The following is a 144,179-nucleotide window of genomic DNA, read 5'->3' as shown; positions in this document are numbered from 1 at the left end:
GCCATTTGCCTTTTTCACCGCCTGCTGTACCTGCATGCCAAATTTCAATGACTGATGAACCATGACACCCAGCTCCCGTTGCACCTCCCCATTTCATAATATTCAACCATTCAAATAATATTCTGCCTTCGAGTTTTTCCACTACAGTGGATAACCTGACATTTATCCACATTATACTGCATGTGCCATGCATTTGCCCACTCACCTAACCTGTCCAATTCACCCTGCAGCCTCTTTGCGTCCTCCTCACAGGTCACACCGCCACCAAGGTTAGTGTGATCTGCAAACTTGATGATATTACGCTCAATTCCTTGATCTAAATCATTAATGTATATTGTAAAGAGCTGGGGTCCCAGCACTGAGCCCTGCGGCACTCCACTAGTCACTGCCTCACATTCTGAAACGGTCCCGTTTATCCCGTATCTCTGCTTCCTGTCTGCCAACCAGTTCTCTACTCATGTCAGTACATTGCCCCCAATACCATGTGCTTTGATTTTGCACTCCAATCTCTTGTGGGGACTTTGTCAACAGCCTTTTTGAAAATCCAAATACACCACATCCAATGGTTCTCCCTTGTCCAATCTATTAGTTAAATCCTCAAAAAATTCCAGAAGATTTGTCAAACCTGATTCGCTTTCATAAATCCATGCTAACTTGGACCGATCCTGGCACTGCTTTCCAAATGCACTGCTATTTCATTTTTAATTATTGAATTGAACATTGTCCCCACTACTGATGTCAGGCTAATCGGTCTATAATTACCCGTTTTCTCTCTCCCTCTCTTTTTAAAAATGGTGTTACATTAGCTACCCTCCAGTCCATAGGAATTGATCCAGAGTCGATAGACAGTTGGGAAATGATCACCAATGCATCCATTATTTCTATGGTCACTTCCTTAAGTAGTCTGGGATGCAAACTATCAGGCCCTGGGAATTTATCGGCATTCAATCCCATCAATTTCCCAAACAAAATTTGCCACCTTAGAAGGATATCCTTCAGTTCCTCCTTCTCACTAGACCCTCGGTCCCCGAGTACTTCCGGAAGGTTATTTGTGTCTTCTTTCGTGAAGACAGAACAAATATATTTGTTGAACTGGTCTGCCATTTCTTTGTTCCCCATTATAAATTCACCTGAATCTGACTGCAACGGACCTACATTTGTCTTCACTTATCTTTTTCTCTTCAAATAACTATAGAAGCTTTTGCAGTCAGTTTTTATGTTCCCGGCAAGCTTCCTCTCATACTCTATTTTACCCTGCTAATTAAAGCCTTTGTCCTCCTCTGCTGCATTCTAAATTTATCCCAGTCCTCAGGTTTGCTGCTTTTTCTGGCCAATTTGTATGCTTCTTCCTTGGATTTAACACTATCCCTAATTTCCATTGTCAGCCACGGTTGAGCAACCTTCGCTGTTTTATTTTTACTCCAGACAGGGATGTACAATTGTTGAAGTTCATCGATGTCATCTTTAAATGTTTACCATTACCTATCCACCATCAACACTTTAAGTATTATTTGCCAGTTTATTCTAGCCAATTCACGCCTAATACCATCGAAGTTACCATGCCTTAAGTTGAGGGCCCTATGCTCTGAATTAACTGTGTACCTCTCCATCTGAATAAATAATTCTACCATATTATGGTCACTCTTCCCCAAGGGGCCTCGCACAACAAGATTGCGAATTAGTCCCTTCTCATTACATATCACCCAGTCTAGGATGACCAGCCCTCCAGTTGGTTCCTGGATATATTGGTCTAGAAAAGCATCCATAATACACTCCAGGAAATCCTCCTCCACCGCATTGCTACCAGTTTGGTTAGCCCAATCAATATGTCGTTTAAAGTCGCCCATGATAACTGCTGTACCATTATTTCACGCATCCCTAATTTCTTGTTTGATGCAATCCACAAACTCACGATAACTGTTTGGTCGTCTGTACATAACTCCCGCTAGCATTTTCAGCCCTTTGGAATTCCGCAGCTCCAACCATACTGATTCCACATTATCCAGGCTAATGTCCTTCCTTACTATTGCATTAATTTCCTCTTTAACCAGCAATGCCACCCTCCCTCCTTTTACTTTCTGTCTATCCTTCCGCAATGTTGAATATCCCTTTATGTTGAGTTCCTAGTCTTGGCCATCCTGGAGCCATGTCTCCGTGATGGCATTTACATCATATCCATTAACTGCTATCTGCGCAATTAATTCTTCCACCTTATTTCGAATACTCCTCGCATTGAGGCACAGAGCCTTCGCTTGTCTTTTTAACACACTTTGCTCGTTTTGAATTTTGCTGTAATGTGGCCCTTTTTGGTTTTTGCCAAAGGTTTCTCTGCCCTCCACATTTACTTTTTTTCTTTCGATTTTTACTTCTTCACCCATTCTGCTTCCCTCTGTTTCCCTGCATAGAGTCCCATCCCCCTGCCATGTTATTTTAATCCCTCCGCAACAGCTCAATCAAACACTGCCCCTGGGACATTGGTTCTGGTCCTGCCTTGGTGCAGACCGTCCGGTTTGGACTGGTCCCACCTCCCATAGAACCGGTTCCAATGCCCCGGAATTTGAATCCCTCCCTGCTGCACCACTGCTCAAGCCACGTATTCATCTGAGCTATCCTGTGATTCCTACTCTGACTTGCACGTGACACAAGTAGCATTCCCGAGTTTACTACTTTTGAGGTCCTACTTTTTAATTTAGCTCCTAGCTCCCTAAAATCGTCTTGTAGCACCTCATCCCGTTTATTACCTATATCGTTGGTACCTATATGCACCACGACAACTGGCTGTTCATCCTCTTCCTTAAAAATGTCCTGCACAAGCTTTGAGACATCTTTGACCCTTGCACCAGGGAGGCAACATATCATGCTGGAGTCTCGGTTGCGGCTGCAGAATCGTCTATCTATTCCCCTTACAATGTAATCCACTATAGCTCTCCCACTCTTTTTCCTGCCCTCCTGTGCAGCAGAGCCAACCACGGTGCCATTAACTTGCCGGCTACTGCTCTCCCCTGATGAGTTATCCCCCTCAACAGTACCCAAAGCGATGTATCTGTTTTGCAGGGGGATGACCACAGGGGCCCCCTGCACTTCCTTCCTTCCGCTGCTCTTCCTGTTGGTCACCCATCCCCTATCTGGTTGTGTACGCTTTACCTGCGGTGCGGCCAACTCCCATTTCCTTCACACAACAAACTATTGGTCTCAAGTGAACTGATTTTAAATTCAATTTGAAACATTTAGCCGAGTTCGAATAGAAGTAATTTTATTGATAAATGTTAGGTTCGACAGAAACAAATATTAAAATGGGGCAGTTTTACTGTTTTTCTGAAGATTGGCTCATTGGACGTACGTTGGCTGGAATGCATTAAACTTGCGGCTCCATCAGAGACGCTGTGGGTGGCTCTTAAAAGAGCCGTTGTGTTATCTGTGTTTTTTTGTCTGTACATTGTTTAGATTTACTTTGAGCTGGAGTACTCGGTCACCCCGTGCTTGGCCAGCTCCCCGGGTAGCACCACACTCACGGCGGTCTGGATGTGTGGACACAATCCGCACACTCCAAACTATTAGAGGTTGCTGCCATCTCCTGGCTAAAAGTGAGTGCTGGAACATGTGACAATCATTCAGCAGAAACCATTTCGAATTCGACAGAGATACCTCAGAACCATGTTTATGTTCACCTTAAAACCATTGCAAAATATTTTGTTGGTCCGGCTGCAAACTCAAAACAACCATTAAAATTAGGATGCGCACACCTGATTTTAGTGTGAACAGTGGGTTTAATCAGAGCCGCTGTCACTCTGGTACAGCGTGTCAATGGGATTCCTTGGTCAGTGTAAGATAGTTACTGTGTCTGTTCTTCCCTTATACAGTTTGAGAGTGGGATTCCTTGTTCAGTGTAGGTTATTTACTGTATCTGTCCTTACACGATACATTATGTCAGTGGAATTCCTTGGTCAGTGTAGGATCTTTACTGTATCTGTCCTTCCCTGATACAGCGTGACAGTTGGATTCCTTGGTCAGTGCTGGATAGTTACTGTATCTGTCCTTCCCTGATACAGCGTGACAGTTGGATTCCTTGGTCAGTGCTGGATATTACTGTATCTGTCCTTCCCTGATACAGTTTGTCAGTGGGAATCTTTGGTCAGTGTAGGATAATTACAGTGTCTGTATTCCCTGATACAGTGTGTAAGTGGCTTTCCATGGTCAGGGTAGGTTAGTTAATGTATTTGTCATTCCCTGGTACAGTGTGTCAGTGGGATTCCTTGGTCAGTGTAGGATATTAACTGTGTCTGTCCTTCACTGGTACAGCGTGTCAGTGGGATTCCTTGGTCAGCGTAATATATTTACTGCATCTGTCATTCTCTGATACAGTGTGTCAGTCGGATTCCTTGGTCAGTGTAGGATCGTTACTGTATCTATCCTTCCCTGATACAATGTGTAAGTGGGATTCCTTGTCAGTGCAGGATATTTACTGCATCTGGCCTTCCCTGATACTGTGTGTCAGTGGGATTCCTTGGGCAGTGTACGTTAGTTACTTTATCTGTCCTTCCCTGATACAGTGTGTCAGTGGGATTACTTGGTCAGTGTAGGATAGTTACTGTATCTGTCCTTACACGATACAGTGTGTCAGTGGGATTTCTTGGTCAATGGACCTTAGTTACTTTATCTGTTCTTCCCTGATACAGTGTGTCAGTGGGATTCCTTGGTCAGTGTAGGATAGTTACTGTATCTGTCCTTACACGATACATTGTGTCAGTGTGGGATGGGCAGGGGAATGTAGGATAGACACTGCCCGTCACTCACTGGTACAGCGTGTCAGTGTATAGTTTATTGTTCATTGTAGGATAGTTATTGTATCTCTCAAACTCTAGTACATTGTCAGCATGTTATGGACAGGGGAGTATAGGAATACACCCACTTTCACTCTCTGGTACTGTGTGTCATTGCGGGAATGACTGCGGAATATGAGATAGCTACTGTACCTGTCATTCTCTGATCCTGCTATCAGTGTGGGATATATTTCTTAACATATGTTATCTCTCAGTCTCTGGTACACCGTGAGAGTTGGGCTGTCAGGGGAGAGTTGGATAGATACGTCCTGTTATTCTCTGACACTATATGACAGGTGAGTGTTGGATAGATACTGCCTGTCACTCTCTGATACTAAGTGACAGGTGGGTCCTGCATAGATACTGCCTCTGTCATTCTCTGTTATTATATGACAGGTGGGTGTTGGATAGATACTGCCTCTCTCATTCTCTGATACTATATGACACGTGAGTGTTGGATAGATACTGCCTTTCTCATTCTCTGATACTATGTGACAGGTGAGTGTTGGATAGATACTGCCTCTCCCATTCTCTGATACTATATGACAGGTGAGTGTTGGATAGATACTGTCTCTCTCATTCTCTGATATTATGTGACAGGTGAGAGTTGGATAGAAACTGTCTCTCTCATTCTCTGACACTATGTGACAGGTGAGTGTTGGATAGATACTGCCTCTCTCATTCTTTGAATCGATGTGACAGATTCTGATTGCCAGGTGAGTGTAGGATAAATACTGACACTTTCAATCTCTGGTGCAGTTTCAGTTTGGGAATGACTGGTTATTATAGGACAGATTCTGCTACTTTCACTGACAGATAAATATAGAAAACATATGGTTGGTGTCTGGTACAGGAGTGTGGATTTTACTCTGTATTTGACCTTTTCTGGTATCTGAATGTAGCGTATCTCTGTATCTGTCACTGTCTGATATTAGAGTGTTGGTTTTATTCTGAACCTGCCAATTTCTGCTAATTGCGTGCTGTTTTCAGTATATCTCAATGCCTGGTGTCTGAGTGTGTGGTTTACTCTGTATCTCTCCATCGCTAGGATGTAAATCTGGGCTCTACTCTATACCCGTCACTCGCTATTGTGTTCGCATCGTTTTACTCTGTACCGGTCAATTTCTAATCTCAGTATTCGTTTCAGCTTCCAACTATCAATTTCTCTTATGTAAGAGAGGCTTTACTCTGAATCTGTCAGCATCAGGCATTGTCGGCAGTGCAGGTGAAAACCATGAAATTACTAATATTGCCAGATAAATTTAATGGAAAATTGTAGCAAATGGATTTCAACATGAAATTTAGGAACTAACATGTTAAGTTTGATCTGGGATAATTGTGATCCTTAGAACATTCAGAAGCCTTTTCACAGATACTGTGAGTGGCTCTGAAAAGAGCCTTTGAATTATTAAATTAAATTCCGACAGCTTTACTTGCTCTTGGACGCACTGGTGGTTTTCTTGGGCAGCAGCACAGCCTTGATATTAGGCAGCACCCTGCCCTGAGCGATGGTCACCTTTCCCAGCATCCTCGTTGCGATAGCCAGCTGCAGGTGTCTGGGGATGGTGCGGACCTTCTTGTTGTCGCGGGCCGCGTTGCCGGCCAGCTCCAGGATTTCAGCAGTCAGATACTCGAACACAGCAGCCATGTAGACAGGGTCTCCAGCACGCACACGCTCAGCGTAGTTCGCCTTCCGCAGGAGCCTGTGAACACGGCCCACAGGGAACTGCAGTCCGGCCCGGGAGGAGCGAAACTTGGCCTTGGCCCGAGCTTTACCACCGGTTTTTCCTCTTCCCGACATTTCCACAATCCACATTTTCAGAGAAAGAATGAAAAACTCCTGCCACATCTGCCTTTCTTATACCTTCTGGAGGAATGTAGGGAGCGAACTTTTGATTGGTCGCTCTGTGGTGAACTTCATTGGTCTTTTCCGATGTCCAATCAGAGCGTGTTTAGCCCGCCAGTGAAAATTACTCTCCTCAAAAGTCAGTCCTCCAAAGATGTAGAAATTCAAAAATAGCCCCAATAATTGTTAAAATTGCGGATTATTTTAGTAACTTCACTATTAGCCAAAAATTTCGAAATACTTTTTGTTTCCTTTTGTCGTAATCCATTTTTCCATTGCAAATTCCAGGCTGTTACATTCAGGATTAAATTCGGGTACTTTTTCAAACTGTCCTTAATTGGCGGGAATCAATCCCCACTAATTCTGTAACGGGACACATTGCATCTCAATCCATGTAAAACTGGAGATTCATAGATTATCCATCGATCCCCCGCACAGGCGGCAATGAGACCAGAACTGGGAGTCCCTCTGTGAATAGAGAAGAGGGACAGAGCATTAAAACAGCCCTGTTCTGGTCTCTGTAAGAACTCCCATTCTGGGTTGTTACACTCGGACTCTAGGGTTAATAAACGGTTTGACCAATTAGTACAATTTTTTTTTGAATTGAAAAGTGCGCGAGAGAGAACGAGGTGGCTATAGTCTGAGTCTCACCCCTAAAACAAGCTTCTAATCCGTCGGCAGGCGCTGTAAATGAACGGCTTTGAGCAGAAAGGGAAAGAGCGACCAGGGACCGTGTTTGATGTTTAGGGCGGGAAATTAAACAGCGACGCTGAGGTCGAAGCGGACAGTAAAAATGCTTTTCTGAAAATGCAAAACTAAATCTACAGCTGGAAATGCAAAGATTCTCAGGCACTTGTTAAGGAAATAATTAGCGTTAATCGATAAGTAAATAAGGGGTTATGGGGAGCGGGCAGGGAAATGGCGCTGAATCCATGAACAGATCAGTTGTGATCTTATTGAATGGCGGAGCAAGTTCGTGAAGCAAAATGGCCTAATCCTGCTCCTATTAATTAAAGGTTGATGGGTTTGTGCAGCTCTTTCAGAGAGGTTGTGGGTGGCTGTTAAAAGAGCCGTTGTGTTTGCATTTGATCTCTCAGAACAGTGCGCAGTTTTACTTGGAGCTGGTGAACTTGGTCACCACCTTTCTCCCTTCTGACACGGCGTGCTTGGCCAGCTTCCCGGGCAGCAGCAAGCGCACGGCGGTCTGAATCTCCCGGGACTGATGGTGCGGCGCTTGTTGTAATGGACCAGGCGGGAAGCCTCACACGCGATGCGCTCGAAAATATCGTTCACAACCGAGTTCATGATGCCCATGGCCTTGGAGGAGATGCCGGTGTCGGGGTGAACCTGCTTCATCACTTTGTAGATGTAGATCGAGTAACTCTCCTTCCTCGACTTTCTGCTCTTCATGCGGCTCTTCGCTGGCACTTTGGTGACGGTTTGCTTCGTGCCTTCCTTGGTGGAAACTGTTTATCCCGCCGGTGGAAGCAGGCTCAATGGCCGCCACCTTGGACAGGGCGGGTCTCACGGCGCATGAGCAGACCTTTGTGCAGGGACAAAGTGTGGGCGGGGCTTCAGGGTATATGTCAATTTAATTGGACAGACGTTTATGCCCAGGTCAGTGACCCCTGAAAGCGAGCCTTGTTGTTCTGATTATTGTCTGGTGACCCTGGGCCCGGGCTCCTCCTATTGGGCCAGCCCAGGCTTAATCTATCGGACCAGCACTAGCTCACACGATTCGGCCAGCCCAGGCTTACTCCATCGGACCAGCACAGGCTCACCCTATTGGGCCAGCCCAGGCTTACCCTATCGGAAATGCACAGGCTCACCCTATTGGGCCAGCCCAGGTTCACCCTATTGGGCCAATCCAGATTCATCCTATTGGGCCAGTCCAGGCTGACCCGATTGAGCCAGCCCAGGTTCACCCTATTGGGTCAGTCCACGTGCTCCCGATTGGGCCAGCCGGTCTCACCCTGTTGGGCTAGCCCAGGCTCAACTTATCAGGCCAGCACAGGCTCACCCTATTGGGCCAGCCCGGGCTCACCCTATTGGGCCAGCACAAAAGACCCAGTAAGCAGCAGAGAAAATCAGCAGCTCATTGATTTTATTCTCACTCTGCGCACAACGGGTGCAGAACTGAACCCAACCATGTAAGCTGGGATTAATGCACATCATCGGCCTTTGAATGTGGAAGGAGAAATGTTTGTCTGTTCTGTCTGTGGGAACAGATTTCAAACATCAGTGTGACTAGAGAAGCACCGAGACACACACACATCCGAGTGAGAGTGTCCCAGTGGACTGCCTGTGGAAAAAGTTTCAACCAGTTACACAGCCTGAAAAACGTCTCACCTTTCACATCGGGGAGAAATACACGTGTTCTGTGTGTGGACAAAACGTCACCTAATCATCCAACCTGGAGAGAAAGACGGACACCCACACCATGGAGAAACCATCGAAATGTGGAGACTGTGCGAAGGAATGCAGTTACCCTTCTGATCTAGAAATTTATTGTCGCAGTCACACCGGGGAGAGGCTGTTTACCTGCTCTGTGTGCGGGCAGAGTTTCACTCAGTCATCGGATCTGCTGAAACTCCAGCGAGTTCATACTCGGGAAGTGTGGGAAGGGATTCACTCAGTCATCTGATTTGCGAGTTCACAAGCGACAGCAGCGGTTGGGTTCGATTGTTATGATTGTTGTTAATCACATCCTGACTGAATCGTATTCATTCTGTCAATTGGGATTTGTTTCTGCTGATGTTAATAACCCCAAAAACTGGGATGGAGTTTAATATTTTGATGTTTCATATAATACAATGTGTCGATATTTGATCTCTCCATGATAAGAGGAGACTAATTGATGTCCTGTTACATTTTGCGCCTTTTCTCCTTTCCACCTCTAGATTGTTTCAGTTCTCATGCCTTCGGTTACTCTCAGGGACAAGTCCCAGTTCCTCATACCTTCCAGAATACCTCTCTTTGCCTTGGTGTCCAGGGTAGGAATAGCCAACACGCTCGGGATCACTAAACACAAACCGCAGTCTGTTAATCTCTTTCAGCTACAGGACTTTGCGTGTTCCTGGCAGCATCTCTCTCACCTTCGATGTGTATATAGAGCATCCTACAAATCTGGTTTCAATTAAAATTTGAATCCACTCGGTAAATGTATTTTTTTTAAAGTACAGGTAAACCGATTACATCAAGTAATTGGCAAAGATTTACATTCAACAAGATGAACAAGTAAAAGCATCATGGGCCAATAACCCAGTTCTATATTCACAGGAGAAAGTCTGTTATCTAAATCCTCGAATGTCAGTTGGTGAGATGAGGGACTGAAACTCTTTCCAAACTCAGCTGGTAAACGGCCTTTCCACCCGATGTGTTTCCACTAGACGCACATTCGCATCCATTCCCACTGTCCCCACATTTACAGTGTTGAGTCAGCTGGGCACACACTTCTCACAGGCTAGACGTTTGGTTGGAGGTGCATCCATACAAACAACATGTGTCCTGTTTCTCCCCGCTGTGATTGGTGTTTTTCCAAAGGCTGATGATAAGGTGATGCCGATGAATCTGGTGAATCTCTCAAATCCTGACGTGATGTTTGGTTTCAGTTTATCAGCTGCAGATCCTCCCCTTCTAATACACTGCAAAGGGAGCTTACAAAAGTTGTTACTTTTAAGTACAGGGTAGAAATTTCCACTGTGATAGGTATCAGAGTCGGGTCAAATCCTGCTCTCAAATGACATCCACACACCTCCCAGTTGAGGTCTTTTCCCAGTTGAGGTCATTGCATCGGTATCAAGAGCAGGGGCACTGCCTAATTTTTGCTCATATTTAGTCCAATGGTACTGAGGACAATTATAACACTTGAACTACTGCCTTGGCTGAGATCAACTAACAGCGCAGATCAAGGATCGAACATGGGACCTTCTCAGTCAGTATTGCAGAGTGTTCTAAAATTTTTAGGGGGAGGGGCGTGTTGGGAGAGGGTTAGAAACATTTTACTCCAGCTTTAAACAAAACCTTCATCACACTGCACAATTGTCAAGTTTTTCCAAATTCGTCAAACAGATCATCAAAAAGAGTGAGACATTTTAGAAAGGCGCAAGTGACTGAAATAGACAGCTTTACAATCACTGCACAGTACAGAAGGGAACGACTGTCAATGGGAGCTCGGTTCGTGAAGTCCTCCGACACTCCGAGATCAACTGGACTGTTCCTTTAAGTATTAATAAGCAGACAAAAGGGAGACCCTGTCCCTTTAAATATCTGCCCCATTCCCCCAGGCAGTGGGAGGAGGAACAGCGCGCGGTCTCTTTATATCCTCACACAGCAAGCACCGCCGGATGAGCTCTCACAGAGTCCTAAAATCCAAAGAGAACTTATCGCATCAAGTTAACCACAACAACTGAAAAGTGCACACACAAAGTCTTTGCTCTATATATATATGTGTGTGTGTAAACGTGTGTGAACAAAACACATCATTCCTAATGTTTACTAGTGACTTCCACAGAGATAAGCTGTTATCTTCGCCAGTTATTTTCCAGCATTTTATTTCCTTTTATTTACAATGTAATTGCAGAGTGTTTAATTCCTTTTCCATTAATTGATGACCTCTGTGCTCTTGTTTAGAAAATTTTGTCACACTGACCATTCCGTTACCAAGGTGACCATGTCTGTCCACAGTATTCAGTGGGAAAGGAGATTAAATCTCACCGCGGATAATGATCAGCCACGCACCAGTCTCTGCACTTTATTGTCGAGTGATCACCTCACCATCACACAGAAGCTCCTAGATTTACCTCCAGTGTGGATGACTTGCGTAAGTGATGTTAAAAATTAAATTGTAGGGGTAAAACAGGAGTTGTGTGAGGGGTTTGGGGAGTAGGAGTGAAAGAGAAGTTGGGTGAGGGGTTTGGAGAGTAGGAGTGATAGAGGAGTTGGGTGAGGGGTTTGGAGAGTAGGGGTTAAAGAGGAGTTGGGGTGAGGGATGTTTGGGGAGTAGGGGTGATAGAGTAGTTGGGGAGGGGGAGTTGGAAAGTAGAGTTGAAGAAGGTGTTTGAGTGATTGGGATTTACTGCCCATTACTTGCCTCTGTTGTACTATGATGCGGGTTATCTTTCCTTTAAATGTTTTGTATGGTGTGTTTCACTGAAGTTAGACGTGGGGCTGCAGTTCATTGCAGGCACTGAACTGTTTCTGGTGAATTAATGTGGGTAGTGTTAATTGGGAATAGATTTGAGTGGGATCATTCTGCGCTGAATGAGATGCTGGGCTACGGGTTTACCCTCAGTCCCAGTGACGAGATGCTGTTGACACCAAATCCAGGGACCACATACATTGTGACTCCAAATCAAGGCACCACATATACTGTGACTCCAAATCCAGGGACCACATACAATGTGACTCCAAATCCAGGGACCACATACATTGTGACTCCAAATCCAGGGACCACATAAATTGTGACTCCAAATCCAGAGACCACATACACTGTGACTCCAAATCCAGGGACCACATACATTGTGACTCCAAATCCAGGGACCACTTACATTGTGACTCCAAATCCAGTGACCACATACATTGTGACTCCAAATCCAGAGACCACACACATTGTGACTCCAAATGCAGGGACCACATTCATTGAGAATCCAAATCCTGGGACCACATACACTGTGACTCCAAATTCAGGGACCACATACATTGTGACTCCAAATCCATCGACTACATACATTGTGACTCCAAATCCACGGACTACATACACTGTGACTCCAAATCCAGGGACCACACACATTGTGACTCCAAATCCAGGGACTACATACATTGTGACTCCAAATCCAGGGACCACACACATTGTGGCTCCAAATCCAGGGACTACATACATTGTGACTCCAAATCCAGGGACTACATACATTGTGACACCAAATCCAGGGACGACTTACACTGATGCATCAAATCCAGGGACTTCTTACACTGAGGGACCATTTACAATGAGACATCAAATCCAGGATGAATTGCATCGTGACACCAAATTGAGAGGTTACTAATACCGTGACAACAAATCCAGGGAACATTAGCACTGAGACATCAAATCCAGGGAGCATTTACACTGAGACTACAACATTACATAGGATATACGGCACAGAAATGGACCATTCGCACTAACCAGTCCATGCCGGTGTTTATGCTCAGCTCGGGAATTAGAGAGCATCAGTATGGGGTGTGGCTATGCCGGTGAAACCAGCTCTAGTTAGGGTGAAAGGTGGGTAATGAATGAAGATATGATGGTGGCATCAGACGGTGACCAGTGGGGCCTGGTGACAGATTGTCAGAAGCCCTTTTCAGGCAGATTGATGATTAGATGTAACCAGCACAACAACGATATCCATCTGTTCTTGTCCAAAATCCCCAAATCTAATGTCACTAATTTATTTTTCTGTGAGAAATGTAGAGATGTGAAAGAACAGAGGAAATGAGGCTTGCACAGGAAAGAAGATTCCTTGAGTGAACACATTTGTGTGAGGTTAAAAACATGAAATGGAAAAGGGCACGTCCAGTGACACTCATATTGCCAAAAGTGCTGTCTAAGTTAATCACTATATCCTAAGCCGAATATCCTACTGACTATCCCAATCACTAATCCTAATCCTAAAAAATAACCATAAACCACACCCACTAACCGCTAAACCTACATCTAAACCCATTCCCCAACCATAGCTATGAACATAAGAAATAGTTGCAGAAGTAGGCCATCTGGCCCCTTGAGCCCAATCCGCCATTCAATAAGATCATGGCTGATATGATCTTGGCCTCAATTCCACTTCCCTGCACACTTCCCATAAACCTTGACTCCCCTATCTTTCAAAAATTAGTCCATCTGCAACTTAAATATCCATCATATGCGTTCCCTCAAATGAGATATATTCAATATCCAGCCTCCGTTACTCTCTCGGGCAGAGAATGTCAAAGATTCACGACCCTCTGAGAGAACAAATTCCTCCTCATTTCCGTTTTAAATGAGCGACCTCTTTTTCTCAGACTATGCCAACTAGGTCCAGATTCCCCCACAAGAGGTAACAAAGATTAGTGGGGAAGCTATAGGCCTTATAAAGGAAGTATTTAAACAATTATGTTGATGTAAAAATTACTGCAAGGTATGTTAGTAACAAGTAATAATAATGAACTAACCCATTAAAATTAGCAAAGACAATGACAAAGATCAGAACATTTCAATGTTGATCACATGCAGTATGTGTGGAGAACTATTAACCGCATTCAACAATCGTTAAACAACACAGAATATAACAGATTTCCAGTCTTAAGCCTTTAGTTCTTTCAAGGGCTCGTTGAAAGTTACGTCAAATGAGTGTAAAGTGAGACACGCCGATTCAGTCCATGACACCCACAAGCCGTATACCCAAACGAAACAAGCTTGGGATTTGATGTGGCAAAAGATGAACTGCGTGAGAAGTGAAATAATCTAGAGAAAGAAAAGGCGCAAAATAGAAGGGAAGGGAACATTAATTAGTCTCCTCTGATTATGGAGAAATCAAATATTCGAAACACGGTGTTTGAAACAAGCTGATTTATTCAATATTTATACAGAACACGAATCTCCAGCTCAAGGTTACTAAGAGCAGCAGTCGAAGATCCAGAATGAACATGGTTCAGTCCGCAATGCAATCCCAGTGTATCCTCTTCCAGTCACTAAAGTGGCCTTTCGTAGTTACCCAGCATTCCCCGCAACAGGGAATGTGCCGAACTCAGACGACAGGGGCCCAGTGCGCAGGCATCGGACCAGGCTGTGTGTGGAGCATGCGCGGTGCGTGTAATGGCGGAGTGGGTATTATCAGCGTGTGCTCCGTAAAAATGACAATTTTAAGCGGGGCGGACGGAAGTAATGGACCAGCGGGTAGCTGCGGAGGTTTCATAAGTTACTGGTGCCCGCCGGAAGCCCGCAATAATAACCTGAACATCGGCGACTGCAACCTCGAGGCTTTCTCCAGGTCAAAGTCCCAGGGTAACGGCGGCCATCTCTGTACAGGAAGGCAAGTTCAGTATTCCGCCATCTTCATTGAGTGAGCAGCGAAGCGCATGCGTGGCCATCTTGGTAAAGTAACAACGAAGTTATTTTATTCTCGCACTTCGCACCTCGCATTTCTCACCATCTCTCCTAAAGGCGCTGCTCAGTGCTCAGCATACAGTTTGCGTCGTAGACAATTGTAAGAGGAAAACCCCAGAGCTGTTCACCCCAGAGTGTGAGATCCCCATGTACAGTCAAAGGGGTGGAATCCCCGTCAACAAACCCAGTGTCATTATCTCATAACAACATAATAACATCACAAAAACAGAAGTAGGAGTGGGTCAGTTGGCCCTTGGATCCTGCTCTGCCATTCGATAAGATCATGGCTAATCTAATCATGGACTGAGCTCCACTTCTCTGCCCGCTTCCCATAACCCTTTATTCCCTTATCGCTCAAAAATCTGTCTACCTCTGCTATAAATGTATTCAATGACCCAGCCTCCACAGATCTCGGGTAGAGAATTCCATTAAATGGGCAACCCCTTATTCTGAAACTATGCTCCCTAGTTTCAGTTTCCCCCATGAGTGGCAATATCCTCTCTGCATTCAACTTTTCAAGCCGCCTCGTGATCTCACATGTTTCAATAAAATCACCTCTCATTCTTCTAAATTCCTATGTGTATCGGCCCAACCTTTTCAACTTATCCTCATAAGACAACCCCCTCATCTTCGGAATCAACCTCTGAACAGCCTCCAATGCAAGTATATCCTTCCTTAAATCAGAGACAAAAACTGCATGCAGTTTTCCAGGTGTGGTCTCACCAATACCCTGTACAGTTGTAGCAGGACTTCTCTGCTTTTATACTCTATCCCCCTTGCAATAAAGGCCAACATTACATTTGCCTTCCTGATTACTTGCTGTACCGGCATACAAAATTTTTGTGTTTTATGCACAAACACCCTCTGGTCTCTTTGTCCTGTAGCAGCTTACACTTTTTCTCCATTAAAATTATAATTTGTTTTTCGATTATTTCTGCCAAAGTGGTTAACCTCAATACTACATCTGACAAATTTTTGTACTCTCATTTCGCCTGTCTATATCCCTTTGCAGATTGTTTTGTGTCTTCTTCACAATTTGCTTTCTAACCCATCTTTCTATCATCAGCAAACTTGGCTACGTTAAACTTGGTCCTTTCATCCAAGTCATTAATATAGATTGTAAATAGTTGAAGCCGATCCCTGCGGCACCCCATTTGTTACTGTTTGACAACCGGAAAATTACTCATTTATCCCAACTTTCTGTCTTCTGTTAGATAGCCCACCCTCTATCCGTACTAATATATTACCCCAACCCTGTGAACTTTTATCTTGTGCAGTAGCCTTTTATATGGCACCTTATCGAAAGCCTTCTGGAAATCCAAATACACCACCTCCACTGGTTCCCCCTTATCCACCCTGCTCATTACATCCTCAAAGAACTCCAGCAAATTTGTGAAATGTAATTTCCCATTCATAAAGCCATGCTGACTCTGCTTGATTGAATCATGATTTGCTAAATGTCCCGTTACTGCTTCGTTAATATTGGACTCCAGCATTTTCCGAATGACAGATGTTAGGCTAACTTGTCTATAGTTTCCTGCTTTTTGCCTGCCTCCTTTTTTAAATAGAGGCGTTACATTTGTGGTTTTCCAATCTGCTGGGACCCAGAACCCAGTGATTTTGGTAGATTACAACCAAAGCATCCTCAATCTCTGCAGCTCCTTCTCTTAAAACCCTCAGGTCCAGGGGACTTGCCTGCCTTTAGTCCCATTATTTTACTGAGTACTACTTCATTCGTGATAGTGATTGTATTAAGATCCTCCCTCTCTATATCCACTTGATTGTCCACTTCCGTATTACTCTCACTTACCGAGTGTTTTACTGTAATTAAATTAATCTCGGACTGTTTATGTCAGATTCTAACTCCTGCACGGTCCCAGCAAACACCTCCGCTCCCTCGTCCTGCCAATGTTTCTGCAGGATTGCTTTGTGAAGGCGGGCTCATGGAGAGAAACACCCTGCACGGAATGATCCCAAATTGAGCATCTCCAAGGGAGAAGGCACCCAGCTTCAATCATTCTCTGTCCTTTCCCCCCTGGCCCAGTTCCTATGATCAGATTCGGATAAGAGTAAATTGGGAAAAGTGCACTTTGGTTTTACAGGCTGAACTAATGCAGAGAGCTGCGCATGCGTGCATAAGCCCCCCCCCCCCCCGCGGTTTCGATTTCCAATGAGTAGAAGAGAGCATGCGTCTTCCCCTCCCCCAGCCCGGCCTGTGATCACCATTCACTCAGTGAGCGGAAGAAGATGGTTTAAAACAGCTGGGAATGGAAACACCGCTGCCCCGGGGTAAGGCAGCGAGCAGTAACCTACTTACAGCAGTGCAGCGCTTTGGGAGCGTGTCCGCAGATGGGCTCAGAGATCGTCATTGAGTCCGGGGGGAGTTCAGGGGGAGTCTCGGGCTGTGTGTAAGAGGCAGATTTGACCACGAACCAGTCTCAGTGCGTGGTGTGAGTGGGGGAAGGGAGAAGCCATTCTCAGGCTGTGTGTGGACAGCGTGTGTCCAGGGTAATGGAGACAGAATGGGCAGAATCTGCTATTTACAATCTGCTGCTTTCTATCTCCAAACCAGTAGTAAACGTTCCTGGTTTAGTTCCGTCAGGGTCTGTGTGTAAGAGGCAGATTGGAGCAGGAACTAGTTCTGGAACATGATGTGAGTGGGGGAAGGGAGAGGCCATTCTCGGGCTGTGTGTGGACAGTGTAAGGTAAAGAGAAAGTAAACCACCTCGCTCTTTCAAATCATTGCTGCTTTCTTTCCTCAAATCAGTAGTGAATGTTCCTGATTCAGTTCCAATCTCACCGTGTCTGTTGTTCTTGGGCAGTGAGCAGTGGAAACACAGCCTGACAGTGAGGATGTGGGGTGTTTCACAAAGTGCATCTATTGCAATCATCAAGAAAGGAGTATGGGGGACGATATTTTTAAAGACCAGTTATATTGTTTCGGTGAGTTGAGTTACCCGGAACCATGTTGCTGGTGATCGAAAGATATATTGTCGCTCTCTCAGATACATAATATTCTCCCCACATCCATATCTTAGAACTTCTAATATTCTTGTATTATTATTCTCAGAGCAAAATTCTTCAACCAGCCAGAACAAATGTGATCTTTCCTCAACCCAGTACACAAGGTAAAGTGCAGGCACCTCCTTCTCACACACGTTAAGTAGATTATCACTCACAGAGCACAGAGGCCCAGAACTGGCCTCAATCCTATTGTCACAGGCAGCAGAAGCTGTCAGTCCCACAGTGATCCGAAGTGGCAGAGTTACATTGTGAATCTTGCAGCCACATGGAGCAGTAGAATCAGATGTTGTTTCACCATTGAAACAGATCACACTGACAGGTACATTAAATACCCACACTCACTTGGCAGGTAGAGCATAAAACAGACAATCACCTGTCGGAAAAAATGTCAAACAGATAGTATGAACCAAACTCGCATATCAGAAGCTGACGGGTACAGAGCAAAAGCCATATTCATGTTTCAGAATCTGACAGATTCAGTATTTAACCCACCAAACATACCAGAAGATGACAGGTGCAGAATAAAACCCACATTCCCGTACCACAGACTGACAGATACAGTATACAACACACACCCACATATATGAAAGTGACAGTAACAGAATAACGTCCCCACTTGCATACCAGAGAGTGACAGGTAAAGTGTAAATCCCATGTGCACATTTCGGAAAACTGAAAGGCAGTAAGTAAAATTTTACTTGCATCGCAGAAACTGATCGGGGCAGAGTAAAACCCTAATGCACACACTAGACAAATGACGTGTAGAAGGCAAAATCTTCACTCACATATCAGAGAAATACAAGTAAAAAGTAAAATTGATTCTCACGTTCACGTACCAGAGACTGACAGATACAGAGTAAATTCCACACTCACATAGCAGGGAATGACAGGTACAGTCTAAAACACACAATCAAGCAGCAGGAACAAATAGGTACAGTTTTAACCCAGACTAACATAACAGAAACTGAGAGGTACAGATTATATCCACACTCACATTCCAGAAACTGACAGGTACAGATTATATCCACACTCACATACCAGAGACTGACAGGTACAGATTATATCCACACTCACATACCAGAAACTGACAGGTACAGATTGTACCCACACTCACATACCAGAGACTGACAGGTACAGATTATACCCACACTCATATACCAGAAACTGACTGGTAGAGATTAAACTCACACTCACATACCAGAGACTGACAGGTCCAGATTATACACACAATCACATACCAGAAACTGACAGGTACAGATTATACCCCGCACTCACATACCAGAAACTGACAGGTACAGATTATACTCACACTCACATACCAGAAACTGTGAAGTACAGATTATATCCACACTCACATATCAGAAACTGAGAGGTACAGATTATACCCACACTCACATACCAGAAACTGACAGCTACAGATTATAACCCACACTCACATATCAGAAATGACAGGTACAGGTTATACCCCACATTCACATACCAGAAACTGAGAGGTACAGATTATACCCGCACTCACATACCAGAAACTGAGAGGTACAGATTATATCAAAAACTCACATACCAGAGACTGATAGGTACAGATTATACCCCACACTCACATACCAGAAACTGAGAGGTACAGATTATACCCGCACTCACATACCAGAAACTGAGAGGTACAGATTATACCCGCACTCACATACCAGAAACTGAGAGGTACAGATTATACCCCACACTCATATACCAGAGATTGACAGGTACAGATTATACCCACACTCACATACCAGAAACTGACAGGTACAGATTATACTCACACTCACATACGAGAGACTGACAGGTACAGATTATACCCGCAATCACATACCAGAAACTGAGAGGTACAGATTATATCCAACACTCACATACCAGAGACTGACAGGTACAGATTATACCTCACACTCACGTATCAGAAACTGGGAGGTACAGATTTTACCAACACTCACATACCAGAAACTGAGAGGTACAGATTATACCCGCAATCACATACCAGAGATTGACAGATACAGATTATACCCACACTCACATACCAGAGACTACAGGTACAGATTATACCCACACTCACCTGACAGAGACTGACAGGTACAGATTATACCCACACTCACATACCAGAAACTGAGAAGTACAGATTATACCCACACTCACATACCAGAGACTGACAGGTACAGATTATACTCACACTCACATACCAGAGACTACAGGTACAGATTATACCCACACTCACCTGCCAGAGACTGACAGGTACAGATTACACCCACACTCACATAACAGAAACTGAGAGGTACAGATTATACCCACACTCACATACCAGAAACTGACAGGTACAGATTATACTCACACTCACATACCAGAAACTGACAGAAACAGATTATACCCGCAATCACATACCAGAAACTGAGAGGTACAGATTATATCCAACACTCACATACCAGAGACTGACAGGTACAGATTATACCCCACACTCATATACCAGAAATGAGAGGTACAGATTATACCCGCACTCACATACCAGAAACTGAGAGGTACAGATTATACCCGCACTCACATACCAGAAACTGAGAGGTACAGATTATACCCCACACTCACTTACCAGAGATTGACAGGTACAGATTATACCCACACTCACATACCAGAAACTGACAGGTACAGATTATACTCACACTCACATACCAGAGACTGCCAGGTACAGATTATACCCGCAATCACATACCAGAAACTGAGAGGTACAGATTATATCCAACACTCACATACCAGAGACTGACAGGTACAGATTATACCCCACACTCACATACCAGAAACTGAGAGGTACAGATGATACCCGCACTCACATACCAGAAACTGAGAGGTACAGATTATACCCGCACTCACATACCAGAAATGGAGAGGTACAGATTATACCCCACACTCACATACCAGAGATTGACAGATACAGATTATACCCACACTCACATACCAGAGACTACAGGTACAGATTAAACCCACACTCACCTGCCAGAGACTGGCAGGTACAGATTATACCCACACTCACATACCAGAAACTGAGAAGTACAGATTATACACACACTGACATACCAGAGACTACAGGTACAGATTATACCCACACTCACCTGCCAGAGACTGACAGGTACAGATTATACCCACACTCACATACCAGAGACTGACAGGTACAGATTATACCCACACTCACATAAAAGAAACTGACAGATACAGATTATACCCACACTCACATACCAGAGACTACAGGTACAGATTATACCCACACTCACCTGCCAGAGACTGACAGGTACAGATTATACCCACACTCACATACCAGAAACTGAGAAGTACAGATTATACCCACACTCACATACCAGAGACTGACAGGTACAGATTATACTCACACTCACATACCAGACACTGACAGGTACAGATTCTGCTCACACTCACATACCAGACACTGACAGATACCTATTATACTCACACTCACATACCAGACACTGACAGGTACAGATTATACCCCACACTCACATACCAGAGACTGACAGGTACAGATTATACCCCACAATGACAAATCAGAAACTGACAGATACAGATTATACCCACACTCACATACCAGAGACTACAGGTACAGATTATACCCACACTCACCTGCCAGAGACTGACAGGTACAGATTATACCCACACTCACATACCAGAAACTGAGAAGTACAGATTATACCCACACTCACATACCAGAGACTGACAGGTACAGATTATACTCACACTCACATACCAGACACTGACAGGTACAGATTCTGCTCACACTCACATACCAGACACTGACAGATACCTATTATACTCACACTCACATACCAGACACTGACAGGTACAGATTATACCCCACACTCACATACCAGAGACTGACAGGTACAGATTATACCCCACAATGACAAATCAGAAACTGACAGATACAATATAATAAATACAACCACGTAACGTAATAGATAAAATTAAATGATTATACCTCTTACTCACATATCAGAACTTGACAGGTACAGAATAAAACCTAGACTCCCATAAAAGAGAAAGGCCCACACTCACAAACTAGAGGCAGATAGATACAGAGTAAAACTCAGACTCACATACTAGAGGCCAACAGATTCAGCATAAAAACTCACCTCCATAACAAAAATTGACAATTATAAAGTAAAATGAATACTCTGTCAGGAATTGGTGGTACCGAGTAAAACATTGCTCACACACTGGAGAATTATGGGTATGGATAGAGCTCACATAACAGATACAGCACAAAACAAACACTCACACACTAGGAATGGAAAGATACAGAATGAAACCCACAGGCAATTACCAGAAATTGACAGGTACAGGATAAAACCGAGACTCTCTGAAATAGAGTAATAGCCTCATTCACATGCCAGAGATGGACAGATACAGGGTCAAACCCACGCTCCATACCAGACAGCCATAACTTTAATTCTATATTTACCTGTCAATGGATCAGAGAGTGAAAGTGTCAGTATCTATCCTATAATCGGCAGTTAGTCCCACACTGACACTGCACCAGAGATTGAATGTGGCAGGGTCTACCCTACACTCATCTGTATATCAGAACCTCATACAGTATCAGAGAATGAGAAAGGCAGTATCTATCCAACACTCACCTGTCACATAGTAGCAGAGAATGAGAAAGGCAGTATCTATCCAACACTCACCTGTCATATAGTATCAGAGAATGAGAAAGGCAATATCTATCCAACACTCACCTGTCACATAGTATTAGAGAATGGGAAAGGCAGTATCTATCCAACTTCTATTATTAAGGAAGCAGCAGCCGTACATTTGGAGTAGCATAATTCAATCAAGCAAAGTCAGCATGGTTTTATGAAAAGGAAATTATGTTTGACAAATTTGCTGGAGTTCTTTGAGGATGTAATGAGCAGGGTGGTTAAGGGGGAACCAGTGGCTGTAGTGTATTTTGATTTGCAGAAGGCATGTGATAAGGTGCCACATAGGAGGTGACTGCATGAGATAAAAGTTCACAGGGTTTGTGGGTAATATATTAGCATGGATAGAGGATTGGCTAACTAACAGAAAACAGAAAGTAGGTATAAATGGGACATTTTCCGGTTGGCAAACAGTGACTAGTGTGGTGCCACATGGAATGGTGATTGGTCTTTACAATCTATATTAATCACTTGGATGAAGGGACTGAGTGAAATGTAGCCAAGTTTGCTGATGATTCAAGGATGGGTAGGAAAACAAATGTTAGGAGGACACAAAAAATCTGCAATGGAATATAGACAGGCTAATTGAGTGCGCAAAAATTTGGCAGATGGAGTATTATGTGGGAAAATGTGAGGTTATCCAATTTGGCAGAAGTATTAGAGCAAATTATAATTTAAATGTAGAAAAATTGCAAAATGCTGCAGTACAGAGAGACCTGGGGGTCCTTGTGCATGAAACACAAAGTATTAGTATGCAGGTACAGAAGTAATCAGGAAGGCAAATGGAATGTTGCAATTTATTGCAAGGGTGATAGAGTTTTTTGCCTCCGTCATTTTTTAAATAGGGGTGTTACATTTGTGGTTTTCCAAACCACTGGGATCTCTCCACAATCCAGAGAGTTCTGGCAGATTTCAACCAATGCATCCACTATTATCTGAATGGTGACAGATTAGGAAAAGGGGAGGTGCAACGAGACCTGGGTGTCATGGTACATCAGTCATTGAAGGTTGGCATGCAGGTGCAGCAGGCGGTTAAGAAAGAAAATGGCATGTTGGCCTTCATAGCGAGGGGATTTGAGTACAGGGTCAGGGAGGTGTTACTACAGTTCTACAGGGCCTTGGTGAGGCCACACCTGGTGTATTGTGTACAGTTTTGGTCTCCTAACTTTTGGAAGGACATTGTTGCTATTGAGGGAGAGCAGCGAAGGTTCCCCAGACTGATTCCCGAGATGGCGGGACTGACATATCAAGAATGACTGGATCAACTGGGATTGTATTCGCTGGAGTTTAGAAGAATTAGAGTGGATCTCTGCAGCCACTCCTTTAAGACCCTTGGATGAATGCCATGATGTCTAGGGGACTTCTCCACCTTTAGTCCCATTATTTTACAGCTTACTTTTTCTTTAGTGTCAGTGATAGGTTTAAATACCCACTTCCCTCTCCCCCTTGATTATTATTGGGACGTATTTAATATCTTCACTAAATATATTCAAAATGAGTTAGATGTTGTCCTTACTACTAGGGGGATTAAGGGGTATGGCGAGAAAGCAGGAATGACGCACTAAAGTTGCATGTTCAGCCATGAACTCAATGTATGGTGGTGCAGGCTCGAAGGGCCGAATGGCCTACTCCTGTACCTATTTTCTATGTTTTTGTACAGCACCCCACAGGGACATCACACACGGTCCCCTCCCTGGGGCAGCTCAGAGTCAGTCACAGAACGTACTGCACCCCACAGGGACATCACACTCCTTCCCCTCCCTGGGGCAGCTCAGGGTCAGACATAGAACGTACTGCACTCCACAGGGACATCACACAATGTCCCCTCCCTGGGGCAGCTCAGAGTCAGACACAGAACGTACTGCACCACACAGGGACATCACACACTGTCCCCTCCCTGGGGCAGCTCAGAGTCAGACACAGAACGTACTGCACCACACAGGGACATAAAAACACTGTCCCCTCCCTGGGGCAGCTCAGAGTCAGATACAGAACGTACTGCACACCACAGGGACATCACACGCTTTCCCCTCCCTGGGGAAGCTCAGATTCAGACACAGAACGTACTGCACCCCACAGGGACATCACACACGGTCCCCTCCCTTGGGCAGCTCAGAGTCAGACACAGAACGTACTGCACCCCACAGGGACATCACACACTGCCCCCTCCCTGAGGCAGCTCAAGGTCAGACACAACGTACTTCACCCTACAGGGACATCACACACTGTCCCCTCCCTGGGGCAGCTCAGGGTCAGACACTGAACATACTGCACCCCACAGAGACATCACACACTGCCCCCACTCTGGGGTAGCTCAGAGTCAGACACTTCACCCCACAGGGACATCACACACTGCCCCCTCCATGGGGTAGCTCAGGATCAGACACAGAACGTACTGCACACCACAGGGACATCACACACTGCCCCCTCCCTGGGGCAGCTCAGGGTCAGACACTGCACTCCACAGGACATCACACTCTGCCCCCTCCATGGGGCAGCTCAGGGTCAGACACTGAACACACTGCACCCCACAGGGACATCACACACTGCCCCCTCCCTGGGGCAGCTCAGGGTCAGACACTGAACATACTGCACACCACAGGGACATCACACACTGACCCCTCCCTGCGGCAGCTCAGGGTCAGACACTGAACATACTGCACACCACAGAGACATCACACACTGCTCCCTCCCGGGCGCAGCTCAGGTCAGACACTGCACCCCACAGGGACATCACACTCTGCCCCCTCCCTGGGGCAGCTCAGGGTCAGACACTGAACACACTGCACCCCACAGAGACATCACACACTGCCCCCTCCCTGGGGCAGCTCAGGATCTGACACTGAACATACTGCACACCTCAGGGACATCACACACAGCCCCCTCCCTGGGGCAGCTCAGGGTCAGACACTGAACAAACTGCCCACTACAGGGGCTGCAAGATCTGCCCTGTTTCTGGGGGAGTCGCAGCTGAGGGTGCGCAGACAGAAGGGGAACTTCTTCAAACCTTCTGGTCATGAATCCTGAGTCAGATTCATGTCGGATCCCCACATTCTGCGCTCCTCCTGAGAAGTCACAGAGACCATGGAACCTCACGGACCCTGGAGAAGCTCCCAGACCTCAGAGCACTGCCCCACAGATCTGTGATACTGGGTCACCACATGGGGGCAGTGATCCCTCGGCCAAATCCCCCACCCCCAGATGCCACCATGTTAGCTCCACTCTCACTGTGAGCTGCATGGAGTTACATTTATCCACAGCCGCTCTCCTCCCCTCAAGACGCTGACTCTGGCTGGGTGCAGAAATACAAAGCAAACATCTGCAATTCCAAGCACACATTCAGGAAATGACCGCCACTGACCGGGCACTGTTCAGGGCTGGAGCAGACAACATCCCCCTCAATTATCCTGGTCCCAGACTGACCCAGAACCAGAACACTCCCCTCACCCTCCCCTGTCCCAGGACCCCCTCACACTCCCCTGTCCCAGACTGACCCAGATCCCCCTCAACCTCCCCTATCCCAGACTGCACCCCTCACCATCCCCTGTCGCAGACTGACTCAGAACCCCATCACCCTCCCCTGTCCCAGACCCCACCCCTCAACCTCCACTGTCCCAGACTAACCCAGACCTCCCCTCACCCTTCCCTGTCCCAGACTGACCCAGAACCCCCCTCACCCTCCCCTGTCCCTGACCCCACCCTTCACCCGCCCCTGTCCCAGACTAAACCAGAACCCACTCACCCACCCCTGTCACAGACTGACCCAGAACACCCTCACCCTCCCATGTCCCAGACTGACCCAGAACCCCCATCACCCTCCCCTGTCCCAGACTGACCCAGACCTCCCCTCACCCTCCCCTGTCCCAGACTGACTCAGAACCCCCCTCACCCTCCCCTGTCCCAGACTGACCCAGACCTCCCCTCACCCTCCCCTGTCCCAGACTGACTCAGAACCCTCTCACTCTCCCCTGTCCCAGACTGACTCAGACCTCCCCTCACCCTCCCCTGTCCCAGACTGACTCAGAACCCCTCACTCTCCCCTGTCCCAGACTAACCCAGAACCCCCTCACCCTCCCCAGTCCCAGACTGACCTAGAAGCCCCTCACCCTCCCCTGTCCCAGACTGACCAGAACCCCTCACCCTCCCCTGTCCCAGACTAATTCAGAACCCCCCTCACCTTCCACTTTCCCAGACTGACTCAGAACCCCTCACTCTCCCCTGTCCTAGACTGACCCAGACTTCCCCTCACCCTCCCCTGTCCCAGACTGACCCAGAACCCCTCAACCTCCCCTGTCCCAGACTAAACCAGAACCCCCTCACCCTCCCCTGTCCCAGACTGATCAGAACCCCTCACCCTCCCCTGTCCCAGACTTACCCAGAACCACCTCACCCTCCCCTGTCCCAGACTGACTCAGAACCCCCCTCACCTTCCACTGTCCCAGAAAGACTCAGAACCCCTCACCCTCCCCTGTTCCAGACTGACCCACACTTCCCCTCACCCTCCCCTGCCCAGACTGACCCAGAACCCCCTCACTTCCCCTGTCCCAGACCTCCGCTCACCCTCACCTGTCCCAGACTGACCCAGACCACCCTCACCCTCCCCTGTCTCAGACTGACCCAGACCTGCCCTCAACCTCCCCTGTCCCAGAATGACTCAGAACCCCCCTCGCCCTCCCCTGTCCCAGACTGACCCAGACCTCCCCTCACCCTCCCCTGTCCCAGAATGACTCAGAACCCCCTCAGCCTCCCCTGTCCCACACTGACTCAGACCTCCACTCACCCTCCCCTGTACCAGACTGACCCAGAACCCCTCACCCTCCCCTGTGCCAAACTAACCCAGAACCCCCTCACCCTCCCCCAGAACCCCCTCACCCTCCCCTGTCCCAGACTGACCAGAACCCCTCACCCTCCCCTGTCCCAGATAGACCCAGAAACCCCTCACCCTCCCTTGTCCCAGACTGACTCAGAACACCCTCACCGTCCACTGTCCAAGACTGACCCAGAACCCCCTCACCCTCCCCAGCCCAGACTGACTCATCACCCCCCTCACCCTCCACTGTCCCAGAATGACTCAGAACCTTCCTGTAAGGCATAAAAATAAAAAAGGGAAGGTGGCTCAACCGTGGCTATCAAGGGAAATCAGGGATAGTATTAAAGCCAAGGAAGTGGCATACAAATTGGCCAGAAATAGCAGCGAACCTGGGGACTGGGAGAAATTTAGAACTCAGCAGAGGTCGACAAAGGTTTTGATTAGGGCAGGGAAAATGGAGTATGAGAAGAAGCTTGCAGGGAACATTAAGACGGATTGCAAAAGTTTCTATAGATATGTAAAGAGAAAAAGGTTAGTAAAGACAAACGTAGGTCCCCTGCAGTCAGAATCAGGGGAAGTCATAACGGGGAACAAAGAAATGGCGGACCAATTGAACAAGTACTTTTGTTCGGTATTCACGAAGGAGGAGACGAACAACCTTCCGGTTATAAAAGGGGTCGGGGGGTCTAGTAAGGAGGAGGAACTGAGGGAAATCCTCATTAGCCGGGAAATTGTGTTGGGGAAATTGATGGGATTGAAGGCCGATAAATCCCCAGGGCCTGATGGACTGCATCCCAGAGTACTTAAGGAGGAGGCCTTGGAAATAGTGGATGCGCTGATAGTCATTTTCCAACATTCCATTGACTCTGGATCAGTTCCGAAAGAGTGGAGGGTAGCCAATGTAACCCCACTTTTTAAAAAAGGAGGGAGAGAGAAAACCGGGAATAATAGACCGGTCAGCCTGACATCAGCAGTGGGTAAAATGATGGAATCAATTATTAAGGATGTCATAGCAGTGCATTTGGAAAGAGGTGACATGATAGGTTCAAGTCAGCATGGATTTCTGAAAGGGAAATCATGCTTGACAAATTTTCTGGAATTTTTTGAGGATGTTTCCAGTAGATTGGACAAGGGAGAACCAGTTGATGTGGTATATTTGGACTTTCAGAAGGCGTTTGACAAGGTCCCACACAAGAGATTGATGTGCAAAGTTAGAGCACATGGGATTGGGGGTAGTGTACTGACATGGATTGAGAACTGGTTGTCAGACAGGAAGCAAAGAGTAGGAGTAAATGCGTACTTTTCAGAATGGCAGGCAGTGACTAGTGGGGTACCGCAAGGTTCTGTGCTGGGGCCCCAGCTGTTTACACTGTACGTTAATGATTTAGATGAGGGGATTAAATGTAGTATCTCCAAATTTGCGGATGACACTAAGTTGGTGGCAGTGTGAGCTGCGAGGACGATGCTGTGAGGCGGCAGAGCGACTTGGATAGGTTAGGTGAGTGGGCAAATGCATGGCAGATGAAGTATAATGTGGATAAATGTGAGGTTATCTACTTTTGTGGTAAAAACAGAGAGACAGACTATTATCTGAATGTTGACAGATTAGGAAAAGGGGAGGTGCAAAGAGACCTGGGTGTCATGGTACATCAGTCATTGAAGGTTGGCATGCAGGTGCAGCAGGCGTTTAAGAAAGCAAATGGCATGTTGGCCTTCATAGCAAGGGGATTTGAGTACAGGGGCCTTGGTGAGGCCGCAGCTGGAGTATTGTGTACAGTTTTGGTCTCCTAACCTGAGGAAGGACATTCTTGCTATTGAGGGAATGCAGCGAAGGTTCACCAGACTGATTCCTGGGATGGCGGGACTGACCTATCAAGAAAGACTGGATCAACTGGGCTTGTAATCACTGGAGTTCAGAAGAATGAGAGGGGACCTCATAGAAACATTTAGAATTCTGACGGGGTTAGACAGGTTAGATGCAGGAAGAATGTTCCCAATGTTGGGGAAGTCCAGAACCAGAGGTCACAGTCTAAGGATAAGGGGTAAGCCATTTAGGACCGAGATACGGAGGAACTTCTTCACCCAGAGAGTGGTGAACCTGTGGAATTCTCTCCCACAGAAAGTTGTTGAGGCCAATTCACTAAATATGTTCAAAAAGGAGTTAGATGAGGTCCTTATTACTAGGGGGATCAAGGGGTATGGCGAGAAAGCAGGAATGGGGTACTGAAGTTGAATGTTCAGCCATGAACTCATTGAATGGCGGTGCAGGCTAGAATGGCCGAATGGCCTACTCCTGCACCTATTTTCTATGGTTCTATGTTTCTAACCCCTCACCCTCCCCTGTACCTGACTGACCCAGATCCCCCTCACCCTCCCCTGTCTCAGACTTACCCAGACCTCCCCTCACCATCCCCGTCCCAGACTGACCCAGAACCCCCTCACCCTCCCTGTCTCAGACCTCCCCTCACCCTCCCCTGTCCCAAACTGCCCCAGAACCCCTCACCCTCCACTGTCCCAGGCTGACCCAGAACCCCCTCACCCTCCCCTGTCCCAGACTGACCTAGACCCCCCTCACCCTCCCCTGTCCCTGACTGACCTAGAACCCCCTCAGCCTCCCCTGTCCCAGACTGACCAGATATCCCCTCACCCTCCCCTGTCCCAGACTGACCCAGAACCCCTCACCCTCCCCTGTGCCAAACTAACCCATAACCCCCTCACCCTCCCCTGCCCCAGACTGACCTAGAAACTCCTCACACTCCCCTGTCCCAGACTGACCCAGAACCCCCTCACCCTCCCCTGTGCCAGACTGACCAGAACCCCTCACCCTCCGCTGTCCTAGATAGACCCAGAAAACCCTCACCCTCCCCTGTCCCAGACTGACTCAGAACCCCCTCACCGTCCACTGTCCAAGACTGACCCAGAACCCCCTCACCCTCCCCGCCCCAGACTGACTCAGAACCCCCCTCACCCTCCACTGTCCCAGACTGACTCAGAACCCCTCACCCTCCGCTGTCCCAAACAGACCCAGACTTTCCCTCACCCTCCCCTGTCCCAGACTAACCCAGAACCCCCTTACCCTCCCCTGTCCCAGACCTCCGCTCACCCTCCCCTGTCCCAGACTGACTCAGAACCCCTCACCCTCCGCTGTCCCAAACAGACCCAGACTTTCCCTCACCCTCCCCTGTCCCAGACTAACCCAGAACCCCCTTACCCTCCCCTGTCCCAGACCTCCGCTCACCCTCCCCTGTCCCAGACTGACCCAGAACCCCTTCACCCTCCCCTGTGTCAGACTGACCCAGACCTCCCCTCACCCTCCCCATCCCAGACTGTCCCAGAACCCCCTCACCCTCCCTGTCCCAGACCTCCCCTCACCCTCCCCTGTCCCAGACTGACCCAAAACCCTCCTCACCCTCCCCTGTCCCAGACTGACCCAGACCTCCTCTCACACTACCCTGTCCCAGACTGCCCCAGAACCCCCTCACCATCCCCTGTCCCAGACTGACCCAGAACCCCTCACCCTCCCCTGTCCCAGGCTGACCCAGAACCCCCTCACCCTCCCCTGTCCCAGACTGACCCAGACACCCCTCAGCCTCCCCTGTCCCTGACTGACCTAGAACACCCTCACCCTCCCCTGTCCCAGACTGACCGAGAACCCTCCTCACCCTCCCCTATCCCAGACTGAACCTGACATCCCCTCACTCTCCCCTGTCCCAGACTGACCCATAACACCCTCACCCTCCCCTGTCCCAGACTGACTCAGAACCCCTCACCCTCCCCTGTCCCACGCTGATCCAGAACCCACTCACCATCCCCTGTCCCAGAATGACCCAGACCCCCCTCACCCTCCATTGTTCCAGACTGACCTTGAAATCCCTCACCCGCCCCTGTCCCAGACTGACCCGGACCTCCCCTCACCCTCCCCTGTCCCAGACTGACCCGCACCTCCCCTTACCCTCCCCTGTCCCAGACTGACCTAGAACACCCTCACCCTCCCCTGTCCAAGACTGACCCAGACCTCCCCTCACCCTCCCCTGTCCAGACTTCCTGAAAGTTTTTGGTAAGGTGCTGCACAAGGGGCTGCTCTATCAGATCGAAACCTGGAACATACGAACATTAGAAATGGGAGCAGGAATCAGCCATTTGTCCCCTTGTCCCTGCTCTGCCATTCAATCCGATCATAAATGATCCCATCATGGATTCAGTTCCACTTTCATGCCGTTCCCCATAATTCTTTATTCCCTTATCTCTCAAAACTCTGTCTATCGCTGCCTTAAATATATTCAATGACCAGCCTCCACTGCTCACTGTGAAAGAGAATTCCTCAGATTTGCGATCCTCAGAGAAGAAATTTCTCCTCAATTCAGTTTTAAATGTGTTGCCCTTATTCTGAGACTATGCCCCCTCGTTCTAGATTCCCCTATGAGTGGAAATATCCTCTCTGCATCAAGCTTGTTGAAATCCCTCATTATTTTACACATTTCTATAAGACTACCTCTCATCCTGCTGAACTCCAATGAGTACAGGCCCAATCTACTCAACCTAACTTCATATGTCAACCAGCTCATCTCCTGAATAAATCGAGTGAACCTTCTCTTCTGAACTGCCTCCAATGCAATTATAACCTGATTTAAAAATGGAGACCAAAACTGAACGCAGTACTTTAAGTTTGGCCTCACTAATGCCCTGTACATTTGTAGCAGGAGTTCTCTGCTTTTATACTCCATCCCCCTGACAATAAAGGCCAACATTCCATTTGCTTTCCTGATTTCTTGCCGTACCTACATGCTAATTTGTTGTGTTTCATGCTCAAGGACCCCCAAATCCCTCTGTACTGCAGCATTTTGCAATTTTTCTCCATTTAATCATAATTTGCTTTACTCTTTTTTCAGCACAGTGGAAAGACTCACATTTTCCCACATTATACTTCATCTGACAAAAATTTGCCCACTCACTTATTCCTTTGCAGTTTTCTTGTGTCCTTCTCAGAATTTGCTTCTACACCCATCTTTCTATCATCAGCATACTTGGCTACATTACACCAAGTCCTTTCATCCAAGTCATTAATATCGATTGTAAATAGCTGAGGCCCCAGCATTGATGCCTGTGGCACCCATCTAGTTACTGTTTGCCTACCGGAAAATGACCCTTTTATCCCGACTCTCTGTTTTCTGTTAGTTAGCCAATCCTCTATCCATGCTAATATATTATCCCCAACCACATGAAAAGTTATTTTGTGCTGGAATCTCTTATGTGGCACTTTATCGAATGCCTTCTGGAAATTCTGCCCCAAAATTCAAAATGATCATGGATGAACAGCCAAAAATCCAGGCGGTGCTTATGACAAAGAAATCCAATGCTGGGCCCAGTAAGAGCAAGTAAAGTGGACAAGATTTATTCTAATTACACATTGGTTCTTTTCAGAGCCACCCACAATGTAGTACCCTTGTTTAAGACGGGAGAAAGGGATGGCCGAGTAATAACAGACTTGTCAGCCTAACCTCCGTGTTGGGAAAATTATTGGAAAAAATCCTGAAAGACAGGAAAACTCTGCATTTGGAAAGGCAAGGATTAATTAGGGACAGTCAGCTGAGATTTGTTAAGGAAAGATTGTGTTTGACTAACTTGATTGCATTTTTTGAGGAGGTAACCAAGAGGGTCAATGCTGGTAATGCGTACGATGTAGTATATATGGACTTTAGCAAGGCTTTTGATAAGGTCCCACATGGTAGACTGATCATGAAGGTTTAAGCTCGTGGGATTCAGGACAAAGTGGCAAGTTGGATCCAAAATTGGCTTGGAGGTAGGAAGCAAAGGGTGATGATTGCTGGATGTTTTGTGACTGCAAGGATGTTTCCAGTGGTGTTCTGCAGGGCTCAGTACTGGGTCCCTTCCTTTTTGAGGTATATATCAATGATTTAGATTTGAATATAGGGAGTATGATTTCGATGTTTGCAGACGACACTAAAATTGGCTGTGTGGTTGATAGTGAAGAGGAAAAACATGAGCTGCAGGAGGATATCAATCTATTGGTCAGGTGGGCAGAGCAGTGGCAAATGGAATTTAATTAAGAGAAGTGTGAGGTGATGCACTTTGGAAGGATTAATAAGGAAAGGGTATACACATTAAGCGGTAGGCCGCTTAATAGTGTAGATGAACAAAAGGACCTTGGAGTGCTTGTCCACAGAACTTTTTTTTTTAGAGAAAATTAAAACATTAAATCTTAAAATCGTGTCCCCCCGATCTGGGGGGCGAACCAAAGATTTCCAAGGCCCCTTTTTTTGTGATTATTGGGGGGGGGGGGAGGTTTGTTTTTTTGGGTATTTTTAAAAAAAATTTTTGTGCACTAAAATCTTATTTTTTTTTTCTCCAAGTGCCCCCTATAAAAGGGGAGGGGGACACTAAAAACACCGGCAATTAAAACAAATTTAACTTTAAAACATAAAATCAAATTAAAATTTGGTTGCCTGGGGTGACTATGCACTTCAGTCCCTCCAGTGCCCACCTCTCGCGGAAGGCCATCTCCAAGGACACCCTGGCGCGGATGTAAGCGCGGAAGAGAGGCAGGCAGTCAGGTTCAACGAGCCCCTCGACCGCCCGTTGCCTGGGCCGACTGATGGCACCCTTGGCCGTGCCCAGGAGCAGCCCGACGAGGAGGCCCTCGGACGTACCCGCTCCCTCCGCACAAGGTGCCCAAAGATCAGGAGTGTGAGACTGAAGTGCAGCCAGAATTTCAGGAGCAGCCCCCTTAAATAACAAAACAGGGGCTGCAACCTCGTGCATTCCATAAAAACATGGAACACGGACTCTTCCAGACAACAGAAATTGCAGGCGGCCTTGGAGCCCGTGAACCGGCTTAAAAATTTATTGCACGGGACCGATCCGTGCACCACACTCCAAGCCAAGTCTCCGATTAATACTGGGAGGACTCCCGCATAGAGAGCCCACCATCGGGGAACCCTGCCTCCTTCGGACGGCAAGATGGTACGCCATGGCGTGTCCGGACGGCAGGCGAGGATGGCAAAGTTGAGAGTGTGCAAGAGCAGCCCGTACAGGAAACCCCTCCGCGCGGAACTGAAAGGCACGGAGGGGATTTCCTCGAGGCGGCTCAAGTTGTGAGGCGCCGGCTCTCGAGGGAGGTTCCGGGGTTTGGCACCGATGAGGAATTCCGTCCGGACGGGGGTCAGTTCGGACGGGATCTCCCCACGTGCTTGAGCCTCCTCGATGCACCTAACGGAGTCAGGGCCCAGAGCTGTTTTTAGCGACTCGATGGCATCGGCAGCGCGGCGGACGTTGGCGGAATTTAGGCGCCGCGCCAGCGTGTCTGGCGCCATCCAGCCCGCTCCTCCGCCATCGAGCAGGTCCCTGACCCTAGTCACCTCACCAGACACAGCCTCTCGTCCGACCGCCAACTAAAACATCGGTCGTGGAGGTACGAATTCCCGAGCAGCGGCTTGTGCAGGACAGCCACCATTCCAGCCGGTGGAGAGCTGCGCTTGGTGGAGACTTTGTTCCAGAACCTGGTGAGTTCCTTGTAAAGACAGGCAGCTTCTGGAAGGCGGTCCTGATGCCCCTCAAGCTCACAAACAGGAGCTGCATGTCGTAGTTGAGGCCTTGCTGCTGGCGGAAGAAATACGTCGCCAGAGCACGCCACCTCTGAGGGGGCTCGATGTATAGGTATCTCTGCAGGGTCTGAAGAAGGAAAGTCGTGAGCTGGGTGCTGACGCACACCAACAACTGACCGCCCTCTCCAAGTGGGACACTCAAGACCGCAGCAGAGCCCCAGTGCTTCCTGTTGTTCCAGAAGAAGTCCACCAGCTTCTTCTGTATCTTGGTGACAAAAGCAGGGGGAGGGGTCAAAGTGAGCAGCCGGTACCACAACATGGCGGCCACCAGCTGGTTTATGACTCGCGCTGGATTCCTGTAGGACAGCACTCGGAGCAGTCCTGTCCAGCGTCCTAGGCGAGCGGCGACCTTCGCCTCCAGCTCTTGCCAGTTCGCCAGCCAGGCTTCCTCGTCGGGGCTAAGGTAGACTCCCAGATAGAGGAGATAGGTCGTGCTCCAGGCAAAAGGCCTGAGCTCCTCCGGTAGGGAGTCCACCTGTCACTGACCCACCAGGAGTCTGGAACATTTCTCCCAGTTGATCCTGGCAGAGAATGCGGCCGAGTAAATCTCCAGGCACTCACGCATCCTCCGCAGGTCAGCGGGATCCTCTACCGCAAGGAGCACGTCATCGGCGTAAGCCGAGAGGACGACCTCTACACCCGGCCCTTGCAGATCCAGTCCCATCAACCTCGTCCACAGGAGCCGCAGGAAAGTCTCCAAGAAGATGGCATATAACTGGCCGGACATGGGGCATTCCTGGCGCACCGCTCTCCCAAAGCGAAGGGGCGCCGTCAAGGACCCGTTAATCTTTATCAGACACTCTGCGGCGGCGTACAAAAGTCGGATCCGGGCGACGAAATGCATCCCGAACCCGAAAGCGCGCAGAGTTCGGAACAGATAGTCGTGATCCACCCTGTCGAACGCCTTCTCTTGGTCGAGAGATAGGAAGGCGACTGACACACAGCCTCCTTGGAATGATGGATTACGTCTCACATCCAGATGGATGTTATCGTGGATTGTCCGGCCCGGATCCGTGTAGGACTGGTTGGGGTGGATGATGTGGTCCAGCACGACGCCAAGGCGAGCAGATATCGACCTAGCGAAGATTTTGTAGACCGTGCTGAGGAGGGAGACCGAGCGCCAGTTCTTAAGGAGGCGACGTTCGCCCTTCTTAGGCAGCATGACGATGACTGCCATGCGCCAAGAGAAGGGCATCTCCCCGGTCGCCAGACTTTCCCCCAGGACCCGCGCGTTGTCCCACCCCTGGACGTCCCAGAATACCTTGTGGAACTCCACGGTCAGCCCGTCCAGCCCCAGGGCTTTTCCTCTCGAGAGCCGGGCGAGGGCGCCAGTCAGCTCCACCATGCTTAGCGGAGCTTCCAGATTTTCGGCGCCATCCGGGCCGACCATCGGCAGGTCCTCCCACAAAACTCTACATGCTTCCTCGTTGGACGGCTCCGGAGAGAACAGGGCCCCGTAATATTCACGGGCCCTGTTGTTGACGCCCTCCGGATCCGAGACGAGAGAGCCGTCGTCGGCCAGCAGCGTCAAGAGCTGCTTACGGACACTCTGTCTTTTTTCCAGAGTGTAGAACAAGGGGGAGCCGCGGTCCAGATCCCGCAGGATCCGGATCCGCAACCTCACGAACGCGCCTCGGGACCCGACGAGCTGCAGGTCCTTCAGCGCGGCCTTCTTCGCTTTGTACACCATCCACAGGGCCGGGTCCTCGACGACTTGCCCGAGACTGGACTCCAGGTCGAGCACCTTTTTTTCTAGGCGGCCGACCCTGGCCGCCCGCCTCTTGGTCGACCCCATCGCGTACTCTTGATAGAAGACGCGAGGGGGTCGTACCCACGTCCCACCATAGCCTCAAGGAGGGGCAGCCCACCTGCTTCCTTCTCCAGTCGGCCCAGAAACGACGGAACGAGTCCTGGAACCGCACGTCCTCCAGCAGCTGGGTGTTAAAGTGTCAGTACGCGGACCCCGTCCTCGCGCGGAGCGAAGCGAGCTCCACCCACACCAGGTGGTTGTCCGAACACGACACTAGTCGCATGGAGGCCGCTGGAACGTAGGAAACATACGCCCGAAACACTTAAAGGCGGTCGACTCTGGACCATCTTACTCCAGGCCTCACCCAAGTAAAGCCGCTGGAGTCGGGATGGAGATTTCGCCAGGCGTCCACCAAGTCGAAGGACCCGACCAGGTCCCTCAACTTCTCCATCGCCATCATGCTCTGCGGGGCAGCGGAGCGGTCCCTCACCTCGAGGGTGCAGTTAAAATCTCCCCCGAGGACAATGCTGTCGCCGACGTCGACGGAGCCAAGAAGAGCGGACATCTCTTCGATGAAGCGCGTTTGCTGCGGGCCGGGCTCAGGGGCGTACACGTTCACGAGATGGAGCGGCACATCCCCCACTCGAACCGTGACGTGCAGCAAGCGGCCTGGCACGGGCTCCTCGACCCCCAAGATCTCCGGCTGAAAATGTGGGGCCAACAAGATGGCCACCCCACAAGAAGTGGTCGTGAGGTGGATCATGGGGACTTCTCCTTGCCATTCCAGGAGCCACATGGCTTCGTCTCACGGAATGGCGTGGGTTTCTTGCAGGAAGCACACCGCATATTTCCCCTCCCGCAGGAACGAAAAATTGTTAAATCTATGGTGTCCCTCTCTGCTGCCGTTGATGTTGAGGCTGGCTATGGTTATCTTCATGACAAAAGCACAGTGCAACCTCTACCTAACCTATTGTGGGTGGGGGAGTGGAGTCGTTTGTTGATCCCCACTCCTTCAGTAGCCCAGCGAGGAACCTTTTGAGCCAGCGCAGCTCAAGGCCTAGCGCCTTTGATATGGGCCACCCCGCGGCCATGGTTTTAGTGGCGGCGCGGACGGACGAGACGAGCAGCCCCGGCTCGGACCATCTTTCCAGGGCCAGATGGGCTCGGTTGCGGTGACCCTGGCTCTGGACCAAAAAGTCCCGGAGTTCCTTTGCAGGAAAGAGGGGGCACTCAGCGGCGGGCACGAGGAGATCCACCACCTCACTGGCGATGGACTCGAGCTCTTCTCCCTCGTCCCCCACCGAGTCCCCGTCCCCCTCCGGGAGGTCGCCACCAACAGCCGGCCCGTCGACCGCACGACGTACGGCAAACGGCCCGGCCGTTCCATCTACCCTGGCTCTGTCCCGATCCCACTCGCAGGATCGTCGGCAGAAAAGTCCCCGCTGGGCTCTTTTAAAAGTGGTGCTGGGTCAGGAAGCGACAGCGGAAGGTATTCCTCCTCCGCCCCAGGAACCGTGGAACATGGAGAGACCTGGTCAGAGTAATGTGCCAGGTCCTCCAAGTACCTCAGCTCCAAAGTAGGGGGCGAGAGTTGTTGTTCTTCCCCCTCCCCGTCTCCACCCCCCGGCCCAGCGTGCGGATGTTCTGTAAAATTATTCATATTTTCAGTTTCTGCCGAGTCGAGCAAATCCCGGGGGAAGTTGGATATTGGCTGGGCGGGCTCAGGTTCGGCCTTTTCGGCCCCGCCCGCCTCAGTCCCCGGGATGCTCGACCCGGCAGCTACGCTTCCCCTGATCTTCCTATTCCCGTTGTATTAGTGATAACAAAAAATGGGGACCGTTTGGAATTATTGTAGCACGGTTGGTATCCCCCTTCAAAGGTAGTCAGATTGTATCCTGCTGACTTCCATTTACGTGCCCAGTTTTCTGTATCCTGAAATGCCTTGCCTGTTTTGTTTTGATTAAATATCCACTCAGTCATTTCCGAGATATGCAAGGGAACTGGCCACAAGGGAATCCCTCCCTTTGAGTGAATAGGAATATGCGCACTTACTCAACAACTGGAAATATTACCTTGTTTGGCATAAATGTATGACATATATAAAAACGTATTTACATGTAATTCCCTTGGTACTCTACTATTTCCCTTTGGTGCAGAAGGTCGGCTAGTAAGAAGTAGGCATTTGCCTAGAATATCTACAATCAGTAATACAGTAAATTTATACATTTTGGCAAAAAGTAATTGCCCTTATTAGATTTCAGCTTCAGTTACGGGTGCTTGTTTAACGTGTGAAGTGTGGATCCAAGCTTTCTTTCCTTGGACTTTAACAGCTGTCTGGGTGGTCAATAACACTTGATAAGCTCCCTCCCACTTGGCACCCAAAGCTTCTTTATGCAACTTTTTCACATACATCCAGACTCCCGGGACGATGCTGTGTCCATCTTCGGGTGGATTACCCCAAGCTGCTGATATCTGTCGGGAAACAGAACTAGTAGCATTGCTTAGGTTCGGACAGTATGATACAAAGTGTCACTCATTAAGTGAACGTCAACTTTCCTCAAATCAATAGATTCTGACAGCGAAATGGGTCTTCTTGTTATAATTTCAAATGGGCTTAGACCTATAGTCCTGTTTGGGGTTGCCCTAATGCTACACAGCACTATTGGTAGTGCCTGGGGCCATGGTGTTCCTTATTGGTGATATTTGGTAAGCCGTTGTTTCAGAGTTCGATTCATTCGTTCTACTTCTCCTGATGATTGTGGATGATTAGGACAGTGTAAATCCCATGTAATGTTCTTGGCAGATAGCACCAGTGAAGTGTGTTCCCTGATCTGAGTCAATGCTACTCGGGACTCCCTATCGGGGAATGTAATCCTTACACAAGACCTTTGTAGTGTGATTGGCTGTGGCTCTTTTAGTTGAGACAGCTTCTACCCATCCAGAGAATCTGTCGATCATGCCAAGAATGTTAGTGCATCCTTGGCATGAAGGAAGAGATATATAATCAACCTGCAGATGCTGGAATGGTCCGACAGGGGCAGGGGGCCTCAGTTGGGGCATTACCGTGATGGGTCCAGAATTATTTTTCTGGCAGACCACACAGCGGTCTGCTACCAACTGGGCATGTTTTTTAAATCCCCGACCCCACCAGCTTTTCTGGAACAGTGCCGTCATCTGTTGTGAGGCCAAGTGTCCCCACGAATGGATCTGTTGGGCTAAAAAAGGCATACGCGCTTGTGGCGCGACTGGATTGTCGGTAACTCTTTGTCTCCAGACACCATCTTCACATAGCTTAATTCCTGAATCAATCCATGCCAATTTTTCCTCTCGGGAGCACTCGCCTTGCATTGTTTGAAGGTCTCGTGTCAGAGTCTTGAGTGCTTTCAATCTGCACATCTGTGTTGGTTCTTCTGGGGGAAGGCCCTGTGAGGCGGCATCTTTAGCTGCCTGGTCAGCGAGGGCATTTCCCTGTGCTTCCGCAGTATTTTCCTTGGTATGGGCCTTACACTTCAGAATGGACACGTCCTGAAGAAATTGTATGGCCTCTACTAAGTCTCAGACTTATTTTCCTTTTCGGATCGGTGTACCAGCAGCAGTGAGGAATCCTCTTTTCCGCCATAACAGACCAAAGTCGTGAGCGACTCCAAAAGCATAACGCGAAACTGTGTAGACATTAGCTTTCTGTCCTTCTGCTATTCGACATGCTTCTGACAGGGCCCGTAACTCGGCCTGTTGTGCTGACATTCCTGAGGGTAAACATCCTTTTGCCACTACCTCATATAAGGTTTAACTGCCCATGCTGCTTTTCTGGTACCATTGTCAACAAAAGAGGAACCATCTGTAAAAAGGATGAAGTCTGGGTTGTGCACAGTCTCCTCTGCTGCTAAGGCTGCTTCTTCTGTTTCTTTTAAAATCTCCACGCATTCGTGCTCTTCACATTCTCCACACGCTTGCTCCTTCGATTCTGACATCGGGAGCATAGTTGCGGGATTAACCGGGCTGGCCCGGACGATATGGAGATTAGGAGCTTCCAAAACAGCTGTCCAGCGGGTCCATCTAGCTGCAATCGCCTGAGACATTATTTTCAAACACAGCAAAGCGTGTACGGTCTGGGGACACTTGGCAATCAGTTTTTGGTCGAGGACTAGACCCGCACTGATCATTACCGCTTGACATGTAGCTTCCATGGCCCTTAGGCAACTTCCCCATCCGAGGACATCCAGTTTTGCCGAATAAAAGCCAATAGGTCTTTGTCGATCCCCATATTCTTCAGTCAGTATAGCTATCATGTATCCTTCTTTCTCATGGACAAACGGTAAATGGCTTACCGCTGTCGGGGATTCCCAGAGCCGGTGCTGAAAACAAAACCTTTTTTAAACTCAGGAAGGCCTCTTGCTGTTCCTTAGTGAGGGTGCTGGCTTCTTTAGAGGCACGTTTCCCCTTTAAAATATCAGTGGCTGAGCAAGCTGCGTGAAGGAGTCAACCCAATTTCTGTTAAAGTTACACAATCCCAAAAAAACCTTAGTTCCTGAATAGTGGTGGGTTTCTTTAGCAGCCCGAATGGCTGCAGTTCTATCCTAGGTAAGTTCTCTCTTTCCTTCTGAAATCTTTTGTCCCAGATATGCAACCTCTTCTTGGGATATTTGGGCTTTGTCGATGCTGGCTTTATGTCCTTTCAGCCAAAGGTGGTCAAGCAAAGCTCGTAAAACTTGTTCATGCTGTTCTTCAGTGTTTGACGCCAGCAGGATATCATCTACATATTGGATGACTGTGGATGACGGGGAGGTAATTCTCGCAAATGGCTTTGTAAAGCCATGTCGAATACCGTAGGGCTGTTGTGGAAACCCTGCGGTAAACGGGTCCAAGTATATTGTTGTCCTTGGACCGTGAAAGCAAACCACTGTTGAACCTCCGGTGCCAGAGGCACCAACCAAAATCCGTTGGCCATATCTATAACCGAGAAATATTTATGTTCCGGTTTGAGAGCATTAAAAATGGTGGAGGGATCCGCGACCAAAGGAGCTTTTTGATCAATACACTGATTAGCGTTCCTATAATCGACAGTCAAACGCCAAGTTTCATTAGATTTCTGTACCGGCCACACGGGGCTATTGGAGGAGCTATGCGTTTTAATAAGCACCCCTTGTTTCTCCAATTGCTGAATAACCGGTAAGATTCCAGCGATGGCAGTTGGACTGATGGGATACTATTTAGTGCATGGAGGCTTGGTCCTAGTAAATGACGTAGGCTCCAACTGGAGTAGGCCACAATCGTTCTTATCTTTAGTCCATATCGGGTGTTCCTTCAATTCTTCTTTCTTCAAAGTTCTAATTGACCACATCACCCAACCATCCTCGAAATGCAATGATGAATCTACTTGGATTAGAACGTCCATTCACAAAAGGGGTTATTCTACTGGGCCTATCCAGACCGGCGTGGTTATTTCATGTGGACCCAGCCCTTTAAGTACCAGTGTTGTCCTTTTAATTTCCATTTTATGACCCCCAGCTCCAGAGGCTGTACGTGCCCGTCCATCCAGCGACAAAAAGTCTCCATATTGTAGGGGTAAGCATGTTAATTCCACCCCTGTGTCTAAAAGACAGTTCACATCCATATCGCCCATCCTCACAGTTATATATAGCCAATCTCCCCTTTGTTGTATTCCTGTGAGGAAGTGGATCAGGGTGGGCTCTAATCGTTTTTTGCTATCCCAAGTAACTCCTTCTGCTGTTGTATTGTCAATCACTTAAATGCTTCGATGAGGTTGTTATCTTGTGACAAGCCTGGTTTGTTGGCTGAATTGTATCCCTGGGTGCGCCCTCTTCCCTGGCCACGACCTTGCTGTTTTGCCCTGCATGTCTTGGGCCAATGACATTCTTTCCCACAATAATGACATTTTCTAGGTAATTTTCCGAATAACTGTTTATCGGAATTCTGGGATTTCCATCCCATAGCCTGTACAGCTCGGACTTTAGCTCCCATATCGCGATGTAATTGCTTACATCGATCCACCAATGCTGCAAAGGTAGTTCCTCTACCTTCCCAGTCCGGTAACACTACCTCAAGCATTTTGGACAGTTCTGGCTTTCGACCTGCCAAAAAAACTGCTTTCAGGGGTCCAAACACTTGTTCATCCATTTCCTCATCCGTATTATTCATACCCAAATATTCTAGCCACGTGCATCGAAACCGCTCGTCATACTCCAGGACCTCCTCTGTTCCTTTTTGTTGGCAGGCTGCAATTTTTTCCCAGTCTGTCTTAGCAGGACTGAAGGCTTGCAGCCAGTGTTTAATCGCCTCCCATCCTGCCCCAAAGCTTCTTCTACCTTATCGTGCAATTTTCTTCCCTGTGTTTTTGGCACCATTATGGTCAAAATTTGCACTTCGTCCCAGGGATGAAGTTGATATATTTCTTAAGCGATCCAATTGGTCCCACGTTTGTCCTCCCCCTTTCTTTAGATTGGGCAATTCCTTGGACCATTATCAATGTTCTCTGGGTCAGCCGGATCATGAACTAATTATTCTGCATACACCCTTTTCCTCGTTTTTTTGGTTCCACCCTCATCCAAAGTCTCTTTCGATTTGACTACAACTCGTCTTTTTTTAAATGGGGCAAAGCGCACACCTAATTTTTCATCCTCCGACTCTGTATCGTCTGAGGATTCAGAATCCGTATCTATTCCTCGGTCGTGTCTTCGGGTTTGCGCTTTTAATTTATCCAAACATGGGTACACTGGGAATTGACCGATACATTTTCCTTTTCCTATTACTGTCTCCTTGACCTAATGATTTTTTCCATTCTTTAATTTCAATTTTAAGATCTTTAACTTCCGGTTCCGACTTTTCAAGTTCAAGTTTTTTCAGTCGGAGTTGTGCACAAACAGCTTCCAATTGGTCCTTTGTCCTGGTCAGTTGGGAATGCATTATAATTTCATTCAGCTTTCGGAATCTTTCCCATAACCGCTAGGGACCATCTAGTTCGCTCTTTAATTTTCATACAGGTCGTTTTTCCACAGACCCTTTGAATCTCATCCAAGGACCATTGTCCTTTGGAGGTTCCGTACTTTTGATCGATCTTAATACAGATTTTAGATAAGTCGAATTGTTGCTCTATGTATTCTTTCAACTGTTGGAGGATTTCATCTATCGAAACCGCAGGTGGTGCCTGCCCACCTTTTACAGTTGCAGGCAATTCTTTGCTCTTATCTCCTGCTGCCATACTACTGATTTCTTTACTGGGGTCTCGAGTCGCAGGCTTTCCAGCCGATCAGTGGGTCGGTGATTAATTAACTAACACATCACCGAAGTTAGACATCTATGGGACCTCGAGCCGACTACCAACTGGAGGGTTCACAAACCGAAGGCATTCCGAATCGCGTAGAAGGAGAGGCGAATTTAGACTTTTGACCGAGGACTTTTATAAAGAGGAGTCCTTACTTCAGTATGTAGGTCTGATGTCCAAAATTCAGTTTCTTCCCTCAGCGATTCTGTTGTGACGCCAAAATTGTTAGATCTCTGAATTTCCAATAAAATACGTACTCCGATTGTAGTTTTACTGTAACTTTATTCTGGCAGCAGCAACAAGCTTCTGGCTTTAAGCCAGGCCTTTGTCCTTCTGAGACAACATGCTCAAAATGGCTGTACATATACCTGGTTCAATTTACAGAAAAGAAAAGAACTCGCCTCCTTTGACCTTATTGGCTCAATTGATCTATTCTTAACCCCGAATTGGTTCACTGTCAAAGGTCCTGAAATGTCACGTTGATTGATGAGTTAATGCAATGTGTTCAGTCGCATGTAGACATGGGAGTCTGTGGTTTCTCAACCTGTCTAAATGCAGCCTGTTTGAATTCTCTATCAGGATGTTTGCCTGGACGAGGACACTGATATTGGTACGCCTGTCCTCCCAGGGGATTTGCAGGATCTTGCAAAGACGATCATGGCTGATCCAATTTAATACGATCATGGCTGATCCGATCATGGACTCGGGTCCACTTCCCTGCCCACTCCCCATAACCCCTTATTCCCTTATCGGTTCAGAAACTGTCTATCTGTGTCTTAAATTTATTCAATGTCCCAGGTTCCACAGCTCTCTGAGGAAGCGAATTCCACAGATTTACAACCCTGTGAGAGAAGAAATTCCTCCTCATCTCCGTTTTAAATGGGCGACACTTAATCTAAGATTATGCCCCCTAATTCTATTCTCTCCTATGAGTGGAAACATCCTCTCTCCATCCATCTTGTCAAACCCCATTATAATCTTATACGGTTTGATGAATCACCTCTCTTTCTTCTGAATTCCAACGTGTAGAAACCCAACCTCCTCAAACTTTTCTCATAAGTCAACCCACTCATCTCCAGAATCAACCTAAAGAACTTTCTCTGATCTGCCTCCAAAGCAAGTATATCATTTTGTAAATATGGAAACCTAAACTGTATGCAGTATTCCAGGTGTGGCCTCACCAATAACCTGTATAACTGTAGCAAAACTTCCTTGGTTTAATCCCCTTTGCAATAAAGGCCAAGATTCCATTGGCCTTCCTGATCACTTGCTGTACCTGCATACTAACCTTTTGTGTTTCATGCGTAAGTACCTCCAGGTCCCGCTGTAATGCAGCACTTTGCAATCTTTCTCCATTTTAGTAACAACTTGCTCTTTGATCTTTTGTGCCAAAGTGCATGACCTCACACTTTCCACAATTATACTCCATCTGCCAAATTTTTGCCCACTCATTTAGCCATTCTATGTCCTCTTGCAGATTCTGTGTCCTCCTCACACATTGCTTTTCTTCCCATCTTTGTAACGTCAGCAAACTTGGCGAGGTTACACTCTGTCCCTTCTTCAAAATCGTTAACATAGATTGTAAATTGTTAGGGTCCCAGCCACGATCCCTGTGGCAGAAATAGCATGGATTTATGAAGAGGAAGTCATATTTGACAAACTTGCTGGAATTCTATGAGGATGTAAAGAACAGCGTGGATAAAGTTGATGTGTTGTATTTGGAATTCCAGTCGACCTTTGACACTAAATAATGATTGCCAAACAGTGAATGAACCATTTATCCCAACTCTCTGTTTTCTGTTAGTTAGCCAATCCTCAATCCATGCTAATATATTACCCCCAATCCCGTGAACATTTATCTTGCGCAGTAACCTTTTATGTGGCACCTTGTCAAATGCCTACTGGAAGTCCAAATACACCACATCCACTTTATCCACCCTGTTCATTACATGCTCAAAAAATTCCAGCAAATTTGTCAAACATGACTTCGTCTTCATGAATCCATGCTGACTCTGCCTGATCAAATTATGCTTTTCCAAACGCTCTGTGACTGCTTCTTTAATAATGGACCCCCATATTTTCCCAACCACACATGTTAGGCTGACTGGTCTATAGTTTCCTGCTTTTTGTCTGCATCCTTTTTCAAAAAATTCCAGCAAATTTGTCAAACATCACTTCCTCTTCATGAATCCATGCTGACTCTGCCTGACCAAATTATGCTTTTCCAAACGCTCTGTGACTGCTTCTTTAATAATGGACCCCCATATTTTCCCAACCACACATGTTAGGCTGACTGGTCTATAGTTTCCTGCTTTTTCTCTGCATCCTTTTTCAAAAAATTCCAGCAAATTTGTCAAACATCACTTCCTCTTCATGAATCCATGCTGACTCTGCCTGACCAAATTATGCTTTTACAAACGCTCTGCGACTGCTTCTTTAATAATGGACCCGCACATTTTCCCAACCACACATGTTAGGCTGACTGGTCTATAGTTTCCTGCTATTTGTCTGCCTCCTTTTTCACCGAGTGCGGTTTTCAGTCCCCGAGTCAGAGCTGCTGGTCAAGACCGCCCCCCCCCTCCACCCGGGCAACACGGCGTGCGGCCCCTGGGTAACGCGGCTCTCAGGGCCCTAGGCAGGACGGCGTGCGGTCCCCGGGCAACGCAGCTCTCAGGGCCCCAGGCAGAACACCGTGCGGCCCTCGGGCAACGCGGCTCTCAGGGCCCATGGCAGCACGGCGTGCGTTCCCCGGGCAACGCTGCTCTCAGGGCACCGGGCAGCACGGCGTGCGGTCCCCGGTCAACGCAGCTCTCAGGGCCTCGGGCAAAACGGCGTGCGGTCCCCGGTCAACACAGCTCTCAGAGCCCCGGGGAGCACGGCATGCGGTCCCCGGTCAACGCAGCTCTCAGGGCCCCGGGCAGAACACCGATCGGCTCTCGGGCAAGGCGGCTCTTGGGGCCCCGGGCAGCACGGCGTGCGGCTCTCGGGCAACGTGGCTCTCGGGGCCCCAGGCAGCACGGCGTGCGTTCCCCGGGCAATGCAGCTCTCAGGGCCCTGGGCAGAACACCGTGCGGATCTCGGGCAAGGCAGCTCTTGGGGCCCCGGGCAGCACGGCGTGCGGCTCTCGGGCAACGCGGCTGTCGGGGCCCCGGGCAGCACGGCGTTCATTCCCCGGGCAACGCAGCTCTCAGGTCCCCGGGCAGCACGGCGTGCGGATCTCGGGCAACGCGGCTCTCGGGCCCCGAGTCAGGTTCCACTCTCAGCACCAGCAATCCCCGGGGGCAGCGCCTCCCCCACACCAGGAAAACAGCAACTTGCATTTATACAGCAGGCTCAGCAATTCCCAGCCGCTCTGTATCAGTGGGCGCTGAATCTGGAAGTCACTCCCTGGCCTCCTGTATGGGTCTGTTTGTTGCATCAGTTTGATCTGGATGGAGAGCGGGGAGAAGCTGCTGGGTTTCAACCCCGGTAATTTTGGGCCCAGTGGGACCAACAATTTCACATGTGGGCCTGTCGAGGCAGGTGGGTTCCTTCCCTGAAGGACAGTACTGACCCAGATGTGTTTTTACGACAATCCGGCAGCTTTCATGGTCACTTTTTTCTAGTGCCGGCCCCACAAATGACCAGATTCATTATGCTCAATTTCACAACCTGCCTTTGTGTTTTTGTGGGTTCTCTCTCTCACTCCCTTTTTCCTGTTTGAAATTCACTTCACAGGGTGTTAAAAGGGGAGGATTTCTAGTCTGGACGCTCAAACCAAACATCACCTCAAGATCTGACACTAACTCGATCCATTCGAACTGGAATTTCATCAGCTTTTGATCATGGAATCAGAAGGCACCATTCACAGTGGGGAGAAATGGTACATATGCTCTGTGTGTGGCAAGGCTTCAGCCAATCATCCAACCTGGAGATACACAAGCGCAGTCACATTGGGGAGAAACCATTTAAATTTGGGGACTGTGGGAAAAGATTCAACTATCATCCCCAGCTGGAAACGCATCATCGAATTCACACCGGCGAGAGGCTGTTCACCTGCTCCGACTGGGCAAAGGGATTCACTTAATTATCCCACCTTCTGATACACCAGCGAGTTCACACTGGGGTGAAGCCTTTCATTTGCTCCGACTGTGCGAAGGGATTCCCGACATCATCCGATCTGCGGACCCATCAGCGAGTTCACACTGGGGAGAGGCCGTTCACCTGCTCCGCGTGTGGAAAGGGATTCACTCAGTCATCCAACCTTCTAACTCACCAGCGTGTTCACACTGGGGAGAGGCCGTTCACCCGTTCCGAGTGTCGGAAGGGATTCACTCAGTCATCTGACCTGCTGGCACACCAGCGAGTTCACACTGGGGAAAGGCCATTCACCTGCAACAACTGTGGGAATGGATTCACTCGTTCATCCTACCTGCGCATACACCAGCGAGTTCACACTGGGGAGAGGCCGTTCACCTGCTCTGGGTGTGGGAAGGGATTCACTGCATTATCCTACCTGCTGACACACCAGCGAGTTCACACTGGGGAGAGGCCGTTCACCTGCTCTGGTTGTGGGAAGGGATTCAATGCATTATCCTACCTGCTGACACATCAGCGAGCACACACTGGGGAGAAACATTTTAAATGTTCTCACTCTGAGAAGAGTTTTAAAAGCAAACAGTATCTCCTGACACACCAGCGAGTTCACACTGGGAAGAGACCTTTTAAATGTTCTGACTGTGAGAAGAGTTTTAAAAGCAAACAGCACCTCCTGACACACCAGCGAGTTCACACCGGGGAGAGGTCATTCACCTGCTCTGAGTGTGGGAAGGGATTCACTCGGTCATCCCACCTGCGGACACACCAGCGAGTTCACACTGGGGAGAGACCTTTTCAATTTTCTGACTGTGAAAAGAGTTTTAAAAGCAAACAGTACCTGCTGAGATACCAGCGAGTTCACAAGTGACTGCAGGGGTTGGATTCTACTATTATTGCTGCAGTTAATCACATCCCGGACTGAAACGTATTCATTCTGATAGTTGGGGTTTATAACTCCTGTAACGCTGGTGTTAATAACTCTATATAGACACATAAATTAGTTTTGCTTTCAACACATTGCTGTGGAATATTGTCTTTGCCACCTGAATGTTTAGCATCACCTGGCTGGAGCTGAGAAAGGACAATCTGTGGGGAGGAATTTACAGCGGGAACAGAACTTCAGCCTGGACACAGTCCTTCAGGGCCACACTGAGAGGGGCAAGCAGCACTTTAGTCTTTCTCATCTCTCTTCACTGACAGCAGAGTTGCATGAGGGTTAATCCTGACATGTGTACGGTCCAGATGATACCTACACAAGGGTGATTAAAGAGATGGGATGGGCGCTCTGTCAGCCCCTTGCCCATATCTCCAACAGCTCAGGAGAGTCATGGGTTGTTCCCTGAGATTAAAAGGCAGCACATGCCGTTCCCATTTTCCAAATTGGGGACAAATCTGAGCCAGGGAATAAAGGCCCATCAACGTGACCTCGATCACCTGGAAGATGCTCGAAGAGATCCTGAGAGATGCTGTTTTCATGGGGAAAGTGAAGGGGCCATTACTGGTACTGAACATGGCTTCCTCAAAATAAGGTCACATCTTATAAACTAGCTTGAGTTAGTGAAGAAATGGTTAGGTTGGTGGATGGGGGGATCTGGTTGACATTGTCTACCTTCGGGCTGTCAAACGCATTTTCGATGGTGGGCCTGATCCGATAACCTGGCACTTGGCGTCGACCACATTCAGCAAAAGCTATTAAAATAGGAATAAATGAAGATAAACCATATCAGAATTTACATTTAGATGTTATTTACTGGTGCTGCTCCCAATTCCTACCACCTCTTAGGTTGAACATTGGTGAACTGACCCTGCTCAAACCATAACCACAAGGATATCGGTGCATTGTTCTGCCTGTGACACAAGGCTGTGTCACTGTCACACACAGGTAGTGTTTCCTTGTTTCACATCTCCATACAATGACCATCTCTTTACACATACCATTTCTACACAATTACAGCAGGCATTAGCAAGGACCAGAAGCTTATCAAAAGACACACATTTCAATACAACAAACGTTACACTGGGAGAAATGTTCAGTTAGAATATATGAAATAGGAGAAGGATATTTAGACACTCGAGCCTGCTCTGCCATTTAAGAAGATCATCGCCGATCTGATCATGGACACAGTTCCACTTCCCTGCCCGCTCCCCATAACCCTTTACTCCTTTATCACTCAAAATTCTGTCTATCTCTGCATTAATTATATTCAAAGACCCAGCCTCCACAGGTCTCTGAGGCAGAGGATTCCATAGATTTACAACCCTCAGAGAAGAAATTCCTCATCTCCGTATTCAAATGGGTGGCCACTTATTCTCAGATATGTCCCCAAGTTTTAGTTTCCCCTGAGTTGAAATATCCGTCCTTCATCCACCTTGTCGAGCCCTCTCATTATCTTATAATTTTCGATAAGATCACCTCTCATTCTTCTGAGCTCCAATGTGTATAGGCCCAACCTACTCAACTTATCTTCATAAATCAACCCCCTCAAATCTGGAATCAACCTAGTGAACATTCTCTGAACAGCCTCCAATGCGAGTATACCCTTCCTTAAATATGGAGACCAAAATACGGAGTCCATTACAGGCTAAATGCCAATCAAACCAGCAACACACTGGCACCTTAACAGTGTCTCATCGGCCTACAGGCTTTTCTTAAAATCGATTTGCTGAGAGGATATAAACTTATACCAGGTTTTCAGGCGTGATGCTCTATTCACATATTGAGGATAGAAGAGATGCTGTGGGGTACATGCTATGTCCAGGTGCTGAAAGTGATTGACAGACTGGGCTTAGTTTTTAGTCATCCCGGGCGTGTTACCAATACCAGCAAAATCGAAGCCCATGAAATAACGGAGACATTGTCAGCATGGATATGAAAGTGGACAAGCCACACAAACAGAGAAGTGGTAAACGGTTGTTGTTCAGACTGGAGGAAGTGGTGTTCCCCAGGGGTCGTTACTCGGGCTACTGCCTTTCTTGATCGAAATTAATGACTTAGACTTGGGTGTACAGGGCAAAATTTCCAAATTTGCAGATGAAACAAAATTTGGAAGGATTGTGAACACTGTGGAGGATAGTGATAGACTTCAGAAAGACATATAGGCTGGTGGAATGGGCAGACATGTGGCAGATTAAATTTAACGTGGAAGAGTTAAAAGTGATACATTTTGTTCGGAATAGGAGAGGCAATATAAACGAAATGGTACAATTTTAAAGTGGTGCGTGAACAGAGAGACCCAGGAGTATATGTGCATCAATCGCTGAAGGTTGCAGCGCAGGTTGAGAAAGCGGTTACAACGACTTACGGGATCCGAGGCTTCATCAATCGAGGTATAGAGTACAGAAGTGTGGATATTATGATCAACCTGTCTAAAATATTGGTTCAGTCTTAATTGGAGTATTGTGTCCAATTCTGGGCACCGCATTTTAGTAAGTATGTGAAGGCTTTGGCGAGGGTGCAGAAAAGATTTACGAGAATGATTCCAGAGATGAGAGACTTCAGTTACGTGTATAATCTGGAAAAGCTGGTGTTATTCATTCAGAACAGAGAAGATTGCGAGGAGATTTGACAGAGGTGTTCAAAATCATGAGGGGTCTGGACAGAATAGATATAAACTGTGCCCATTGGCAGTAGGGCCGAGAACCAGAGGACATAAATTGAAGATGATTAACAATAGAACCAAAGGCAACATAAGAAAAATATTTTTTACGTAGCTAGTGGTTAGGATCTGGAATGCACTGCCTGAAACGATGGTGGAGGCAGACTCAATCACGCCTTGCGAAAGGGAATTCGATAAGTACCAGAGAGAGATAAATCTGCAGGGCTATTGGGAGAGGGAGGGGGAGTGGGATTAGCTGAATCTTTTGCAGAATAGCCAGCATGGGCTCAACGGGCGAAATGGCCTCCTTCCGAACTAAAACCAGTCTCTGATTCTAAGATGATGAAAAACCTGTTGCCCAGGATGTTCCATCTCCCGGGCACTGGGACCGAGTTGGGAACAGAGACCCTGAAACCCCACCCACACTGTTCCTGAACCAAGATGGCCGCGCATGCACCCTGACCCCGCCCTGTGCAAGATGGCGGCCAGTGACCTCGCTCACCTGGGACTGTCGGCTCTAATTCGGGGCCTGATGCCGACACCGGGTGTTGACAGAGCTTCCCAGCACACCCGTGGTTCCAAGTTCTGCCCTGCTGCCACAATCCCCTCCTGTCTCCTGGAACTGCCTGTCCGAACGAATTCCGCCTCCACTGCCTGCGCAAACAGTGAGGGAGATGCAGACTCGGCCCTGCCCACTGAGGGCTGCAAGCCCCGCCTGCTGAGCCAACTCCGCCCCTCGCACACTCCGATTGGTTAAAGGAACAACCGCCTGGTGCGTCCTCCAGCCCTGCATTTGGCTCTTCGCTCTTCCTATTGGTCGGGAGGCACGTCACTCTGTCCGGCAGTGTGAGCTGAGCATGCGCGGTGGGTGAGATATCGGCGGGAGTAAAGGGAGCGGGTTAATAAACCCCGGTGGGGCGGGGGGGGGGACGCGGGCCTCACTCAGCCCGAGTGGTGGCCCAGGTCGCACTCGCGAGAAAACACTCCGCATCATCCGCTTTACACACCCGCTGTGGGCCTCAGGCCCCGAACAAGAACCGCAGGCAAATGCCTCCGACCTGAAAAATTTCCATGAAAGTACCTGTTCCCGGAGGAGCGTGAGATTCCGGTGGGGAGGCCTTCTCTTCCCGCACTGCAAATCACGCTCCCGTCCTCCAGGTTCCCACGCAGGAGATGCAGTCACGTGTGACTGCTCAACCAATCAGGTAAAGTATTCTCAATTAACAGGAAGCGGATCTCCGTATCTCCGAGTTCAAATTGCTTTTAATTAAGAAAAACAACAAACACAAGAACACCAAATAAAAAATTAGAAACACACCGTAATTGAAATTAAATTTAATAAATATATTAGGGAAAAAAACATTTGCGAGTTTTTAAAAAGGTTTTTTAAATTATGGTTTAAAACAATCTAGTGGGCAGGGTTTCTAAAAAAAATAAAGTTTTTTTGAAATGTTATTTTCTATTTTAAGTGTGTTATAAAACACTTACGCCTGTAAAAGAAGGCTATGCTCCTGTTTTTATCTGGTGCAAGAGGTTTGAGGACATTTGCTGGGCAAGATATGGGTAAATCCTGCAATCTTACCCATGCAAATGTCGTCGCTCCCGATATGCGTTGGATCTGTCAAGCAGATTGTGTGCTGGAAACCGGCTTTTGCGATGCCTTCCCGGGTCCTTGCACACTCCGTACGGATCCGGGGAGGCCATGATTTCCAGGCCAATGTTTTGAGTTTCAGTCCTGGATATTTGATGCTTTTGTAAACTCCTGTTACAGGCTGAGAGAAGGGCAGCATTTACAGACTGCACATTCAAACCCAACATCACATTAAGGTCTGATAGAGTCGCTCTATTTACCAGGGCCCCAATATCATCGGCCTTTTAATGTGGAAGGTTAAACGTTTGTTGTGTTTGTGGGAAAAGATTTCAAACATCAGTGTGACGGGAAAAGCACCGAGACTCTCTCTGACACACACACACACGAGCGAAAGTGTTCCAGTGTATTGCCTGTGGAAATAGCTTTAATCAGTTACACAATCTGAAAAAACATCGCACCATTGACAGCGGGGAGAAACCGTACACGTGTATTGTGTGTGGACGAGGCTTCAACTGTTCGTCCAACCTGGAGAGACACAAAGACACCCACACCACGGAGAAACCGTGGAAATATGGGGACTGTAGGAAGAGATTCATTTACCCCGTCCCAGCTGGAAGTTCATCGAAGCAGTCACACTTGGGAGAGGCTGTTCAGTTGCTCTTACTGTCTGAAGACTTCCAAAAAAATCATCGTACCTGCGAAACACCAGCAAATTTATACTAGGGAGAAGCCGTTCACCTGCGCAGTGTGGAAAGGGATTTTCTCAATCCAACCACACCCTGGCACACCAGCGAGTTCACACTGGCGAGTGATCGTTTAGGTGCTCTAACTCTGCAAAGACATTTGCTCACTCGCCCAACCTACTGAAATACCAGCGAGTTCACACGATGGAAAGGTCATTCATCTGCTCCGTATGTGGGAAGGGATTCACTCGTTCATCTAACCTGCTGACCCACAAGCGAGTTCACCCTGGGAAAAAGCCGTCTCCTGCTCGGAGTGTGGGATGAGATTCGCTCAGTCATCCAACCTCAGGACACACCCGCTTGTTCACACCGATAAAATACATTTTAAATGTTTTGACTGTGGGAGGAGCTTTCAAAGCACAAAGAATTTGCTGACACACCACTGAATTCACACTGGGGAGAGACCGTTCACCTGCCGTGAGTGTGCAAAGGGATTCACTCATTTTTCCAACGTGCTGACACATCAGCGAGTTCACAAGTGATTCAGGGGTTGGATTCTGCTGTTACTGTTAATCATATCCAGGCTTCAACCATGTTCATTCGGGCAGTTGGGATTTGGTAATGCTGATGTGAGTAATCCCTGTAACTGTGCTGGAGTTTAATCTGTATCAATGTCAAATAAATCAGGTTTGTTTCACACATACTCAGTTTGTCGAGTCCTTGATGTCTCGACACTAATACGAGCTGATTGAGCACTTGTTACAAACTGTGTGGATACATTTCAGAACTGAGTTCCCACAACTTTTGAAAAGATGGATCTGCAAATAGTCCAAGTCTGACAGAAAGTAAATGTTTCTCATATCACAGGATCCAGTCCAACCATCCAGGAAAGTGAGTCCCTGTAATATTGGATTTTAACCTGTGGGAAATATTCTGATAATCTGTTATTTTCACAGGGCAAAGCAGCATTGTTGGTTTAACATCAATTTAGTCAAACTCAATGGGCAATCCAATCTCCAAAGGGGATTATCTCCTTAAAGCTGATGGTGTCGGCAGTTCTGAAGATCATTTCTCACTGTGAGGTGTCAGAATGAGAAGCGTTAACAACAACTGATGTTTCACAAAGGGATTTCTCACCAGACTAAAGGACATTGGTGGGGTTTAATGGGCTGTTTGTGTCACTGGGCTACAGGAGGCTATTTGTAACAGAAGGAAAGCTGGTGACAGCAGACAAACAGTTTAACAGCCTGTCCATGGTCCACTCTAAACCCCATCTTCTATCTCTCACTATTTATGGACATTGCTGCAATAATTGCTCCTCTGACATTTTCTCCCTTGTCCCTCCTGCAGCCCAAATACACGGCCCTACAGAATGTCTCTGCCTACATCCTCACTGTACTGGAATCCACAACAGTCTTCCCATCTGCTCCTTGTTCTCTACCTGGATCCTAAAACTACTGAACTAAGTCTGCCCCTCCTGAAGTCTACAGGCTATAACGGTGAAGCTTGGTGTCCCTCAGTCCTGTCTCCTTGATTTATCTATCCTTCTCTCCTCCTCTTTCCCCCTTGGTTATGTTCCACAATCTGGGCCCTGGCCCTTCTCCGGGGATTCTAAAGAGAGTAAACTTCCCTCTGCACTGTTCCAACAAACACTCGCAGGGCAGGTAATGCACGGGTTAGATACAGAGTAAAGCTCCCTCTACACTGTCCCAACAAACACTCCAAGGGTAGGTACAGCAGGGGTTCGATACAGAATAAAGCTCCCTCTACACTGTCCCATCAAACACTTCCAGGGCAGGTACAGCTCGGGTTAGATACAGAGTAAAGCTCCCTCTACACAGCCCATCAAACACTCCCAGGGCAGATACAGCACGGGTTAGATACAGAGCAAAGCTCCCTCTACACTATCCCATCAAACATTCTCAAGACATTTACAGATACAGAGTAAAGCTCCGTCAATACTGTTCAATCAAATACTCGCAGAGCAGGTATAGACCAGGTTAGATACAGAATAAAGCTCCCTCTAAACTGTCCCATCAAACAGGCCCAGGGCAGGTAGAGCATGGGATGGATGCTGATGTGAGCATTGAGGTTGGGTGTCACTGGTGCTGACCTCACTGCCTGTTGTGTTTGCAAAATCACAAATTGGGGCATACCTGTGTGAAGTTATATGAGAATCCAAAGAAATTCCCTTTGAATGGGCACATCGACTCTTTCCCTTTAAACAGCGACAGAGACTGTGTGAAACTAAAAAAGAAGCATTAATGAACGATTAAAAGTAAACCGGATGATGGCGCCTGTAAATAGCGCTCCAGAAGCCGACCTCCGACTGAACGGCGACTGCTGAAGCTGTTGGGTCAGAACCAGGGGGCGAGAGCCAATGTTTGAGCCGGGGCGCTGCGCACGGCGATAAGATCAGCATCACGGAGTGCAGAAAAGTGAGGCGCAACCTGTTACAGCCACCTCAAAACTCACGACAGATTTAGCAGGAGGTGCTGTTCTCACCGCGTCCGGTCACTAACTCATTTAAACCCCGTTATCGCCAGCCAAGGGCACTGACAGGAGACTCAAATGAGAAAAATTTCACCCCTCTCCCGTTAAACATGGACAGAGATAATGCAAATTGAAACAGGCACAGAGACACCCCAAGTCGCTGGAGAAATACCACCAACGCTGTCTCCGCAAGATCGTACACATCCCCTGGCAGGACAGACACACCAACGTCAGTGTTCTCGATCACAACAACATCCCCAGCATCAAAGTACTGACCACACTCTACCAGCTCCGCTGGGCAGGCCACATTGTCAACATGTTCCACACCAGACTCCCAAAGCAAGTGCTGCACTCGGAACTCCGACAAGGACAGCGAGCCCCAGGTGGGCAGAGGGAACGTTACAAGGACACCCTCAAAGCCTCGCTGAAAAAATGTAACATCCCCTCCGACACCTGGGAATCCCTGGTCACAGACCGTCCAAAGTGGAGGAAGTGTATCCGGGAGGGCGCTGACCATCGCCGAGAGTGTGCAGAAACCAAGCTCAGGCAGTGGAAAGAGTGAGTGTTAAACCTGTCCCACCCTCCTTTTCCCTCAACCACTCTCTGTCCCACCTGTGACACACAATCCCATTCCCTTGGGCTGTTCAGTCACCTGACAATTCAACTTTACACTGGAAGCAAATCTTCCTCCATCCCCATGGACTGCCCACCATGATGATGATGATGATGATGATGGAAGAGGCACAGTGATACTGCCCCTTAAAACGCGCACAACGCTTTTAGAGGAAACACATAAACATTAGGTCAAGTGACCCCCGATCTAGGGGACACTCCAAACATTTTTCAACTGCCCCTTTTTTTGGTTTTTTTGGGGGGTTTTCTTTGACTTTATTTTTTGTCTTGTTTTGTGATTTTTACAAGTGCCCCCTATAAATGGGGTGGGGGACAGTAAAAAAAACCGGCAATTAAAACAAATTAAACTTTAAAATATAAAATCAAATTAAAATTTGGTTGCCACAGGTGATGATGCACTCCAATGTCTCCGGCGCCAAACTCTCAAGGAAGGCCGCGAGCGTACCGGTGGACACCGCGTGCTCCATCTCTAAGGACACCCTGGCGCGGATGTACGCGCAGAAGAGAGGCAGGCAGTCAGTCTGAACGACCCCCCCGACCGCCCGCTGCCTCGACCGGCTGATGGCACCCTTGGCCGTGCCCAGGTGCAGTCCTACGAGGATGTCCTCGGAACTACCCGCTCCCCTCCGCACAGGGTGCCCAATGATCAGGAGTGTGGGACTGAAGTGCAGCCAGAATTTCAGGAGCAGCCCCTTTAAATATTGGAACCGGGACTGCAACCTCGTACATTCAATAAAAACGTGCAACATGGACTCCTCGAGACCGTAGAAATTGCAGGCGGCCTGGGAGCCCGTGAATTGGCTAAAACGTTTGTTGCACGGGACTGCTCCGTGCACCACCCTCCAGGCCAAGTCCGCCTTAAACAGTGGGTGGACTCCTGTGTCGAGTGCACTCCATCGTGGACCCCCGCCTCCTCCGGATGGCAAGATGGTACGTCATGGCGTGTCCAGACGGCAGGCGAGGATGGCAAAGTTGAATGTGTGCAGGAGCAGCACTTAGACGAAACCCCTCCATGCGGAACTGAAAGGCACGGAGGGGATTTCCCCGAGGCGGCTCATTTTGTGAGGCGCCGGCTCCTGAGGGAGGTGCCGGAGTTGGGCGCCGATGAGGAATTCTGTCCGGACGGGGGTCAGTTTTACGGGATCTCCCCACGTGCATGGGCCTCCTCGATACACGTAACGGAGTCTGTGCCCAAAGCTGTTTTTAGAGACTCGATGGCATCGGCCGCGCAGCGGTCGTCGGCCGAATTTAGGCGCCGTGCCAGCATGTCTGGCGCCATCCAGCCCGCTCCTCCGCCATCGAGCAGATCCCTGACCCTGGTCACCTCACCAGACACAGCCTTCTCGTCCGTCCGCCACCTAAAACCTCGGTTGTGGAGGTACGGAATCCCGAGCACCGGCACCTGCAGGACAGCCGCCACTCCAGGCGATGGAGAGCTGCGCTTGGTGGAGACTTTGTTCCAGACCCTGGTGAGTTCCTTGTAAAAGGCAGGCAGCTCCTGGACGGTGGTCCTGATGCCCCCCGATCTCACAAACAGGAGCTGCGTGTCGCAATTGAGGCCGTGCTGCTGGCGGAAGAAATACGTCGCCAGCGCACGCCGCCGAGGAGGGGGCTCGACGTAAAGGTATCTCTGCAGAGCCTGAAGATGGAAAGTCGCTAGCTAGGCGCTGACGCACACCAACGACTGACCGCCCTCCCTAAGCGGGAGACTGAAGACCGCGGCAGAGACCCAGTGCTTCCTGTTGTTCCAGAAGAAGTCCACCAGCTTCTTCTGTATCTTGGCGACGAACGCAGGAGGAGGGGTCAAAGTGACCAGCCGGTACCACAGCATAGCGGCCACCAGCTGGTTTAGGACTTGCGCTCGACCCCTGTAGGACAGCACTCGGTGCAGTCTTGTCCAGCGTCCGAGGTGAGCGGCGACCTTGCCCTCCAGCTCTTGCCAGTTCACCGGCTAGGCTTCCTCGTTGGGGCTAAGGTTGACTCCCAGATAGAGGAGATGGATCGTGCTCTAGGCAAAAGGCCTGAGCTCCTCCGGCATTGAGTCCACCCGCCACTGACCCAACAGGAGTCTGGAACATTTCTCCCATTTGATCCTGGCGGAGGATGCGGCCGAGTAAATGTCCTGGCACTCACGCATCCTCCGCAGGTCAGCGGGATACTCTACCGTGAGGACCACGTCATCAGCGTAAGCCGAGAGGACGACCTCCACGCCCGGTCCTTGCAGAGTCAGTTCCGTCAACCTCGTCCACAGGAGGCACAGGAAAGGCTCCACGCAAAAGGGATATAAATGGCCGGAAATGGGGCATCCCTGGTGCACCCATCTCCGAAAGCGAAGGGGCGCCGTCAAGGACCCGTTAACCTTAATCAGACATCCGCTGCGGCATACAAAAGTTGGATCCGGGCGACGAAATGCATCCCGAACCTGAAAGAGCACAGAGTTCCGAACAGATAATCGTGATCCACCCTGTAGAATGCCTTCTCTTGTTCGAGAGATAGGAAGGCGATCGACAGACCAGCCGTCTGGGAATAATGAATGAGGTCCCAGACCAGATGGATGTTATCATGGAGTGTCCGGCCCGGACCGTGTAGGACTGGTCGGGGTGGATCATGTGGTCCAGCACGGCGCCAAGGCGAGCAGACATCGCCCTGGCAAAGATTTTGTAGTTCGTGCTGAGGAGAGAGACCAGGCGCCAGTTCTTAAGGAGGCGGAGATCGCCCTTCTTCAGCAGCAGGACGATGACTGCCCTGCACCAAGAGAGGGGTATCTCGCCGGTCGCCAGACTTTCCCCCAGGACCCGCGCGTAGTCGCCCCCCAGGACGTCCCAGAACGCCCTGTGGAACTCCACGGTCAGCCCGTCCAGCCCCGGGTCTTTTCCCCTCGTGTGCAGGTCGTGAGTGCCGGTTAGCTCCGCCACGCTTAGTGAAGCTAACAGATTTGCGGCGCCATCCGGGCCGACCTTCAGCAGGTCCTCCCACAAAACTCTACGCTCTTCCTCGCTGGACGGCTCCGGAGAGAATAGAGCCACGTCATAGTTTCGGGCCCTGTTGATGCCGCCCTCCAGATCCGAGACGAGAGAGACGTCATCGGCCAGCAGTGTCAAGAGCTGCTTACGGACAACCTGTCTTTTTTCCAACGAGTTGATGAAGGAGGAGACACGGTCCAGATTCCGCAGGAACCGGATCCGGGACCTCACGAATGCGCCTATGGACCCGACGAACTGCACGTCCTTCAGCGCGGCCTTCTTCACTTCAAACTCCGTCCGCAGGGCCGGGTCCTCGACGACTTGTCCGAGATAGGATTCCAGGTCGAGCACCTCTTTTTCTAGGCGCCCGACCCTGGCCGCCCGCCTCTTGGTCGACCCCCTCGCATACTCTTGACAGAAGACATGGACGTGAGCCTTGCACACGTCCCACCATAGCCTCAAGGAGGGGAAGCCCCCCTGCTTCTTTCTCCAGTCGGCCCAGAAAGAACGGAACGAGTCCTGGAACCGCACGTCCTACAGCAGCTGGTTGTTAAAATGTCAGTACGCGGACCCCGTCCTCGCGCGGAGTGAAGCGAGCTCCGCCCACACTAGGTGGTGGTCCGAACACGGCACCGGCCGCATGGAAGCCGCCGGAACGCAGGAAACGTAAGCCTGAGAGTCGGAAAGGCGGTCGACTCTGGACCATCCTACTCCAGGTCTCACCCAAGTAAAGGCACTGAAGTCGGGATGGACATTTCGCCAAAGGTCCTACCAAGTCGAAGGACCCAACCAGGTCCCTCAACTTCTCGATCACCGTCATGCTCTGTGGGGCACCGGAGCGGTCCCTCGCCTCGAGGGTGCAGTTAAAATCCCCCCCGAGATCAATGCATTCGCTGACGTCGACGGATCCAAGAAGAGCGGAAACTTCTTCGAAGAAGCATGTTTGCTGCTGGCCGGGCTGAGGGGTATATACGTTCACGAGATGGAGTGGCACTTCCCCCAGGCGAACCGTGATGTGCAGCAAGCGGACTGGCATGGGCTCCTCGAAACCCAAGATGGCCATCTCACAAGAAGTGGTAGTGAGGTGGCTCATGCGGACCTCTCCTTGCCATTCCAGGCGCCACGTGGCTTCGTCACCCGGAACGGTGTGTGTCTCTTGCAGGAAGCACACCGCATATTTCCCCTCCCGCAGGACCGAAAAATTGTTAAATCTACGGTGTGCCTCTCGACCGCCGTTGATGTTGAGGCTGGCTATGGTTATCTTCATGACAAAAGCATAGTGCAATCTCTACCTAACCTATTGTGGGTGGGGGAGTGCTTGCTCCTTCCAAATTCTCACCACATTCGCGCCAGGTAAAACTGTTCGTAGCAAATGGCATTTTTTGTGGACAACACCAAAGATATGTCCGCGCATCCACAACATCACGTGCGGATAGGCATCCACTGAAACGATGCACCTGGGCAGGACCGGAACCAATGTCCTAGGGGGAGTGTTTATTGTGCTGTTGGGGAGGATTTAAACTAATATGGCAGGGGGATGGGAACCAATGCAGGGAGACAGAGGGAAACAAAAAGGAGGCAAAAGCAAAAGACAGAAAGGAGATGAGGAAAAGTGGAGGGCAGAGAAACCCAAGGCAAAGAACAAAAAGGGCCACAGTACAGCAAAATTCTAAAAGGACAAAGGGTTTTAAAAAAACAAACCTGAAGGCTTTGTGTCTTAAAGCAAGGAGTATCCGCAATAAGTGCATGAATTAACTGTGCAAATAGATGTTAACAAATTTGTTGTGATTGGGATTCCGGAGACGTGGCTCCAGGATGATCAGGGCTGGGAACTCAACATCCATGCGTATTCAACATTCAGGAATGATAGAATAAAAGGAAAAGGAGGTGGGCTAGCTTTGCTGGTTAAGGAGGAAATTAAGGCAATAGTTCGGAAGGACATTAGCTTGGATGATATGGAATCTATATGGGTAGAGTTGCAGATTACCAAAGGGCAAAAAACGTTAGTGGGACTTGTTTACAGACCTCCAAACAGTAGTAGTGATGTTGGTGAGGGCATCAAACATGAAATTAGGGGTGCATGCAATAAAGGTGCAGCAGTTATAATGGGTGACTTTAATATGCACATAGATTGGGTTAACCAAACTGGAAGCAATAGGTGGGGGAGGATTTCCTGGAGAGCATAAAGGATGGTTTTTTAGACCATTATGTCGAGGAACCAACTCGGGTAGAGGCCATCTTAGACTGGGTGTTGTGTAATGAGAGAGGATTAATTAGCAATCTCGTTGTGCGACACCGCTTGGGGAAGAGTGACCATAATATGGTGGAATTCTGCATTAGGATGGAGAATGAAACAGTTAATTCAGAGACCATGGTCCAGAACTTAAAGAAAGGTAACTTTGAAGGTATGAGGAGTGAATTGGCAAGGATAGATTGGCGAATGATACTGAAGGGGTTGACTGTGGATGGGCAATGGCAGACATTTTGAGACCGCATGGATGAACTACAACAATTGTACATTGCTGTCTGGCGTAAAAATAAAAAAGGGAAGGTGGTTCAACCGTGGCTATCAAGGGAAATCAGGGATAGTATTAAAGCCAAGGAAGTGGCATACAAATTGGCCAGAAATAGCAGCGAACCCGGGGACTGGGAGAAATTTAAAATTCAGCAGAGGAGGACAAAGGGTTTGATTAGGGCAGGGAAAATCGAGTACGAGAAGAAGCTTGCAGGGAACATTAAGACGGATTGCAAAAGTTTATATAGATATGTAAAGAGAAAAAGGTTAGTAAAGACAAACGTAGGTCCCCTGCAGTCAGAATCAGGGGAAGTCAAAACGGGGAACAAGGAAATGGCGGACCAATTGAACAAGTACTTTGGTTCGGTATTCACTGAGGAGGACACAAACAACCTTCCAGATATAAAAGGGGTCGGAGGGTCTAGTAAGGAGGAAGATCTGAGGGAAATCCGTATCAGTCAGGAAATTGTGTTGGGGAAATTGATGGGATTGAAGGCCGATAAATCCCCAGGGCCTGATGGACTGCATCCCAGAGTACTTTAGGAAGTGGCCTTGGAAATAGTTGATGCATTGACAGTCATTTTCCAACATTCCATTGACTCTGGATCAGTTCCTATGGAGTGGAGGGTAGCCAATGTAACCCCACTTTAAAAAAAAGGAGGGAGAGAGATAACAGGGAATTATGGACCAGTCAGCCTGACATCGGTAGTGAGTAAAATGATGGAATCAATTATTAAGGATGTCATTGCAGTGCATTTGGAAAGACGTGATATCATAAATCCAAGTCAACATGGATTTGTGAAAGGGAAATCATGCTTGACAAATCTTCTGGAATTTTTTGAGGATGTTTCCAGGAGAGTGGACAAGGGAGAACCAGTTGATGTGGTATATTTGGACTTTCAGAAGGCTTTCGACAAGGTCCCACGCAAGAGATTAATGTGCAAAGTTAAAGCACATGGGATTGGGGGTAGTGTGCTGACATGGATTGAGAACTGGTTGTCAGACAGGAAGCAAAGAGTCGGAGTAAATGGGGACTTTTCAGAATGGCAGGCAGTGACTAGTGGGGTAACGCAAGATTCTATGCTGGGGCCCCAGCTGCTTACTCTGTATGTTAATGATTTAGACGAAGGGATTAAATGTAGTATCTCCACATTTGCGGATGACACTAACTTGGGTGACAGTGTGAGCTGCGAGGAGGATGCTATGAGGCTGCAGAGCGACTTGGATAGCTTAGGTGAGTGGGCAAATTCATGGCAGATGAAGTATAATGTGGATAAATGTGAGGTTATCCACTTTGGTGGTAAAAACAGAGAGACAGACTATAACCTGAATGGTGACAGATTAGGAAAAGGGGAGGTGCAACGATACCTGGGTGTCATGCTACATCAGTCATTGAAGGTTGGCATGCAGGTACAGCAGGAATTTAAGAAATCAAATGGCATGTTGGCCTTCATAGCGAGGGGACTTGAGTTCAGGGGCAGGCTGGTGTTGCTACAGTTGTACAGGGCATTGGTGAGGCCACACCTGCAGTATTGTGTACAGTTTTGGTCTCCTAACCTGAGGAAGGATATTCTTGCTATTGAGGGAGTGCAGCGAAGGTTCACCAGACTTATTCCCGGGATGGCGGGACAGACCTATCAAGAAAGACTGGATCAAGTGGGCTTGTTTTCACTGGAGTTCAGAAGAATGAGAGGGGACATCGTAGAAACGTTTAAAATTCTGACGGGGTTAGACAGGTTAGATGCAGGAAGAATGTTCCCAATGTTTGGGAAGTCCAGAACCAGGGGCCACAGTCTAAGGATAACGGGTAAGCCATTTAGGACCGAGATGAGGAGGAATTTCTTCACCCAGAGAGTGGTGAACCTGTGGAATTCTCTACCACAGAAAGTTGTTGAAGCCAATTCACTAAATATATTAAAAAATGATTCAGATGGAGTCCTTACTACTAGGGGAATCAAGGGGTATGGTGAGAAAGCAGGAATGGGGTACTGAAGTTGAATGTTCAGCCATTAACTCATTGAATGCCGGTGCAGGCGAGAAAGGACGAATGGCGGACTCCTGCACCTATTTTCTTTGTTTCTATGTTTCTATGAAATCTATTTCATTCTGTCCTTTTCTCGGGATTTTTCACTCTCGGTGCCGGGTGAACATTTCATTTGGTGTTTTTGTCCTGAACTGCAGCCTTTTGCACATCTCCAGGCGACAGAACCGTTCTGTCTGTCTGTTCTTGCTTATGAGCATTTACGGGAACAGGCCTCCGGTTCATCGTTTATCAGCAAACCAAGAAACACAAATAAACAGAACGATGTGCCTCTCCACTCTGTCGGCAAAGAAGCAATGATTGTTATTCCAAATAATTCCCAACTCTTGGGATTCTGTGTGGATTTGTTTCATTATAAAGATTTGATTTTGAACGTGACGAAATACCGTATAATAATTATGAAAAACACTGGAATGGCCCACACGGGGATCGAACCCGCGACCGTGGCGTTATTAGCACCACGCTCCAACCAACTGAGCTAACAGGCCACAAATTGTGTTAAAGTTGCGTGAAAGCTCAGTCTGCGGGGATTGTGTTTCCGACTCACACTGTGTGACTAATTTCCTGCATAAACATTGAACACATCACATCGCTTAAATATTGTTCACTTTTCATCTACAACACTGCGCAGAGTGTAAATAGAGCGTCACAGAAAAATAGCGCTAAATCTAAAAAAATTCTTGTTGAAAATTATTATCACGCAACCGCTGAACAGCCCACTGTCCCGATATAAAATCTGCCCCTACCGTAAGATTGACGGGAAAGCGAAACAACCAAAAATTGATGAAACACGGGATTGAGCCAGGAACCATCTGGATCTTCAGTCAAACGCCTTCCCAACTGAACTATTTCGGCCGGACAGGGAACGATGCAAAGTTTTCTCACACCTTTTTGAAAGAAAACCTGACCCCGGAAGGAATTGCTCCGCCCACTCTGTCCTCATTTCGGGGCAATGGGTCCCAAACACATTTCGGAGCTCAGGTTGTGTTAATGTAAAGTATAATGATACCGAAAACTTAATGCTCATGTTCCGTTATCACTGCCCACGATCCAGGAAGTGATCTTGTACACGTTGCGAAGATCAAAATATGTATTTTTTCGCACTGGCAATGAATTAACTGATATCTGTGCTGTGATCAACTAGTTTCTCACCGTCTTGAAGACAGAGTGAAATATACTGGAGAGTTTATAACTGTTTGAGAACGTAAAATGTCAGTAAAATACCCCGTACTTTTCTCGACACTGATGGGCTGTGAAAGGGAGACCGGCCGACGTCCCACTTAGCCGCACTGCCCCTGAGCCAAGGTGAAATTATAACAGGTTCAGTCCATAGCAATGCTATGTTGAAGAGAAATAAGTGTCGCGAATCAAGGAGAGGTTTAACAATAGTGATGTTGAATATCGGTTGGATCAAGCACTCCATGAATTCTCTGCTGGGAAATTCAGAGCTTGTAAATCGCCTGTGAACGCTAAACATAGACACACAGTGAGCCAATGTGCAATATGGGAGGGGCCCAGGCCAAATGAATGCTCAGGATAAGTTGTCAGTGCCCATGGCCCAGGCATTCACTGATTCCAGTCTTGCACACGTTGCTAAGTTTAAAATGCAGAATATTTCCACACTGGCAATGCATTAACTGATGGTAAGCTAGAGTGACGTGCCGCAAAGATGTACAGGGAAGACTAAAGTTAGCCATGATTGGCAACATTTACGGTCTCAATCAGCACTTGTTGAGCGATATCTCGTCATTTACTGCTCACTTTAAAACGGAAGGCACAGAAGTGTCTGCTGCATTACGACAACGAATGATGCGCTGCTGATGGTTGAAGCAGCAAGAGTGCAGTGAGATGTAAATTTGTTCAGCAACAGCCTTGCAGTTCAAACTGCCGAAAATACAATGTTCCCTGACCGGGAATCGAACCCGGGCCGCAGCGGTGAAAGCGCCGAATCCTAACCACTAGACCACCAGGGAAGCTGCGACACATGTGCTTGCCAACAAGCAGACCAACACTGTCTTTCCTGCTTGCTCCTTCCAAATTCTCACCACATTCGCGTCAGGTAAAACTGTTCGTCGCAAATGCCATTTTTTGTGGAAAACACCAAAGATATATCCTCGCATCCACAGCATCACGTGCGGGTAGGCATCCACTGAAATCTATTTCATCTGTCCTTTTCTCGGGATTTTTCACTCTCGGTGCAGGGTGAACATTTCATTTGGTGGTTTTGTCCTGAACTGCAGCCTTTTGCCCATCTCCAGGCGACAGAACCGTTCTGTCTGTCTGTTCCGACTTATGAGCATTTACGGGAACGGGCCTCCGGTTCATCGTATATCAGCAAACCAAGAAACACAAATAAACAGAAAGATGTGCCTCTCCACCACGTCGGCAAAGAAGCAATGACTGCTAATTCAAATAATTCCCAACCCTTGGGATTCTGTGTGGATTTGTTTCATTATAAAGATTTGATTTTAAACGTGACTAAAAACCGAATACAAATTATGAAAAACACTAGAATTGGCCGTACGGATATCGAACCGGCGACCTTGGCGCTATTAGCACCACGCTCTAACCAACGGAGCCAACCGGCCACGGAGTGGGTTAAAGTTGCATGAAAACTCAGTCTGCGGGGATTTGTGTTTCCGACTCACACTGGGTGACAGATTTACTGCATAAACATTGAACACATCACATCGCTTAAACATTGTTCACTGTTCATCTACAACACTGCGCAGAGTGTAAATAGAACGTAACAGAAAAAGAGCGCTAAATCTAAAAACAATTCATGTTGAAAATTATTATCAAGCAACCGCTGAACAGCCCGCTGTCCCGATATAAAATCAGCCACTTCCCTTCGAATGAAGGGAACGTGAAATAACCAAATATTGCTGAAACACGGGATTGAGCCAGGAACCATCTGGATCTTCAGTCAAACGCCTTCCCAACTGAACTATTTCGGCCGGACAGTGAACGAAGCAAAGTTTTCTCACACCTTTTTGAAAGAAAACCTGACCCCGGAAGGAATTGCCCCGCCCACTCTGTCCTCATTTCGGGGCAATGGGTCCCAAACACATTTCGGAGCTCAGGTTGTGTTAATGTAAAGTATAATGATACCGAAAACTTAATGCTCATGTTCCGTTATCACTGCCCACGATCCAAGCAGTGGTCTTGTACACGTTGCGAAGATCAAAATATGTATTTTTTCGCACTGGCAATGAATTAACTGATATCTGTGCTGTGATCAACTAATGTCGTGCAAGAACGTAATGGAAGCCTAATTATAATGGTGATTGTTCTCACACTGCAGTTAAATGTTGGCAAACTTACAGTGTCAATCAGCAATTCTAGTTCCATATGTTGATTTAATGTTCTGCTGTAGTGTTCATAAAGAAACAAAGCTTGCACAACAGGCTCGATCTCACCGTCTTGAAGACAGAGTGAAATATACTGGAGAGTTTATAACTGTTTGAGAACGTAAAATGTCAGTAAAATACCCCGTTCTTTTCTCGACACTGATGGGCTGTGAAAGGGAGACCGGCCGACGTCCCACTTAGCCGCACTGCCCCTGAGCCAAGGTGAAATTATAACAGGTTCAGTCCATAGCAATGCTATGCTGAAGAGAAATAAGTGTCGCGAATCAAGGAGAGGTTTAACAATAGTGATGTTGAATATCGGTTGGATCAAGCACTACATGAATTCTCTGCTGGGAAATTCAGAGCTTGTAAATCGCCTGTGAACGCTAAACATAGACACACAGTGAGCCAATGTTGAATATAGGAGGGGCCCATGCCAAATGAATGCTCAGGATAAGTTGTCAGTGCCCATGGCCCAGGCATTCACTGATTCCAGTCTAGCACACGTTGCAAAGTTTAAAATGCTGAATATTTCCACACTGGCAATGCATTAACTGATGGTAAGCTAGAGTGACGTGCCGCAAAGATGTACAGGGAAAACGAAAGTTAGCCATGATTGGCACCATTTACGGTCTCAATCAGCACTTGTTGAGCGATATCTCGTCATTTACTGCTCACTTGAAAACGGAAGGCACAGAAGTGTCTGCTGCATTACGACAACGAATGATGCGCTGCTGATGGTTGGGGTGCAGTGAGATGTAAATTTGTTCAGCAACAGCCTTGCAGTTCAAACGGCCGAAAATACAATGTTCCCTGACCGGGAATCGAACCCGGGCCGCAGCGGTGAAAGCGCCGAATCCTAACCACTAGACCACCAGGGAAGCTGCTACACATGTGCTTGCCAACAAGCAGAACAACACAGTCTTTCCTGCTTGCTCCTTCCAAATTCTCACCACATTCGCGCCAGGTAAAACTGTTCGTAGCAAATGGCATTTTTTGTGGACAACACCAAAGATATATCCTCGCATCCACAGCATCACGTGCGGGTAGGCATCCACTGAAATCTATTTCATCTGTCCTTTTCTCAGGATTTTTCACTCTCGGTGCAGGGTGAACATTTGATTTGGTGTTTTTGTCCTCAACTGCAGCCTTTTGCCCATCTCCAGGCGACAGAACCGTTCTATCTGTCTGTTCCTACTTATGAGCATTTACGGGAACGGGTCTCCGGTTCATCGTTTATCAGCAAACCAAGAAACACAAATAAACAGAAAGATGTGCCTCTCCACCACGTCGGCAAAGAAGCAATGACTGTTAATTCAAATAATTCCCAACCCTTGGGATTCTGTGTGGATTTGTTTCATTATAAAGATTTGAGTTTAAACGTGACTAAAAACCGAATAAAAATTATGAAAAACACTGGAATTGGCCGTACGGATATCGAACCGGCGACCTTGGCGTTATTAGCACCACGCTTTAACCAACTGAGCTAACCGGCCACACAGTGGGTTAAAGTTGCATGAAAACTCAGTCTGCGGGGATTTGTGTTTCCGACTCACACTGGGTGACAGATTTACTGCATAAACATTGAACACATCACATCGCTTAAACATTGTTCACTGTTCATCTACAACACTGCGCAGAGTGTAAATAGAACGTAACAGAAAAAGAACGCTAAATCTAAAAATAATTCATGTTGAAAATTATTATCACGCAACCGCTGAACAGCCCACTGTCCCGATATAAAATCAGCCACTTCCCTTAGAAGGAAGGGAACGCGAAATAACCAAAAATTGCTGAAACACGGGATTGAGCCAGGAACCATCTGGATCTTCAGTCAAACGCTTTCCCAACTGAACTATTTCGGCCGGACAGTGAACGAAGCAAAGTTTTCTCACACCTTTTTGAAAGAAAACCTGACCCCGGAAGGAATTGCCCCGCCCACTCTGTCCTCATTTCGGGGCAATGGGTCCCAAACACATCTCGGAGCTCAGGTTGTGGTAATGTAAAGTATAATGATACCGAAAACTTAATGCTCATGTTCCATTATCACTGCCCACGATCCAGGCAGTGGTCTTGTACACGTTGCGAAGATCAACATATGTATTTTTTCGCACTGGCAATAAATTAACTGATATCTGTGCTGTGATCAACTAGGTTTCTTTGGGTGATGTCGTGCAAGAACGTAATGGAAGCCTAATTATAATGGTGATTGTTCTCACACTGCAGTTAAATGTTGGCAAACTTACAGTGTCAATCAGCAAATCTAGTTCCATATGTTGATTTAATGTTCTGCTGTAGTGTTCATAAAGAAACAAAGCTTGCACAACAGGCTCGATCTCACCGTCTTGAAGACAGAGTGAAATATACTGGAGAGTTTACAACTGTTTGAGAACATAAAATGTCAGTAAAATACCCCGTTCTTTTCTCGACACTGATGGGCTGTGAAAGGGAGACTTAGCCGCACTGCCCCTGAGCCAAGGTGAAATTATAACAGGTTCAGTCCACAGCAATGCTATGCTGAAGAGAGATAAGTGTCGCGAATCAAGGAGAGATTTAACAATAGTGATGTTGAATATCGGTTGGATCAAGCACTCCATGAATTCTCTGCTGGGAAATTCAGAGCTTGTAAATCGCCTGTGAACGCTAAACATAGACACGCAGTGAGCCAATGTGCAATATAGGAGGGGCCCAGGCCAAATGAATGCTCAGGATAAGTTGTCAGTGCCCATGGCCCAGGCATCCACTGATTCCAGTCTAGCACACGTTGCTAAGTTTAAAATGCTGAATATTTCCACACTGGCAATGCATTAACTGATGGTAAGCTAGAGTGACGTGCCGCAAAGATGTACAGGGAAGACTAAAGTTAGCCATGATTGGCACCATTTACGGTCTCAATCAGCACTTGTTGAGCGATATCTCGTCATTTACTGCTCACTTTAAAACGGAAGGCACAGAAGTGTCTGCTGCATTACGACAACGAATGATGCGCTGCTGATGGTTGGGGCAGCAAGAGTGCAGTGAGATGTAAATTTGTTCAGCAACAGCCTTGCAGTTCAAACGGCCGAAAATACAATTTTCCCTGACCGGGAATCGAACCCGGGCCGCAGCGGTGAAAGCGCCGAATCCTAACCACTAGACCACCAGGGAAGCTGCTACACATGTGATTGCCAACAAGCAGAACAACACAGTCTTTCCTGCTTGCTCCTTCCAAATTCTCACCACATTCGCGCCAGGTAAAACTGTTCGTAGCAAATGGCATTTTTTGTGGACAACACCAAAGATATATCCTCGCATCCACAGCATCACGTGCGGGTAGGCATCCACTGAAATCTATTTCATCTGTCCTTTTCTCAGGATTTTTCACTCTCGGTGCAGGGTGAACATTTCATTTGGTGTTTTTGTCCTGAACTGCAGCCTTTTGCCCATCTCCAGGCGACAGAACCGTTCTGTCTGTCTGTTCCTACTTATGAGCATTTACGGGAACGGGTCTCCGGTTCATTGTTTATCAGCAAACCAAGAAACACAAATAAACAGAAAGATGTGCCTCTCCACCACGTCGGCAAAGAAGCAATGACTGTTAATTCAAATAATTCCCAACCCTTGGGATTCTGTGTGGATTTGTTTCATTATAAAAATTTGAGTTTAAACGTGACTAAAAACCGAATAAAAATTATGAAAAATACTGGAATTGGCCGTACGGATATCGAACCGGCGACCTTGACGTTATTAGCACCACGCTCTAACCAACTGAGCTAACCAGCCACACAGTGGGTTAAAGTTGCATGAAAACTCAGTCTGCGGGGATTTGTGTTTCCGACTCACACTGGGTGACAGATTTACTGCATAAACATTGAACACATCACATCGCTTAAACAGTGTTCACTGTTCATCTACAACACTGCGCAGAGTGTAAATAGAACGTAACAGAAAAAGAGCGCTAAATCTAAAAACAATTCAAGTTGAAAATTATTATCACGCAACCGCTGAACAGCCCACTGTCCCGATATAAAATCAGCCACTTCCCTTAGAAGGAAGGGAACGCGAAATAACCAAAAATTGCTGAAACACGGGATTGAGCCAGGAACCATCTGGATCTTCAGTCAAACGCTTTCCCAACTGAACTATTTCGGCCGGACAGTGAACGAAGCAAAGTTTTCTCACACCTTTTTGAAAGAAAACCTGACCCCGGAAGGAATTGCCCCGCCCACTCTGTCCTCATTTCGGGGCAATGGGTCCCAAACACATCTCGGAGCTCAGGTTGTGTTAATGTAAAGTATAATGATACCGAAAACTTAATGCTCATGTTCCATTATCACTGCCCACGATCCAGGCAGTGGTCTTGTACACGTTGCGAAGATCAAAATATGTATTTTTTCGCACTGGCAATGAATTAACTGATATCTGTGCTGTGATCAACTAGGTTTCTTTGGGTGATGTCGTGCAAGAACGTAATGGAAGCCTAATTATAATGGTGATTGTTCTCACACTGCAGTTAAATGTTGGCAAACTTACAGTGTCAATCAGCAATTCTAGTTCCATATGTTGATTTAATGTTCTGCTGTAGTGTTCATAAAGAAACAAAGCTTGCACAACAGGCTCGATCTCACCGTCTTGAAGACAGAGTGACATATACTGGAGAGTTTATAACAGTTTGAGAACGTAAAATGTCAGTAAAATACCCCGTTCTTTTCTCGACACTGATGGGCTGTGAAAGGGAGACCGGCCGACGTCCCACTTAGCCGCACTGCCCCTGAGCCAAGGTAAAATTATAACAGGTTCAGTCCACAGCAATGCTATGCTGAAGAGAGATAAGTGTCGCGAATCAAGGAGAGATTTAACAATAGTGATGTTGAATATCGGTTGGATCAAGCACTCCATGAATTCTCTGCTGGGAAATTCAGAGCTTGTAAATCGCCTGTGAACGCTAAACATAGACACACAGTGAGCCAATGTGCAATATAGGAGGGGCCCAGGCCAAATGAATGCTCAGGATAAGTTGTCAGTGCCCATGGACCAGGCATCCACTGATTGCAGTCTAGCACACGTTGCTAAGTTTAAAATGCTGAATATTTCCACACTGGCAATGCATTAACTGATGGTAAGCTAGAGTGACGTGCCGCAAAGATGTACAGGGAAGACTAAAGTTAGCCATGATTGGCACCATTTACGGTCTCAATCAGCACTTGTTGAGCGATATCTCGTCATTTACTGCTCACTTTAAAACGGAAGGCACAGAAGTGTCTGCTGCATTACGACAACGAATGATGCGCTGCTGATGGTTGGGGCAGCAAGAGTGCAGTGAGATGTAAATTTGTTCAGCAACAGCCTTGCAGTTATACGGCCGAAAATACAATTTTCCCTGACCGGGAATCGAACCCGGGCCGCAGCGGTGAAAGCGCCGAATCCTAACCACTAGACCACCAGGGAAGCTACTACACATGTGCTTGCCAACAAGCAGAACAACACAGTCTTTCCTGCTTGCTCCTTCCAAATTCTCACCACATTCGCGCCAGGTAAAATTGTTCGTAGCAAATGGCATTTTTTGTGGACAACACCAAAGATATATCCTCGCATCCACAGCATCACGTGCGGGTAGGCATCCACTGAAATCTATTTCATCTGTCCTTTTCTCAGGATTTTTCACTCTCGGTGCAGGGTGAACATTTCATTTGGTGTTTTTGTCCTGAACTGCAGCCTTTTGCCCATCTCCAGGCGACAGAACCGTTCTGTCTGTCTGTTCCTACTTATGAGCATTTACGGGAACGGGTCTCCGGTTCATCGTTTATCAGCAAACCAAGAAACCCAAATAAACAGAAAGATGTGCCTCTCCACCACGTCGGCAAAAAAGCAATGACTGTTAATTCAAATAATTCCCAACCCTTGGGATTCTGTGTGGATTTGTTTCATTATAAAGATTTGAGTTTAAATGTGACTAAAAACCGAATAAAAATTATGAAAGACACAGGAATTGGCCGTACGGATATCGAACCGGCGACCTTGGCGTTATTAGCACCACGCTCTAACCAACTGAGCCAACCGGCCACGAAGTAGGTTAAAGTTGCATGAAAACTCAGTCTGCGGGGATTTGTGTTTCCGACTCACACTGGGTGACAGATTTACTGCATAAACATTGAACACATCACATCGCTTAAACATTGTTCACTGTTCATCTACAACACTGCGCAGAGTGTAAATAGAACGTAACAGAAAAAGAGCGCTAAATGTAAAAACAATTCAAGTTGAAAATTATTATCACGCAACCTCTGAACAGCCCACTGTCCCGATATAACATCAGCCACTTAACTTAGAATGAAGGGGACGTGAAATAACCAAAAATTGCTGAAACACGGGATTGAGCCAGGAACCATCTGGATCTTCAGTCAAACGCTTTCCCAACTGAACTATTTCGGCCGGACAGTGAACGAAGCAAAGTTTTCTCACACCTTTTTGAAAGAAAACCTGACCCCGGAAGGAATTGCCCCGCCCACTCTGTCCTCATTTCGGGGCAATGGGTCCCAAACACATCTCGGAGCTCAGGTTGTGTTGATGTAAAGTATAATGATACCGAAAACTTAATGCTTATGTTCCATTATCACTGCCCACGATCCAGGCAGTGGTCTTGTACACGTTGCGAAGATCAAAATATGTATTTTTTCGCACTGGCAATAAATTAACTGATATCTGTGCTGTGATCAACTAGGTTTCTTTGGGTGATGTCGTGCAAGAACGTAATGGAAGCCTAATTATAATGGTGATTGTTCTCACACTGCAGTTAAATGTTGGCAAACTTACAGTGTCAATCAGCAATTCTAGTTCCATATGTTGATTTAATGTTCTGCTGTAGTGTTCATAAAGAAACAAAGCTTGCACAACAGGCTCGAGCTCACCGTCTTGAAGACAGAGTGAAATATACTGGAGAGTTTATAACAGTTTGAGAACGTAAAATGTCAGTAAAATACCCCGTTCTTTTCTCGACACTGATGGGCTGTGAAAGGGAGACCGGCCGACGTCCCACTTAGCCGCTCTGACCCTGATCCAAGGTGAAATTATAACAGGTTCAGTCCATAGCAATGCTATGCTGAAGAGAGATAAGTGTCGCGAATCAAGGAGAGATTTAACAACAGTGATGTTGAATATCGGTTCGATCAAGCACTCCATGAATTCTCTGCTGGGAAATTCAGAGCTTGTAAATAGCCTGTGAACGCCAAACATAGACACACAGTGAGCCAATATGCAATATAGGAGGGGCCCAGGCCAAATGAATGCTCAGGATAATTTGTCAGTGCCCATGGCCCAGGCATTCACTGATTCCAGTCATGCACAAGTTGCTAAGTTTAAAATGCAGAATATTTCCACACTGGCAATGCATTAACAGCTGGTAAGCTAGAGTGACGTGCCTCAAAGATGTACAGGGAAGACTAAAGTTAGCCATGATTGGCACCATTTACGGTGTCAATCAGCACTTGTTGAGCGAGATCGCGTCATTTCCTGCTGACTTTAAAACGGAAGGCACAGAAGTGTCTGCTGCATTACGACAACGAATGATGCGCTGCTGATGGTTGGGGCAGCAAGAGTGCAGTGAGCTGTAAATTTGTTCAGCAACAGCCTTGCAGTTCAAACGGCCGAAAATACAATGTTCCCTGACCGGGAATCGAACCCGGGCCGCAGCGGTGAAAGCGCCGAATCCTAACCACTAGACCACCAGGGAAGCTGCGACACATGCGCTTGCCAACAAGCAGACCAACACTGTCTTTCCTGCTTGCTCCTTCCAAATTCTCACCACATTCGCGCCAGGTAAAACTGTTCGTGGCAAATGGCATTTTTTGTGGACAACTCCAAAGATATATCCTCGCATCCACAGCATCACGTGCGGGTAGGCATCCACTGAAATCTATTTCATCTGTCCTTTTCTCGGGATTTTTCACTCTCGGTGCAGGGTGAACATTTAATTTGGTGTTTTTGTCCTGAACTGCAGCCTTTTGCCCATCTCCAGGCGACAGAACCGTTCTGTCTTTCTGTTCCTACTTATGAGCATTTACGGGAACGGGTCTCCGGTTCATCGTTTATCAGCAAACCAAGAAACACAAATAAACAGAAAGATGTGCCTCTCCACCACGTCGGCAAAGAAGCAATGACTGTTAATTCAAATAATTCCCAACCCTTGGGATTCTGTGTGGATTTGTTTCATTATAAAGATTTGAGTTTAAACGTGACTAAAAACCGAATAAAAATTATGAAAAACACTGGAATTGGCCGTACGGATATCGAACCGGCGACCTTGGCGTTATTAGCACCACGCTTTAACCAACTGAGCTAACCGGCCACACAGTGGGTTAAAGTTGCATGAAAACTCAGTCTGCGGGGATTTGTGTTTCCGACTCACACTGGGTGACAGATTTACTGCATAAACATTGAACACATCACATCGCTTAAACATTGTTCACTGTTCATCTACAACACTGCGCAGAGTGTAAATGGAACGTAACAGAAAAAGAGCGCTAAATCTAAAAACAATTCATGTTGAAAATTATTATCACGCAACCGCTGAACAGCCCACTGTCCCGATATAAAATCAGCCACTTCCCTGAGAAGGAAGGGAACGCGAAATAACCAAAAATTGCTGAAACACGGGATTGAGCCAGGAACCATCTGGATCTTCAGTCAAACGCTTTCCCAACTGAACTATTTCGGCCGGACAGTGAACGAAGCAAAGTTTTCTCACACCTTTTTGAAAGAAAACCTGACCCCGGAAGGAATTGCCCCGCCCGCTCTGTCCTCATTTCGGGGCAATGGGTCCCAAACACATCTTGGAGCTCAGGTTGTGTTAATGTAAAGTATAATGATACCGAAAACTTAATGCTCATGTTCCATTATCACTGCCCACGATCCAGGCAGTGGTCTTGTACACGTTGCGAAGATCAAAATATGTATTTTTTCGCACTGGCAATGAATTAACTGATATCTGTGCTGTGATCAACTAGGTTTCTTTGGGTGATGTCGTGCAAGAACGTAATGGAAGCCTAATTATAATGGTGATTGTTCTCACACTGCAGTTAAATGTTGGCAAACTTACAGTGTCAATCAGCAATTCTAGTTCCATATGTTGATTTAATGTTCTGCTGTAGTGTTCATAAAGAAACAAAGCTTGCACAACAGGCTCGATCTCACCGTCTTGAAGACAGAGTGACATATACTGGAGAGTTTATAACAGTTTGAGAACGTAAAATGTCAGTAAAATACCCCGTTCTTTTCTCGACACTGATGGGCTGTGAAAGGGAGACCGGCCGACGTCCCACTTAGCCGCACTGCCCCTGAGCCAAGGTAAAATTATAACAGGTTCAGTCCACAGCAATGCTATGCTGAAGAGAGATAAGTGTCGCGAATCAAGGAGAGATTTAACAATAGTGATGTTGAATATCGGTTGGATCAAGCACTCCATGAATTCTCTGCTGGGAAATTCAGAGCTTGTAAATCGCCTGTGAACGCTAAACATAGACACACAGTGAGCCAATGTGCAATATAGGAGGGGCCCAGGCCAAATGAATGCTCAGGATAAGTTGTCAGTGCCCATGGCCCAGGCATCCACTGATTCCAGTCTAGCACACGTTGCTAAGTTTAAAATGCTGAATATTTCCACACTGGCAATGCATTAACTGATGGTAAGCTAGAGTGACGTGCCGCAAAGATGTACAGGGAAGACTAAAGTTAGCCATGATTGGCACCATTTACGGTCTCATTCAGCACTTGTTGAGCGATATCTCGTCATTTACTGCTCACTTTAAAACGGAAGGCACAGAAGTGTCTGCTGCATTACGACAACGAATGATGCGCTGCTGATGGTTGGGGCAGCAAGAGTGCAGTGACATGTAAATTTGTTCAGCAACAGCCTTGCAGTTATACGGCCGAAAATACAATTTTCCCTGACCGGGAATCGAACCCGGGCCGCAGCGGTGAAAGCGCCGAATCCTAACCACTAGACCACCAGGGAAGCTACTACACATGTGCTTGCCAACAAGCAGAACAACACAGTCTTTCCTGCTTGCTCCTTCCAAATTCTCACCACATTCGCGCCAGGTAAAATTGTTCGTAGCAAATGGCATTTTTTGTGGACAACACCAAAGATATATCCTCGCATCCACAGCATCACGTGCGGGTAGGCATCCACTGAAATCTATTTCATCTGTCCTTTTCTCAGGATTTTTCACTCTCGGTGCAGGGTGAACATTTCATTTGGTGTTTTTGTCCTGAACTGCAGCCTTTTGCCCATCTCCAGGCGACAGAACCGTTCTGTCTGTCTGTTCCTACTGATGAGCATTTACGGGAACGGGTCTCCGGTTCATCGTTTATCAGCAAACCAAGAAACACAAATAAACAGAAAGATGTGCCTCTCCACCACGTCGGGAAAAAAGCAATGACTGTTAATTCAAATAATTCCCAACCCTTGGGATTCTGTGTGGATTTGTTTCATTATAAAGATTTGAGTTTAAATGTGACTAAAAACCGAATAAAAATTATGAAAGACACAGGAATTGGCCCTACGGATATCGAACCGGCGACCTTGGCGTTATTAGCACCACGCTCTAACCAACTGAGCCAACCGGCCACGAAGTAGGTTAAAGTTGCATGAAAACTCAGTCTGCGGGGATTTGTGTTTCCGACTCACACTGGGTGACAGATTTACTGCATAAACATTGAACACATCACATCGCTTAAACATTGTTCACTGTTCATCTACAACACTGCGCAGAGTGTAAATAGAACGTAACAGAAAAAGAGCGCTAAATCTAAAAACAATTCAAGTTGAAAATTATTATCACGCAACCTCTGAACAGCCCACTGTCCCGATATAACATCAGCCACTTAACTTAGAATGAAGGGGACGTGAAATAACCAAAAATTGCTGAAACACGGGATTGAGCCAGGAACCATCTGGATCTTCAGTCAAACGCTTTCCCAACTGAACTATTTCGGCCGGACAGTGAACGAAGCAAAGTTTTCTCACACCTTTTTGAAAGAAAACCTGACCCCGGAAGGAATTGCCCCGCCCACTCTGTCCTCATTTCGGGGCAATGGGTCCCAAACACATCTCGGAGCTCAGGTTGTGTTGATGTAAAGTATAATGATACCGAAAACTTAATGCTTATGTTCCATTATCACTGCCCACGATCCAGGCAGTGGTCTTGTACACGTTGCGAAGATCAAAATATGTATTTTTTCGCACTGGCAATAAATTAACTGATATCTGTGCTGTGATCAACTAGGTTTCTTTGGGTGATGTCGTGCAAGAACGTAATGGAAGACTAATTATAATGGTGATTGTTCTCACACTGCAGTTAAATGTTGGCAAACTTACAGTGTCAATCAGCAATTCTAGTTCCATATGTTGATTTAATGTTCTGCTGTAGTGTTCATAAAGAAACAAAGCTTGCACAACAGGCTCGAGCTCACCGTCTTGAAGACAGAGTGAAATATACTGGAGAGTTTATAACAGTTTGAGAACGTAAAATGTCAGTAAAACAGCCCGTTCTTTTCTCGACACTGATGGGCTGTGAAAGGGAGACCGGCCGACGTCCCACTTAGCCGCTCTGACCCTGATCCAAGGTGAAATTATAACAGGTTCAGTCCATAGCAATGCTATGCTGAAGAGAGATAAGTGTCGCGAATCAAGGAGAGATTTAACAACAGTGATGTTGAATATCGGTTCGATCAAGCACTCCATGAATTCTCTGCTGGGAAATTCAGAGCTTGTAAATAGCCTGTTAACGCTAAACATAGACACACAGTGAGCCAATATGCAATATAGGAGGGGCCCAGGCCAAATGAATGCTCAGGATAATTTGTCAGTGCCCATGGCCCAGGCATTCACTGATTCCAGTCATGCACAAGTTGCTAAGTTTAAAATGCAGAATATTTCCACACTGGCAATGCATTAACAGCTGGTAAGCTAGAGTGACGTGCCTCAAAGATGTACAGGGAAGACTAAAGTTAGCCATGATTGGCACCATTTACGGTGTCAATCAGCACTTGTTGAGCGAGATCTCGTCATTTCCTGCTGACTTTAAAACGGAAGGCACAGAAGTGTCTGCTGCATTACGACAACGAATGATGCGCTGCTGATGGTTGGGGCAGCAAGAGTGCAGTGAGCTGTAAATTTGTTCAGCAACAGCCTTGCAGTTCAAACGGCCGAAAATACAATGTTCCCTGACCGGGAATCGAACCCAGGCCGCAGCGGTGAAAGCGCCGAATCCTAACCACTAGACCACCAGGGAAGCTGCGACACATGTGCTTGCCAACAAGCAGACCAACACTGTCTTTCCTGCTTGCTCCTTCCAAATTCTCACCACATTCGCGCCAGGTAAAACTGTTCGTGGCAAATGGCATTTTTTGTGGACAACACCAAAGATATATCCTCGCATCCACAGCATCACGTGCGGGTAGGCATCCACTGAAATCTATTTCATCTGTCCTTTTCTCGGGATTTTTCACTCTCGGTGCAGGGTGAACATTTCATTTGGTGTTTTTGTCCTGAACTGCAGCCTTTTGCCCATCTCCAGGCGACAGAACCGTTCTGTCTGTCTGTTCCTACTTTTGAGCATTTACGGGAACGGGCCTCCGGTTCATCGTTTATCAGCAAACCAAGAAATACAAATAAACAGAAAGATATGCCTCTCCACCACGTCGGCAAAGAAGCAATGACTGTTAATTCAAATAATTCCCAACCCTTGGGAGTCTGTGTGGATTTGTTTCATTATAAAGATTTGATTTTAAATGTGACTAAAAACCGAATAAAAATTATGAAAGACACAGGAATTGGCCCGACGGATATCGAACCGGCGACCTTGGCGTTATTAGCACCACGCTCTAACCAACTGAGCCAACCGGCCACGAAGTAGGTTAAAGTTGCATGAAAACTCAGTCTGCGGGGATTTGTGTTTCCGACTCACACTGGGTGACAGATTTACTGCATAAACATTGAACACATCACATCGCTTAAACATTGTTCACTGTTCATCTACAACACTGCGCAGAGTGTAAATAGAACGTAACAGAAAAAGAGCGCTAAATCTAAAAACAATTCAAGTTGAAAATTATTATCACGCAACCTCTGAACAGCCCACTGTCCCGATATAACATCAGCCACTTAACTTAGAATGAAGGGGACGTGAAATAACCAAAAATTGCTGAAACACGGGCTTGAGCCAGGAACCATCTGGATCTTCAGTCAAACGCCTTCCCAACTGAACTATTTCGGCCGGACAGTGAACGAAGCAAAGTTTTCTCACACCTTTTTGAAAGAAAACCTGACCCCGGAAGGAATTGCCCCGCCCACTCTGTCCTCATTTCGGGGCAATGGGTCCCAAACACATTTCGGAGCTCAGGTTGTGTTAATGTAAAGTATAATGATACCGAAAACTTAATGCTAATGTTCCGTTATCACTGCCAACGATCCAGGCAGTGGTCTTGTACACGTTGCGAAGATCAAAATATGTATTTTTTCGCACTGGCAATGAATTAACTGATATCTGTGCTGTGATCAACTAGGTTTCTTTGGGTGATGTCGTGCAAGAACGTAATGGAAGCCTAATTATAATGGTGATTGTTCTCACACTGCAGTTAAATGTTGGCAAACTTACAGTGTCAATCAGCAATTCTAGTTCCATATGTTGATTTAATGTTCTGCTATAGTGTTCATAAAGAAACAAAGCTTGCACAACAGGCTCGATCTCACCATCTTGAAGATAGTGTGAAATATACTGGAGAGTTTATAACTGTTTGAGAACATAAAATGTCAGTAAAATACCCCGTTCTTTTCTCGACACTGATGGGCTGTGAAAGGGAGACCGGCCGACGTCCCACTTAGCCGCTCTGACCCTGATCCAAGGTGAAATTATAACAGGTTCAGTCCATAGCAATGCTATGCTGAAGAGAGATAAGTGTCGCGAATCAAGGAGAGATTTAACAACAGTGATGTTGAATATCGGTTCGATCAAGCACTCCATGAATTCTCTTGGGAAATTCAGAGCTGGTAAATAGCCTGTGAACGCTAAACATAGACACACAGTGAGCCAATATGCAATATAGGAGGGGCCCAGGCCAAATGAATGCTCAGGATAATTTGTCAGTGCCCATGACCCAGGCATTCACTGATTCCAGTCATGCACAAGTTGCTAAGTTTAAAATGCAGAATATTTCCACACTGGCAATGCATTAATAATGGTAAGCTAGAGTGACGTGCCGCAAAGATGTACAAGGAAGACTAAAGTTAGCCATGATTGGCACCATTTACGGTGTCAATCAGCACTTGTTGAGCGAGATCTCGTCATTTACTGCTCACTTTAAAACGGAAGGCACAGAATGATGCGCTGCTGATGGTTGGGGCAGCAAGAGTGCAGTGAGATGTAAATTTGTTCAGCAACAGCCTTGCAGTTCAAACGGCCGAAAATACAATGTTCCCTGACCGGGAATCGAACCCGGGCCGCAGCGGTGAAAGCGCCGTATCCTAACCACTAGACCACCAGGGAAGCTACTACACATGTGCTTGCCAACAAGCAGAACAACACAGTCTTTCCTGCTTGCTCCTTCCAAATTCTCACCACATTCGCGCCAGGTAAAATTGTTCGTAGCAAATGGCATTTTTTGTGGACAACACCAAAGATATATCCTCGCATCCACAGCATCACGTGCGGGTAGGCATCCACTGAAATCTATTTCATCTGTCCTTTTCTCAGGATTTTTCACTCTCGGTGCAGGGTGAACATTTCATTTGGTGTTTTTGTCCTGAACTGCAGCCTTTTGCCCATCTCCAGGCGACAGAACCGTTCTGTCTGTCTGTTCCTACTTATGAGCATTTACGGGAACGGGTCTCCGGTTCATCGTTTATCAGCAAACCAAGAAACACAAATAAACAGAAAGATGTGCCTCTCCACCACGTCGGCAAAGAAGCAATGACTGTTAATTCAAATAATTCCCAACCCTTGGGATTCTGTGTGGATTTGTTTCATTATAAAGATTTGAGTTTAAACGTGACTAAAAACCGAATAAAAATTATGAAAAATACTGGAATTGGCCGTACGGATATCGAACCGGCGACCTTGGCGTTATTAGCACCACGCTCTAACCAACTGAGCTAACCGGCCACACAGTGGGTTAAAGTTGCATGAAAACTCAGTCTGCGGGGATTTGTGTTTCCGACTCACACTGGGTGACAGATTTACTGCATAAACATTGAACACATCACATCGCTTAAACATTGTTCACTGTTCATCTACAACACTGCGCAGAGTGTAAAAAGAACGTAACAGAAAAAGAGCGCTAAATCTAAAAACAATTCATGTTGAAAATTATTATCGCGCAACCGCTGAACAGCCCACTGTCCCGATATAAAATCAGCCACTTCCCTTAGAAGGAAGGGAACGCGAAATAACCAAAAATTGCTGAAACACGGGATTGAGCCAGGAACCATCTGGATCTTCAGTCAAACGCTTTCCCAACTGAACTATTTCGGCCGGACAGTGAACGAAGCAAAGTTTTCTCACACCTTTTTGAAAGAAAACCTGACCCCGGAAGGAATTGCCCCGCCCACTCTGTCCTCATTTCGGGGCAATGGGTCCCAAACACATCTCGGAGCTCAGGTTGTGTTAATGTAAAGTATAATGATACCGAAAACTTAATGCTCATGTTCCATTATCACTGCCCACGATCCAGGCAGTGGTCTTGTACACGTTGCGAAGATCAAAATATGTATTTTTTCGCACTGGCAATGAATTAACTGATATCTGTGCTGTGATCAACTAGGTTTCTTTGGGTGATGTCGTGCAAGAACGTAATGGAAGCCTAATTATAATGGTGATTGTTCTCACACTGCAGTTAAATGTTGGCAAACTTACAGTGTCAATCAGCAATTCTAGTTCCATATGTTGATTTAATGTTCTGCTGTGGTGTTCATTAAGAAACAAAGCTTGCACAACAGGCTCGATCTCACCGTCTTGAAGACAGAGTGACATATACTGGAGAGTTTATAACTGTTTGAGAACGTAAAATGTCAGTAAAATACCCCGTTCTTTTCTCGACACTGATGGGCTGTGAAAGGGAGACCGGCCGACGTCCCACTTAGCCGCACTGCCCCTGAGCCAAGGTGAAATTATAACAGGTTCAGTCCATAGCAATGCTATGCTGAAGAGAGATAAGTGTCGCGAATCAAGGAGAGATTTAACAATAGTGATGTTGAATATCGGTTGGATCAAGCACTCCATGAATTCTCTGCTGGGAAATTCAGAGCTTGTAAATCGCCTGTGAACGCTAAACATAGACACACAGTGAGCCAATGTGCAATATAGGAGGGGCCCAGGCCAAATGAATGCTCAGGATAAGTTGTCAGTGCCCATGGCCCAGGCATCCACTGATTCCAGTCTAGCACACGTTGCTAAGTTTAAAATGCTGAATATTTCCACACTGGCAATGCATTAACTGATGGTAAGCTAGAGTGACGTGCCGCAAAGATGTACAGGGAAGACTAAAGTTAGCCATGATTGGCAACATTTACGGTCTCAATCAGCACTTGTTGAGCGATATCTCGTCATTTACTGCTCACTTGAAAACGGAAGGCACAGAAGTGTCTGCTGCATTACGACAACGAATGATGCGCTGCTGATGGTTGGGGCAGCAAGAGTGCAGTGAGATGTAAATTTGTTCAGCAACAGCCTTGCAGTTCAAACGGCCGAAAATACAATGTTCCCTGACCGGGAATCGAACCCGGGCCGCAACGGTGAAAGCGCCGAATCCTAACCACTAGACCACCAGGGAAGCTGCTACACATGTGCTTGCCAACAAGTAGAACAACACAGTCTTTCCTGCTTGCTCCTTCCAAATTCTCACCACATTCGCGCCAGGTCAAACTGTTCGTAGCAAATGGCATTTTTTGTGGACAACACCAAAGATATATCCTCGCATCCACAGCATCACGTGCGGGTAGGCATCCACTGAAATCTATTTCATCTGTCCTTTTCTCAGGATTTTTCACTCTCGGTGCAGGGTGAACATTCCATTGGGTGTTTTTGTCCTGAACTGCAGCCTTTTGCCCATCTCCAGGCGACAGAACCGTTCTGTCTGTCTGTTCCTACTTATGAGCATTTACGGGAACGGGTCTCCGGTTCATCGTTTATCAGCAAACCAAGAAACACAAATAAACAGAAAGATGTGCCTCTCCACCACGTCGGCAAAGAAGCAATGACTGTTAATTCAAATAATTCCCAACCCTTGGGATTCTGTGTGGATTTGTTTCATTATAAAGATTTGAGTTTAAACGTGACTAAAAACCGAATAAAAATTATGAAAAACACTGGAATTGGCCGTACGGATATCGAACCGGCGACCTTGGCGTTATTAGCACCACGCTCTGACCAACTGAGCTAACCGGCCACACAGTGGGTTAAGGTTGCATGAAAACTCAGTCTGCGGGGATTTGTGTTTCCGACTCACACTGGGTGACAGATTTACTGCATAAACATTGAACACATCACATCGCTTAAACATTGTTCACTGTTCATCTACAACACTGCGCAGAGTGTAAATAGAACGTAACAGAAAAAGAGCGCTAAATCTAAAAACAATTCATGTTGAAAATTATTATCGCGCAACCGCTGAACAGCCCACTGTCCCGATATAAAATCAGCCACTTCCCTTAGAAGGAAGGGAACGCGAAATAACCAAAAATTGCTGAAACACGGGATTGAGCCAGGAACCATCTGGATCTTCAGTCAAACGCTTTCCCAACTGAACTATTTCGGCCGGACAGTGAACGAAGCAAAGTTTTCTCACACCTTTTTGAAAGAAAACCTGACCCCGGAAGGAATTGCCCCGCCCACTCTGTCCTCATTTCGGGGCAATGGGTCCCAAACACATCTCGGAGCTCAGGTTGTGTTAATGTAAAGTATAATGATACCGAAAACTTAATGCTCATGTTCCATTATCACTGCCCACGATCCAGGCAGTGGTCTTGTACACGTTGCGAAGATCAAAATATGTATTTTTTCGCACTGGCAATGAATTAACTGATATCTGTGCTGTGATCAACTAGGTTTCTTTGGGTGATGTCGTGCAAGAACGTAATGGAAGCCTAATTATAATGGTGATTGTTCTCACACTGCAGTTAAATGTTGGCAAACTTACAGTGTCAATCAGCAATTCTAGTTCCATATGTTGATTTAATGTTCTGCTGTGGTGTTCATTAAGAAACAAAGCTTGCACAACAGGCTCGATCTCACCGTCTTGAAGACAGAGTGACATATACTGGAGAGTTTATAACTGTTTGAGAACGTAAAATGTCAGTAAAATACCCCGTTCTTTTCTCGACACTGATGGGCTGTGAAAGGGAGACCGGCCGACGTCCCACTTAGCCGCACTGCCCCTGAGCCAAGGTGAAATTATAACAGGTTCAGTCCATAGCAATGCTATGCTGAAGAGAGATAAGTGTCGCGAATCAAGGAGAGATTTAACAATAGTGATGTTGAATATCGGTTGGATCAAGCACTCCATGAATTCTCTGCTGGGAAATTCAGAGCTTGTAAATCGCCTGTGAACGCTAAACATAGACACACAGTGAGCCAATGTGCAATATAGGAGGGGCCCAGGCCAAATGAATGCTCAGGATAAGTTGTCAGTGCCCATGGCCCAGGCATCCACTGATTCCAGTCTAGCACACGTTGCTAAGTTTAAAATGCTGAATATTTCCACACTGGCAATGCATTAACTGATGGTAAGCTAGAGTGACGTGCCGCAAAGATGTACAGGGAAGACTAAAGTTAGCCATGATTGGCACCATTTACGGTCTCAATCAGCACTTGTTGAGCGATGTCTCGTCATTTACTGCTCACTTTAAAACGGAAGGTACAGAATGATGCGCTGCTGATGGTTGGGGCAGCAAGAGTGCAGTGAGATGTAAATTTGTTCAGCAACAGCCTTGCAGTTCAAACGGCCGAAAATACAATGTTCCCTGACCGGGAATCGAACCCGGGCCGCAGCGGTGAAAGCGCCGAATCCTAACCACTAGACCACCAGGGAAGCTACTACACATGTGCTTGCCAACAAGCAGAACAACACAGTCTTTCCTGCTTGCTCCTTCCAAATTCTCACCACATTCGCGCCAGGTAAAATTGTTCGTAGCAAATGGCATTTTTTGTGGACAACACCAAAGATATATCCTCGCATCCACAGCATCACGTGCGGGTAGGCATCCACTGAAATCTATTTCATCTGTCCTTTTCTCAGGATTTTTCACTCTCGGTGCAGGGTGAACATTTCATTTGGTGTTTTTGTCCTGAACTGCAGCCTTTTGCCCATCTCCAGGCGACAGAACCGTTCTGTCTGTCTGTTCCTACTTATGAGCATTTACGGGAACGGGTCTCCGGTTCATCGTTTATCAGCAAACCAAGAAACACAAATAAACAGAAAGATGTGCCTCTCCACCACGTCGGCAAAGAAGCAATGACTGTTAATTCAAATAATTCCCAACCCTTGGGATTCTGTGTGGATTTGTTTCATTATAAATATTTGAGTTTAAACGTGACTAAAAACCGAATAAAAATTATGAAAAACACTGGAATTGGCCGTACGGATATCGAACCGGCGACCTTGTCGTTATTAGCACCACGCTCTGACCAACTGAGCTAACCGGCCACACAGTGGGTTAAAGTTGCATGAAAACTCAGTCTGCGGGGATTTGTGTTTCCGACTCACACTGGGTGACAGATTTACTGCATAAACATTGAACACATCACATCGCTTAAACATTGTTCACTGTTCATCTACAACACTGCGCAGAGTGTAAATAGAACGTAACAGAAAAAGAGCGCTAAATCTAAAAACAATTCATGTTGAAAATTATTATCGCGCAACCGCTGAACAGCCCACTGTCCCGATATAAAATCAGCCACTTCCCTTAGAAGGAAGGGAACGCGAAATAACCAAAAATTGCTGAAACACGGGATTGAGCCAGGAACCATCTGGATCTTCAGTCAAACGCTTTCCCAACTGAACTATTTCGGCCGGACAGTGAACGAAGCAAAGTTTTCTCACACCTTTTTGAAAGAAAACCTGACCCCGGAAGGAATTGCCCCGCCCACTCTGTCCTCATTTCGGGGCAATGGGTCCCAAACACATCTCGGAGCTCAGGTTGTGTTAATGTAAAGTATAATGATACCGAAAACTTAATGCTCATGTTCCATTATCACTGCCCACGATCCAGGCAGTGGTCTTGTACACGTTGCGAAGATCAAAATATGTATTTTTTCGCACTGGCAATGAATTAACTGATATCTGTGCTGTGATCAACTAGGTTTCTTTGGGTGATGTCGTGCAAGAACGTAATGGAAGCCTAATTATAATGGTGATTGTTCTCACACTGCAGTTAAATGTTGGCAAACTTACAGTGTCAATCAGCAATTCTAGTTCCATATGTTGATTTAATGTTCTGCTGTGGTGTTCATTAAGAAACAAAGCTTGCACAACAGGCTCGATCTCACCGTCTTGAAGACAGAGTGACATATACTGGAGAGTTTATAACTGTTTGAGAACGTAAAATGTCAGTAAAATACCCCGTTCTTTTCTCGACACTGATGGGCTGTGAAAGGGAGACCGGCCGACGTCCCACTTAGCCGCACTGCCCCTGAGCCAAGGTGAAATTATAACAGGTTCAGTCCATAGCAATGCTATGCTGAAGAGAGATAAGTGTCGCGAATCAAGGAGAGATTTAACAATAGTGATGTTGAATATCGGTTGGATCAAGCACTCCATGAATTCTCTGCTGGGAAATTCAGAGCTTGTAAATCGCCTGTGAACGCTAAACATAGACACACAGTGAGCCAATGTGCAATATAGGAGGGGCCCAGGCCAAATGAATGCTCAGGATAAGTTGTCAGTGCCCATGGCCCAGGCATCCACTGATTCCAGTCTAGCACACGTTGCTAAGTTTAAAATGCTGAATATTTCCACACTGGCAATGCATTAACTGATGGTAAGCTAGAGTGACGTGCCGCAAAGATGTACAGGGAAGACTAAAGTTAGCCATGATTGGCACCATTTACGGTCTCAATCAGCACTTGTTGAGCGATATCTCGTCATTTACTGCTCACTTTAAAACGGAAGGTACAGAATGATGCGCTGCTGATGGTTGGGGCAGCAAGAGTGCAGTGAGATGTAAATTTGTTCAGCAACAGCCTTGCAGTTCAAACGGCCGAAAATACAATGTTCCCTGACCGGGAATCGAACCCGGGCCGCAGCGGTGAAAGCGCCGAATCCTAACCACTAGACCACCAGGGAAGCTACTACACATGTGCTTGCCAACAAGCAGAACAACACAGTCTTTCCTGCTTGCTCCTTCCAAATTCTCACCACATTCGCGCCAGGTAAAATTGTTCGTAGCAAATGGCATTTTTTGTGGACAACACCAAAGATATATCCTCGCATCCACAGCATCACGTGCGGGTAGGCATCCACTGAAATCTATTTCATCTGTCCTTTTCTCAGGATTTTTCACTCTCGGTGCAGGGTGAACATTTCATTTGGTGTTTTTGTCCTGAACTGCAGCCTTTTGCCCATCTCCAGGCGACAGAACCGTTCTGTCTGTCTGTTCCTACTTATGAGCATTTACGGGAACGGGTCTCCGGTTCATCGTTTATCAGCAAACCAAGAAACACAAATAAACAGAAAGATGTGCCTCTCCACCACGTCGGCAAAGAAGCAATGACTGTTAATTCAAATAATTCCCAACCCTTGGGATTCTGTGTGGATTTGTTTCATTATAAATATTTGAGTTTAAACGTGACTAAAAACCGAATAAAAATTATGAAAAACACTGGAATTGGCCGTACGGATATCGAACCGGCGACCTTGGCGTTATTAGCACCACGCTCTGACCAACTGAGCTAACCGGCCACACAGTGGGTTAAAGTTGCATGAAAACTCAGTCTGCGGGGATTTGTGTTTCCGACTCACACTGGGTGACAGATTTACTGCATAAACATTGAACACATCACATCGCTTAAACATTGTTCACTGTTCATCTACAACACTGCGCAGAGTGTAAATAGAACGTAACAGAAAAAGAGCGCTAAATCTAAAAACAATTCATGTTGAAAATTATTATCGCGCAACCGCTGAACAGCCCACTGTCCCGATATAAAATCAGCCACTTCCCTTAGAAGGAAGGGAACGCGAAATAACCAAAAATTGCTGAAACACGGGATTGAGCCAGGAACCATCTGGATCTTCAGTCAAACGCTTTCCCAACTGAACTATTTCGGCCGGAGAGTGAACGAAGCAAAGTTTTCTCACACCTTTTTGAAAGAAAACCTGACCCCGGAAGGAATTGCCCCGCCCACTCTGTCCTCATTTCGGGGCAATGGGTCCCAAACACATCTCGGAGCTCAGGTTGTGTTAATGTAAAGTATAATGATACCGAAAACTTAATGCTCATGTTCCATTTTCACTGCCCACGATCCAGGCAGTGGTCTTGTACACGTTGCGAAGATCAAAATATGTATTTTTTCGCACTGGCAATGAATTAACTGATATCTGTGCTGTGATCAACTAGGTTTCTTTGGGTGATGTCGTGCAAGAACGTAATGGAAGCCTAATTATAATGGTGATTGTTCTCACACTGCAGTTAAATGTTGGCAAACTTACAGTGTCAATCAGCAATTCTAGTTGCATATGTTGATTTAATGTTCTGCTGTGGTGTTCATTAAGAAACAAAGCTTGCACAACAGGCTCGATCTCACCGTCTTGAAGACAGAGTGACATATACTGGAGAGTTTATAACTGTTTGAGAACGTAAAATGTCAGTAAAATACCCCGTTCTTTTCTCGACACTGATGGGCTGTGAAAGGGAGACCGGCCGACGTCCCACTTAGCCGCACTGCCCCTGAGCCAAGGTGAAATTATAACAGGTTCAGTCCATAGCAATGCTATGCTGAAGAGAGATAAGTGTCGCGAATCAAGGAGAGATTTAACAATAGTGATGTTGAATATCGGTTGGATCAAGCACTCCATGAATTCTCTGCTGGGAAATTCAGAGCTTGTAAATCGCCTGTGAACGCTAAACATAGACACACAGTGAGCCAATGTGCAATATAGGAGGGGCCCAGGCCAAATGAATGCTCAGGATAAGTTGTCAGTGCCCATGGCCCAGGCATCCACTGATTCCAGTCTAGCACACGTTGCTAAGTTTAAAATGCTGAATATTTCCACACTGGCAATGCATTAACTGATGGTAAGCTAGAGTGACGTGCCGCAAAGATGTACAGGGAAGACTAAAGTTAGCCATGATTGGCACCATTTACGGTCTCAATCAGCACTTGTTGAGCGATATCTCGTCATTTACTGCTCACTTTAAAACGGAAGGTACAGAATGATGCGCTGCTGATGGTTGGGGCAGCAAGAGTGCAGTGAGATGTAAATTTGTTCAGCAACAGCCTTGCAGTTCAAACGGCCGAAAATACAATGTTCCCTGACCGGGAATCGAACCCGGGCCGCAGCGGTGAAAGCGCCGAATCCTAACCACTAGACCACCAGGGAAGCTACTACACATGTGCTTGCCAACAAGCAGAACAACACAGTCTTTCCTGCTTGCTCCTTCCAAATTCTCACCACATTCGCGCCAGGTAAAATTGTTCGTAGCAAATGGCATTTTTTGTGGACAACACCAAAGATATATCCTCGCATCCACAGCATCACGTGCGGGTAGGCATCCACTGAAATCTATTTCATCTGTCCTTTTCTCAGGATTTTTCACTCTCGGTGCAGGGTGAACATTTCATTTGGTGTTTTTGTCCTGAACTGCAGCCTTTTGCCCATCTCCAGGCGACAGAACCGTTCTGTCTGTCTGTTCCTACTTATGAGCATTTACGGGAACGGGTCTCCGGTTCATCGTTTATCAGCAAACCAAGAAACACAAATAAACAGAAAGATGTGCCTCTCCACCACGTCGGCAAAGAAGCAATGACTGTTAATTCAAATAATTCCCAACCCTTGGGATTCTGTGTGGATTTGTTTCATTATAAATATTTGAGTTTAAACGTGACTAAAAACCGAATAAAAATTATGAAAAACACTGGAATTGGCCGTACGGATATCGAACCGGCGACCTTGGCGTTATTAGCACCACGCTCTGACCAACTGAGCTAACCGGCCACACAGTGGGTTAAAGTTGCATGAAAACTCAGTCTGCGGGGATTTGTGTTTCCGACTCACACTGGGTGACAGATTTACTGCATAAACATTGAACACATCACATCGCTTAAACATTGTTCACTGTTCATCTACAACACTGCGCAGAGTGTAAATAGAACGTAACAGAAAAAGAGCGCTAAATCTAAAAACAATTCATGTTGAAAATTATTATCGCGCAACCGCTGAACAGCCCACTGTCCCGATATAAAATCAGCCAATTCCCTTAGAAGGAAGGGAACGCGAAATAACCAAAAATTGCTGAAACACGGGATTGAGCCAGGAACCATCTGGATCTTCAGTCAAACGCTTTCCCAACTGAACTATTTCGGCCGGAGAGTGAACGAAGCAAAGTTTTCTCACACCTTTTTGAAAGAAAACCTGACCCCGGAAGGAATTGCCCCGCCCACTCTGTCCTCATTTCGGGGCAATGGGTCCCAAACACATCTCGGAGCTCAGGTTGTGTTAATGTAAAGTATAATGATACCGAAAACTTAATGCTCATGTTCCATTTTCACTGCCCACGATCCAGGCAGTGGTCTTGTACACGTTGCGAAGATCAAAATATGTATTTTTTCGCACTGGCAATGAATTAACTGATATCTGTGCTGTGATCAACTAGGTTTCTTTGGGTGATGTCGTGCAAGAACGTAATGGAAGCCTAATTATAATGGTGATTGTTCTCACACTGCAGTTAAATGTTGGCAAACTTACAGTGTCAATCAGCAATTCTAGTTGCATATGTTGATTTAATGTTCTGCTGTGGTGTTCATAAAGAAACAAAGCTTGCACAACAGGCTCGATCTCACCGTCTTGAAGACAGAGTGACATATACTGGAGAGTTTATAACTGTTTGAGAACGTAAAATGTCAGTAAAATACCCCGTTCTTTTCTCGACACTGATGGGCTGTGAAAGGGAGACCGGCCGACGTCCCACTTAGCCGCACTGCCCCTGAGCCAAGGTGAAATTATAGCAGGTTCAGTCCATAGCAATGCTATGCTGAAGAGAGATAAGTGTCGCGAATCAAGGAGAGATTTAACAATAGTGATGTTGAATATCGGTTGGATCAAGCACTCCATGAATTCTCTGCTGGGAAATTCAGAGCTTGTAAATCGCCTGTGAACGCTAAACATAGACACACAGTGAGCCAATGTGCAATATAGGAGGGGCCCAGGCCAAATGAATGCTCAGGATAAGTTGTCAGTGCCCATGGCCCAGGCATCCACTGATTCCAGTCTAGCACACGTTGCTAAGTTTAAAATGCTGAATATTTCCACACTGGCAATGCATTAACTGATGGTAAGCTAGAGTGACGTGCCGCAAAGATGTACAGGGAAGACTAAAGTTAGCCATGATTGGCACCATTTACGGTCTCAATCAGCACTTGTTGAGCGATATCTCGTCATTTACTGCTCACTTGAAAACGGAAGGCACAGAAGTGTCTGCTGCATTACGACAACGAATGATGCGCTGCTGATGGTTGGGGCAGCAAGAGTGCAGTGAGATGTAAATTTGTTCAGCAACAGCCTTGCAGTTCAAACGGCCGAAAATACAATGTTCCCTGACCGGGAATCGAACCCGGGCCGCAACGGTGAAAGCGCCGAATCCTAACCACTAGACCACCAGGGAAGCTGCTACACATGTGTTTGCCAACAAGTAGAACAACACAGTCTTTCCTGCTTGCTCCTTCCAAATTCTCACCACATTCGCGCCAGGTCAAACTGTTCGTAGCAAATGGCATTTTTTGTGGACAACACCAAAGATATATCCTCGCATCCACAGCATCACGTGCGGGTAGGCATCCACTGAAATCTATTTCATCTGTCCTTTTCTCAGGATTTTTCACTCTCGGTGCAGGGTGAACATTCCATTGGGTGTTTTTGTCCTGAACTGCAGCCTTTTGCCCATCTCCAGGCGACAGAACCGTTCTGTCTGTCTGTTCCTACTTATGAGCATTTACGGGAACGGGTCTCCGGTTCATCGTTTATCAGCAAACCAAGAAACACAAATAAACAGAAAGATGTGCCTCTCCACCACGTCGGCAAAGAAGCAATGACTGTTAATTCAAATAATTCCCAACCCTTGGGATTCTGTGTGGATTTGTTTCATTTTAAAGATTTGAGTTTAAACGTGACTAAAAACCGAATAAAAATTATGAAAAACACTGGAATTGGCCGTACGGATATCGAACCGGCGACCTTGGCGTTATTAGCACCACGCTCTGACCAACTGAGCTAACCGGCCACACAGTGGGTTAAAGTTGCATGAAAACTCAGTCTGCGGGGATTTGTGTTTCCGACTCACACTGGGTGACAGATTTACTGCATAAACATTGAACACATCACATCGCTTAAACATTGTTCACTGTTCATCTACAACACTGCGCAGAGTGTAAATAGAACGTAACAGAAAAAGAGCGCTAAATCTAAAAACAATTCATGTTGAAAATTATTATCGCGCAACCGCTGAACAGCCCACTGTCCCGATATAAAATCAGCCACTTCCCTTAGAAGGAAGGGAACGCGAAATAACCAAAAATTGCTGAAACACGGGATTGAGCCAGGAACCATCTGGATCTTCAGTCAAACGCTTTCCCAACTGAACTATTTCGGCCGGACAGTGAACGAAGCAAAGTTTTCTCACACCTTTTTGAAAGAAAACCTGACCCCGGAAGGAATTGCCCCGCCCACTCTGTCCTCATTTCGGGGCAATGGGTCCCAAACACATCTCGGAGCTCAGGTTGTGTTAATGTAAAGTATAATGATACCGAAAACTTAATGCTCATGTTCCATTTTCACTGCCCACGATCCAGGCAGTGGTCTTGTACACGTTGCGAAGATCAAAATATGTATTTTTTCGCACTGGCAATGAATTAACTGATATCTGTGCTGTGATCAACTAGGTTTCTTTGGGTGATGTCGGGCAAGAACGTAATGGAAGCCTAATTATAATGGTGATTGTTCTCACACTGCAGTTAAATGTTGGCAAACTTACAGTGTCAATCAGCAATTCTAGTTCCATATGTTGATTTAATGTTCTGCTGTGGTGTTCATAAAGAAACAAAGCTTGCACAACAGGCTCGATCTCACCGTCTTGAAGACAGAGTGACATATACTGGAGAGTTTATAACTGTTTGAGAACGTAAAATGTCAGTAAAATACCCCGTTCTTTTCTCGACACTGATGGGCTGTGAAAGGGAGACCGGCCGACGTCCCACTTAGCCGCACTGCCCCTGAGCCAAGGTGAAATTATAGCAGGTTCAGTCCATAGCAATGCTATGCTGAAGAGAGATAAGTGTCGCGAATCAAGGAGAGATTTAACAATAGTGATGTTGAATATCGGTTGGATCAAGCACTCCATGAATTCTCTGCTGGGAAATTCAGAGCTTGTAAATCGCCTGTGAACGCTAAACATAGACACACAGTGAGCCAATATGCAATATAGGAGGGGCCCAGGCCAAATGAATGCTCAGGATAATTTGTCAGTGCCCATGGCCCAGGCATTCACTGATTCCAGTCATGCACAAGTTGCTAAGTTTAAAATGCAGAATATTTCCACACTGGCAATGCATTAACAGCTGGTAAGCTAGAGTGACGTGCCTCAAAGATGTACAGGGAAGACTAAAGTTAGCCATGATTGGCACCATTTACGGTGTCAATCAGCACTTGTTGAGCGAGATCTCGTCATTTCCTGCTGACTTTAAAACGGAAGGCACAGAAGTGTCTGCTGCATTACGACAACGAATGATGCGCTGCTGATGGTTGGGGCAGCAAGAGTGCAGTGAGCTGTAAATTTGTTCAGCAACAGCCTTGCAGTTCAAACGGCCGAAAATACAATGTTCCCTGACCGGGAATCGAACCCGGGCCGCAGCGGTGAAAGCGCCGAATCCTAACCACTAGACCACCAGGGAAGCTGCGACACATGTGCTTGCCAACAAGCAGACCAACACTGTCTTTCCTGCTTGCTCCTTCCAAATTCTCACCACATTCGCGCCAGGTAAAACTGTTCGTGGCAAATGGCATTTTTTGTGGACAACACCAAAGATATATCCTCGCATCCACAGCATCACGTGCGGGTAGGCATCCACTGAAATCTATTTCATCTGTCCTTTTCTCGGGATTTTTCACTCTCGGTGCAGGGTGAACATTTCATTTGGTGTTTTTGTCCTGAACTGCAGCCTTTTGCCCATCTCCAGGCGACAGAACCGTTCTGTCTGTCTGTTCCTACTTTTGAGCATTTACGGGAACGGGCCTCCGGTTCATCGTTTATCAGCAAACCAAGAAATACAAATAAACAGAAAGATATGCCTCTCCACCACGTCGGCAAAGAAGCAATGACTGTTAATTCAAATAATTCCCAACCCTTGGGAGTCTGTGTGGATTTGTTTCATTATAAAGATTTGATTTTAAATGTGACTAAAAACCGAATAAAAATTATGAAAGACACAGGAATTGGCCCGACGGATATCGAACCGGCGACCTTGGCGTTATTAGCACCACGCTCTAACCAACTGAGCCAACCGGCCACGAAGTAGGTTAAAGTTGCATGAAAACTCAGTCTGCGGGGATTTGTGTTTCCGACTCACACTGGGTGACAGATTTACTGCATAAACATTGAACACATCACATCGCTTAAACATTGTTCACTGTTCATCTACAACACTGCGCAGAGTGTAAATAGAACGTAACAGAAAAAGAGCGCTAAATCTAAAAACAATTCAAGTTGAAAATTATTATCACGCAACCTCTGAACAGCCCACTGTCCCGATATAACATCAGCCACTTAACTTAGAATGAAGGGGACGTGAAATAACCAAAAATTGCTGAAACACGGGCTTGAGCCAGGAACCATCTGGATCTTCAGTCAAACGCCTTCCCAACTGAACTATTTCGGCCGGACAGTGAACGAAGCAAAGTTTTCTCACACCTTTTTGAAAGAAAACCTGACCCCGGAAGGAATTGCCCCGCCCACTCTGTCCTCATTTCGGGGCAATGGGTCCCAAACACATTTCGGAGCTCAGGTTGTGTTAATGTAAAGTATAATGATACCGAAAACTTAATGCTAATGTTCCGTTATCACTGCCAACGATCCAGGCAGTGGTCTTGTACACGTTGCGAAGATCAAAATATGTATTTTTTCGCACTGGCAATGAATTAATTGATATCTGTGCTGTGATCAACTAGGTTTCTTTGGGTGATGTCGTGCAAGAACGTAATGGAAGCCTAATTATAATGGTGATTGTTCTCACACTGCAGTTAAATGTTGGCAAACTTACAGTGTCAATCAGCAATTCTAGTTCCATATGTTGATTTAATGTTCTGCTATAGTGTTCATAAAGAAACAAAGCTTGCACAACAGGCTCGATCTCACCATCTTGAAGACAGTGTGAAATATACTGGAGAGTTTATAACTGTTTGAGAACATAAAATGTCAGTAAAATACCCCGTTCTTTTCTCGACACTGATGGGCTGTGAAAGGGAGACCGGCCGACGTCCCACTTAGCCGCTCTGACCCTGATCCAAGGTGAAATTATAACAGGTTCAGTCCATAGCAATGCTATGCTGAAGAGAGATAAGTGTCGCGAATCAAGGAGAGATTTAACAACAGTGATGTTGAATATCGGTTCGATCAAGCACTCCATGAATTCTCTTGGGAAATTCAGAGCTTGTAAATAGCCTGTGAACGCTAAACATAGACACACAGTGAGCCAATATGCAATATAGGAGGGGCCCAGGCCAAATGAATGCTCAGGATAATTTGTCAGTGCCCATGGCCCAGGCATTCACTGATTCCAGTCATGCACAAGTTGCTAAGTTTAAAATGCAGAATATTTCCACACTGGCAATGCATTAATAATGGTAAGCTAGAGTGACGTGCCGCAAAGATGTACAAGGAAGACTAAAGTTAGCCATGATTGGCACCATTTACGGTGTCAATCAGCACTTGTTGAGCGAGATCTCGTCATTTACTGCTCACTTTAAAACGGAAGGCACAGAATGATGCGCTGCTGATGGTTGGGGCAGCAAGAGTGCAGTGAGATGTAAATTTGTTCAGCAACAGCCTTGCAGTTCAAACGGCCGAAAATACAATGTTCCCTGACCGGGAATCGAACCCGGGCCGCAGCGGTGAAAGCGCCGTATCCTAACCACTAGACCACCAGGGAAGCTACTACACATGTGCTTGCCAACAAGCAGAACAACACAGTCTTTCCTGCTTGCTCCTTCCAAATTCTCACCACATTCGCGCCAGGTAAAATTGTTCGTAGCAAATGGCATTTTTTGTGGACAACACCAAAGATATATCCTCGCATCCACAGCATCACGTGCGGGTAGGCATCCACTGAAATCTATTTCATCTGTCCTTTTCTCAGGATTTTTCACTCTCGGTGCAGGGTGAACATTTCATTTGGTGTTTTTGTCCTGAACTGCAGCCTTTTGCCCATCTCCAGGCGACAGAACCGTTCTGTCTGTCTGTTCCTACTTATGAGCATTTACGGGAACGGGTCTCCGGTTCATCGTTTATCAGCAAACCAAGAAACACAAATAAACAGAAAGATGTGCCTCTCCACCACGTCGGCAAAGAAGCAATGACTGTTAATTCAAATAATTCCCAACCCTTGGGATTCTGTGTGGATTTGTTTCATTATAAAGATTTGAGTTTAAACGTGACTAAAAACCGAATAAAAATTATGAAAAATACTGGAATTGGCCGTACGGATATCGAACCGGCGACCTTGGCGTTATTAGCACCACGCTCTAACCAACTGAGCTAACCGGCCACACAGTGGGTTAAAGTTGCATGAAAACTCAGTCTGCGGGGATTTGTGTTTCCGACTCACACTGGGTGACAGATTTACTGCATAAACATTGAACACATCACATCGCTTAAACATTGTTCACTGTTCATCTACAACACTGCGCAGAGTGTAAAAAGAACGTAACAGAAAAAGAGCGCTAAATCTAAAAACAATTCATGTTGAAAATTATTATCGCGCAACCGCTGAACAGCCCACTGTCCCGATATAAAATCAGCCACTTCCCTTAGAAGGAAGGGAACGCGAAATAACCAAAAATTGCTGAAACACGGGATTGAGCCAGGAACCATCTGGATCTTCAGTCAAACGCTTTCCCAACTGAACTATTTCGGCCGGACAGTGAACGAAGCAAAGTTTTCTCACACCTTTTTGAAAGAAAACCTGACCCCGGAAGGAATTGCCCCGCCCACTCTGTCCTCATTTCGGGGCAATGGGTCCCAAACACATCTCGGAGCTCAGGTTGTGTTAATGTAAAGTATAATGATACCGAAAACTTAATGCTCATGTTCCATTATCACTGCCCACGATCCAGGCAGTGGTCTTGTACACGTTGCGAAGATCAAAATATGTATTTTTTCGCACTGGCAATGAATTAACTGATATCTGTGCTGTGATCAACTAGGTTTCTTTGGGTGATGTCGTGCAAGAACGTAATGGAAGCCTAATTATAATGGTGATTGTTCTCACACTGCAGTTAAATGTTGGCAAACTTACAGTGTCAATCAGCAATTCTAGTTCCATATGTTGATTTAATGTTCTGCTGTGGTGTTCATTAAGAAACAAAGCTTGCACAACAGGCTCGATCTCACCGTCTTGAAGACAGAGTGACATATACTGGAGAGTTTATAACTGTTTGAGAACGTAAAATGTCAGTAAAATACCCCGTTCTTTTCTCGACACTGATGGGCTGTGAAAGGGAGACCGGCCGACGTCCCACTTAGCCGCACTGCCCCTGAGCCAAGGTGAAATTATAACAGGTTCAGTCCATAGCAATGCTATGCTGAAGAGAGATAAGTGTCGCGAATCAAGGAGAGATTTAACAATAGTGATGTTGAATATCGGTTGGATCAAGCACTCCATGAATTCTCTGCTGGGAAATTCAGAGCTTGTAAATCGCCTGTGAACGCTAAACATAGACACACAGTGAGCCAATGTGCAATATAGGAGGGGCCCAGGCCAAATGAATGCTCAGGATAAGTTGTCAGTGCCCATGGCCCAGGCATCCACTGATTCCAGTCTAGCACACGTTGCTAAGTTTAAAATGCTGAATATTTCCACACTGGCAATGCATTAACTGATGGTAAGCTAGAGTGACGTGCCGCAAAGATGTACAGGGAAGACTAAAGTTAGCCATGATTGGCAACATTTACGGTCTCAATCAGCACTTGTTGAGCGATATCTCGTCATTTACTGCTCACTTGAAAACGGAAGGCACAGAAGTGTCTGCTGCATTACGACAACGAATGATGCGCTGCTGATGGTTGGGGCAGCAAGAGTGCAGTGAGATGTAAATTTGTTCAGCAACAGCCTTGCAGTTCAAACGGCCGAAAATACAATGTTCCCTGACCGGGAATCGAACCCGGGCCGCAACGGTGAAAGCGCCGAATCCTAACCACTAGACCACCAGGGAAGCTGCTACACATGTGCTTGCCAACAAGTAGAACAACACAGTCTTTCCTGCTTGCTCCTTCCAAATTCTCACCACATTCGCGCCAGGTCAAACTGTTCGTAGCAAATGGCATTTTTTGTGGACAACACCAAAGATATATCCTCGCATCCACAGCATCACGTGCGGGTAGGCATCCACTGAAATCTATTTCATCTGTCCTTTTCTCAGGATTTTTCACTCTCGGTGCAGGGTGAACATTCCATTGGGTGTTTTTGTCCTGAACTGCAGCCTTTTGCCCATCTCCAGGCGACAGAACCGTTCTGTCTGTCTGTTCCTACTTATGAGCATTTACGGGAACGGGTCTCCGGTTCATCGTTTATCAGCAAACCAAGAAACACAAATAAACAGAAAGATGTGCCTCTCCACCACGTCGGCAAAGAAGCAATGACTGTTAATTCAAATAATTCCCAACCCTTGGGATTCTGTGTGGATTTGTTTCATTATAAAGATTTGAGTTTAAACGTGACTAAAAACCGAATAAAAATTATGAAAAACACTGGAATTGGCCGTACGGATATCGAACCGGCGACCTTGGCGTTATTAGCACCACGCTCTGACCAACTGAGCTAACCGGCCACACAGTGGGTCAAGGTTGCATGAAAACTCAGTCTGCGGGGATTTGTGTTTCCGACTCACACTGGGTGACAGATTTACTGCATAAACATTGAACACATCACATCGCTTAAACATTGTTCACTGTTCATCTACAACACTGCGCAGAGTGTAAATAGAACGTAACAGAAAAAGAGCGCTAAATCTAAAAACAATTCATGTTGAAAATTATTATCGCGCAACCGCTGAACAGCCCACTGTCCCGATATAAAATCAGCCACTTCCCTTAGAAGGAAGGGAACGCGAAATAACCAAAAATTGCTGAAACACGGGATTGAGCCAGGAACCATCTGGATCTTCAGTCAAACGCTTTCCCAACTGAACTATTTCGGCCGGACAGTGAACGAAGCAAAGTTTTCTCACACCTTTTTGAAAGAAAACCTGACCCCGGAAGGAATTGCCCCGCCCACTCTGTCCTCATTTCGGGGCAATGGGTCCCAAACACATCTCGGAGCTCAGGTTGTGTTAATGTAAAGTATAATGATACCGAAAACTTAATGCTCATGTTCCATTATCACTGCCCACGATCCAGGCAGTGGTCTTGTACACGTTGCGAAGATCAAAATATGTATTTTTTCGCACTGGCAATGAATTAACTGATATCTGTGCTGTGATCAACTAGGTTTCTTTGGGTGATGTCGTGCAAGAACGTAATGGAAGCCTAATTATAATGGTGATTGTTCTCACACTGCAGTTAAATGTTGGCAAACTTACAGTGTCAATCAGCAATTCTAGTTCCATATGTTGATTTAATGTTCTGCTGTGGTGTTCATTAAGAAACAAAGCTTGCACAACAGGCTCGATCTCACCGTCTTGAAGACAGAGTGACATATACTGGAGAGTTTATAACTGTTTGAGAACGTAAAATGTCAGTAAAATACCCCGTTCTTTTCTCGACACTGATGGGCTGTGAAAGGGAGACCGGCCGACGTCCCACTTAGCCGCACTGCCCCTGAGCCAAGGTGAAATTATAACAGGTTCAGTCCATAGCAATGCTATGCTGAAGAGAGATAAGTGTCGCGAATCAAGGAGAGATTTAACAATAGTGATGTTGAATATCGGTTGGATCAAGCACTCCATGAATTCTCTGCTGGGAAATTCAGAGCTTGTAAATCGCCTGTGAACGCTAAACATAGACACACAGTGAGCCAATGTGCAATATAGGAGGGGCCCAGGCCAAATGAATGCTCAGGATAAGTTGTCAGTGCCCATGGCCCAGGCATCCACTGATTCCAGTCTAGCACACGTTGCTAAGTTTAAAATGCTGAATATTTCCACACTGGCAATGCATTAACTGATGGTAAGCTAGAGTGACGTGCCGCAAAGATGTACAGGGAAGACTAAAGTTAGCCATGATTGGCACCATTTACGGTCTCAATCAGCACTTGTTGAGCGATATCTCGTCATTTACTGCTCACTTTAAAACGGAAGGTACAGAATGATGCGCTGCTGATGGTTGGGGCAGCAAGAGTGCAGTGAGATGTAAATTTGTTCAGCAACAGCCTTGCAGTTCAAACGGCCGAAAATACAATGTTCCCTGACCGGGAATCGAACCCGGGCCGCAGCGGTGAAAGCGCCGAATCCTAACCACTAGACCACCAGGGAAGCTACTACACATGTGCTTGCCAACAAGCAGAACAACACAGTCTTTCCTGCTTGCTCCTTCCAAATTCTCACCACATTCGCGCCAGGTAAAATTGTTCGTAGCAAATGGCATTTTTTGTGGACAACACCAAAGATATATCCTCGCATCCACAGCATCACGTGCGGGTAGGCATCCACTGAAATCTATTTCATCTGTCCTTTTCTCAGGATTTTTCACTCTCGGTGCAGGGTGAACATTTCATTTGGTGTTTTTGTCCTGAACTGCAGCCTTTTGCCCATCTCCAGGCGACAGAACCGTTCTGTCTGTCTGTTCCTACTTATGAGCATTTACGGGAACGGGTCTCCGGTTCATCGTTTATCAGCAAACCAAGAAACACAAATAAACAGAAAGATGTGCCTCTCCACCACGTCGGCAAAGAAGCAATGACTGTTAATTCAAATAATTCCCAACCCTTGGGATTCTGTGTGGATTTGTTTCATTATAAATATTTGAGTTTAAACGTGACTAAAAACCGAATAAAAATTATGAAAAACACTGGAATTGGCCGTACGGATATCGAACCGGCGACCTTGGCGTTATTAGCACCACGCTCTGACCAACTGAGCTAACCGGCCACACAGTGGGTTAAAGTTGCATGAAAACTCAGTCTGCGGGGATTTGTGTTTCCGACTCACACTGGGTGACAGATTTACTGCATAAACATTGAACACATCACATCGCTTAAACATTGTTCACTGTTCATCTACAACACTGCGCAGAGTGTAAATAGAACGTAACAGAAAAAGAGCGCTAAATCTAAAAACAATTCATGTTGAAAATTATTATCGCGCAACCGCTGAACAGCCCACTGTCCCGATATAAAATCAGCCACTTCCCTTAGAAGGAAGGGAACGCGAAATAACCAAAAATTGCTGAAACACGGGATTGAGCCAGGAACCATCTGGATCTTCAGTCAAACGCTTTCCCAACTGAACTATTTCGGCCGGAGAGTGAACGAAGCAAAGTTTTCTCACACCTTTTTGAAAGAAAACCTGACCCCGGAAGGAATTGCCCCGCCCACTCTGTCCTCATTTCGGGGCAATGGGTCCCAAACACATCTCGGAGCTCAGGTTGTGTTAATGTAAAGTATAATGATACCGAAAACTTAATGCTCATGTTCCATTTTCACTGCCCACGATCCAGGCAGTGGTCTTGTACACGTTGCGAAGATCAAAATATGTATTTTTTCGCACTGGCAATGAATTAACTGATATCTGTGCTGTGATCAACTAGGTTTCTTTGGGTGATGTCGTGCAAGAACGTAATGGAAGCCTAATTATAATGGTGATTGTTCTCACACTGCAGTTAAATGTTGGCAAACTTACAGTGTCAATCAGCAATTCTAGTTGCATATGTTGATTTAATGTTCTGCTGTGGTGTTCATTAAGAAACAAAGCTTGCACAACAGGCTCGATCTCACCGTCTTGAAGACAGAGTGACATATACTGGAGAGTTTATAACTGTTTGAGAACGTAAAATGTCAGTAAAATACCCCGTTCTTTTCTCGACACTGATGGGCTGTGAAAGGGAGACCGGCCGACGTCCCACTTAGCCGCACTGCCCCTGAGCCAAGGTGAAATTATAACAGGTTCAGTCCATAGCAATGCTATGCTGAAGAGAGATAAGTGTCGCGAATCAAGGAGAGATTTAACAATAGTGATGTTGAATATCGGTTGGATCAAGCACTCCATGAATTCTCTGCTGGGAAATTCAGAGCTTGTAAATCGCCTGTGAACGCTAAACATAGACACACAGTGAGCCAATGTGCAATATAGGAGGGGCCCAGGCCAAATGAATGCTCAGGATAAGTTGTCAGTGCCCATGGCCCAGGCATCCACTGATTCCAGTCTAGCACACGTTGCTAAGTTTAAAATGCTGAATATTTCCACACTGGCAATGCATTAACTGATGGTAAGCTAGAGTGACGTGCCGCAAAGATGTACAGGGAAGACTAAAGTTAGCCATGATTGGCACCATTTACGGTCTCAATCAGCACTTGTTGAGCGATATCTCGTCATTTACTGCTCACTTTAAAACGGAAGGTACAGAATGATGCGCTGCTGATGGTTGGGGCAGCAAGAGTGCAGTGAGATGTAAATTTGTTCAGCAACAGCCTTGCAGTTCAAACGGCCGAAAATACAATGTTCCCTGACCGGGAATCGAACCCGGGCCGCAGCGGTGAAAGCGCCGAATCCTAACCACTAGACCACCAGGGAAGCTACTACACATGTGCTTGCCAACAAGCAGAACAACACAGTCTTTCCTGCTTGCTCCTTCCAAATTCTCACCACATTCGCGCCAGGTAAAATTGTTCGTAGCAAATGGCATTTTTTGTGGACAACACCAAAGATATATCCTCGCATCCACAGCATCACGTGCGGGTAGGCATCCACTGAAATCTATTTCATCTGTCCTTTTCTCAGGATTTTTCACTCTCGGTGCAGGGTGAACATTTCATTTGGTGTTTTTGTCCTGAACTGCAGCCTTTTGCCCATCTCCAGGCGACAGAACCGTTCTGTCTGTCTGTTCCTACTTATGAGCATTTACGGGAACGGGTCTCCGGTTCATCGTTTATCAGCAAACCAAGAAACACAAATAAACAGAAAGATGTGCCTCTCCACCACGTCGGCAAAGAAGCAATGACTGTTAATTCAAATAATTCCCAACCCTTGGGATTCTGTGTGGATTTGTTTCATTATAAATATTTGAGTTTAAACGTGACTAAAAACCGAATAAAAATTATGAAAAACACTGGAATTGGCCGTACGGATATCGAACCGGCGACCTTGGCGTTATTAGCACCACGCTCTGACCAACTGAGCTAACCGGCCACACAGTGGGTTAAAGTTGCATGAAAACTCAGTCTGCGGGGATTTGTGTTTCCGACTCACACTGGGTGACAGATTTACTGCATAAACATTGAACACATCACATCGCTTAAACATTGTTCACTGTTCATCTACAACACTGCGCAGAGTGTAAATAGAACGTAACAGAAAAAGAGCGCTAAATCTAAAAACAATTCATGTTGAAAATTATTATCGCGCAACCGCTGAACAGCCCACTGTCCCGATATAAAATCAGCCACTTCCCTTAGAAGGAAGGGAACGCGAAATAACCAAAAATTGCTGAAACACGGGATTGAGCCAGGAACCATCTGGATCTTCAGTCAAACGCTTTCCCAACTGAACTATTTCGGCCGGAGAGTGAACGAAGCAAAGTTTTCTCACACCTTTTTGAAAGAAAACCTGACCCCGGAAGGAATTGCCCCGCCCACTCTGTCCTCATTTCGGGGCAATGGGTCCCAAACACATCTCGGAGCTCAGGTTGTGTTAATGTAAAGTATAATGATACCGAAAACTTAATGCTCATGTTCCATTTTCACTGCCCACGATCCAGGCAGTGGTCTTGTACACGTTGCGAAGATCAAAATATGTATTTTTTCGCACTGGCAATGAATTAACTGATATCTGTGCTGTGATCAACTAGGTTTCTTTGGGTGATGTCGTGCAAGAACGTAATGGAAGCCTAATTATAATGGTGATTGTTCTCACACTGCAGTTAAATGTTGGCAAACTTACAGTGTCAATCAGCAATTCTAGTTGCATATGTTGATTTAATGTTCTGCTGTGGTGTTCATAAAGAAACAAAGCTTGCACAACAGGCTCGATCTCACCGTCTTGAAGACAGAGTGACATATACTGGAGAGTTTATAACTGTTTGAGAACGTAAAATGTCAGTAAAATACCCCGTTCTTTTCTCGACACTGATGGGCTGTGAAAGGGAGACCGGCCGACGTCCCACTTAGCCGCACTGCCCCTGAGCCAAGGTGAAATTATAGCAGGTTCAGTCCATAGCAATGCTATGCTGAAGAGAGATAAGTGTCGCGAATCAAGGAGAGATTTAACAATAGTGATGTTGAATATCGGTTGGATCAAGCACTCCATGAATTCTCTGCTGGGAAATTCAGAGCTTGTAAATCGCCTGTGAACGCTAAACATAGACACACAGTGAGCCAATGTGCAATATAGGAGGGGCCCAGGCCAAATGAATGCTCAGGATAAGTTGTCAGTGCCCATGGCCCAGGCATCCACTGATTCCAGTCTAGCACACGTTGCTAAGTTTAAAATGCTGAATATTTCCACACTGGCAATGCATTAACTGATGGTAAGCTAGAGTGACGTGCCGCAAAGATGTACAGGGAAGACTAAAGTTAGCCATGATTGGCACCATTTACGGTCTCAATCAGCACTTGTTGAGCGATATCTCGTCATTTACTGCTCACTTGAAAACGGAAGGCACAGAAGTGTCTGCTGCATTACGACAACGAATGATGCGCTGCTGATGGTTGGGGCAGCAAGAGTGCAGTGAGATGTAAATTTGTTCAGCAACAGCCTTGCAGTTCAAACGGCCGAAAATACAATGTTCCCTGACCGGGAATCGAACCCGGGCCGCAACGGTGAAAGCGCCGAATCCTAACCACTAGACCACCAGGGAAGCTGCTACACATGTGCTTGCCAACAAGTAGAACAACACAGTCTTTCCTGCTTGCTCCTTCCAAATTCTCACCACATTCGCGCCAGGTCAAACTGTTCGTAGCAAATGGCATTTTTTGTGGACAACACCAAAGATATATCCTCGCATCCACAGCATCACGTGCGGGTAGGCATCCACTGAAATCTATTTCATCTGTCCTTTTCTCAGGATTTTTCACTCTCGGTGCAGGGTGAACATTCCATTGGGTGTTTTTGTCCTGAACTGCAGCCTTTTGCCCATCTCCAGGCGACAGAACCGTTCTGTCTGTCTGTTCCTACTTATGAGCATTTACGGGAACGGGTCTCCGGTTCATCGTTTATCAGCAAACCAAGAAACACAAATAAACAGAAAGATGTGCCTCTCCACCACGTCGGCAAAGAAGCAATGACTGTTAATTCAAATAATTCCCAACCCTTGGGATTCTGTGTGGATTTGTTTCATTTTAAAGATTTGAGTTTAAACGTGACTAAAAACCGAATAAAAATTATGAAAAACACTGGAATTGGCCGTACGGATATCGAACCGGCGACCTTGGCGTTATTAGCACCACGCTCTGACCAACTGAGCTAACCGGCCACACAGTGGGTTAAAGTTGCATGAAAACTCAGTCTGCGGGGATTTGTGTTTCCGACTCACACTGGGTGACAGATTTACTGCATAAACATTGAACACATCACATCGCTTAAACATTGTTCACTGTTCATCTACAACACTGCGCAGAGTGTAAATAGAACGTAACAGAAAAAGAGCGCTAAATCTAAAAACAATTCATGTTGAAAATTATTATCGCGCAACCGCTGAACAGCCCACTGTCCCGATATAAAATCAGCCACTTCCCTTAGAAGGAAGGGAACGCGAAATAACCAAAAATTGCTGAAACACGGGATTGAGCCAGGAACCATCTGGATCTTCAGTCAAACGCTTTCCCAACTGAACTATTTCGGCCGGACAGTGAACGAAGCAAAGTTTTCTCACACCTTTTTGAAAGAAAACCTGACCCCGGAAGGAATTGCCCCGCCCACTCTGTCCTCATTTCGGGGCAATGGGTCCCAAACACATCTCGGAGCTCAGGTTGTGTTAATGTAAAGTATAATGATACCGAAAACTTAATGCTCATGTTCCATTTTCACTGCCCACGATCCAGGCAGTGGTCTTGTACACGTTGCGAAGATCAAAATATGTATTTTTTCGCACTGGCAATGAATTAACTGATATCTGTGCTGTGATCAACTAGGTTTCTTTGGGTGATGTCGGGCAAGAACGTAATGGAAGCCTAATTATAATGGTGATTGTTCTCACACTGCAGTTAAATGTTGGCAAACTTACAGTGTCAATCAGCAATTCTAGTTCCATATGTTGATTTAATGTTCTGCTGTGGTGTTCATAAAGAAACAAAGCTTGCACAACAGGCTCGATCTCACCGTCTTGAAGACAGAGTGACATATACTGGAGAGTTTATAACTGTTTGAGAACGTAAAATGTCAGTAAAATACCCCGTTCTTTTCTCGACACTGATGGGCTGTGAAAGGGAGACCGGCCGACGTCCCACTTAGCCGCACTGCCCCTGAGCCAAGGTGAAATTATAGCAGGTTCAGTCCATAGCAATGCTATGCTGAAGAGAGATAAGTGTCGCGAATCAAGGAGAGATTTAACAATAGTGATGTTGAATATCGGTTGGATCAAGCACTCCATGAATTCTCTGCTGGGAAATTCAGAGCTTGTAAATCGCCTGTGAACGCTAAACATAGACACACAGTGAGCCAATGTGCAATATAGGAGGGGCCCAGGCCAAATGAATGCTCAGGATAAGTTGTCAGTGCCCATGGCCCAGGCATCCACTGATTCCAGTCTAGCACACGTTGCTAAGTTTAAAATGCTGAATATTTCCACACTGGCAATGCATTAACTGATGGTAAGCTAGAGTGACGTGCCGCAAAGATGTACAGGGAAGACTAAAGTTAGCCATGATTGGCACCATTTACGGTCTCAATCAGCACTTGTTGAGCGATATCTCGTCATTTACTGCTCACTTTAAAACGGAAGGCACAGAATGATGCGCTGCTGATGGTTGGGGCAGCAAGAGTGCAGTGAGATGTAAATTTGTTCAGCAACAGCCTTGCAGTTCAAACGGCCGAAAATACAATGTTCCCTGACCGGGAATCGAACCCGGGCCGCAGCGGTGAAAGCGCCGTATCCTAACCACTAGACCACCAGGGAAGCTGCTACACATGTGCTTGCCAACAAGTAGAACAACACAGTCTTTCCTGCTTGCTCCTTCCAAATTCTCACCACATTCGCGCCAGGTCAAACTGTTCGTAGCAAATGGCATTTTTTGTGGACAACACCAAAGATATATCCTCGCATCCACAGCATCACGTGCGGGTAGGCATCCACTGAAATCTATTTCATCTGTCGTTTTCTCAGGATTTTTCACTCTCGGTGCAGGGTGAACATTCCATTGGGTGTTTTTGTCCTGAACTGCAGCCTTTTGCCCATCTCCAGGCGACAGAACCGTTCTGTCTGTCTGTTCCTACTTATGAGCATTTACGGGAACGGGTCTCCGGTTCATCGTTTATCAGCAAACCAAGAAACACAAATAAACAGAAAGATGTGCCTCTCCACCACGTCGGCAAAGAAGCAATGACTGTTAATTCAAATAATTCCCAACCCTTGGGATTCTGTGTGGATTTGTTTCATTATAAAGATTTGAGTTTAAACGTGACTAAAAACCGAATAAAAATTATGAAAAACACTGGAATTGGCCGTACGGATATCGAACCGGCGACCTTGGCGTTATTAGCACCACGCTCTGACCAACTGAGCTAACCGGCCACACAGTGGGTTAAGGTTGCATGAAAACTCAGTCTGCGGGGATTTGTGTTTCCGACTCACACTGGGTGACAGATTTACTGCATAAACATTGAACACATCACATCGCTTAAACATTGTTCACTGTTCATCTACAACACTGCGCAGAGTGTAAATAGAACGTAACAGAAAAAGAGCGCTAAATCTAAAAACAATTCATGTTGAAAATTATTATCGCGCAACCGCTGAACAGCCCACTGTCCCGATATAAAATCAGCCACTTCCCTTAGAAGGAAGGGAACGCGAAATAACCAAAAATTGCTGAAACACGGGATTGAGCCAGGAACCATCTGGATCTTCAGTCAAACGCTTTCCCAACTGAACTATTTCGGCCGGACAGTGAACGAAGCAAAGTTTTCTCACACCTTTTTGAAAGAAAACCTGACCCCGGAAGGAATTGCCCCGCCCACTCTGTCCTCATTTCGGGGCAATGGGTCCCAAACACATCTCGGAGCTCAGGTTGTGTTAATGTAAAGTATAATGATACCGAAAACTTAATGCTCATGTTCCATTATCACTGCCCACGATCCAGGCAGTGGTCTTGTACACGTTGCGAAGATCAAAATATGTATTTCTTCGCACTGGCAATGAATTAACTGATATCTGTGCTGTGATCAACTAGGTTTCTTTGGGTGATGTCGTGCAAGAACGTAATGGAAGCCTAATTATAATGGTGATTGTTCTCACACTGCAGTTAAATGTTGGCAAACTTACAGTGTCAATCAGCAATTCTAGTTCCATATGTTGATTTAATGTTCTGCTGTGGTGTTCATTAAGAAACAAAGCTTGCACAACAGGCTCGATCTCACCGTCTTGAAGACAGAGTGACATATACTGGAGAGTTTATAACTGTTTGAGAACGTAAAATGTCAGTAAAATACCCCGTTCTTTTCTCGACACTGATGGGCTGTGAAAGGGAGACCGGCCGACGTCCCACTTAGCCGCACTGCCCCTGAGCCAAGGTGAAATTATAACAGGTTCAGTCCATAGCAATGCTATGCTGAAGAGAGATAAGTGTCGCGAATCAAGGAGAGATTTAACAATAGTGATGTTGAATATCGGTTGGATCAAGCACTCCATGAATTCTCTGCTGGGAAATTCAGAGCTTGTAAATCGCCTGTGAACGCTAAACATAGACACACAGTGAGCCAATGTGCAATATAGGAGGGGCCCAGGCCAAATGAATGCTCAGGATAAGTTGTCAGTGCCCATGGCCCAGGCATCCACTGATTCCAGTCTAGCACACGTTGCTAAGTTTAAAATGCTGAATATTTCCACACTGGCAATGCATTAACTGATGGTAAGCTAGAGTGACGTGCCGCAAAGATGTACAGGGAAGACTAAAGTTAGCCATGATTGGCAACATTTACGGTCTCAATCAGCACTTGTTGAGCGATATCTCGTCATTTACTGCTCACTTGAAAACGGAAGGCACAGAAGTGTCTGCTGCATTACGACAACGAATGATGCGCTGCTGATGGTTGGGGCAGCAAGAGTGCAGTGAGATGTAAATTTGTTCAGCAACAGCCTTGCAGTTCAAACGGCCGAAAATACAATGTTCCCTGACCGGGAATCGAACCCGGGCCGCAACGGTGAAAGCGCCGAATCCTAACCACTAGACCACCAGGGAAGCTGCTACACATGTGCTTGCCAACAAGTAGAACAACACAGTCTTTCCTGCTTGCTCCTTCCAAATTCTCACCACATTCGCGCCAGGTCAAACTGTTCGTAGCAAATGGCATTTTTTGTGGACAACACCAAAGATATATCCTCGCATCCACAGCATCACGTGCGGGTAGGCATCCACTGAAATCTATTTCATCTGTCCTTTTCTCAGGATTTTTCACTCTCGGTGCAGGGTGAACATTCCATTGGGTGTTTTTGTCCTGAACTGCAGCCTTTTGCCCATCTCCAGGCGACAGAACCGTTCTGTCTGTCTGTTCCTACTTATGAGCATTTACGGGAACGGGTCTCCGGTTCATCGTTTATCAGCAAACCAAGAAACACAAATAAACAGAAAGATGTGCCTCTCCACCACGTCGGCAAAGAAGCAATGACTGTTAATTCAAATAATTCCCAACCCTTGGGATTCTGTGTGGATTTGTTTCATTATAAAGATTTGAGTTTAAACGTGACTAAAAACCGAATAAAAATTATGAAAAACACTGGAATTGGCCGTACGGATATCGAACCGGCGACCTTGGCGTTATTAGCACCACGCTCTGACCAACTGAGCTAACCGGCCACACAGTGGGTTAAGGTTGCATGAAAACTCAGTCTGCGGGGATTTGTGTTTCCGACTCACACTGGGTGACAGATTTACTGCATAAACATTGAACACATCACATCGCTTAAACATTGTTCACTGTTCATCTACAACACTGCGCAGAGTGTAAATAGAACGTAACAGAAAAAGAGCGCTAAATCTAAAAACAATTCATGTTGAAAATTATTATCGCGCAACCGCTGAACAGCCCACTGTCCCGATATAAAATCAGCCACTTCCCTTAGAAGGAAGGGAACGCGAAATAACCAAAAATTGCTGAAACACGGGATTGAGCCAGGAACCATCTGGATCTTCAGTCAAACGCTTTCCCAACTGAACTATTTCGGCCGGACAGTGAACGAAGCAAAGTTTTCTCACACCTTTTTGAAAGAAAACCTGACCCCGGAAGGAATTGCCCCGCCCACTCTGTCCTCATTTCGGGGCAATGGGTCCCAAACACATCTCGGAGCTCAGGTTGTGTTAATGTAAAGTATAATGATACCGAAAACTTAATGCTCATGTTCCATTATCACTGCCCACGATCCAGGCAGTGGTCTTGTACACGTTGCGAAGATCAAAATATGTATTTTTTCGCACTGGCAATGAATTAACTGATATCTGTGCTGTGATCAACTAGGTTTCTTTGGGTGATGTCGTGCAAGAACGTAATGGAAGCCTAATTATAATGGTGATTGTTCTCACACTGCAGTTAAATGTTGGCAAACTTACAGTGTCAATCAGCAATTCTAGTTCCATATGTTGATTTAATGTTCTGCTGTAGTGTTCATAAAGAAACAAAGCTTGCACAACAGGCTCGATCTCACCGTCTTGAAGACAGAGTGACATATACTGGAGAGTTTATAACTGTTTGAGAACGTAAAATGTCAGTAAAATACCCCGTTCTTTTCTCGACACTGATGGGCTGTGAAAGGGAGACCGGCCGACGTCCCACTTAGCCGCACTGCCCCTGAGCCAAGGTGAAATTATAACAGGTTCAGTCCATAGCAATGCTATGCTGAAGAGAGAAAAGTGTCGCGAATCAAGGAGAGATTTAACAATAGTGATGTTGAATATCGGTTGGATCAAGCACTCCATGAATTCTCTGCTGGGAAATTCAGAGCTTGTAAATCGCCTGTGAACGCTAAACATAGACACACAGTGAGCCAATGTGCAATATAGGAGGGGCCCAGGCCAAATGAATGCTCAGGATAAGTTGTCAGTGCCCATGGCCCAGGCATCCACTGATTCCAGTCTAGCACAAGTTGCTAAGTTTAAAATGCTGAATATTTCCACACTGGCAATGCATTAACTGATGGTAAGCTAGAGTGACGTGCCGCAAAGATGTACAGGGAAGACTAAAGTTAGCCATGATTGGCACCATTTACGGTCTCAATCAGCACTTGTTGAGCGATATCTCGTCATTTACTGCTCACTTTAAAAGGGAAGGCACAGAATGATGCGCTGCTGATGGTTGGGGCAGCAAGAGTGCAGTGAGATATAAATTTGTTCAGCAACAGCCTTGCAGTTCAAACGGCCGAAAATACAATGTTCCCTGACCGGGAATCGAACCCGGGCCGCAGCGGTGAAAGCGCCGAATCCTAACCACTAGACCACCAGGGAAGCTACTACACATGTGCTTGCCAACAAGCAGAACAACACAGTCTTTCCTGCTTGCTCCTTCCAAATTCTCACCACATTCGCGCCAGGTAAAATTGTTCGTAGCAAATGGCATTTTTTGTGGACAACACCAAAGATATATCCTCGCATCCACAGCATCACGTGCGGGTAGGCATCCACTGAAATCTATTTCATCTGTCCTTTTCTCAGGATTTTTCACTCTCGGTGCAGGGTGAACATTTCATTTGGTGTTTTTGTCCTGAACTGCAGCCTTTTGCCCATCTCCAGGCGACAGAACCGTTCTGTCTGTCTGTTCCTACTTATGAGCATTTACGGGAACGGGTCTCCGGTTCATCGTTTATCAGCAAACCAAGAAACACAAATAAACAGAAAGATGTGCCTCTCCACCACGTCGGCAAAGAAGCAATGACTGTTAATTCAAATAATTCCCAACCCTTGGGATTCTGTGTGGATTTGCTTCATTATAAAGATTTGAGTTTAAACGTGACTAAAAACCGAATAAAAATTATGAAAAATACTGGAATTGGCCGTACGGATATCGAACCGGCGACCTTGGCGTTATTAGCACCACGCTCTAACCAACTGAGCTAACCAGCCACACAGTGGGTTAAAGTTGCATGAAAACTCAGTCTGCGGGGATTTGTGTTTCCGACTCACACTGGGTGACAGATTTACTGCATAAACATTGAACACATCACATCGCTTAAACATTGTTCACTGTTCATCTACAACACTGCGCAGAGTGTAAATAGAACGTAACAGAAAAAGAGCGCTAAATCTAAAAACAATTCATGTTGAAAATTATTATCGCGCAACCGCTGAACAGCCCACTGTCCCGATATAAAATCAGCCACTTCCCTTAGAAGGAAGGGAACGCGAAATAACCAAAAATTGCTGAAACACGGGATTGAGCCAGGAAGCATCTGGATCTTCAGTCAAACGCTTTCCCAACTGAACTATTTCGGCCGGACAGTGAACGAAGCAAAGTTTTCTCACACCTTTTTGAAAGAAAACCTGACCCCGGAAGGAATTGCCCCGCCCACTCTGTCCTCATTTCGGGGCAATGGGTCCCAAACACATCTCGGAGCTCAGGTTGTGTTAATGTAAAGTATAATGATACTGAAAACTTAATGCTCATGTTCCATTTTCACTGCCCACGATCCAGGCAGTGGTCTTGTACACGTTGCGAAGATCAAAATATGTATTTTTTCGCACTGGCAATGAATTAACTGATATCTGTGCTGTGATCAACTAGGTTTCTTTGGGTGATGTCGTGCAAGAACGTAATGGAAGCCTAATTATAATGGTGATTGTTCTCACACTGCAGTTAAATGTTGGCAAACTTACAGTGTCAATCAGCAATTCTAGTTCCATATGTTGATTTAATGTTCTGCTGTAGTGTTCATAAAGAAACAAAGCTTGCACAACAGGCTCGATCTCACCGTCTTGAAGACAGAGTGACATATACTGGAGAGTTTATAACTGTTTGAGAACGTAAAATGTCAGTAAAATACCCCGTTCTTTTCTCGACACTGATGGGCTGTGAAAGGGAGACCGGCCGACGTCCCACTTAGCCGCACTGCCCCTGAGCCAAGGTGAAATTATAACAGGTTCAGTCCATAGCAATGCTATGCTGAAGAGAGATAAGTGTCGCGAATCAAGGAGAGATTTAACAATAGTGATGTTGAATATCGGTTGGATCAAGCACTCCATGAATTCTCTGCTGGGAAATTCAGAGCTTGTAAATCGCCTGTGAACGCTAAACATAGACACACAGTGAGCCAATGTGCAATATAGGAGGGGCCCAGGCCAAATGAATGCTCAGGATAAGTTGTCAGTGCCCATGGCCCAGGCATCCACTGATTCCAGTCTAGCACACGTTGCTAAGTTTAAAATGCTGAATATTTCCACACTGGCAATGCATTAACTGATGGTAAGCTAGAGTGACGTGCCGCAAAGATGTACAGGGAAGACTAAAGTTAGCCATGATTGGCACCATTTACGGTCTCAATCAGCACTTGTTGAGCGATATCTCGTCATTTACTGCTCACTTGAAAACGGAAGGCACAGAATGATGCGCTGCTGATGGTTGGGGCAGCAAGAGTGCAGTGAGATGTAAATTTGTTCAGCAACAGCCTTGCAGTTCAAACGGCCGAAAATACAATGTTCCCTGACCGGGAATCGAACCCGGGCCGCAGCGGTGAAAGCGCCGAATCCTAACCACTAGACCACCAGGGAAGCTACTACACATGTGCTTGCCAACAAGCAGAACAACACAGTCTTTCCTGCTTGCTCCTTCCAAATTCTCACCACATTCGCGCCAGGTAAAATTGTTCGTAGCAAATGGCATTTTTTGTGGACAACACCAAAGATATATCCTCGCATCCACAGCATCACGTGCGGGTAGGCATCCACTGAAATCTATTTCATCTGTCCTTTTCTCAGGATTTTTCACTCTCGGTGCAGGGTGAACATTCCATTGGGTGTTTTTGTCCTGAACTGCAGCCTTTTGCCCATCTCCAGGCGACAGAACCGTTCTGTCTGTCTGTTCCTACTTATGAGCATTTACGGGAACGGGTCTCCGGTTCATCGTTTATCAGCAAACCAAGAAACACAAATAAACAGAAAGATGTGCCTCTCCACCACGTCGGCAAAGAAGCAATGACTGTTAATTCAAATAATTCCCAACCCTTGGGATTCTGTGTGGATTTGTTTCATTATAAAGATTTGAGTTTAAACGTGACTAAAAACCGAATAAAAATTATGAAAAATACTGGAATTGGCCGTACGGATATCGAACCGGCGACCTTGGCGTTATTAGCACCACGCTCTAACCAACTGAGCTAACCAGCCACACAGTGGGTTAAAGTTGCATGAAAACTCAGTCTGCGGGGATTTGTGTTTCCGACTCACACTGGGTGACAGATTTACTGCATAAACATTGAACACATCACATCGCTTAAACATTGTTCACTGTTCATCTACAACACTGCGCAGAGTGTAAATAGAACGTAACAGAAAAAGAGCGCTAAATCTAAAAACAATTCATGTTGAAAATTATTATCACGCAACCGCTGAACAGCCCACTGTCCCGATATAAAATCAGCCACTTCCCTTAGAAGGAAGGGAACGCGAAATAACCAAAAATTGCTGAAACACGGGATTGAGCCAGGAACCATCTGGATCTTCAGTCAAACGCTTTCCCAACTGAACTATTTCGGCCGCACAGTGAACGAAGCAAAGTTTTCTCACACCTTTTTGAAAGAAAACCTGACCCCGGAAGGAATTGCCCCGCCCACTCTGTCCTCATTTCGGGGTAATGGGTCCCAAACACATCTCGGAGCTCAGGTTGTGTTAATGTAAAGTATAATGATACCGAAAACTTAATGCTCATGTTCCATTATCACTGCCCACGATCCAGGCAGTGGTCTTGTACACGTTGCGAAGATCAAAATATGTATTTTTTCGCACTGGCAATGAATTAACTGATATCTGTGCTGTGATCAACTAGGTTTCTTTGGGTGATGTCGTGCAAGAACGTAATGGAAGCCTAATTATAATGGTGATTGTTCTCACACTGCAGTTAAATGTTGGCAAACTTACAGTGTCAATCAGCAATTCTAGTTCCATATGTTGATTTAATGTTCTGCTGTAGTGTTCATAAAGAAACAAAGCTTGCACAACAGGCTCGATCTCACCGTCTTGAAGACAGAGTGACATATACTGGAGAGTTTATAACTGTTTGAGAACGTAAAATGTCAGTAAAATACCCCGTTCTTTTCTCGACACTGATGGGCTGTGAAAGGGAGACCGGCCGACGTCCCACTTAGCCGCACTGCCCCTGAGCCAAGGTGAAATTATAACAGGTTCAGTCCATAGCAATGCTATGCTGAAGAGAGATAAGTGTCGCGAATCAAGGAGAGATTTAACAATAGTGATGTTGAATATCGGTTGGATCAAGCACTCCATGAATTCTCTGCTGGGAAATTCAGAGCTTGTAAATCGCCTGTGAACGCTAAACATAGACACACAGTGAGCCAATGTGCAATATAGGAGGGGCCCAGGCCAAATGAATGCTCAGGATAAGTTGTCAGTGCCCATGGCCCAGGCATCCACTGATTCCAGTCTAGCACACGTTGCTAAGTTTAAAATGCTGAATATTTCCACACTGGCAATGCATTAACTGATGGTAAGCTAGAGTGACGTGCCGCAAAGATGTACAGGGAAGACTAAAGTTAGCCATGATTGGCACCATTTACGGTCTCAATCAGCACTTGTTGAGCGATATCTCGTCATTTACTGCTCACTTTAAAACGGAAGGCACAGAATGATGCGCTGCTGATGGTTGGGGCAGCAAGAGTGCAGTGAGATGTAAATTTGTTCAGCAACAGCCTTGCAGTTCAAACGGCCGAAAATACAATGTTCCCTGACCGGGAATCGAACCCGGGCCGCAGCGGTGAAAGCGCCGAATCCTAACCACTAGACCACCAGGGAAGCTACTACACATGTGCTTGCCAACAAGCAGAACAACACAGTCTTTCCTGCTTGCTCCTTCCAAATTCTCACCACATTCGCGCCAGGTAAAATTGTTCGTAGCAAATGGCATTTTTTGTGGACAACACCAAAGATATATCCTCGCATCCACAGCATCACGTGCGGGTAGGCATCCACTGAAATCTATTTCATCTGTCCTTTTCTCAGGATTTTTCACTCTCGGTGCAGGGTGAACATTTCATTTGGTGTTTTTGTCCTGAACTGCAGCCTTTTGCCCATCTCCAGGCGACAGAACCGTTCTGTCTGTCTGTTCCTACTTATGAGCATTTACGGGAACGGGTCTCCGGTTCATCGTTTATCAGCAAACCAAGAAACACAAATAAACAGAAAGATGTGCCTCTCCACCACGTCGGCAAAGAAGCAATGACTGTTAATTCAAATAATTCCCAACCCTTGGGATTCTGTGTGGATTTGTTTCATTATAAAGATTTGAGTTTAAACGTGACTAAAAACCGAATAAAAATTATGAAAAATACTGGAATTGGCCGTACGGATATCGAACCGGCGACCTTGGCGTTATTAGCACCACGCTCTAACCAACTGAGCTAACCAGCCACACAGTGGGTTAAAGTTGCATGAAAACTCAGTCTGCGGGGATTTGTGTTTCCGACTCACACTGGGTGACAGATTTACTGCATAAACATTGAACACATCACATCGCTTAAACATTGTTCACTGTTCATCTACAACACTGCGCAGAGTGTAAATAGAACGTAACAGAAAAAGAGCGCTAAATCTAAAAACAATTCATGTTGAAAATTATTATCACGCAACCGCTGAACAGCCCACTGTCCCGATATAAAATCAGCCACTTCCCTTAGAAGGAAGGGAACGCGAAATAACCAAAAATTGCTGAAACACGGGATTGAGCCAGGAACCATCTGGATCTTCAGTCAAACGCTTTCCCAACTGAACTATTTCGGCCGCACAGTGAACGAAGCAAAGTTTTCTCACACCTTTTTGAAAGAAAACCTGACCCCGGAAGGAATTGCCCCGCCCACTCTGTCCTCATTTCGGGGTAATGGGTCCCAAACACATCTCGGAGCTCAGGTTGTGTTAATGTAAAGTATAATGATACCGAAAACTTAATGCTCATGTTCCATTATCACTGCCCACGATCCAGGCAGTGGTCTTGTACACGTTGCGAAGATCAAAATATGTATTTTTTCGCACTGGCAATGAATTAACTGATATCTGTGCTGTGATCAACTAGGTTTCTTTGGGTGATGTCGTGCAAGAACGTAATGGAAGCCTAATTATAATGGTGATTGTTCTCACACTGCAGTTAAATGTTGGCAAACTTACAGTGTCAATCAGCAATTCTAGTTCCATATGTTGATTTAATGTTCTGCTGTAGTGTTCATAAAGAAACAAAGCTTGCACAACAGGCTCGATCTCACCGTCTTGAAGACAGAGTGACATATACTGGAGAGTTTATAACTGTTTGAGAACGTAAAATGTCAGTAAAATACCCCGTTCTTTTCTCGACACTGATGGGCTGTGAAAGGGAGACCGGCCGACGTCCCACTTAGCCGCACTGCCCCTGAGCCAAGGTGAAATTATAGCAGGTTCAGTCCATAGCAATGCTATGCTGAAGAGAGATAAGTGTCGCGAATCAAGGAGAGATTTAACAATAGTGATGTTGAATATCGGTTGGATCAAGCACTCCATGAATTCTCTGCTGGGAAATTCAGAGCTTGTAAATCGCCTGTGAACGCTAAACATAGACACACAGTGAGCCAATGTGCAATATAGGAGGGGCCCAGGCCAAATGAATGCTCAGGATAAGTTGTCAGTGCCCATGGCCCAGGCATTCACTGATTCCAGTCTAGCACACGTTGCTAAGTTTAAAATGCTGAATATTTCCACACTGGCAATGCATTAACTGATGGTAAGCTAGAGTGACGTGCCGCAAAGATGTACAGGGAAGACTAAAGTTAGCCATGATTGGCAACATTTACGGTCTCAATCAGCACTTGTTGAGCGATATCTCGTCATTTACTGCTCACTTGAAAACGGAAGGCACAGAAGTGTCTGCTGCATTACGACAACGAATGATGCGCTGCTGATGGTTGGGGCAGCAAGAGTGCAGTGAGATGTAAATTTGTTCAGCAACAGCCTTGCAGTTCAAACGGCCGAAAATACAATGTTCCCTGACCGGGAATCGAACCCGGGCCGCAGCGGTGAAAGCGCCGAATCCTAACCACTAGACCACCAGGGAAGCTGCTACGCATGTGCTTGCCAACAAGTAGAACAACACAGTCTTTCCTGCTTGCTCCTTCCAAATTCTCACCACATTCGCGCCAGGTCAAACTGTTCGTAGCAAATGGCATTTTTTGTGGACAACACCAAAGATATATCCTCGCATCCACAGCATCACGTGCGGGTAGGCATCCACTGAAATCTATTTCATCTGTCCTTTTCTCAGGATTTTTCACTCTCGGTGCAGGGTGAACATTCCATTGGGTGTTTTTGTCCTGAACTGCAGCCTTTTGCCCATCTCCAGGCGACAGAACCGTTCTGTCTGTCTGTTCCTACTTATGAGCATTTACGGGAACGGGTCTCCGGTTCATCGTTTATCAGCAAACCAAGAAACACAAATAAACAGAAAGATGTGCCTCTCCACCACGTCGGCAAAGAAGCAATGACTGTTAATTCAAATAATTCCCAACCCTTGGGATTCTGTGTGGATTTGTTTCATTATAAAGATTTGAGTTTAAACGTGACTAAAAACCGAATAAAAATTATGAAAAATACTGGAATTGGCCGTACGGATATCGAACCGGCGACCTTGGCGTTATTAGCACCACGCTCTAACCAACTGAGCTAACCAGCCACACAGTGGGTTAAAGTTGCATGAAAACTCAGTCTGCGGGGATTTGTGTTTCCGACTCACACTGGGTGACAGATTTACTGCATAAACATTGAACACATCACATCGCTTAAACATTGTTCACTGTTCATCTACAACACTGCGCAGAGTGTAAATAGAACGTAACAGAAAAAGAGCGCTAAATCTAAAAACAATTCATGTTGAAAATTATTATCACGCAACCGCTGAACAGCCCACTGTCCCGATATAAAATCAGCCACTTCCCTTAGAAGGAAGGGAACGCGAAATAACCAAAAATTGCTGAAACACGGGATTGAGCCAGGAACCATCTGGATCTTCAGTCAAACGCTTTCCCAACTGAACTATTTCGGCCGCACAGTGAACGAAGCAAAGTTTTCTCACACCTTTTTGAAAGAAAACCTGACCCCGGAAGGAATTGCCCCGCCCACTCTGTCCTCATTTCGGGGTAATGGGTCCCAAACACATCTCGGAGCTCAGGTTGTGTTAATGTAAAGTATAATGATACCGAAAACTTAATGCTCATGTTCCATTATCACTGCCCACGATCCAGGCAGTGGTCTTGTACACGTTGCGAAGATCAAAATATGTATTTTTTCGCACTGGCAATGAATTAACTGATATCTGTGCTGTGATCAACTAGGTTTCTTTGGGTGATGTCGTGCAAGAACGTAATGGAAGCCTAATTATAATGGTGATTGTTCTCACACTGCAGTTAAATGTTGGCAAACTTACAGTGTCAATCAGCAATTCTAGTTCCATATGTTGATTTAATGTTCTGCTGTAGTGTTCATAAAGAAACAAAGCTTGCACAACAGGCTCGATCTCACCGTCTTGAAGACAGAGTGACATATACTGGAGAGTTTATAACTGTTTGAGAACGTAAAATGTCAGTAAAATACCCCGTTCTTTTCTCGACACTGATGGGCTGTGAAAGGGAGACCGGCCGACGTCCCACTTAGCCGCACTGCCCCTGAGCCAAGGTGAAATTATAACAGGTTCAGTCCATAGCAATGCTATGCTGAAGAGAGATAAGTGTCGCGAATCAAGGAGAGATTTAACAATAGTGATGTTGAATATCGGTTGGATCAAGCACTCCATGAATTCTCTGCTGGGAAATTCAGAGCTTGTAAATCGCCTGTGAACGCTAAACATAGACACACAGTGAGCCAATGTGCAATATAGGAGGGGCCCAGGCCAAATGAATGCTCAGGATAAGTTGTCAGTGCCCATGGCCCAGGCATCCACTGATTCCAGTCTAGCACACGTTGCTAAGTTTAAAATGCTGAATATTTCCACACTGGCAATGCATTAACTGATGGTAAGCTAGAGTGACGTGCCGCAAAGATGTACAGGGAAGACTAAAGTTAGCCATGATTGGCACCATTTACGGTCTCAATCAGCACTTGTTGAGCGATATCTCGTCATTTACTGCTCACTTTAAAACGGAAGGCACAGAATGATGCGCTGCTGATGGTTGGGGCAGCAAGAGTGCAGTGAGATGTAAATTTGTTCAGCAACAGCCTTGCAGTTCAAACGGCCGAAAATACAATGTTCCCTGACCGGGAATCGAACCCGGGCCGCAGCGGTGAAAGCGCCGAATCCTAACCACTAGACCACCAGGGAAGCTACTACACATGTGCTTGCCAACAAGCAGAACAACACAGTCTTTCCTGCTTGCTCCTTCCAAATTCTCACCACATTCGCGCCAGGTAAAATTGTTCGTAGCAAATGGCATTTTTTGTGGACAACACCAAAGATATATCCTCGCATCCACAGCATCACGTGCGGGTAGGCATCCACTGAAATCTATTTCATCTGTCCTTTTCTCAGGATTTTTCACTCTCGGTGCAGGGTGAACATTTCATTTGGTGTTTTTGTCCTGAACTGCAGCCTTTTGCCCATCTCCAGGCGACAGAACCGTTCTGTCTGTCTGTTCCTACTTATGAGCATTTACGGGAACGGGTCTCCGGTTCATCGTTTATCAGCAAACCAAGAAACACAAATAAACAGAAAGATGTGCCTCTCCACCACGTCGGCAAAGAAGCAATGACTGTTAATTCAAATAATTCCCAACCCTTGGGATTCTGTGTGGATTTGTTTCATTATAAAGATTTGAGTTTAAACGTGACTAAAAACCGAATAAAAATTATGAAAAATACTGGAATTGGCCGTACGGATATCGAACCGGCGACCTTGGCGTTATTAGCACCACGCTCTAACCAACTGAGCTAACCAGCCACACAGTGGGTTAAAGTTGCATGAAAACTCAGTCTGCGGGGATTTGTGTTTCCGACTCACACTGGGTGACAGATTTACTGCATAAACATTGAACACATCACATCGCTTAAACATTGTTCACTGTTCATCTACAACACTGCGCAGAGTGTAAATAGAACGTAACAGAAAAAGAGCGCTAAATCTAAAAACAATTCATGTTGAAAATTATTATCGCGCAACCGCTGAACAGCCCACTGTCCCGATATAAAATCAGCCACTTCCCTTAGAAGGAAGGGAACGCGAAATAACCAAAAATTGCTGAAACACGGGATTGAGCCAGGAACCATCTGGATCTTCAGTCAAACGCTTTCCCAACTGAACTATTTCGGCCGGACAGTGAACGAAGCAAAGTTTTCTCACACCTTTTTGAAAGAAAACCTGACCCCGGAAGGAATTGCCCCGCCCACTCTGTCCTCATTTCGGGGCAATGGGTCCCAAACACATCTCGGAGCTCAGGTTGTGTTAATGTAAAGTATAATGATACCGAAAACTTAATGCTCATGTTCCATTTTCACTGCCCACGATCCAGGCAGTGGTCTTGTACACGTTGCGAAGATCAAAATATGTATTTTTTCGCACTGGCAATGAATTAACTGATATCTGTGCTGTGATCAACTAGGTTTCTTTGGGTGATGTCGTGCAAGAACGTAATGGAAGCCTAATTATAATGGTGATTGTTCTCACACTGCAGTTAAATGTTGGCAAACTTACAGTGTCAATCAGCAATTCTAGTTCCATATGTTGATTTGATGTTCTGCTGTGGTGTTCATTAAGAAACAAAGCTTGCACAACAGGCTCGATCTCACCGTCTTGAAGACAGAGTGACATATACTGGAGAGTTTATAACTGTTTGAGAACGTAAAATGTCAGTAAAATACCCCGTTCTTTTCTCGACACTGATGGGCTGTGAAAGGGAGACCGGCCGACGTCCCACTTAGCCGCACTGCCCCTGAGCCAAGGTGAAATTATAGCAGGTTCAGTCCATAGCAATGCTATGCTGAAGAGAGATAAGTGTCGCGAATCAAGGAGAGATTTAACAATAGTGATGTTGAATATCGGTTGGATCAAGCACTCCATGAATTCTCTGCTGGGAAATTCAGAGCTTGTAAATCGCCTGTGAACGCTAAACATAGACACACAGTGAGCCAATGTGCAATATAGGAGGGGCCCAGGCCAAATGAATGCTCAGGATAAGTTGTCAGTGCCCATGGCCCAGGCATTCACTGATTCCAGTCTAGCACACGTTGCTAAGTTTAAAATGCTGAATATTTCCACACTGGCAATGCATTAACTGATGGTAAGCTAGAGTGACGTGCCGCAAAGATGTACAGGGAAGACTAAAGTTAGCCATGATTGGCAACATTTACGGTCTCAATCAGCACTTGTTGAGCGATATCTCGTCATTTACTGCTCACTTGAAAACGGAAGGCACAGAAGTGTCTGCTGCATTACGACAACGAATGATGCGCTGCTGATGGTTGGGGCAGCAAGAGTGCAGTGAGATGTAAATTTGTTCAGCAACAGCCTTGCAGTTCAAACGGCCGAAAATACAATGTTCCCTGACCGGGAATCGAACCCGGGCCGCAGCGGTGAAAGCGCCGAATCCTAACCACTAGACCACCAGGGAAGCTACTACACATGTGCTTGCCAACAAGCAGAACAACACAGTCTTTCCTGCTTGCTCCTTCCAAATTCTCACCACATTCGCGCCAGGTAAAATTGTTCGTAGCAAATGGCATTTTTTGTGGACAACACCAAAGATATATCCTCGCATCCACAGCATCACGTGCGGGTAGGCATCCACTGAAATCTATTTCATCTGTCCTTTTCTCAGGATTTTTCACTCTCGGTGCAGGGTGAACATTTCATTTGGTGTTTTTGTCCTGAACTGCAGCCTTTTGCCCATCTCCAGGCGACAGAACCGTTCTGTCTGTCTGTTCCTACTTATGAGCATTTACGGGAACGGGTCTCCGGTTCATCGTTTATCAGCAAACCAAGAAACACAAATAAACAGAAAGATGTGCCTCTCCACCACGTCGGCAAAGAAGCAATGACTGTTAATTCAAATAATTCCCAACCCTTGGGATTCTGTGTGGATTTGTTTCATTATAAAGATTTGAGTTTAAACGTGACTAAAAACCGAATAAAAATTATGAAAAATACTGGAATTGGCCGTACGGATATCGAACCGGCGACCTTGGCGTTATTAGCACCACGCTCTAACCAACTGAGCTAACCAGCCACACAGTGGGTTAAAGTTGCATGAAAACTCAGTCTGCGGGGATTTGTGTTTCCGACTCACACTGGGTGACAGATTTACTGCATAAACATTGAACACATCACATCGCTTAAACATTGTTCACTGTTCATCTACAACACTGCGCAGAGTGTAAATAGAACGTAACAGAAAAAGAGCGCTAAATCTAAAAACAATTCATGTTGAAAATTATTATCGCGCAACCGCTGAACAGCCCACTGTCCCGATATAAAATCAGCCACTTCCCTTAGAAGGAAGGGAACGCGAAATAACCAAAAATTGCTGAAACACGGGATTGAGCCAGGAACCATCTGGATCTTCAGTCAAACGCTTTCCCAACTGAACTATTTCGGCCGGACAGTGAACGAAGCAAAGTTTTCTCACACCTTTTTGAAAGAAAACCTGACCCCGGAAGGAATTGCCCCGCCCACTCTGTCCTCATTTCGGGGCAATGGGTCCCAAACACATCTCGGAGCTCAGGTTGTGTTAATGTAAAGTATAATGATACCGAAAACTTAATGCTCATGTTCCATTTTCACTGCCCACGATCCAGGCAGTGGTCTTGTACACGTTGCGAAGATCAAAATATGTATTTTTTCGCACTGGCAATGAATTAACTGATATCTGTGCTGTGATCAACTAGGTTTCTTTGGGTGATGTCGTGCAAGAACGTAATGGAAGCCTAATTATAATGGTGATTGTTCTCACACTGCAGTTAAATGTTGGCAAACTTACAGTGTCAATCAGCAATTCTAGTTCCATATGTTGATTTGATGTTCTGCTGTGGTGTTCATTAAGAAACAAAGCTTGCACAACAGGCTCGATCTCACCGTCTTGAAGACAGAGTGACATATACTGGAGAGTTTATAACTGTTTGAGAACGTAAAATGTCAGTAAAATACCCCGTTCTTTTCTCGACACTGATGGGCTGTGAAAGGGAGACCGGCCGACGTCCCACTTAGCCGCACTGCCCCTGAGCCAAGGTGAAATTATAGCAGGTTCAGTCCATAGCAATGCTATGCTGAAGAGAGATAAGTGTCGCGAATCAAGGAGAGATTTAACAATAGTGATGTTGAATATCGGTTGGATCAAGCACTCCATGAATTCTCTGCTGGGAAATTCAGAGCTTGTAAATCGCCTGTGAACGCTAAACATAGACACACAGTGAGCCAATGTGCAATATAGGAGGGGCCCAGGCCAAATGAATGCTCAGGATAAGTTGTCAGTGCCCATGGCCCAGGCATTCACTGATTCCAGTCTAGCACACGTTGCTAAGTTTAAAATGCTGAATATTTCCACACTGGCAATGCATTAACTGATGGTAAGCTAGAGTGACGTGCCGCAAAGATGTACAGGGAAGACTAAAGTTAGCCATGATTGGCAACATTTACGGTCTCAATCAGCACTTGTTGAGCGATATCTCGTCATTTACTGCTCACTTGAAAACGGAAGGCACAGAAGTGTCTGCTGCATTACGACAACGAATGATGCGCTGCTGATGGTTGGGGCAGCAAGAGTGCAGTGAGATGTAAATTTGTTCAGCAACAGCCTTGCAGTTCAAACGGCCGAAAATACAATGTTCCCTGACCGGGAATCGAACCCGGGCCGCAGCGGTGAAAGCGCCGAATCCTAACCATTAGACCACCAGGGAAGCTGCTACACATGTGCTTGCCAACAAGTAGAACAACACAGTCTTTCCTGCTTGCTCCTTCCAAATTCTCACCACATTCGCGCCAGGTCAAACTGTTCGTAGCAAATGGCATTTTTTGTGGACAACACCAAAGATATATCCTCGCATCCACAGCATCACGTGCGGGTAGGCATCCACTGAAATCTATTTCATCTGTCCTTTTCTCAGGATTTTTCACTCTCGGTGCAGGGTGAATATTCCATTGGGTGTTTTTGTCCTGAACTGCAGCCTTTTGCCCATCTCCAGGCGACAGAACCGTTCTGTCTGTCTGTTCCTACTTATGAGCATTTACGGGAACGGGTCTCCGGTTCATCGTTTATCAGCAAACCAAGAAACACAAATAAACAGAAAGATGTGCCTCTCCACCACGTCGGCAAAGAAGCAATGACTGTTAATTCAAATAATTCCCAACCCTTGGGATTCTGTGTGGATTTGTTTCATTATAAAGATTTGAGTTTAAACGTGACTAAAAACCGAATAAAAATTATGAAAAACACTGGAATTGGCCGTACGGATATCGAACCGGCGACCTTGGCGTTATTAGCACCACGCTCTGACCAACTGAGCTAACCGGCTACACAGTGGGTTAAAGTTGCATGAAAACTCAGTCTGCGGGGATTTGTGTTTCCGACTCACACTGGGTGACAGATTTACTGCATAAACATTGAACACATCACATCGCTTAAACATTGTTCACTGTTCATCTACAACACTGCGCAGAGTGTAAATAGAACGTAACAGAAAAAGAGCGCTAAATCTAAAAACAATTCATGTTGAAAATTATTATCGCGCAACCGCTGAACAGCCCACTGTCCCTATATAAAATCAGCCACTTCCCTTAGAAGGAAGGGAACGCGAAATAACCAAAAATTGCTGAAACACGGGATTGAGCCAGGAACCATCTGGATCTTCAGTCAAACGCTTTCCCAACTGAACTATTTCGGCCGGACAGTGAACGAAGCAAAGTTTTCTCACACCTTTTTGAAAGAAAACCTGACCCCGGAAGGAATTGCCCCGCCCACTCTGTCCTCATTTCGGGGCAATGGGTCCCAAACACATCTCGGAGCTCAGGTTGTGTTAATGTAAAGTATAATGATACCGAAAACTTAATGCTCATGTTCCATTTTCACTGCCCACGATCCAGGCAGTGGTCTTGTACACGTTGCGAAGATCAAAATATGTATTTTTTCGCACTGGCAATGAATTAACTGATATCTGTGCTGTGATCAACTAGGTTTCTTTGGGTGATGTCGTGCAAGAACGTAATGGAAGCCTAATTATAATGGTGATTGTTCTCACACTGCAGTTAAATGTTGGCAAACTTACAGTGTCAATCAGCAATTCTAGTTCCATATGTTGATTTAATGTTCTGCTGTGGTGTTCATAAAGAAACAAAGCTTGCACAACAGGCTCGATCTCACCGTCTTGAAGACAGAGTGACATATACTGGAGAGTTTATAACTGTTTGAGAACGTAAAATGTCAGTAAAATACCCCGTTCTTTTCTCGACACTGATGGGCTGTGAAAGGGAGACCGGCCGACGTCCCACTTAGCCGCACTGCCCCTGAGCCAAGGTGAAATTATAGCAGGTTCAGTCCATAGCAATGCTATGCTGAAGAGAGATGAGTGTCGCGAATCAAGGAGAGATTTAACAATAGTGATGTTGAATATCGGTTGGATCAAGCACTCCATGAATTCTCTGCTGGGAAATTCAGAGCTTGTAAATCGCCTGTGAACGCTAAACATAGACACACAGTGAGCCAATGTGCAATATAGGAGGGGCCCAGGCCAAATGAATGCTCAGGATAAGTTGTCAGTGCCCATGGCCCAGGCATTCACTGATTCCAGTCTAGCACACGTTGCTAAGTTTAAAATGCTGAATATTTCCACACTGGCAATGCATTAACTGATGGTAAGCTAGAGTGACGTGCCGCAAAGATGTACAGGGAAGACTAAAGTTAGCCATAATTGGCACCATTTACGGTCTCAATCAGCACTTGTTGAGCGATATCTCGTCATTTACTGCTCACTTTAAAACGGAAGGCACAGAAGTGTCTGCTGCATTACGACAACGAATGATGCGCTGCTGATGGTTGGGGCAGCAAGAGTGCAGTGAGATGTAAATTTGTTCAGCAACACCCTTGCAGTTCAAACGGTCGAAAATACAATGTTCCCTGACCGGGAATCGAACGCGGGCCGCAGCGGTGAAAGCGCCGAATCCTAACCACTAGACCACCAGGGAAGCTGCTACACATGTGCTTGCCAACAAGCAGAACAACACAGTCTTTCCTGCTTGCTCCTTCCAAATTCTCACCACATTCGCGCCAGGTAAAACTGTTCGTAGCAAATGGCATTTTTTGTGGACAACACCAAAGATATATCCTCGCATCCACAGCATCACGTGCGGGTAGGCATCCACTGAAATCTATTTCATCTGTCCTTTTCTCAGGATTTTTCACTCTCGGTGCAGGGTGAACATTTCATTTGGTGATTTTGTCCTGAACTGCAGCCTTTTGCCCATCTCCAGGCGACAGAACCGTTCTGTCTGTCTGTTCCTACTTATGAGCATTTACGGGAACGGGTCTCCGGTTCACCGTTTATCAGCAAACCAAGAAACACAAATAAACAGAAAGATGTGCCTCTCCACCACGTCGGCAAAGAAGCAATGACTGTTAATTCAAATAATTCCCAACCCTTGGGATTCTGTGTGGATTTGTTTCATTATAAAGATTTGAGTTTAAACGTGACTAAAAACCGAATAAAAATTATGAAAAACACTGGAATTGGCCGTACGGATATCGAACCGGCGACCTTGGCGTTATTAGCACCACGCTCTGACCAACTGAGCTAACCAGCCACACAGTGCGCTAAAGTTGCATGAAAACTCAGTCTGCGGGGATTTGTGTTTCCGACTCACACTGGGTGACAGATTTACTGCATAAACATTGAACACATCACATCGCTTAAACATTGTTCACTGTTCATCTACAACACTGCGCAGAGTGTAAATAGAACGTAACAGAAAAAGAGCGCTAAATCTAAAAACAATTCATGTTGAAAATTATTATCACGCAACCGCTGAACAGCCCACTGTCCCGATATGACATCAGCCACTTCCCTGAGAATGAAGGGAACGTGAAATAACCAAAAATTGCTGAAACACGGAATTGAGCCAGGAACCATCTGGATCTTCAGTCAAACGCCTTCCCAACTGAACTATTTCGGCCCGACAGTGAACGAAGCAAAGTTTTCTCACACAAATTTTTGAAAGAAAACCTGACTCCGGAAGGAATTGCCCCGCCCACTCTGTCCTCATTTCGGGGCAATGGGTCCCAAACACATTTCGGAGCTCAGGTTGTGTTAATGTAAAGTATAATGATACCGAAAACTTAATGCTCATGTTCCGTTATCACTGCCCACGATCCAGGCAGTGGTCTTGTACACGTTGCGAAGAACAAAATATGTATTTTTTCGCACTGGCAATGAATTAACTGATATCTGTGCTGTGATCAACGAGGTTTCGTTGGGTGATGTCGTGCAAGAACGTAATGGAAGCCTAATTATAATGGTGATTGTTCTCACACTGCAGTTAAATGTTGGCAAACTTACAGTGTCAATCAGCAATTCTAGTTCCATATGTTGATTTAATGTTCTGCTGTAGTGTTCATAAAGAAACAAAGCTTGCACAACAGGCTCGATCTCACCGTCTTGAAGACAGAGTGAAATATACTGGAGAGTTTATAACTGTTTGAGAACTTAAAATGTCAGTAAAATACCCCGTTCTTTTCTCGACACTGATGGGCTGTGAAAGGGAAACCGGCCGAAGTCCCACTTAGCCGCACTGATCCCGAGCCAAGGTGAAATTATAACAGGTTCAGTCCATAGCAGTGCTATGCTGAAGAGAGATAAGTGTCGCGAATCAAGGAGAGATTTAACAATACTGATGTTGAATGTCGATTGGATCAAGCACTCCATGAATTCTCTGCTGGGAAATTCAGAGATTGTAAATCGCCTGTGAACGCTAAACATAGACACACAGTGAGCCAATGTGCAATATAGGAGGGGCCCAGGCCAAATGAATGCTCAGAATAAGTTGTCAGTGCCCATGGCCCAGGCATTCACTGATTCCAGTCTTGCACACGTTGCTAAGTTTAAAATGCTGAATATTTCCACACTGGCAATGCATTAACAGATGGTAAGCTAGAGTGACGTGCCGCAAAGATGCACAGGGAAGACTAAAGTTACCCATGATTGGCACCATTTACGGTGTTAATCAGCACTTGTGGAGCGAGATCTCGTCATTTACTGCTGACTTCAAAACGGAAGGCACAGAAGTGTCTGCTGCATTACGACAACGAATGATGCGCTGCTGATGGTTGGGGCAGCAAGAGTGCAGTGAGATGTAAATTTGTTCAGCAACAGCCTTGCAGTTCAAACGGTCGAAAATACAATGTTCCCTGACCGGGAATCGAACCCGGGCCGCAGCGGTGAAAGCGCCGAATCCTAACCACTAGACCACCAGGGAAGCTGCTACACATGTGCTTGCCAACAAGCAGAACAACATAGTCTTTCCTGCTTGCTCCTTCCAAATTCTCACCAAATTCGCGCCAGGTAAAACTGTTCGTAGCAAATGGCATTTTTTGTGGACAACACCAAAGATATATCCTCGCATCCACAGCATCACGTGCGGGTAGGCATCCACTGAAATCTATTTCATCTGTCCTTTTCTCGGGATTTTTCACTCTCGGTGCAGGGTGAACATTTCATTTGGTGTTTTTGTCCTGAACTGCAGCCTTTTGCCAATCTCCAGGCGACAGAACCGTTCTGTCTGTCTGTTCCTACTTATGAGCATTTACGGGAACAGGCCTCCGGTTCATCGTTCGTCAGAAAAATAAGAAACACAAATAAACAGAAAGATGTGCTCTGCAACCCGTCGGCAAATAATTCCCAACCCTTGGGATTCCGTGTGGATTTGTATCCTTATAAAGATTTGATTTTAAAAGTTACTAAAAACCGAATAAAAATCATGAAAATGTTTGGGATGGCCCGTACTCTTGGCTTTATTAATACCATACTCTAACCGACCAAGCTAACCGGCTACAATTTGCCCTCAGGGTGCGTGAAAGGCCTGCCTGAGTGGATTGTGTATCCGGCACACACTGGATGATAGAGTTACTGCATCAACATGGAACACATCGCATCACTTAAACATTGTTCACTCTTCATACACAACATTGTGCAGAGTGTAAATCGAAAGTAACAGAAAAAGAGCGCCGAATCTAAAAAAAATTAATGTCGATAATTATTATCACGCAACCGCTGAACAGCCCATCCCTCAAGCACTGTCTCGATATAAAATCTGCTTCTCACCATAAAAGGAATGGAATGAAAAATCACCAGATATTGCCGAAACCCGGGATTGGATTTAGATCTTCACTTTATCGCTCGCCCAACTGAGCTATTTAGTCACGACAGAAAACAAAGCAAAACTTTATGACACCTTTTTGAAAGAAAACTTAACCCCGGAAGGAATTACCCCGCACACTCAGTCCTTATGTCGGGGCAATGGGTCCCAAACACTACTCGGAGCTCAGGATGTGTTAATGTGATGTATAATGATCCTGAAAATCATAATATCCATGTTAACTTATCACTCCCCACGATCCAGGCACTCTCTGCTTCCGGTCTGGCACACGTTACTAAGTTCAAAATGTGCATTTTTCCGCACTGGCAATTAATTGACTGATAGCCGTGCTGTGATCAGTTTGGTTTGTTCGGGTGATGCAGCGCAAGAAGGTACATGTAAGAATAATGATCATTGTGATTGTTCTCTCACTGCAGTGAAATTTTGGCAAAACGTACATTGTCAATCAGCAATTGTAGTTCCATATGTTGATGTAATGTTCTGCTGAAGTATCCATAAAGACACAAAAATTGCACAGCAGGCTAGATTGAACAATGTTGAAGACACGGTGAAATATATTGGAGAGTGTATAACTGTTTCAGAACATAAAATGTCAGTAAAATTGCCAGTTCTTTTCTCGGCACTGATGGGTTGTGAAATGGAGACGGGCCGAAGTTCCATGGAGCCGCACTGACCCCGAACCAAGGTGAAATTAATGCAGGTTGAGTCCTTAGCAGTGACATGCAGGGAGAGAGAGGGAAGTCAAGTTGGCGCAGAAGCCAAAGATAGAAAGAAGAAAAGTAAAATGGAAGAGCAGAGAAACACAAGGTAAACATTTAAAACGACCACATTACAGCAAGATTCTAATGGGACAAAGTGTGTTAAAAATACAAGCCTGATGGCTCTGTATCTCAATGATAGGAGTATTCATAATAAGGTGGATGAACGACTTGTGCAGGCAGCTATTAGCGAATATGATATAATTGGGATTACGGAGATATGGCTCCAGTGTGACCAAGGCTGGGAACTCAACATCCAGGTGTATTAAGCATTCAGGAAGGATCGACAGAAAGGAAAAGGAGGTGGGGTAGCGTTGCTGGTGAAAGAGCAAATTAACGCAACAGTAAGGAAGGATATTCGTTTGGATGATGTGGAATCTGTATGAGTAGAGCTGCGGAATACCAAGGGGCAGAAAACTCTAGTGGACGTTGTGTCCGACCAGGAAAGAATAATAGTGAGGTTGGCGACAACATCATACAAGCAATTAGGGATGCGTGCAATAAAGGTGCAGCAGTTATCATGGGCGCCTTTAATCTACATATAGAAACATAGAAAATAGATGCAGGATTAGGTCATTCGGCCCTTCTGGCCTGCACCGCCATTCAATGAGTTCATGGCTGAACATGCAATTTATGTACCCCATTCCTGCTTTCTCGCCATACCCCTTCATCCCCCGAGTAGTAAGGACTTAATCGAACTCCCTTTTGAATATATTTAGTGAATTGGCCTCAACTACTTTCTGTGGACGATAATTCCACAGGTTCACCACTCTCTGGGTGAAGAAGTTTCTCCTCATCTCGGTCCTAAAAGGCTTACCCCTTATCCTTAGACTGTGACCCCTGGTTCTGGACTTCCCCAACATTGGGAACATTCTTCCTGCATCCAACCTCACTAAACCCGTCAGAAATTTAAATATTTCTATGAGGTCCCCTCTCATTCTTCTGAACTCCAGTGAATACAAGGCCAGTTGATCCAGTCTTTCTTGATAGGTCAGTCCCGCCATCCCGGGAATCAGTCTGTTGAACCTTCGCTGCACTCACTCAATAGCAAGAATGTCCTTCGTCAAGTTAGGAGACCAGAATTGTACACACAACTCAAGGTGTGGCCTCACCAAGGCCCTGTACAACTGTAGCAACAACTACCTGCCCTTGTACTCAAATCCTCTCGCTATGAAGGCCAACATGTCATTTGCTTTCTTAACCGCCTGCTGCACCTGCATGCCAACCTTCAATGACTGATGTACCATAACACCCAGGTCTCGTTGCACCTCTCCTTTTCCTAATCTGTCACTATTCAGATAATAGTCAGTCTCTCTGTTTTTCACCTAAGTGGATAAGCTCACATTTATCCACATTGTACTTCATCTGCCATGCATTTGCCCACTCACCTAACCTATCCAAGTCAATCTGCAGCCTCATAGCACCCTTCTCGCAGCTCACACTCCCACCCAACTTAGTGCCATCCGCAAATTTGGAGATAGTACATTTAATCGCCTCGTCTAAATCATTAATGTACAGTGGAAACAGCTGAGGCCACACCACAGAACCCTGCGGTACCACACTAGTCACTGCCTGCCATTCTGAAAAATAACCATTTACTCCGACTCTTTGCTTCCTGTCTGCCAACCAGTTCTCAATCCATGTCAGCACACTACCCCCAATCCCATGTGCTTTAACTCTGCACATTAACCTCTTGTGTGAGACCTTGTCGAAAGCCTTCTGAAAGTTCAAATATACCACATCAACTGGTTCTCCCTTGTCCACTCGACTGGAAATATCCTCAAACAATTCCAGAATATTTGTCAAGCATGATTTTCCTTTCACAAATCCATGCTGACTTGGACCTATCATGTCACTTCTTTCCAAATGCGCTGCTATGACATCCTTAATAATTGATTCCATCATTTTACCCACGACTGACGTCAGGCTGACCGGTCTATATTTCCCTGTTTTCTCTCTCCCTCCATTTTTAAAAAGTGGTGTTACATTGACTGCCCTCCACTGGATAGGAACTGATCCAGAGTCAATAGAATGTTGGAAAATGACTGTCAATGCATCCATTATTTCCAAGGCCACCTCCTTAAGTACTCTGGGATGCAGTCCATCAGGCCCTGGGGATTTATCGGCCTAAAATTCCATCAATTTCCCCAACACAATTTACCGACTAATAAGGATTTGCCTGAGTTCCTCCTCCTTACTAGACCCTCTGACCTCTTTTATATCCGAATGTTTGTTTGTGTCCTCCTAAGTGAATACCGAACCAAAGTACTTGTTCAATTGGTCTGCCATTTCTTTGTTCCCCGTTATGACTTCCCCTGATTCTGACTGCAGGGGACCTACGTTTGTCTTTACTAACTAATTTCTCTTTACATATCTACAGAAACATTTGCAATCGATCTTAATGTACCCTGCAAGCTTCTTCTCGTACTACATTTTCCCTGCCCTAAACAAACCCTTTGTCCTCCTTTGCTGCGTTCTAAATTTCCCCCAGTCCCCCGGTTCGCTGCTATTTCTGGCCAATTTGTATGCCACTTCCTTGGCTTTAATACTATCCCTGATTTTGCTTGATAGCCACTGTTGAGCAATCTTCGCTTTTTTATTTTTACGCCAGACAGGAATGTACAATTGTTGTAGTTCATCCATGCAGTCTCTATATGTCTGCCATTGCCCATCCACAGTCAATCCCTTAAGTATCATTCGCCAATCTATCTGAGTCAATTCACGCCTCATACCTTTTTTAAGTTCAAGACCATGGTCTCTGAATTAACAGTTTCATTCTCCATACTAATGCAGAATTCCACCATATAATGGTCACTCTTCCCCAAGGGGCCTCGCACAACGAGATTGCTAATTAATCCTCTCTCATTACACAACACCCATCTAAGATGGCCTCCACCCGAGTTGGTTCATCGACATATTGATCTAGAAACTATCCCTTATGCACTCCAGGAAATCGTCCTCTACCGTATTGCTTCCAGTTTGGCTAGCCCAATCCATGTACATATTAGAGTCACCCATTATAACTGCTGTACCTTTATTGCATGCACCCCTAATTTCCTGTTTGATGCCCTCCCCAACATCACTACTACTGTTTGGAGGTCTGTACACAACTCCCACGAAGGTTTTTTGCCATTTGGATCTCTGTAGCTCTACCCATATAGATTCCACATCATCCAAGCTAATGTCCTCCCTTACTCTTGCATTCATCTCCTCTTTAACCAGCAATGCTGCCCCACCTCCTTTTCCTTTCATTCTATCCTTCCTGAATGTTGAATACCGCTGGATGTTGAGTTCCCAGCCCTAATCATCCTGGAGCAACGTCTCCGTAATCCCGATCGCATCATATTTGTTAACATCTATTTGCACAGTTAATTCATCCACTTTATTACGGATACTCCTTGCATGAAGACACAAAGACTTCAGGCTTGTTTTTTGAACACCCTTCCTCCTATTAGAATTTTGCTGTATAGTGGCCCTTTTTGTCCTTTGCCTTGGCTCTCTCTGCCCTCCGCTTTTCCTCTTCTCCATTCCGTCTTTTTCTTTTGTCTCCTTTTTGTTTCCCTCTATCTCCCTGCATTGGTTCCCATCCCCCTGCCATATTAGTTTAACCCCTCCCCAACAGCACTCGCAAACACTCCCCCTAGGACATTGGTTCCGGTCCTGCCGAGGTGCAGACCGTCGGGTTGTGCTGGTCCAAACTCCCCCAGAACCGGTTATAATGCGCCAGGAATTTGAATCCCTTCCTGCTGCACCACTGCTCAAGCCACTTATTCATCTGCACTATCCTGCGGTTCCTACTCTGACTAGCACGTGGCACTGGTAGCAATCCCGAGATTACTACTTTTCAGGTCCTACTTTTTTATTTAGCTCCTAGCTCCTTAAATTCGTTTTGTAGGACCTCATCCATTTTTTTTCTTCCTATGTCGTTGGTACCAATGTTCACCACGACAACTGGCTGTTTTCCCTCCCTTTTTAGAATGTCCTGCACACGCTCCGAGACATCCATGACCCTTGCACCAGGGAGGCAACACTGAGAAGTCAAAAAAGAAATAGAAAGAAATCGAAAGGTGACGTCACAGCCAAAGGGGTAAGTGATTGACTTGTAATTGGTCAGTAGTTTTTCTTTTTTTTTTCTTCATCAGAAAGTAACCTTTTAACATTGTTGTTGCCCAATTAAGTTGATCCAAGGGTTAAATCGCGGCAGGAGAGCTCGGACACGTGTTATACTCCTCCTGTACTATGTGAGAACTCAGGGACGCCTCTGGGTTCCCTGATGACTATGTGTGCCGGAGGTGCATCCATCTGCAGATCATAAAAGACCGCATTGCAGAACGTGAGTTGCGGCTGGATTCAGTCTGGAGCATCCACGATGCTGTGCATGTTGTGAATAGAATGTTTAGCGAGTTGGTCGCACCGCAGGAAAAGGGTACACAGTCAGATAGGGAACGGGTGACCAACAGGAAGTGCAGTGCAAGGAAGGTAGTGCAGTGATCATTTGTGGTCATCCCCCTGCAAAACAGATACACCGCTTTGTGTACCGTTGAGGCGGATGACTCTTCAGGGGAAGGCAGCAGCAACCAAGTTCGTGGCACCATGTCTGGCTGTGCTGCACAGGAGGACAGGAAAACGAGTGGGAGAGCGATAGCGATAGGGGATTCAATTGTAAGAAGAATAAATAGGCGTTTCTGCGGCCGAAACCGAGACTCCAGCATGGTACGTTGGCTTCCTGGTGCTAGGGTCGAGGATGTCTCGGAGCGGGTGCAGGACATTCTGAAAAGGGAGAGTGAACGGCCAGTTGTCGGGATGCATAGAGTTATCAACGATATAGATTAAAACGTGATGAGGATCTACGAGACGCAATTAGGGAGCTAGGAGCTGAATTAAAAAGTAGTATATCAAAATTAGTCATCTCAGAATTGCTAACAGTGCCACGTGTTTGACAGAGAAGGAATCGCAGGATAAATCAGAAGAATATGTGGTTTGAGGAGTACAAGCAAAAAAATAGGTGCAGGATTAGGCCATTCGGCCCTATGAGCCTGCACCGGTATTCAATGAGTTCATGGCTGAAAATGCAACTTCAGGACCCCATTCCTGCATTCTCGCCATACCACTGGATGACCCTATTATTAACGACTGCATTAACTCCTTTTTGAATATATTTAGTAAATTGCCCTCAACAACTTTCTGCGGTAGAAAATTCCACCGGTTCACCACTCTCTGGGTGAAGAGGTTTCTCCTCATCTCGCTACTAAATGGATTACCCCTTATATTAAGACTGTGACCCCAGATTCTGGACTGCTCCAACATTGGGAACATTCTTCCAGCATCTAACCTGTCTAAACCAGTCAGAATTTTAAACGTTTCTCATTCTTCTCAACTCCAGTGAATAAAAGCCCAGTTGATCCAGTCTTTCTTGATATGTCAGTCCCGCCATTCTAGGAATCAGTCTGCTGAACCTTCGCTGTACTCCCTCAATAGCAAGAATGTCCTTCCACAAGTTAGGAGACCATACTGTACAAAATACACCAGGTGTGGCCTCACCAAGGCCCTATACAACTGTAGCCTCCTTGCCCCTGTACTCAAATACCCTCGCCATGAAGGTCAATATGCCATTTTCTTTCTTAACCGCATGCTGTACCTGCATGCCAATACTCAATGACTAATGTACCATGAGACCCAGGTCTCATTGCACCTCCCCTTTTCATAATCTGTCACCATTTAGATAATAGTCTGTCTCTCTGTTTTTTCCACCATAGTGGATAACCTGACATTTATCCACATCTGCCGTGCATTTTCTCACTCACCTAACCTGTCTAAGTCACTCTGCAGCCTCATAGAATCCTCCTTGCAGCTCACACTGCCATCCAACTTAGTGTCATCAGCAAATTTGGAGATATTACAGTTAATCCCTTCTACTAAATCATTAATGTACAATGTAAACAGCTGGCGCCCCAGCACAGAACCTTGCAGTTCCACAAAAGTCACTGCCTGCAACTCTGAAAAGTATCCATTCACTCCTACTCTTTGCTTCCTGTCTGCCAAAAATTTCTCAATCCACGTCAGCACACTACCCCCAATCCCACGTGCTTTAACTTTCCACATGAATCTCTTGTGTGGGACCTTGGCGAAAGCCTTCTGAAAGTCCAAATACACCACATAAACTGGTTCTCCCTTGTCCAATCTCCTGGAAACATCCTCCAAAAATTCCAGAAATTTTGTCAAGCATGATTTCCCTTTCACAAATCGATGCTGACGTTTATCTATCATGTCACCTCTTTGTAAATGCGCTGCTATTCTTAACAATTGATTCCATCATTTTACCCTCTTCCGATGTCAGGCTTTCCGGTGTATAATTCCCTCTTTTCTCTCTCCCACCTTTTTTAAAAAGTTGGGTTACATTGGCTACCCTCCACTCCACAGGAACTGATCCAGAGTCTTTGGAATGTTGGAATATGAATGTCAATGCATTCGTTATTTCCAAGGCAACCTCCTTAAATACTCTGGGATGCAGACCATCAGGCCCTGCGGATTTATCGGTCTTCAATCCCATCAATTTCCCCAACACAATTTCCCGACTAATAAGGATCTCCCTCAGTTCCTCCTTCTTACTAGATCTTCTTACCCTTTTATTTCCGGAAGGTATTTTGTGTCCGCCTTCGTGAATACCGAACCAAAGAACTTGTTCAATTGTTCTGCCATTTCTTTGTTCCCCGTTATGACTTCCCCTGATTCTGACTGCGGGGGATCTAAGTTTGTCTTTAAGAACTTTTTTTATTTACATATCTTTCGAAGCATTTGCATTCCGTTTTAATGTTTCCTGCAAGCTTCCTCTCGTACTCTATTTTCCCTCTCCTAGTCAAACCCTTGGTCCTGATCTGCTGAGTTCTAAATTTCTCCCAATCCCCTGGATCACTGCTATTTCTGGTCAATTTGTGTGCCACTTCATTGGCTTTAATGCTATCCCTGATTTCCCCTGATAGCCACGTTTGAGCCACCTTCCCTTTTTTTATTTTTACGTCAGACAGGGATGTACAATTGTTGTTGTTTATCCATGCAGTCTCTAAATGTCTGCCATTTCCCATCCACTGTCAACCCCTTTAGTATCATTCGCAAATCTATCCGATCCAATTCACGCTCATACCTTCAAAGTTACCCTTCTTTACGTTCTGGACTATGGTCTCTGAATAAACTGTTTCATTCTCCATCCGAATGTAGAATACCACCATATTATGGTCACTCTTCCGCAAGGAGCCTCGCACAACGAGATTGCTAATTAATCCTCTGTCATTACAAAACACCCAGTCTAAGATGGCCTCCCCGCTAAGGTGAGCCCAGCCGAATCCTTCTTTCAAAAACTGGGTCCTTACCCCTGTACGTTCGGGCACATCTATTGCACACCCAGTTCATTTTTAGATAGGGTGCAGTCTTCTGCTTCTACCACCTTTTCAGGCTGTGGGTTTCAAACCTCCACCAATCTATGGGTGTAAAAATCCACTCTAAGTCCCCACTGATTATGTTAATATATGTCCCTTTTTGTTGACCCATATCCCAAGGGTAATAGATCGTTACTATCCATTTTATCTAAACCCTCATAATTGTATACACCTCAATGAGTTCACTTCTCAGCATCTGCTACTCTGAAAAAAATGAATCCATCCCATGTAATCTTTCCTCATAGCTAATATCCTCCAATCCAGGCAACATCCTCCTAAATCTGCTCTCGACCAGCTCTACGGCAATCACATCGTCCCTGTAATGAAATGAGCAGAACTGAACGCAGTTGTCTAGTTTTGGCCTCTGTATTCCATATGCCATTAAAAAGAAATAGTCAGAACATGAGAAAATATGAAATATGAGCAGGAGTTGGCCATTTGCCCCCTTTATTCTATAAGATCTTGGCTGATCTGGTCTGCTACCTGCAGGCATGTGTTTAACTGCGCTCGAAGCTCCCTTTATTCCTCTGCACTTCCAAATGTTCTAACATTTGATGTGCATTCCCTTGCCCTGTTTGCCCTCCCCAAACTCATTACCCCAATGTTCTTTGGAATAAATTCCCTTTGCCATGTTCCTGTCCACCTGAAAATAAACTGGCAGATAACAAGAGTTTCTTCCAGTATCAAAAGAAGGAAACTTATGGCTAAAGTAAATATTGGTCCCCTCGAGGGCGAGACTGGGTAATTAATAATGGGGAGCCGGGAAATGGCAGAAACGTTGAACAAATATTTTGTAATAGGCTCCACGGTAGAAGACAAGAAAAATATCCAAATTGTGGATATTCAACGGGCTTTCGGGAGGGATGGATCACTATCACGAAATAAATAGCACTCGGTTAAATAATGGGCATAAAGGCTGACAAGTCCCTGGACCTGACTGCTTGCATCCGAGGATCTTAAAAGAAATAGCTGAAGTAACATTGGTTGTAATCTGACAAATTTTCCTGGATTCTGGGAAGCTCCCAGCATATTGGAAACCCGGAAATGTAACGTCCCTATGTAAAAAAGAAGGTAGACAGAAAGTAGGGAACTATAGTTCAGTTTTCCGAACATCTGTCATTGGGAAAATGCTGGAGTCCATTTTTAAGGAAGCAGTAGCAGGTAATTTCGAAAAGCATAATTTAAACAATCATGGTTTTATGAAAGGTTATCCATGTTTGACAAATTTGCTGGAGTACTTTGAGGATGTAACGAGCAGGGTGAATAAAAGGTTACCATCGTATGCGATGATTTTAACTTTCCAGAAGGTATTCTATAACATGCAGCAGAAACGGTTACTGCACAAGATAAATCCGGGGTCACGGGATCGGGGTATATATTAGCATTGATCAAGGATTGCTAAGTTAAAGGAAAACAGAGAGTCGGGATAAATGGTTCTTTGTCCGTTTGGCAAACAGTAACTAGTGGTCTGCCGCAGGGATAGGTGCTGGGGCCTCAACAACTTACAATCTATATTATTGATTTGGCTGAAGGAACCGTTTGTAATGTAGCCAAGTTATCTGATGAAAAGAAGGTGGGTGGGAAAGCAAGTTGTGAGGTGGAAAGCAAATAATCTGCAAAGTCATATAGCCAGGCTAAGAGAGTGAGCAAAGATTTGGCCAGAACAGTATAATGTGGGAAAATGTGAGGTTTTCCAGTTTGGCAGAAAATGTATAAAAGCATATTAGTTTTAACACTGTCTGATTTCACTTAGCCCCTAGGATAAACACTGTCTGATCTCACTGGGTCCCGGGTTACAGACTGTCTCATCTCACTGGGCGCCCGGGTTGCACACTGTCTGAATCTCACTGGACCCCCGGGTTACACACTGTCTGATCTCACTGGGCCTCCGGGTTACACACTGTCTAGTCTCACTGGGCCCCTGGGTTGCACTGTCTGATCTCACTGGGCCCCCGGGTTGAAGAAGTATCTCCTCATCTCGGTCCTAAATGGCGTACCACTTATACTTAGAGTGTGGCCGCTGGTTCTGGACTTCCCCAACATTGGGAACATTCTTCCTGCATCTAACCTGTCTAAACCCATCAACATTTTAAACATTTCTATGAGGTCCCCTCTCATTCTTCTGAACTCCAGTGAATACAAGCCCAGTTGATCCAGTCTTTCTTGATAGGTCAGTCCCGCCATCCCGGGAATCAGTCTGTTGAACCTTCGCTGCACTCCCTCAATAGCAAGATTGTCCTTCCTCAAGTTAGGAGACCAAAACTGTACTTAATACTCCAGGTGTGGCCTCACCAAAGCCCTGTACAACTGGAGCAACACCTCAATGCCCCTGTACACAAATCCCCTCGCAATGAAGGCCAAAATGCCATTTGCTTTCTTAACCGCCTGCTGTACCTGCATGCCAAACTTCAATGACTGATGTACCATGACACCCATGTCTCGTTGCACCTCCCCTTTTCCTAATCTGTCACCATTCAGATAATAGTCTCTCTCTCTGTTTTTACAACCAAAGTGGATAACCTCATATTTATCCACATTATACTTCATCTGACACGCATTTGCCCACTCACCTAACCTATCCAAGTCACTCTGCAGCCTCATAGCATCCTCCTCGCAGCTCACACTGCCACCCAAGTTAGTGTCATCCGCAAATTTGAAGATACTACATTTAATCACCTCGTCTAAATCATTAATGTACAGTGGAGATAGCTGGGGCCCCGCACAGAA

The 144,179-nt window shown here is 46.1% G+C and overlaps 1 protein-coding gene and 31 non-coding genes across 32 annotated transcripts; 1 reads left to right on the top strand and 31 right to left on the bottom strand.

The window, feature by feature from the left end:
• Positions 1-46,717: 46,717 nt before the first annotated feature.
• Positions 46,718-48,936, top strand: LOC139239576 (zinc finger protein 615-like). Its single transcript, XM_070868355.1, has 2 exons — positions 46,718-47,119; positions 48,082-48,936. The coding sequence occupies exons 1-2, from the start codon at positions 46,718-46,720 to the stop codon at positions 48,934-48,936; spliced, it is 1,257 nt and encodes a 418-aa protein (XP_070724456.1).
• A 16,061-nt stretch (positions 48,937-64,997) lies between these two features.
• Positions 64,998-65,071, bottom strand: trnai-aau (transfer RNA isoleucine (anticodon AAU)). Its single transcript has one exon. It is a non-coding gene; the product is annotated as a tRNA-Ile (tRNA).
• A 1,413-nt stretch (positions 65,072-66,484) lies between these two features.
• Positions 66,485-66,556, bottom strand: trnae-uuc (transfer RNA glutamic acid (anticodon UUC)). The gene has a single exon. It is a non-coding gene; the product is annotated as a tRNA-Glu (tRNA).
• A 2,186-nt stretch (positions 66,557-68,742) lies between these two features.
• trnae-uuc (transfer RNA glutamic acid (anticodon UUC)) lies at positions 68,743-68,814 on the bottom strand. Its single transcript has one exon. It is a non-coding gene; the product is annotated as a tRNA-Glu (tRNA).
• A 2,194-nt stretch (positions 68,815-71,008) lies between these two features.
• On the bottom strand, positions 71,009-71,080 carry trnae-uuc (transfer RNA glutamic acid (anticodon UUC)). Its single transcript has one exon. It is a non-coding gene; the product is annotated as a tRNA-Glu (tRNA).
• Positions 71,081-73,288: 2,208 nt separating this feature from the next.
• Positions 73,289-73,360, bottom strand: trnae-uuc (transfer RNA glutamic acid (anticodon UUC)). Its single transcript has one exon. It is a non-coding gene; the product is annotated as a tRNA-Glu (tRNA).
• A 2,209-nt stretch (positions 73,361-75,569) lies between these two features.
• On the bottom strand, positions 75,570-75,641 carry trnae-uuc (transfer RNA glutamic acid (anticodon UUC)). The gene has a single exon. It is a non-coding gene; the product is annotated as a tRNA-Glu (tRNA).
• A 2,208-nt stretch (positions 75,642-77,849) lies between these two features.
• On the bottom strand, positions 77,850-77,921 carry trnae-uuc (transfer RNA glutamic acid (anticodon UUC)). Its single transcript has one exon. It is a non-coding gene; the product is annotated as a tRNA-Glu (tRNA).
• A 2,209-nt stretch (positions 77,922-80,130) lies between these two features.
• Positions 80,131-80,202, bottom strand: trnae-uuc (transfer RNA glutamic acid (anticodon UUC)). The gene has a single exon. It is a non-coding gene; the product is annotated as a tRNA-Glu (tRNA).
• A 2,181-nt stretch (positions 80,203-82,383) lies between these two features.
• Positions 82,384-82,455, bottom strand: trnae-uuc (transfer RNA glutamic acid (anticodon UUC)). The gene has a single exon. It is a non-coding gene; the product is annotated as a tRNA-Glu (tRNA).
• A 2,209-nt stretch (positions 82,456-84,664) lies between these two features.
• trnae-uuc (transfer RNA glutamic acid (anticodon UUC)) lies at positions 84,665-84,736 on the bottom strand. Its single transcript has one exon. It is a non-coding gene; the product is annotated as a tRNA-Glu (tRNA).
• Positions 84,737-86,920: 2,184 nt separating this feature from the next.
• trnae-uuc (transfer RNA glutamic acid (anticodon UUC)) lies at positions 86,921-86,992 on the bottom strand. The gene has a single exon. It is a non-coding gene; the product is annotated as a tRNA-Glu (tRNA).
• A 2,184-nt stretch (positions 86,993-89,176) lies between these two features.
• On the bottom strand, positions 89,177-89,248 carry trnae-uuc (transfer RNA glutamic acid (anticodon UUC)). Its single transcript has one exon. It is a non-coding gene; the product is annotated as a tRNA-Glu (tRNA).
• Positions 89,249-91,432: 2,184 nt separating this feature from the next.
• Positions 91,433-91,504, bottom strand: trnae-uuc (transfer RNA glutamic acid (anticodon UUC)). Its single transcript has one exon. It is a non-coding gene; the product is annotated as a tRNA-Glu (tRNA).
• A 2,209-nt stretch (positions 91,505-93,713) lies between these two features.
• trnae-uuc (transfer RNA glutamic acid (anticodon UUC)) lies at positions 93,714-93,785 on the bottom strand. Its single transcript has one exon. It is a non-coding gene; the product is annotated as a tRNA-Glu (tRNA).
• A 2,209-nt stretch (positions 93,786-95,994) lies between these two features.
• Positions 95,995-96,066, bottom strand: trnae-uuc (transfer RNA glutamic acid (anticodon UUC)). Its single transcript has one exon. It is a non-coding gene; the product is annotated as a tRNA-Glu (tRNA).
• A 2,181-nt stretch (positions 96,067-98,247) lies between these two features.
• trnae-uuc (transfer RNA glutamic acid (anticodon UUC)) lies at positions 98,248-98,319 on the bottom strand. The gene has a single exon. It is a non-coding gene; the product is annotated as a tRNA-Glu (tRNA).
• A 2,209-nt stretch (positions 98,320-100,528) lies between these two features.
• On the bottom strand, positions 100,529-100,600 carry trnae-uuc (transfer RNA glutamic acid (anticodon UUC)). Its single transcript has one exon. It is a non-coding gene; the product is annotated as a tRNA-Glu (tRNA).
• A 2,184-nt stretch (positions 100,601-102,784) lies between these two features.
• trnae-uuc (transfer RNA glutamic acid (anticodon UUC)) lies at positions 102,785-102,856 on the bottom strand. The gene has a single exon. It is a non-coding gene; the product is annotated as a tRNA-Glu (tRNA).
• Positions 102,857-105,040: 2,184 nt separating this feature from the next.
• Positions 105,041-105,112, bottom strand: trnae-uuc (transfer RNA glutamic acid (anticodon UUC)). The gene has a single exon. It is a non-coding gene; the product is annotated as a tRNA-Glu (tRNA).
• A 2,209-nt stretch (positions 105,113-107,321) lies between these two features.
• trnae-uuc (transfer RNA glutamic acid (anticodon UUC)) lies at positions 107,322-107,393 on the bottom strand. The gene has a single exon. It is a non-coding gene; the product is annotated as a tRNA-Glu (tRNA).
• Positions 107,394-109,577: 2,184 nt separating this feature from the next.
• Positions 109,578-109,649, bottom strand: trnae-uuc (transfer RNA glutamic acid (anticodon UUC)). Its single transcript has one exon. It is a non-coding gene; the product is annotated as a tRNA-Glu (tRNA).
• A 2,209-nt stretch (positions 109,650-111,858) lies between these two features.
• On the bottom strand, positions 111,859-111,930 carry trnae-uuc (transfer RNA glutamic acid (anticodon UUC)). The gene has a single exon. It is a non-coding gene; the product is annotated as a tRNA-Glu (tRNA).
• A 2,184-nt stretch (positions 111,931-114,114) lies between these two features.
• On the bottom strand, positions 114,115-114,186 carry trnae-uuc (transfer RNA glutamic acid (anticodon UUC)). The gene has a single exon. It is a non-coding gene; the product is annotated as a tRNA-Glu (tRNA).
• Positions 114,187-116,370: 2,184 nt separating this feature from the next.
• Positions 116,371-116,442, bottom strand: trnae-uuc (transfer RNA glutamic acid (anticodon UUC)). The gene has a single exon. It is a non-coding gene; the product is annotated as a tRNA-Glu (tRNA).
• A 2,184-nt stretch (positions 116,443-118,626) lies between these two features.
• On the bottom strand, positions 118,627-118,698 carry trnae-uuc (transfer RNA glutamic acid (anticodon UUC)). Its single transcript has one exon. It is a non-coding gene; the product is annotated as a tRNA-Glu (tRNA).
• Positions 118,699-120,907: 2,209 nt separating this feature from the next.
• On the bottom strand, positions 120,908-120,979 carry trnae-uuc (transfer RNA glutamic acid (anticodon UUC)). The gene has a single exon. It is a non-coding gene; the product is annotated as a tRNA-Glu (tRNA).
• Positions 120,980-123,163: 2,184 nt separating this feature from the next.
• On the bottom strand, positions 123,164-123,235 carry trnae-uuc (transfer RNA glutamic acid (anticodon UUC)). Its single transcript has one exon. It is a non-coding gene; the product is annotated as a tRNA-Glu (tRNA).
• A 2,209-nt stretch (positions 123,236-125,444) lies between these two features.
• trnae-uuc (transfer RNA glutamic acid (anticodon UUC)) lies at positions 125,445-125,516 on the bottom strand. Its single transcript has one exon. It is a non-coding gene; the product is annotated as a tRNA-Glu (tRNA).
• A 2,209-nt stretch (positions 125,517-127,725) lies between these two features.
• Positions 127,726-127,797, bottom strand: trnae-uuc (transfer RNA glutamic acid (anticodon UUC)). The gene has a single exon. It is a non-coding gene; the product is annotated as a tRNA-Glu (tRNA).
• Positions 127,798-130,006: 2,209 nt separating this feature from the next.
• On the bottom strand, positions 130,007-130,078 carry trnae-uuc (transfer RNA glutamic acid (anticodon UUC)). Its single transcript has one exon. It is a non-coding gene; the product is annotated as a tRNA-Glu (tRNA).
• Positions 130,079-132,289: 2,211 nt separating this feature from the next.
• Positions 132,290-132,361, bottom strand: trnae-uuc (transfer RNA glutamic acid (anticodon UUC)). The gene has a single exon. It is a non-coding gene; the product is annotated as a tRNA-Glu (tRNA).
• Positions 132,362-144,179: the final 11,818 nt, after the last annotated feature.

The sequence above is a fragment of the Pristiophorus japonicus genome, chromosome 28, assembly GCF_044704955.1.
Source record: "Pristiophorus japonicus isolate sPriJap1 chromosome 28, sPriJap1.hap1, whole genome shotgun sequence".
Taxonomy (NCBI): Eukaryota; Metazoa; Chordata; class Chondrichthyes; family Pristiophoridae; genus Pristiophorus; species Pristiophorus japonicus.
Note: the sequence above shows the minus strand (reverse complement) of the source record. Positions and strands in the feature narration are given on the sequence as shown.

Bases quoted from the DNA above. Each gene is read 5' to 3' on its own strand.
- LOC139239576 (XM_070868355.1), top strand. From the start codon at position 46,718: ATGGCAGCACGGCGTGCGTTCCCCGGGCAACGCTGCTCTCAGGGCACC. The intron at 47,120-48,081 runs GCAACGCGGCTG...CTGATACACCAG, and splicing joins GCACGGCGTGCGGCTCTCGG to CGAGTTCACACTGGGGTGAA.